Source organism: Propithecus coquereli, unplaced genomic scaffold (genome assembly GCF_000956105.1).
Source record: "Propithecus coquereli isolate 6110/MARCELLA unplaced genomic scaffold, Pcoq_1.0 Scaffold19, whole genome shotgun sequence".
Taxonomy (NCBI): Eukaryota; Metazoa; Chordata; class Mammalia; order Primates; family Indriidae; genus Propithecus; species Propithecus coquereli.
The window spans coordinates 11,089,391-11,207,952 of NW_012143856.1; the positions used below are offsets into that span (position 1 = coordinate 11,089,391).

General features: G+C 37.6%; 1 protein-coding gene, 1 long non-coding RNA gene and 1 pseudogene across 5 annotated transcripts; 1 reads left to right on the top strand and 2 right to left on the bottom strand.

Annotated features, from left to right (window-relative positions):
* Positions 1 to 53,217: 53,217 nt before the first annotated feature.
* LOC105809123 lies at positions 53,218 to 63,601 on the bottom strand. 2 transcript variants are annotated; one of them, XR_001137425.1, is made up of 3 exons: positions 63,329 to 63,601; positions 55,651 to 55,833; positions 53,218 to 54,017 (listed from the first exon to the last, which is right to left on the bottom strand). It is a non-coding gene; the product is annotated as an uncharacterized LOC105809123 (long non-coding RNA). The 2 variants fall into 2 exon arrangements; XR_001137424.1 differs by having other exon boundaries at positions 53,218 to 54,067.
* Positions 63,602 to 65,570: 1,969 nt separating this feature from the next.
* AGTR1 (angiotensin II receptor, type 1) lies at positions 65,571 to 109,777 on the bottom strand. Of its 3 annotated transcripts, none has more exons than XM_012642949.1 (3): positions 109,556 to 109,777; positions 99,901 to 99,989; positions 65,571 to 67,574 (listed from the first exon to the last, which is right to left on the bottom strand). In XM_012642949.1, the coding sequence occupies exon 3, from the start codon at positions 67,525 to 67,527 to the stop codon at positions 66,448 to 66,450; it is 1,080 nt and encodes a 359-aa protein (XP_012498403.1). In that variant the 5' UTR covers positions 67,528 to 67,574; positions 99,901 to 99,989; positions 109,556 to 109,777; the 3' UTR covers positions 65,571 to 66,447. The 3 variants fall into 3 exon arrangements, 2 of the variants coding, with proteins under 2 accessions (XP_012498403.1, XP_012498404.1); XM_012642950.1 differs by lacking the exon at positions 109,556 to 109,777 and adding an exon at positions 108,395 to 108,449; XR_001137431.1 differs by lacking the exon at positions 65,571 to 67,574 and adding an exon at positions 90,359 to 90,525.
* Positions 109,778 to 111,491: 1,714 nt separating this feature from the next.
* LOC105809138 lies at positions 111,492 to 111,703 on the top strand (annotated as a pseudogene).
* Positions 111,704 to 118,562: the final 6,859 nt, after the last annotated feature.

Here is a 118,562-nt window from a genome sequence, read left to right on the forward strand (position 1 = left end):
AAATAGAACATTGTTGCTTCATTTCTGAAGTTAAAAATTCAATAAGATTTTATATGGTAGAAGAGGGAAGCTCCTAGATGGGGAGTTATTTCTGGATATAATTAGCTGTTTGTTTTTGTTTGCATCTGATAAAAATAACTGATTGGTTCAGTCGATTCAGTGGAAATTTTCCTTACACACTTTTCTTAACTAAACTGTCCAGTTGTTTTTGAGGTGGCCAGAATTTCCCTATAAGTTGATGGGTAAACTGATTAATGACCCAGTCTGCTGTTATTGCTCCAAGGAGGACATAAACAACCTAAAAATGTTATACAGGCGTACCTATGGCCTATTAGCTTTATATAATTATATTTAATATTTGAATAAACTACCTTTTTATGAATATGAAGAGGGAGGCTAGTAAACATTTTCTTGGCTGGCTTTTCTGTTTGGCACCTACTAAAGCTGGTATATATTTTTGTTTTTTCAAACATGATCATCATCATTAATGAGCATAGTCTGCACATCTCTGGTGGGAATGTTGTTTGTTACTGAATTGCAGACCAGTATTTTTTGAAAGCTGGGAGATAAACACAACTACTTCATCCCATAAATCTTATCACCTGAGTCATCAATTTGAGGTTCCTTATTGAAACAAGGAAAACATCTTTAATCATGCAAATATTTGGAAACTGCAAGCTTATCTCTATTTGGAATTTGGGAGATAATTAAAATGGACAAGTTATGATTGATTAGCACATGAAGAATGGACCAGTTAAGAGGCAGTTGGTTCTCTTTCTATCCTTATATCAACACTCCATCAACAGGAATTAAGAAAACAGCATAACTAGGCTCCAAATCCTTGCTGAGGGCAATTAATCAGGACAGAAGAGTGGGGAGATAAATTGGAATGGTGCCAAATAAATCAACCTGTTTTTTTTCCCTACGTTTATCTTAATTCTCATACACTATTTTAATATTCTGATCTTTGATTTAGGTATTAGGTGATAAATTTTAGGAAAAATTCTCAGGTATTCTGAATTATTATGTTATATTTTCATATTAATATCTTTATTGGAAATAAACTTGCAAGAAGAGGTACATTTCTACCTTTAATTCAAATATGAGAAATATTTGTTTTATTCTAGTTTATAAGGTAATGGGGAACTGTTGTTATTCTTAAAATGCTGTTATAGAACATTAAAGCTCCTTTGAATCTTTTGAAGAAAGGGCAGGGTTTTAATAAATAAATGTTAATAACACAAAATGCCATATAGGTAGGAAATAAAAGCATGAAGTCGATTCGAATGTCAATATTTTCTGACAACCTGTTTACTATTTACCTGATATGAATCTTCAAAAAGGTCTTTGTTCTACTTTTTGTGGCTCTAGTTCAATTTCAATTTATTCTTAAAATTAGTTTGGAAGGGCAACCCCCAGGCACAAAGATAATGCAGTTGATGCTGTCATTTGGCAATCTGATTCTAACCACCAGATTGGGTTTTTCCTGTTCCCAGATTCTAAGTCATTGAGGCTCTCTGGTTTCTTTCTTATAATTTTATAAGCTAACCCTATGATGACCATCCTGGCTGATACTTGAGATAAACAGATTGACAATAAGTTCTCCTAGAGTCATTTGAAAAACTTGGCATTTGAGTGCTCAGAAATATGATCAGTATGATGGATGTTAGAACTTGATTTTTCATTCTTAAGGAGTGAAATATTTTAATGTTGGAATGTTTTATAGTCCCATTGGATGACTAGGTATTATATTACCATACTTTTGAGTAACAAAAACCCTTGCAAAGAATCTGAGAATTAAATTACTAAATTGACACCCTGTTTGAGATTTAAAAGACAGAGTCCTTGATTATTTGGTTTCTGTTCATCTCAGAGTTTTGGTCTCCAAATGAAAAGAGGGTTGAGCTTGCTTCACAATTAACGACCTAATTTCGTAGCACTGCATGTTGCTCCCCAATATTGATCTGACTCGGAGGCAAGTCTGTTAAACATGATGTCAGCAGGAATTATTCTGATGGCTGCCAAAAGTGATAACATAGACTCGAAAGGTTTTCATTTTAGTATGTGGTATTCCAGAATATTGGTCCGATATATATATATATGCCAATGGACAATCAAAGACAGTAGCAGAGTGTTTAAGAGAAGAACCCATAGGGAAAAGAGATTACAACAATTAAAAAACACATCAATTTTCACAGTGAACATTGGGAAATAAAGCTCAAGCACACAAAAATATCTCCTCTAATTTCAAATTAGAAAAACAGAATCAAAGGCACATTCTTCCTCTTGGTGGTCTCTGATATTGTTTTACTGCCATGAGTAGTGATTCCAAACGACATGAAATGCCGTCCCTGATACATGGAGTATTGGCTGTTGACAGGTCCCACTTAGTCAGAGGAGAATGCCTCTGGATGGGCTACCGTTTTCATTCTGAGGATTGATGGCCTAGCATCAGATTACATGATAAACTTGCTCCAAGCATGGTCTTGTATTTTCTAACAGCATTATTAGATACACATTCAGAATCTGCATTTCAGACTGGTAACACTAGGATAAATCAAATAGCAAATTAAATTTAGGTATGCCATCTGCTGCCTTTATTTTATGAATTCCAGCCCATAGGACATTGACTGGGCATGAATGTATAAGCCATTGTCTTTTATTGTCGGACTTACTACAAACATTGGACAAATGTTCATCCATGCTGTCAGTCTTCTTGGAAAGAGTAAAATTCAGCAAAAGTAAATTTTTTTATTGTTGTTGTAAGTTTTTTACTTTAATAAAAATAAACCACAACAGAAGAAAAAACAGCATGTACTCGTTTCTCCAAGTGCAACATCTCAGCAGGCTTTAGGAACTCATCCACAAGGGGTAAATTGTTTAATGCGTAATTGTAAGCAGAACTGTAAAAAGCCATATTAGGCTTCCATGATTTTATTCTCTTCTTCTGGTAAAAGATCATTACTTCTCCCTGGGCCCCTAATGGTTAAGCCTCTTACAACTTTTCCAAGAAAGTTCTTGATTTCTTCTGATGGTGACTTTTATGCCATGTCTTTACTTCACAAGGGTTTCTTCGCAAAATTTTTTTTTTCAATGTTTCTGAGGAAATTTTCTTCATTTATGTTCTGATGTAGTATGTACATTGTGGAATGGCTAAACCAAGCTATTTAACATATGCATTACCTCATATATTAATCTTTTTTTGTGGCGAGAACATTTAAAATGTAATCCATAACAATTTTTAAGCATACGGTATATTGTTATTAACTGTCGTCACTATGATGTACGTGGTAACTCTTGAACTTATTCCTCCTGTTTAACTGAAATTTTGTATCCTTTGACAAACATTTTTCTTACTAAATCAGGGTAAACAGAATAAGAAATTTTCTTATTTTTCTTTCAAAACCTATATTTTAAAGAGTTTCCATTTTTTGGAAGGGCAATAGGTATATTTTCCTTGAGTAGTTTAATGTAAAGTATGAATGTACAGACATGAAATTACATCTTGGTGCTATCATTTGGGGGCAGTTTTGTCTTTTAATATTGATACTAACCTGGTTCTTTAGCAGCATTTGCTCAGACATAGTGGTTACCAGGGTTAGTAGAGCTGCTTTTCAAGGACTTTTGCAGGTTTTTAGCTAACACCATAAAATGAGTTCTCTATTTCTGAGGATAATAAAAGTCTTAATGATATGTGTATCCAACAGATGGGACAGAGGGCTATTTTGGCAGTGGGCAGTTGAAATCGGCCCTCAGTTGTTTATATAAGGCACTCACTAAAGTCAATAAAAGGTAATTTTCACACATGATTTAGTTCAGAGTATAAAATGTTGGGAAGAGTAGCTGGTGTAAGTCCAATGGGCATAAGGGTAGCAGTTGGTAAAAGTCTTGTTTGATGGCAAATTTTAACTGACAGAGTGACAGGTTGATCAAGAGAAATACAGGACCAAGTCACAAAGTGTGCACAACGGCAGGGCTTCAGAGGCAGCACGAAGGACACAGCTGAAGCAATTATCCTCAACATCTCTGGCACAAGCCTTGAGGATTAAAAAAATAAAAGCCTCTCCCTCTCTTTCTGTTCTTCTTTTTCTACTTTCTTATTCTGGTATTATACCCATTTTTGAAACCATTTGTTTGCTCATGTTTCCTCTTAGATTTGCTCTAACAAATGTTCATGCAGCCAAATGTTTACAAAAATCAATACTGTAGTGTGGGAGCATCATAAAGGGTATGGACAGATCTGGAATATTGTTCACTCTAGCCACACAGGGTCAGATGTGTGGCTCAGATCTCCTGATGCAAAAGAGGGACTTCATACATTCTCCTCGGTCGTGGTGAAGGGATATTACGTTTAATGCAGACAAGGCTTGAACGGAGCTGAGAAATACTCCAGAGACAGATTCAAAAGTGAAAATTATGGATGGAAACTGTTAGTGACTTTGCTCTTTTATGCACTTATGAAATGAATTAGTTATTTATGCACATTAATATGGTACATGCATTTTGGGAATTAAACAAAAAAATGAGTCAACAATGTTTTTTACATATATGGTTTTATCTGATGCTGATGAACTCTGAATATGGTTTAAATGTATGCATGGTAGGTATGCAGAACAGATTCATATTCCGGTTGAAACTTTGAAGTCAGGTACTGCAACTCTATACACCAAGAATATATGACATGAGAAATGAGATGATAATCATGGGATTAGTAACATTTTGTTGGACTACTGTAGGGTTTCTCAATTTTTAGCATTGTCGACATTTTGGGCTGAGTAATTCTTTTGTTGTAGGGGGCTGCCCTGTGCATTGTAGGATGTTTAGCAGCATGCTTGGACTCCGCCAATTAGATGCCAATAGTAACCGCCACCCCCCCACTCATTCAAGATGTACTAACCAATAATACCTTTAGACATTGCCAAATGTTCCCTTGGGGCTAAATATCCCCTTTGAGAACCACTGGTCTACTTATATGATTATACTGCTTCCAAATCAAGCTACATGAACATTAGTAAGCCTGTGAACACAGGAGAGGCAAATCAGGAAGAAAGTACACGTGCAGAATGTTTAGCTTAGATGTTGTCCATGACGCCTTCAATGGCTCCATCAGCATTCCTAAGAATCTATTAAGATATTAAATAACAGGGCAATATCAGAGACATTGAGGTACTTAAATGTCAGCATGAACATGATGCTTGCTGCCACAGATTCTTCTCTGGAACCTCCCTAGCACAGAGGTCGGTAGCCTTGCAGGCAGCTACGGTTTTCTGAGGTGAAGTGGAACAACTGTACCCAGGGCAAAAGAAGCCCTGAAGCGTGGCCTGAGGAGTCAAGGTTGAGATGTGACAAGCTGGCAAGCAACAGCAGTTGGCCTATTAAGAGGGCAGCAATTACTGAGTAGGAGGCTTTTCTTGAACAGAGGTAACGATTTCTCTAAAGTCCTTGGCATTTGTTCCTGCTGAACATCTGCAAGCTCTTCCAGTCTCTCCGGAAAACTGAGTTCCCTGAACAGTCCAGCTGGGCCTAGAAGCTGTGACCACAGTTAATGGCACTGGATGCTTTCTTACTATTCCTCATCCCTCTGTGCTCAATTTCCTCTGCCCTTTTCAGGTGAAGACAAGTCGGCGCAGGGGCATCTAGGAGCGATGTGCTTATTTCCATTTTCTGCCTGTTTTAGTGCAGATACTATATCCCCAAAGTGAAGTGAAGAAGGGGGACCCACTTCTTATTAGTTCTTGTCTCTTTGTGATCCAATTAAATGTTTGTTGTTATCCTTGATATTTTCTCATAGACGTTAGAACATTCTGGACTTTGGACTGCCTAATACTCTTAGTAAAAATCTGTGCAAGCATTAAGCATTCTTCTTTATTTACGTTTTTTTTTTCTTTCACCTCTATCACATATTACGAAACAGTTTCCTTAGAATTCTAAAGAGCCAATGTCATTTGTTAATTTCTGAGTTATAGAATTCTTAAAAATGTGTAACTGTTCACTGGGTGATTTAAAAGAGGGTAGTTTCAAGACTGAAGTGGATGATGTGTCTTTGTTTAAAATGAGATTGTGCTTCACTGAGAGCTGGAATGCTGGGGCTGAAGTAAATTTCAGAGGTAAAGGGTTATAAATAACTGCTGTGTGGAGGGCCACAATATGCCACCACAGAATAGGAAGGACTGTGGCACTGATGGCAATTGAGAAAAAGCAGATATAAGAAAGCTCTCTGCCCTTCCTCTATTTGCCTAAAAGCAGGATAGACTTACATAGCAAAAGGTATCCTCCCCCAACTTGCTCTACCAGGAAGAATAAAGATTAACCACTGAAGACAACCTTAGATGCTTTATAGGCCTGGAAATAATATCAAAAGAACCTACATTAACAAGCTATACTAACTAATCTTTCTCTGCTAGTTATTTGCCTTCTCCCAAGTCCTCATCCCTAGAAACCTCAAGCCTTTTTCCTTTGTTGTGTCACTTCTCTAAAAATTTACTGTTCTTTATAGAAGATGCTATATAAGCTGGAATTCAAAGCCATCTCTTTGAGAAGTACTCATTCCCTGGGTGTCTCCCACGTATAGTAGGAATATACATGTTAATAAGCTTCTGTTTGTTTTTATCTTGTTAATCTGTCTTTTGTAATTGGTCAGTTCCAATTCCAACTAAGAATTTATGGGGGTTATTGTTCCTTTCCCTACATTCCTGGGGATGAGGAGATGGGATTTTCTGGGATATCCCATTTGCTCCAGAGCCCGCAGATGGGATCCTGGGAAAACTGGCAGAAGCCAACAAAAGGGTAAGAATTTTTACCAAAGTCAGCTCTCTCTGATCTCTGCCTGTAGGGCACAGTTGAGGAGAAAAGTAAAAATTTCTCCTTGTCCCTTTCTTTCCAAATTCAGATTAGCAAGAGGAAAACATTTTTAAGAATTAGTTTGAATTGTGACTTTTGATCTTGGGGTACTCATTTGTTATTGATCCTTTTTGTTTTATGGATAACTATGAAACTGTCCTTATAAAATCAGTTGAAACCAAGAGGTTAAAGCTTTGATAGAGGCCTAAATTTTGCAAGGTATAGTCACAGCTAAAAATTCACTGGTTTTTGCTCCATAGCATGCTTCCCTATAATTGCTTACTGCTTAGGAGTCACATAGCTGGTGGTCACAAGATTCGTAACTTCCCTTATTCACTTCTATAGATAATACCTCTATTGTGAAACCTAAGACTGTTTTTAAGATGTTTTTCAGACCCTACATTCCAGATGCCAACTGGACCAGTGACCCATACCACAGAACTGACTCAGTGCAAGAATAGTTTCTACTATTCTTGAAATTCCTATGATTTCACTATGATCCCTGTGAATTCCCAACCCCTTCCCACCCACCAAATGTCCTCTAAAAACCCAGTCTGGAACTCTTCAGGGAAGTGGATTGGAGCGATTTCTCCTGTCTCTCGTTCAGTTGCCCAATGATTATTAAACTCTTTCTCTGCTCCAGCTCTCAGTGCATTGGCTCTTTCTGTGCAGTGAGCAAAATGAACCTGGTTGGATGGTAACAAATGTGGGGGCTTATCCGGGATCGCTGTTTGTGGGCACTTGCCTGTGGCTCAAGGGCCCTTCACTGGCACAGCAGGTGCAAAAGTGAGCTCTAGCAGCCGCTCAGTTCTCTTGAACTGAGGGCCATCTCTGGCACCTTCTCTCTCGGTGGGGTGTTGCCAACTCACAGTGCTTAGACCTGTTTGCCGTGGAGAAACAGTTTCTGGAATTAGAGGACATCTTTGGTGAATGTTCTTAGTGCAACCAGCACCCCTTTCCTTCTCCCTATTTGTTGGCCTCCTTGGCTGTCTTGTGGCCTCTTTGTGAGTCTCGTTGGCTCTTCCTAAGTCATAGGAATAGTCTTGTTTTGGGGAGAGTTCTCCTCAACTGGATGGAGAATAGGGGATCTTTCCAGGAGAAATACTTTTGAAACTTTTAGATTGGAATCTTGACTTGGAAGGCCTTTTTGTTTATCCTTGTTTTAAATTTGTTTCATCTATGCTGTGTATGCATGTGTGTATATGTGTGTGTGTGTGTGTGTGTGTGTGTGTGTTTCTGTGCAGTAACCACTTTGCCCGGGCTGTGGCTTCCATTTGTGCCCATGTGTCTCATCCCCACTTTGTCCCTTATTACATCTCTTGGAGGATGAAAAAGGGACTCACAACACTATGTGGGACCCTTCGAAGACTTTCTAGGGTGTTTTCCCATTTGCTGCCATTAGAACTGAGGGGGAGTGCCCGGGAAACCATGGCTGTGTTCGTCTAATACTGCTGTGAGATTAGTAGCATCCCCATACGCTTCCCACTGGGTTATGCCTTTAGAGTTCTCTCTCTGAGCATGTTGGATTTGAGCTGCCCTCAGCTGCCAGTTCTGACTATTATGGGGGTTGACCAATCTCACTCATATCGGGCATGAGTAGCTGAGCAAAGTGTTCCCCTGCCCCCTTTGATCACCTCTGCCTTCTTGCAGCAGTTATTAGATGGTGAAGGGGGTTTCCATACTGGGAGCTAGGGGCTCTGTCCAATAGCAGTGGGAACACGTGTTCCAGTATCCTGTGGAGATCCACATCGGGAGGGTTATCACAAGGCACCGTGCAGCTGGTGGACAGGTGTCTTGGTTCTTCTTGTAGGACTGCACCTGTGCTTACTGTGCTATTTTTTCTGACCTGTGGGGAAGCCATCAAGTTCACCTTATGGCATATTGTGCTTCCTACCAGGCTGAGAGAATTGCAAATGTGATTGGGGTCCAATCTAGTGGGTTGGATGTCCCTACTAACCATTGGAGACTATCTCTTGTGAGTTGGAGACAAAATTGTAGTAAGAAATTGATACTATGGAGAACCAAACATCCACTGTACCAGAGGATAGTCCATTGCGGTGCCTCCTTAAGAAGTGGAAATCATTCAGGTATTACCTGTTAACCTGCAAACAGTTTTTCTTTGTAATACTGCTTGGTCACAATATTTTCTGGGATCAGGAGAACAGTGGCTGGTGTCCCTTAACCACATTTCAATCCTGTAATTAGATTTATTCTGTAAAAGAGAAGAAAAATGGGACAAGATCCCCTATGTGCAGTGTTTCATGCTATTTTGGCAAAATAAAACAACTCAGGAAAAATGTAAAATCATAGCTCAGGAAGTTAATAATGAGAAAAAGCCTATTTTGCCTGAATCACAGTAAAACGATGATGATACTTTGATCACCCAGTTAAATGAGCTGTCAGCTTCCCCTCCTCCTCTTTATGGAGGGGCCAGAGCTATCCTGCTGGCCTCTGAGCCAGGGTCCCCCTGAACAGTGACAGGAGTGATCTCCCCCTGCCCCCAATACTTGGCCAGGGTGCCATAGCTCCAGGAGGGCAACTCCCTCTTGGCAAATACCGATAGGAGGCATTGATGCCACTATAGATTGGCCTATGGGATTTATCTGGGTCCATTCTCCATTTTCCACCTCTAATTTGTTCAGTTGGAAAAATAACATGCCTACATATCAGGATAACCTGGAGCAAATAGAAAATTTATCTTCCTCTATATTTGCAACCCACGATCCCACTTGAGCAAGCAGATGTTCAGAATCTACTCAACACTTTACTGACTTCAGAGAAGCACAGAATGGTTTTAGATAAGCCCAGGGAGGAAGCTGACCCTATGCATGCTGATTCCCTCAGCGATCCAGTAAGAGGAGCTGCTCTGGTTGCAGTGCCTACCTCAGAACTGGGATGGTATGAACAATGGAGGTAGAACCAAGCTTGGGCATTACCGAGATTGCATCCTGGCTGGCTATTGCAAGGAAGCTCCTAAACAGAAGAGTCTTAATAAGGTCCAGGAAGTTAGGCAGAAGCCTAATGAAAGCCTCTGGGAATTCTTAGAACAGATTTTTGAAGCGTACAGGCAGTATAAGGAAATCAATCCAGAAGCCCCAGCAAATTAAAAAATGGTAAATATGACCTTCATCAGCCAAAGTGCCCCTGACATTTGAAGGAAACTGCAAAGATTGCCTTCGAGGTATTCACTGATTGAGATGAGGTGACAGAGAAAAAAAAAACAACGAATGATGAAACAGGGCTAGCTTTCTGGATGCTGCCTTGACTCAAGGAATTCCAGGATCACAGCATGGACCCCCCCTCTCAGGTGCCCTATACAAGATAGGACCCCCGGGCCCCTAGGACCCAAACAAAAAGGGACGTCTCACTGTGAGTCACAATCAGTGTGCCTATTGCAAGCAAGAAGGACAAAAGAAAAAAGATTGCCCATACTTTAACAAGGCCCATGCTAGGAAGAATCTCCGCCCTGTTTACCAGATGCCTGAGCTAGCTGAGAATATGGAGGATGGGGACCAGAATGACGGGGCCCAGGAGCTCTTCCCCACCCAAACTACACCCTCCATATTTTCCACATGGAGCCCTGGGTCATAATGACAGTGGGAAATCAACTCTTGGACTTTCTGGTAGATACTGGTGCCACATTTGGTGGTAAACACCCAGCTGTCTAAACTCTCCTCAGAGAATATAAACATGACTAAGCTCTCAGGAAAAACTTTGATGAAACCATTCCTCCAACGCTTGGAATGTCTACTAGCCAACCCCCCTTGAAACATAGTTTCCTGTATAAGCCTGAGTGTCCCATTCTTTTGCTGGGATGTGATCTTTTAACCAAACTAAATGTCAAGACTACTTTTTGCCCAGGACGGCTGAACATCAGGGCGCCTCCGAAACAGGCTTGCATCATGTAGGCTGCATTGCAGAAGCCTCTGAATCTGCCCCTTCCCTGCAGGGATACCTCAAGAGGTGATTTCAGAGGCCTGGGCGGATGGGAGACCAGGAAGGGCTAAGATGGCAGTCCCAGGACAAGTCAAGGTATGGGCGGGGATGGCACTGCCAAATTTAAAACCATATCCTTTGAGGGAACAAGTGTGATGAGGAATTCAACCTCTGTTGCCCACTTTCCTTTAGTCTGGACTCATTAGACCTTTCCAGTCTTTGTATAACACACCTATTCTGCCGGTTCAGAGATGTGGGACTAAGGAATACAGATTGTTCAGGACCTGAGGACCATTAATCAAATTGTAGTGGACATCCGCCAGTGGTCGGTCCCAATCCTTATATGCCACTTACAGCCTTGACTGATGAGTTCTGTTGGTTCATGGTCTTCGAGTTGAAAGATGCCCTCTTTTGCATCCCTCTGAGTCCAGAGTCACAAGAACGGTTTGCTTTTCAAAGAGAGGACCCAGATACTAAAGCAAAGTGACAATATTGCTGGACTGTTCTCCCCCTAGACTTTAAAATCTTCCCTATCATCTTTAGGAAAATACTTGCTAAAGGTCTTTGAGACTGCCAATTAAAAGATGAGACTCTACCATGATATGTTGGTGACTTACTAGTTGCCAAAACAACAAAGGAGGCTTCTGATCAGAATATCGTATTCACTTAAAATTTTCTGGCTGAGTGAGGATACAAGGTATCCCAAAAAAGGACCCAGGGTTCACAATCTTAAGTTAAATATCTCAAGTCTGAGCTTTCCCAGGGACAGAGAAACCTTGATTGCAGGCAAGCCCTTGCCAGACTAGTCTGAATTACCACTTAGTGACAGCTATGGGGCTTAGACGTGGCTGGGCTTTGCTGCATTTGGATTCCTAACTTTGTCCTATAGCAAAACCTCTATATGGTGCCTTAAAGGGAGGAGGGGATGAACACTTAAAAAGGATTGAGGGCCACCAAAAGGCCTTTGTGAATATCAAGGAAATGTTACTGGCTGCCCCAGCATTGGGACTCCCTGATATAAAAAACCCTTTGATCTGTGTGTACATAAAAGACAAGAAATAAATTTGGAAGTGTTAATACAGGACCTAGAAAATATTGAGAGATCTGTTGCCTATTTTTTCAAAACAATTGGTTTTGTCACAAAGAGATGACCTTCTTGCCTTCAGGCAGTTGCTGCCACTTGTAACCTCCTCTAAGAAGCAGAGACGCTTACACTAGGCCAGCCCACCAAGGTGCACACCCCTCACTGCGTACTCCCCTTGCTTGAACAGGAGGGAAGACATTGGCTAACCTCTGGGAGATTAGGCAGATACCAGTCCATCCTTTTAGATAACCCAGATGTAACATTGAGAGTGAATTGCTCCTTAAACTCTGTGACCCTGCTTCCTCAAATGCCATCTGAACCTGTGCATGGCTGTTTACAAATAATTGAGCAAGCCTATTCCAGCTGGCTGGACCTGACAGACATACTCCTTGAAAACCCAGACTTAGAAATATTAACTGGTGGAAGCAGTTTTACAGACCAAGGACAACAGGCAGCTAGGTATATGATAGAAACACATAGACAAAATTTGGAGGCCAAAGCACTCCCTCCTGGAACCTCAGCACAGAAAGCAGCAGAGCTTATAGCCCTTAATAGGGCTCTCCAATGAGGTAAAGGAACACAGTGACCATTTACAAGACTCCAGGTATGCCTTTCCTTTTGTCCATGCTCATGGGGCTATTTGGAAAGAATGGGAACTGCTAACCTCTGACAATAAAGAAATAAAACATGCCCTCCCCCCCCAGAAAAAAGTCCTAGCCTTGCTAGGTGCAATTTTAGTCCCCAAGGAAATAATTACAATACACTGTCTCAGGCACCAGTGGACAGGTAGTTAGGTAGCAAGAGGCAATCACCGGGCAGATCAGGCTGCAAAGAAAACCGTGAGAAAAAAGGCCCTCAAGACTTTATTGATGCCTTTGCTACCTGTAGCGTATTTTGGCCCTGAGCCCCTTACATATTCAGAGGTGGACCTAAAAAGAGCACTTGATTGGGGTTTTAACCCCAATCAAAGGACCCAGGATGGATAGCCCTACTTAAGAGTAAAAATGGCTCCTAGAAGCTGGCTCAAATTGAAGCCTTGAAAAATTTTGTATTGGAGTTCTAGATTAAAAGACCGTAACAGCTTACTCATTAAAGAGCTTGATATTATTAAATAGGTACAATTTTTAAGCTTGATTCTAACTGTTATTCGTGAGTTTGCTTCTATCAAGTTGCTGTTCCTGACAGGAGTTCTATTACGTCACATCCGGCCTAGAGATTGAGTGTTATTCAAGACCCAGAGAAATCAGCATCCTGATGATCAACTAAAACCCTGTGTATATATATATCCGGATAGATATATAGTAAAACAGGAATGGTTCTGGTACCTAAATAGCTCATGAATGACATTGTTCAGCATATTCATGATTCCACCCATTATGGCAGGGATGCCACCCTCCAATGGATATAGAAATATACTGTCAGTCCACATATAAAAAAGACCATCCAGAAGGTCATAGAAAGATGTCTCCTTTGTGCTCAGAACAACCCTAAGACTAATTTTCCTTCCTTAGCACAAGAAATCCAGGCAAGGTACAAAGTACCAATGGAGGATTGGAAAATTGATTTCACTATGATGCCAGGAGTGATAAGAAACTTCAAGTATCTATTTATGCTTGTAGATACCTCCTTGAAATGAGTTGAGACCTTTCCTTGCCAAACAGAAAGAACATCTAAAGCTGTTAAGGCCTTGCTAAAAGAAATTATCCCTTGGTTCAGAATACTGACTTCTATACGGAGTGACGATGGTGCCACCTTTGTGACTCAGATCACACCGGGTATTTCTCAAGTCCTTGGTGTAACTTAGAACCTCCATATGGCCTGGAGGCCACAGTCAACTGGAAAAACTGAAAAGATGAATCACACCATAAAAAAAAAAAACCTATTCAAGATCTGCCAAGAAACTAATCTGACCTGGGATAAAGCATTGCCTATTGTCCTACTTACGAGTAAGAATGGCTCCTAGAACCAGGCTCAAATTGAAGCCTTGAAAAATTTTATATAGGAGTTCTAGATTAAAAGACCCTAACAGCTTACTCATTAAAGAGCTTCTTGTCATTAAATACGTACAATTTTTAAGCTTGATTCTAACTGATATTCATGAGTTTGCTTCTAGCAGGTTGTGGTTCCTGACAGATGTTCTATTACGTCACATCTGGCCTAGAGATTGAGTGTTGTTCAAGACCTGGAAAAATCGACAACTAAAAATCGGCAACTGATCAACTAAAACCCCAGTGGAAGGGGCCCCATGAAGTATTGCTGGTGACCCACTCCTCTGTCAAGCTTGCAGGAGGCAAACTCTGCAAGGATTCATCACAGCCAAGTAAAGCCAGCCCCATCTGATTTCTGGCCCAGCAAGAAACACCAGGGAGTCACCTTGACATCTCCTGAGTGGACAAGTCAACCCCTGACAGATCTTAAATATCTCTTCAAGAAAAAACTAGATAAGTTGGCTCTTTTATTTTCTATAAAATTTAAATAGAACCCTATTGATTATAATAATTATTTTAAATACCATAGGAATTTTACTGTTGTTACTTTGTGCAAAAAGGTGGGATAGCCACCCCCACCTTTCTTTCCCTACTAGATGCATAATCCGTACATTTATTCTATTATTGCCATGATCAATCATTATTTCTGGGATTATTACATCCTATGCCATGCCATAGTAGTTCTGTGCCTTCATTTATTTAAACAACCTTAAATCTCAAAGTTTATACAAGATGTCTCTCCTTACTGCTGTGACTTTAACTATCCTCCTACCTTATCTTCTTCTATCACAAGGCTTGGAATGGCATGACAACACAACAGTCAGGCTATCTCAGAGTGTTGCCACAGGAGGAAATCTGTTTGTCATATTTGCCAATATCCTCCCCAGTCTATTCGGGACAAGCATTTAACACCTGTGACTCCTGTCACTGACATTATAGATGCTCCCAATGCCACCACACACCTGAATCTTTCCTTGCCCTTAACCACTTTTCAAGTTCAACTGGCCACAGACCAGGATATCCTTACCCTATGCTTTGACTTGCCCCAGATCCTTGAAATTAGACTAGAACAATGGTCCACAGGACTCCCCAACCCTGACCCCTGACTTGCTGGATTAACGAATGTTACCTAAATCAGGGTTGCCGAGAAGTATCTGCCTTGCGACCATAGATAATACATGTGAAATATCATGTAAATGGATTTTAGAAAACTTGTTAGTACCATGACCCCTGGTTTAATTCCATATTATCCATGCTCCCTATGAATGGATTTATCCATGAAGATACCTTTGGGGGCATTACCTGCACACTCTGGGTGTACGCTTTTGTCTGTGTCTTCTCAAACCCTTGCTAACTATATATTCTTCTCCCCTTTGCCAATTTCCTTTCTTGTTGGCATGATTTTTGTTAAGGGTGATGTAGAACTTAATTGCCTTCTTTAAGAAACTTAAAATCTCCCCAAATTGGCTCCTTAAGGCCTTTTGCATCCCTTGCTTCTGCTTTTCCTTTCTTCTTTTGCTGCCTTCAATCCTCAATTCAGTTCCCTTAAATCTTGGCTATGTCCCCTTGCAGCCTTTGCCTCATCTGTCCCTCTGCCCACCCTAGCTGGACCTTTTCCCTTCCCACTCTAGTGCCTCATCATTTGAACTTTGGGATCCTGCTCTCACAGCACTCAGATTCACCTGGAAGCAACTACCTGAGGCTGCAAAGGAAAAAGGTTAATTGGGAATAGACTGGCACTTAAAATTTCATCCACAGCCTCCATGGTATTGATGTCTGGTAGTAGACAAATGTGCCCCAAAAATCCTTCTGGGAGAAAAACTTGCATTCTTTTTCTGTACCTATGAGATATAGATTTTATAATCTGTCTCAACTCAGAGCCATCCCTTTTGAAATGCAAACTTCTGGGAGATGACTCATCTGAAGGAAAAGAAGCTATTTGGACATTGGGCAAATAAAAAATCTCAAGTCTTTTCCACAAGGATTGGTAGAAAGCTTTGGTCATCTAAGCAGATAACCCTGGCTTGTCCCATTTGCCAGAAACAGTTCAGATCCAGCTATTCTTTCGTAAACAAATAAGTTTTGTATTATAGTACCTGGCACATGACTAAAGTTTTAGAATGAAAGCTGAAAGATCTGCTTCTATAAGATCTGCTTTTATTTGCATGTTTATATATGTCTTTGTATGTATGTTATGTATACATAATATTTTTCTATCTCTGAATGGTATTGCCAAAATTAATTTGCAAAAAAGCTCTATTTAATAAGCCTAAAGAAAAATAAGTGCTTTAATAAATAAAATATTCCTAAAACTGCTAGAAGTATAGAAACTAACCCAAATGTTTTTAAAGTTCATGTAACTTTGGTAAATCTTTCGTTAATAAGACTACTTTAATATTGTTAGTTTAATAAAAACAAACAAACAAGAAAATCCCGTATATTTAACTTGTAGATTTCTTGCTTTGGTGACGATCACCTCGCATGCATGTGCTATAAAAACAGTTAACAGGAAAATAACCAAAGATGATGGTTAACTCTGTCTAATGTTTCATGACATTTTCATGAGTAATTCAGGCATAATTGTTAAGAAAAAGAGAATTAAATAGATATAAGTAGAATAAAAGTTTATAAATGTACTTTTTAACAATAATTATGTTTAATAATATGTCTAATTAAAAACAGTTTCCCAAATCTCTTTGGTAATTTACACCCTTAAGTTTTGCTAAGTTAAATTAAATAATGGACACTTATTGAATATTTAGATCATTTCCAAATAAGATAAAATACCGAAACGTTAATCACTAAGCATAAATTTAGGTTTATATACTTTTGGCATCTGTTTTTATATGGTATAGAGAAGCTGGAGATACTTGGGTCTATTAACAAACATGTCCTATGCCACAGTGAACAATTACATTATGAGGAAGCACATGCTTCTAAAAATTAAAGTTGTCTAGAGTTGAGCGTTCCGATTAATATATATAATTACAACTTGATAAAGAAAGTTATAAGGTATGAAGATCTGCTTTCATTAAAGGAAAAAGAGAGGAATTAATTCTGCACAAAAATGACATGAACAGTTGTTTCAGAATCACAGATTAAAATGACGACAACACTGAAAAGATGTAGAAAGTTGCAAGGGGAGAGGCAAAGGGAGGGAAAAAAGGGAGAGATGATCTTGTGTGTCTAAGCTGGCTAAAACTGAATAAATTTATTATATAAATCTAAAAAATGAGTTTTAATATCAAAAATACATTGGTACAAAATTTGAAGCTGGTTTTCTCTTTGTTAAAAAACCAAAGTTTTCTTGGAGCCCATTGTTTTGCTCTTGATAAGAGATATGAAAGATTTTTATGTTTAGAGGGATCTGCCTAGAAAATAAAACTTTCATGTCTTATCAAAATAATTTCCTGTGCTTCATGTTGTTTTTTATCAGGTCTTTGATTGCTTAAGAAAACTGAATCCTCTTTATTAAAAGAGCTGAGTGTTTTTTCTACAACTACGTAACTTTCTATATTTGCCTTTGAAGTCTTTTAATTAACAATCTTGTTAAATGAGTGACTATCATTTCACAGTGAAATGTGATCCTATGTATACAAGTGGTTTAAACATTTTGACATTTTTGAAGTTTCCAAAATCAAGTTCTAAATTAAGTCTTTTGTGATCTTGAATTAACTTTTGGGTTTTCTGGATGGGCTCCCAGAATATCTCAAAAGAATTTATTCTCTCTCTTTATAACAAGAAAAATATTAGGCTAATTTGGCCAATTGAATAAGTTAAATTTGCATGGGATGCATTGTCAAATAAGAAATGATGTTTAACCTTCTTTGAGTTGTATGGATATGTTATTAATATGTGTCCCAGAAATTGTAAGAAATTCCCAGAAATCTGATAGTCCTGATATAATGTTATCAGTCACGTTTCTAGTTATCTTAGAATATTGCCACAGAAACAACTAAATTTCTTTGTCAATTGGATCATTATTATAATATAAAGATCATCAGATATTTAGCCATGGCCATTTAAAGTCCTGTCATTCACAGGCAATTAATTGTTTACTTTGGTACTTTCCTGAAAGCTTTTTGCAAGCAATTATAATCCTAAGGAGTTTCATGGGAACTTCAAGGATATTCATGGAAAGGACTTTGTCAAGTACAGGGTTTGATAAGAAAGATCAGACCATTGGACTGGGCAAGGAGGTCCAGAAATCTAATAAAGAAACTGATGGATTCATGAAACTACTAACCAAGATCAAGCAGAACAAGAATTAATTACATGAGAGTGAATGAACTGATGAGGATTTTTGGTTTTTTGTTTAGAACTTTGCTGGATTTTTTAATTTTTTTTTTTTTTTTTTTTGCTTTAGATTTAAGGAAGTCTTTTCTCTTAAGCTACCCATAGCTTACAATAATTTGGTAAAGTAATTAGAATTGTACTTTTGTAAAAGTACAATTGTAAATAGAATTTTTGTAAATAGAATTGAAACATTTACTTTCTCTCTCTCCTGATCCTTCAAGAATTCAGCAGCTTTTGCAAGTATTCTTGTTTTATGGTGACATAGTTATCTTCATAAATTCAATAAGAATTTGTCCTCTTTATAACGGTACAATTGGAAACACTGGTTATACTACCAAGGCTTTGACTGGAATGTCATATTTGAAAATGTGCATAGAATCAGATAAAACCAGAAAGTTTTAAGGAACTAAGGTTAACTTTATGAAGCCAATAAAGCCCATTAAAAAAAACTGGCCTGATATGTATAATAATTTACAAGGGCTCTCTTCTCACAGCCTTACAGGTTGGCAGAGATGTCACCTCCTGGTAGGCTCATGAACTTCAAAATATTTTGGGGACCTCAAGAAGAAAGGAATTTACTCAAATCTATAGGTATTGCAGTCAAAGTCTTATGGCAAGTCCTTGACTTGGCTTTTTAGCCTTCAGAGTCTTTTAAATTGGACATTCATATTTAGTGACCTAACTTCAGAGAAATCACCACAACAGCTCACATATGGACTGCCTTCACGCCTCTTGCCTATAGGCCACTCAGACACCCTTGAAGACATTCAAGCTGCAAAACATTTTTAGAGCCCAACATCTAGAAATCTTCTCAACTGGCTTCCCTCTGGACTCAAACTCATTTATGATTTTCTCTATTGATCTTTGGCAGGTTTTTTTGGTTCCGTATAAAAGCCTCTTATTACAATGTACCTGATTGCTCACACCACATAGGCCTAATGTTGATGGGAGCCCACCTGTGACACCAGCGCCTGAACTGAGACACACGTCTAACTGAACTGATCTAGTCTCAGAACCGAGTGACCGATTTAATAAGATACGGGACAATGTACTCAAATGTATTTTTATCTGCTTGTTCCAATCTATGTTTTTCTCCCCTTTACCGATCTTTTATCTCTCAGCTTCTAACCTAAGCCTCTTCATAGGTACCAACCTTATTTGTATTTTATGAAATTTTCTAAAAATAGTTTTAAAGGGGAGAATGTGAGAGACCAAAAGAGGCCACCCGAAAACATTAAGGATTGTTGAACTGAGGGCAATCAAGAAGCTGATACAGAAAAGCTGTCTGCCCTCCCTCTACTTGCCTAAAGGCAGGACATAGATTTACATAGACTAAAGGTATCCTGCCCCAAACCCATCCACTAGGAAGAAAAAAGGTTAACCCCTAACGACAGCTTTAGATGTTTATAGGTCTGGAGGTGATACCAAAGGAATCTGTGTTAACAAACTGTACTGACTAACAATTATGTGTTAGTTATTTGCCTTCCCCCCAGTTGCTACCCTTAGAGATACTCCAAGTCCTTTTCCTTTGTCCTGCAACTTCTTTAAAATTTTACTATTCTTTATTGAAGATGCTATATAAGCTAGAGAAGTACCACTCCCTGGTGTCTCCCATGTGTATACGAAATATACATGTTCATAGCTTCTGTTAGGTTTTTCTCTTGTTGATCTGTCTTTTACAATGGGGTCTGTTCCAGCTAAGAACCTATCGGGGTTATCCTTTCTTCCTCTACAGTTTAAAGCCTGCTTAATTGCTCGGATATTTTTGATCACAGTCTATGTCAAGTTGGCCTTGGTCTTTCCAGATGCCATAGTTTCTCGAACAGACTAGGCATTTTCAAACGTCTGTGCCTTTGCTTGTGCTTTGCCAGCTGCTTGAACCGTATTTTTTTCTGAAGATGATATCTCTCACTTCCTTGATACGGTTCGTTGAATCCAAAACACATTGTCTTGTTTTGTTTTGTTTTCCCCACATTTCAATATCTCTCAATTTTCTCTGTTTCTTATAATGAATGCATGGCATAATCAAATTGGTGGCATTTTTTTCTTAATGGTATATAAAACATGGTTTATTTTACAATAGATGGAAATTTAGATTCGATGAACTACAGTACACCAGCCTGCACTGTCAATGTGTTATCCAGGTGGAAATGTACAGCAGGCAGGTAGAAGTGATGGTCTGGGCCTTTGGAGAGGTGAAGGTACAAATACATCCCCAACGTTTCCCAGAGTCTCAATCCTTTACAGTATCAACTCTAAGACCCTAAAGCATGTTACTGAGAGATCAAGTAAACTAAGGACTGATAATAATAATATTCCATTGTCTGGATGGACTGCATTTTGTTTATGTATTCACCAGTTCATCGGCATTTGGATCATTTTTACTTTTTAGTTATTATGAATTATGCTGCTATGAAAATTCACATACAAGTATTTGTATGGACATATGTTTTCATTTCTCTTGGGTAGATACAGAGTAATGTCTTGATCAAACTATAGATTTTTGTCTCAAGAGCCAGGTGTTGTTCTGTAGACACCTTTGTAATTTTCTTTTTAAGTGGTGTTGTATTGAAACCTTGAGTTAAAATACTAATGAAAAATTAAAATACTAATGAATATGTGAATTCGAGAAGTGCAGCTATAAGGCTGTTAAAATTTACTTGGCGTCTGGTACAATTTACTGTCATTCAGTAGTAACTACCTCTAGTCTTCCTGTCTGGAATAAAAATGACATATACATTATATTTACTACCCTGCTAATATCACCAAAAAGCCTAGCAATTGTCATTTCCAGACTGTCTGCTGTGAGGTGATGTAGCAATCTAATTCTTTAAAACTGGGTCCTTGAATCCCCTCCCTTTCTGTCCTTTTATGTTTGAAGGACATTTCACATTTGAAAACGGGGATTTAGCTTGATTCTTAAAGGAACCAAGAGAAAAAAGTAATTTGTTTTAAAACCTTTTCGAATCCAGAATAACATGCAGAATAGTTTATGCATTTACCAGAGATGCTAAAAGATTAAAAAATTTGTCCTGCCCTGAATTGTTCTGTTCCCTGACTTCCTATACTGCAGAAAAATCTAGAATGCAATTCTACATTTGCACATTTTTAACAGTATAAATAGGAAAAGTGCGATGATGAGGAATATGAAACTCAACAAGAACACTTTTCAGGACATTTCTGCTAAATTGATAGTGATAAAGATTAAGACTTTGAATATGGTCTTCATTCATTCATTCATTCACTAAACTAGAATCTTATTAATTCTAAAGATATTTATGTGGTACCTTCCATGTGCCAGGCACTGAGCTAGGCCCCTAGATTACAACTATGAACAGAAGTTTAAGTTGTACACAGCAAAGAAAGAAACTATTTAGCAGATGGCTTTCCCAGCTAATTAAAAAAAAAAGTTAATTTGTTTTAGAAAAAGTTGCCAACTTTTGGTTACTGGATTTAAAGATCTTTGGGGCTTTTCTTCAGCTCTTTGGTAGAATAGCTCTGTTGGTATTTTTCCTGAATCATCTGTGGGTTTGGTATTTAGTAGATTCTAAGGCAAGAAAAAACATGACCAAAGAGAGGAAGAACCATTCCATAAGGAAGAAGTTTCATGACCTCCAAAATGCTTTCTGGATCCTACATATCTTGTTGAATTCTAGCATAAAGAAAAGGATAAATATTGTTCAGAAATAAAATTATGAAGTTAATTACAAGGACTTCATACAGAATAAAAATGTGCTGTGTCCTATTTGTCTAAAATTCATGCACATTTCCTTCCACTACTGATCTTGTTTGTATAAGATGCTTAGTTTTGCTTCAGTTGAATGTGGTATGATAGATCCTTAATTAAAAATGGCTGTTCTCTTGGGTACCAGATTCCCAGATAAAGCATGAATTGATTTTTAAATTCAAACTTTTCTGCATTGAAATGATCACTCATCAGGTGACATTTGTGAAGTAAAACTTCTTAGAAATTGGAAAAAAATGCTGTGCTAAGTATTGGGACTAAAGCCTAGAAACTAATGATGCTGTCATCCAAGAGACAAGTCATTTTTAACATAGGTCTGTATCAAGTTACACTTAACATGTATTGAATTCGAACTCTTTAGGGAGTTGTCCAGCAACCCTAAAAAGACAATATCACCACAGTTCAACATCTGCACATTTTCCAAAGTGTGGACATCCATAGTTCTGGTTCAATTGCACTAAGAGCACTCAAGTTTCTTGCTAAACTTTTCGTATATAACAGTAACAAAACAGTGAGTTCCAGTATCAAACAATGTCAAATTAGGAAGTACACTTTAGAGGTTCCTTATTTGTCCGTGCAACAGCTTTTAAATAGAACTTCTTTGATACCAAAATATCAGAATGGAAACAGCTATGTTCATTGTCTGCCAGGGTTAAGATCAGAGATGATCTGAGTTCTATAAATATGCCCCCACTACTGCAGGCCCACTGGAGAAAGTGGAGAATTTGAATATCAAAGGAAAAGGCCCAAAGGAACACTCAGCCTCCTGTTTTCTCCTGGTGCTGTGCATATGTTGATGGTGGCCAGGTGGAGGATTTGGCTAGCCCAGCTAATTGCTTCTATCTGGAGGAATAAGCAAATATGCAGTAACAGTCACTACCCCTAGATACAAATTAAACAGCACTAAAGTGCACTTAGAAGAAATTAACAAAGCTCCAGAATGGAAAGTGACTTTAAAAAATTCATTCTCTTTTTATTTCAATTTTACGATTAATGGGAAATGAATAAATGAAAAGACCAAGGAGAGAGAGGAAATAGTAAAGGATTAATACCACAACACAAAGCTTTTATAGATATTATATTGAATGGGATGAATAAAAGAGTTGGATTTTTAATCATTTTCCTAGTTTCAAAGATCACTATTATGTCTCAAAAAGTTACTTTGGAAATCCCCAGGCTAAGCCAATGTACTTTGGATTTCAAAGTAAAGAAATCACAAAATTTTAATTTATTCTCCCTAATAGAAACAATGTTATAGCTGTCTTTTTGTTATCCATGTGAGTGTGATTTTTCTTAATGTTTTAACAAGGCAGCTGACATGGTCTTTCTTAGGCATAATATGAGCTGCTTACACTTTAAGTTAAAATCACACTTCCACCGACTTTGGTGTGTGAAAAATACCACAGCATTAGGTCACTATCAGTATGTATTGCACCACATATAAGAACAACAAAATAGATTTCTAAATAGGTAAAAGGCATTCCACATCATACAAAATTCAGCCATGTTTCCTTCTTATCGTTAAAAATATTATCTGGTCAGTTGGCTGGATCAGCTAAAGAAGATCACAGTATTATTTAGTGAGAACTTACCCTATTGTAAGGCTCAGTGATAACAACTTGACATAAATTATCTAACATGAGCTTCATAATTGCTCTATGAATTATCCCTATATTATATTTGAAGAAATTGAGGCTTAGAGGAAAAATAACTGCTCATGTCATACAATTGGTCACACAATTGATCAGGGAAACCAAGATTTCAATCGGACATTATGTTTATTTGTACTTAAAACAATCGGCAGAAAAAAAAAAATAAAACAATCAGCAGAAAGAACTATGTAGCTTGGACATAGATGAGTTACCTGAAAAAGAGTGAGGATTCAGGTTGGCTTTCATACTGATGTTTGTATCTACTTCCTGATTGGTCCTTCCTCAAGATAAATTATGAATATCAAAATAACATGAAATGCTTCATGTCGGAGTATTGAAGTAATTGGAACAGATCCCAATTTCTTTGGCTAGCCAGTATAATATTAAGTACTTTTCCCCATTGGCATTCTTATAAATTATCATTATTTTTTTCAGATGGTTTTCTACCCAGGTGGCTGAGTTTTTTGTTGCAAAATTAGTTCAGATGGTTGTACGCAAAATTATATTAGATGTTGTTAAACATGCTTTATTAAAATGAAATATTTAACATTTAATGAATTCCCTTTCCTCATTGGTAAGTCTAATCTATCCAGCACAATTTAAAAATAAATTTCATTTATGAGTCTCTTGTTTTCCTATTGTTTCCATATTTATTCAGTATTTTTCTTTAACTACTTACTGGAGAATATAACAGTCTTCTGCATTGCTCAGTGGCAGCCCAGAAGAACAACCAGAGAATTCAGCGGCTTCTACAAGCATAATCACACAAGTTGCATCTAGAATATTATTTGAGAAGGGTGGTAAGTGGGTGTAAACTGTATTATTACATTTTTGAGTGCCAGTGTATGGTTGTGTATTTGAGGTATATGGGTAACAATTTTAAATGCCTGAACTTCCTTACAATCTTTTTGACTGTCCATAAATATTTTTAGGGTTTCATTAATACTAACTTCTATTAATATATGGGATTAACTAATGGAACATTAATCTATAGGAAGAACTTGATATTTAAGTCATAAAAATTATGCCTGCACATATTCTACTTTGGAGATCAGGTTACTTTGCAGACTGTATATTAACTAAGGTTAGCAGACAATTGCACCCTTTCATTCTGAGCTGTAGAAGCTGCTTTCTTTCTTTTGCTTATGACAAAAAGGCCTGGGCCGGAGCAAGCTGAATCCCTCCTGTATTTTGGCTGTGTTTCTTGGTGCATTTCTTTCTTTGCCCAAACTTCCACTGTTTACCCATTCAAAGGCCTTCCCTGATGGACCTGCTCATGTGTTGAGTGTATGGAGAAGTGAATTTTGAAAAGACGAGAAAGAAAATGAAGTGAAGGAAGAGAATGGGAGGAGGAAAGAAGGGAAGAATGAAGGAAATACAGACAGAGAGAAGAAATAGAAAACTGAAGGAAAAGGTAAGGTGATTACACATGATTCAGGAAAAGTCTGGGAACAGGGAAAAACAGAATGTAATAGAGAGAACTTTTTCCTGTAGCTTTTTTCTTCTGAAGTGGGTTTTGTAACCTGGGATCCATGGAGAAAATTCAGGGGGTCTGTAAGTTGGGATTTGAAAAAATTATAGTACATCCTTATTTTCTCTCCAAATTGATCTAGTGCCTCTTGTATTATCCTGGATAGAGCTGGAGCCCATTCTACTAAGTGAAGTATCACAAGAATGGAAAAACAAGCACCACATGTACTCACCACCAAATTGGTATTAACTGATCAACACTTAAGTGCACATATAGTAGTAACATTCATCAGGTGTTGGGCAGGTGGGAGGGGGAGGAGGGGATGGGTATATTCACATCTAATAGGTGCAGGGCGCACCGTCTGGGGGATGGACACACTTGAAGCTCTGACTCGGGTGGGGCAAAGGCAATATATGTAACCTAAACATTTGTACCCCCATAATATGCTGAAATAAAAAAAATTGGCATCCCCCTCAACTATGAATATAAGCTACAAACCTCTGTAGTATTAGCAACAATCATGACTTTATCTCTAATACAAATAACAAATATCTTTATATCATAATATCATGGTTGCAAATATCTTGAAATATTACATGTACTCATAAATACTTTTAAGTTGACACTGATCTTATTTAATGCTTTAATAAAGAAGCACATATATTATTATATCATACTCAGTTTCCTTTCCAATCCAATGAATTGTATTTTATGCATTTAAAAATATTCTGAGAAGGGGTTCCTGAGCTTAACCAGATAGCATGGCACAAAAAAGATCAGCGACCTCTGGTGGACAGCAACCCTTCCCACCTGAATGACTTACAGTGTTTCTGAGGTATTTATGCTTTCAGTCTTCAGAGGCAGGATGTGAGGCCCTGACCTCAAACAGTCTTGTCTATGCAAGCATGAACTTCACGTGTTCTGTGACATGGGAAAGGTGACGAACACTGCTAAGTTACTAGTGATTCGACTCTTTTAATGCTGGTCTTCCAAAAACACCACATTTTTTCAAATTATACATGGTGTTATTGCCTTTATTTTAGGGAGAGAGAAGCTTTAATACAGAAAGGAATAAGAACTTAGAGGAACAAGAAATTATAGAAGGTTTGAGAGTTCCTTAGGGAAAGCCTCTTTGACAAGAACAAGATCACTCATTGGCCAGGGAAAATGGAGTCTCATGAAAGGGACTCTTTTTGGCTTCTTTTCCGGGACAGGAGAAGATGGTGTACAGATTCTTCCTGAGAAATGTACTACTCCTGAGTCCCAGAGACGCTCTTCCATTTGTTTGTGCATAAAGTCTAAACGACTTTGATTATGCCAACACTCATAGGACCCACACAATTTTTAATTCATTGGTTCATCTCATAGAGCCGAACGCTAACAGTGTTTTTAAACATAGGTAGCTATAAAGGACTAATTTATTTTCAATGCCCAAAACTTCTTGTGAAAGGTTTGGCAAAAAACTTTCTCTTCATGTGTTCCCCCTTTTATATAATACCTAAGGTCAAATTTTAATAAATCCAGAGTCACATTTCTATATATCATCAGTTATCTCTAGTCTAGGATATGTTTACATGCCAATTACTCTACAGTTTTTGAACATCAAGTTAATTTAATTGATAATTTTTTATAGACTCCTGAAGGCTTCTCTGACTGTATTACATGGTGTCTGAGTTCCAAACTTTACAGTAGAAGGCTTTAAAGAAAATGGAATAATTTTCTCTTTAAACTGTAGTCCAACAACTATACAGAAAGTGTCACAGTCAGATAAGCAGTACTGCAGTGTAGAACAAGATCACTAACTGGCCATCAATGATATATCCTATTTCTTGGTATCCAGGAGATTGAAATCATTTGGTTTTCTTTATCTAGGCCACAGCTGTCTTGGGCCTCATTTCAATAATTTTGATCTGGTGAGGATTCTTCTTGGCAACTAAATGCAGTTGAGGAGGGGTTGTAATGACATGGTAGTGACAGTTGAAATGCGTTTCCTCATTTTGAGCTAGGTGAATGTTCTCAGTAGTATTGCTTGATGACCATATGCTTATCTCTCCCACACTTCTAGGAGATATTTAAAAGAGATTAAAAAGTATTTTTTCCCTCCATTAATCTCTGGAAGAAGAGCAATTGTGAGCCAATGTTGGTTAATTCATCATATTATAACGTATGAAAATCAATAAACAGAAAAATGCAAAGTAGCCCTTTGTGCCTAACCCCCCATCTCCATGGAATTTATTCATCAGGAGAGGCAGCATCATAGCAGATTTGTTAGCCTAATTATGATGTATTTCTTTTAAAACAATTCATACACAATAATTGATCCAAAGTCTTCATAACAGGCTTCCCAAAGCAATTCATTAGTTCAATAAAACAATGAGGGCAATAGTTGGAGCACATCTACTTCATAGTCATTTTCTTAGGGGAAAAAAGCACAGCAGCTGCAGTTTAGTATAGACAGCCATCACAAACAGTTGATTTATCAAAATGAATTGATCTTGGCAGTTTCTATTCTGGGGCCTAGATACAGAAACACAATTAGAATTCAGTGCTGTGCACACAGCCAGAACAAAGTAATGTTGGCTCATTTTCCAGTAACATTATGGATTACACCATAGACAGATAGAAAATCCAGAATTTATCCAGCCATACAGAAAGTAAGTCACACATATAAGTGATCAATAAATGGAATAAAACCATTCCCTGTTCTCCTTCCATAGGAAGATGATAGGTTAATACTTTCTTTTAAATCTGGACCTGCAACCTTATTCCAAAACACAGAGCATCAGTGGCAACATAACATATTCAACATACTAGGAAAACAATGTTAAAACTGACCTTGCAAAATAACCCCCTATCCTTCCAGTGAAATGGATACCACTCTGACCATCCATAGGGTTGTACTTTGGGAAAACCCTCAATCAATAAGTGCATATAATCCTAATTTTTAAGCATCAATCATAGTCCTGCACAGCTCCATAAATTCAAAACTTCTATCCTTTTCCAATCCACACTCTTTCCCTTCTTAAAAACTGTGGCTTGATTCATTTGGTTTAGCAGCTGCCTCCTTATAGCACATGCCTCCCAGATACACAGATTACATCGATAACTGGCCATCTGTGCTCGACAGTCACCCGCACCAGCTCCAAATCTTCTTGGCTTCTCTTTACAGCTCTCAGTGGGATACTTGACCCTCAGGTGTTGGGAGGCAGTCAAAGATGCAAAGCGCTCTGGATCCCACACAAGGGATGCAGCACGAATGACTTCATGAAAATGGCCTGTGTGGGAGTGTGACCATTTAAAGAAAAATCAGAGAGATTCTGCAAATTCCTCAAACTCATTTTCACATTACCTGCCTTGTTTTGCCTACGAGGCGATGGATTTTCCAGGCCAATGCTTGTTTGTTGTTGCCACTAAGCTTTTAAGGTCCAAATCAGGCTTTCACTCCCACTGCCAGGAGCAATGCTCAGCTGAATATATTATTTGCTTCCAACATTTCCTCATTCTGGAGACTTTGTGGTCTGCCTGTGTTGCCGCCAGTGCCAAGTCTATTCTGTGGGGACCAATTGGGGAGCTCAGCAGAAAGACAATGAACTCTGTCACATGCTATGAAAGTCATGATCACAGGGCTAAGGGAAAACAAACCAAACCCCAAGCCACACGGCGAACAGTCTTTGGTTTACTGCTGAAGATAGGAGTTAAAGGGCTGTGCCTGGCCTCCGCTTAGAGGACGGTGGGACTGAAAGTCATTTCTTGTAGGTACAAATCTGCTCAGAAGCCCTAGGCTCTGCCTTGGCATCCTTCCTTCTCCAGTTTAGACAACATGTAACTCCCCAGAGTGGCCAGACTTTTATGATCAATGTGTTCATGAACCACAGTATAATAGAAATAAGTTAGTATCTGGAACAGAGAGAAGACAAAAGATCTGATCTGTACACTATTTCTTTGTTTTCTAACAGAGAAATAGCCATTACTACACTCTTGCATGTGCAGAAGGCAGTTTGATTAAACAAGTGATCATGAGGACTAAGAGCTTAGAATTGGAGGCACACTGGGCCTCCAGAACTAAGCTGGGTTTCCAACCTTCCCTTTGTCCATGTTTTTAGGATTAGAAATAAACTGGGATTGTGACTACTAAGCAACAATGAGTTCCTGTCCTGAAGGTCTTCAGATCACAGGATTTCAGAGTACTTTTGCATTTAACCCAAATCCCCTGCAGTTGATTAGTAGCTCTTACTGCAGACAGATTCCCTCTACTTATGCCTTTTCCCAAATTAACATTTCCTTATGGTTGTTGCTTTTCACATGTTTACGGGTATCAAGAGTGCCCATGAGAGGGTTGGCAGAGGGAGACGTATGGCTTGGGACAGAGGAGTGCTGAGCTTGGGGAAGGTGCACTGGGTAGCCGTGTGATGTTCAATGAGTCACTTAACCTTTCTGAACATAGCGTACTCAGGTTAAACATCCTCATCCAAAAATCTGAAATTTGAAATGCTCTAAAATCTGAAATTTTTTGAGCACTTGACACGATGCCACAAGTGGAAAATTCCACACCTGACCTCATATGTCAGGTCTCAGTCAGAATGCAGTCACAACTTTGTTTCATGCACAAAATTATCAAGAAGATTGTATAAAATTACCTTCAGGCTATGTGTTCAAGGTGTATATGAAACATAAATGAATTTCACGTTTAGACTTGAGTCTCATCCCCAAGATATCTCATTATGTGTATGCAAATATTCTAAAATTTTCAAAAAACCCTAAATCTGAAACACTTCTGGTCTCCAGAATTTTGGATAAGGGATATTTAACCTGTCCTCTGAAAAGTAAGTCTTCCATTAACAATAAATCCTATTGGTGACCCTTAGACAGAAAAATTAAACAATGCCTAAGGCTTTCAGCACATATGGGGATAGGACTCCATTAGTGTTTGTAAATATAAGCAACACGTGTTAGCATCAACATAATATAAATAGAAAAGAAACAGTAAAGCTTGGTAGGTATGAAAAAAGTCAGTGTACTTTCTTTCATTCCTCTCCCATTCTATGTCAGTTTTATAGCCTTGTTGTTCCCCAGAAATTCTGAGGATAATGTTATTTAATATTAGCAAGAATTGAACATAATTGGATATTTCGTGGTGTAGTTGTCTTTAGCAGCATATTAGAAAGGCTATCCCCAGTGATGTGCTTATAATGTTGCGTTCTCATTGTAGCCTAGGGCTTTTCCTCACCTCCTCTATTTCCTTCTCCCTGGAGCCCTGTGTCAGCGGCAATGAATGCTTAAGTAGGCTCTGTCAGAAAAACTCTCCGTGACCCTGGAAACGGTATTTAACCTTTCTGAGGATCAGCATCCAAATTGCAAAGCAATAATGACAGGAGCTCCCTTCTTCACAAGTCTCTGAGCTATGACTAGGAAACGCGATTGTAAAACACTCTGCACATCTTAAATGCTACAGACATGTCTAGAACTGTTCATAACTCACCAGCTTATGCCCAGCAGCCATCACCAGACCCTGAAAGGCAGTTGCTTTGTCCAAGTCACTTCCTGCTAGAAATGGCAAAAACTTTCACCATTATTAAATGATTGTTTATAGGAAAACAATGGATTTTTTGAAGTGGTGTGAAGCGTATCAAGGCTATAAGAAAGTGTTTTTCCTGTGATTAAGCCAAGGTCACAAACATTCTTGGTGTGGCTCCTTTCACCAGCACTAACTTCACAAAAATCTTTAGAGAGTTTAAAATTTTTTTTTTTTTTTTTTTTTTAAGAAGGAGCAGAAAACAGATTTGGCATAAGTTATACGACAGCCACAATGAGGCTTTCTTATGTATGAAAGACATTGACAATCTGCCCCATGGGGTTTATGTAATTTGAGAATATAGCTTTAAAAATCATATTACAGGCAGGAGTACTTAAGATTAATACAGAGGCCATTTACCTTTTTGTTACGTGTTTTATTAGCACTTAGCAGCTTGATTTATGAAAGAAAAAAATCGAACATAGTGTGTCAAAAGAGAAAGACTGTGCTATAAAAATTAACATAAGAAGGTGACACTAAACTCCTCCGTTTTAGGAGAGAAAGTTGTTGAAAGTTTTCATCACAGAGTGTGGCTGTGGGTTCCTGGGAGATCAGAGATGACTTCTCTGAGGAGGTGGACATTATGTGAAGACCAAAAGGAGTGTTTAGGAATGGAGGATGGGGAAAAATGGGAGACCAATCCAGACAGAGGGAACAGCATTTGCAAAGGCCCTAAGGCAAGAAAGAGGTCGACATGTTGCGAGAGCAGGCAGAGAGACAGTGTGGTGGAGTGGGTAGAGAGTGAAGTTTAAGAGAAATGCAGTTAAATATTTTTTTTTAATGAAACATATATAGTTAAGTAAAACCTTTGTTTATTGTTAATGAATTGATAAGTTATTGTGTCTGTCATAAAACTATGCACATAAATTTTAGCACAGCAATTCCATCTCTATAAATTCTAAGGACAGGATTTTATATACATATGTATATATATGTATATATGATTATCTATATCTATAAAGATATATTGGTTTATAGCCAAGGATGTTATTTTAGCATTGCCAACTGTTAATTTTTTAATCACCCTTATTCTGTCTCCATGGGTTTATTCTCCCATCCAGCTTTCTACAAGATGGGTCATGTTTTTCTTACTATTCACTTTTTCCTCTATGAGGTTGGAAGTTTTTCACTCTTTTTCTTCTTTACGTTACCTTTAAATGTTTATGTGACTTCTTAAATTCTGAAGTTAAAGAGTATATCTATCTTCCTCTGACCCAATGTGAGGCCCTTGGAAATCCTTAACTCTGAAGTTTCCCACTCAATTTCTTTGTTTTTGTCCAGTATTTTAGTTCCGCTTATATTAACATAATTTCTGTTCTAGGTTCCAAGTAATTAGTTCACTAGTAACTGTGCCTCCTCTACTATTTGACACTTAAATTTTATTTTCTAATATGAAAAAATTTCAAACCTAGAGAAAAATTTTAAGAATAGGATGAAGAACTTTTTTCCCCAACACATTTAAGAATAAGTGGCTGGGCCGGGCGCGGTGGCTCACGCCTATAATCCTAGCTCTCTGGGAGGCCGAGGGGGGCGGATTGTTTGAGTTCAGGAGTTCGAAACCAGCCTGAGCAAGAGCGAGACCCCGTCTCTACTAAAAATAGAAAGAAATTAATTGGACAACTAAAAATATATAGAAAAAATTAGCCGGCATGGTGGCGCATGCCTGTAGTCCCAGCTACTCGGGAGGCTGAGGCAGAAGGATCGCTTGAGCCCAGGAGTGTGAGGTTGCTGTGAGCTAGGCTGACGCCACGGCACTCACTCTAGCCCAGGCAAAAGAGTGAGACTCTGTCTCAAAAAAAAAAAAAAAAAAAGAATGAGTGGCTGATGTGATACCCTATCACTTCCAGCTATTTCAGTGTATAATTTTTACAAACAACAAAATTTTCCTGCATCAAAATCAGGAAATTAACATTGATACATTACCACCATCTAATCAGACTCCATTTAAGTTTGGCCAATTGTCTCAATACTGTCCTTTATAGAAAAGAATCCAGCTTGGAATCCTGCATTGCATGGGGTTGTCATGTCTCTTTAGTCTCTTTCAGTTTGGAACAATCTCTCAGTTTTCTGAGACTTTCATGTTGCAACTTTAAAAAATGATAGCCCAGTTACTTTGTTGACTGTTCTTCACTTTTCATACCTCTGATACTTCCTCATGTTTAGGTTCAGGTTATGCATTTTGATAAGACTATCACAGAAGTGATAGGATGTTCTCATTGAATCCTATCAGGTGCCACATGGTGTTGATTTGTCCCATTATGGTAATCATAACCATAACTAAAGTGATATCTGTTAAGTTTTTCCACTGTAAAGATAGTCTTTGTTCCTACCTAATTAATAATGATTTTGTGGGGAAGTAGTTTGAAACTATATAAATACCCCATTGCTCATTAAACTTTTCAAGCAGCTTTAGCATCTGTTGCTATTTCACGGCTAAAGTAATTATTACTCTGATGGTTGTCAAATTGTGATTTTATACTTGCTTTATTCCATCTACATTTATCCATTGGCAGTCTCCTGTGAGGAAAAACTTTCTCTTCTCCACATTTAGATATGCATTTATTTATTTATATCAGTATGAGCTCATTAATTCAATGGATTAAATCTGATGCTATAATGATTTATTTTGATGTTAAAGTTGTTCACAATTTGGCTAAGAGTTTCTTTACACTGGTGTCTTTGATATATTCTCATTATTTTTTGAGTGTTTTCTTACTTTCTGTCCCAACGATGGTCCGGGATCACCTTATGCTTTCTCTGCCCCAGCCCTGGAAGCAGCCATTTCACCAAGGAGCCCTGGTTCCTTCTAGTGGAGAGTTGGTATTTAGAAACTAAGATCTGGGTGTTAGGTTTAATCATCGCTATTGTTTCAAGTCATCTATCCATCTATCCATCATCCATTTACCCATACATAAATATATAAAAACATTTCTATATTTCTATATTTATTTCCAGATTTGTCGATATTAACATCCATGAGTTCCTCTGATCCCTTCAATTCCAATCCATTTTATTTTTTCTCTTTTCATATTTTCCACTCCTTTCTCCAACAACGGGGAACCTGGATCCCATTACCCTCAATATATTTATATATTGCCATATCCCTACTTGTATGTGGCCCATTTCTCATTGCAGCTCTGCCCCCTACTCCTTGACCTTGAGCAGACACCCCACTTTGCTCAGCTCTACCTAATGACTTTTAAACTGAAACATCAAGGATTTAAAAAGAATTACATGGATCATGTTTATTTCTAGATTTTCTCTCTCTTTTAACAAGAACACATTTTTATCTAATTCTCTGTTATTGACACAGAGTTTCTATTTTTTTATCTATTTCTTTGATCATTTGAAACTTACTTTTATATTTATTTGTGAGTTTCTTTTAGACTACTCTACTATCTTCAATTGTTGGGGTTCAAATGATCCCATTAGTTGCATCTACTCACTCTTCTTCAATGTGTCTCATTTCTATGTAGGGCTTAAAATTTTTTACTATGAGTAATTTTTCAATAGGGGGTGTTTACCAGAGAAGTCCCAGTGTCTTGAGTTGTGAAATTGTCCCTGTAGAATCATTCCCATAGAATGATTTTGTATTTACCTCTGCCAAGTATTTATGAGTTTAACTGGTTTGGACAAGCTATTCTATTAATTTCTCATGTTGAGATTTTTATACGCAGGGAATATTACCCTCATATCCATGAGTTGCACAGGCTTGGTGTCTGCCTTTGTACAGGTGATTCTTTTTCAACCTCATCTCTATGTGCATAGATAGCTTCCTTGTGGCTTTCCCAGGCTGGCAAGCAGAGCTTGTAGAATAGAATGCGCAGCCTTTTGTGGCTCCTTGTTTTGTGCAAAGTTTAGTTCTGACTCATGAGTGTGACTTCTTTCTTATCTCCTAACTTCTGTTAAATCCCAGTCACCAACCTTATGGCCTATATTTGATTTTAATGCCCCTGGGGAAAGGTTTCATCTTATACTTGTGCTTAAGACTTTTAGTTTTCTCTTTGTTTCTGGAACCTGGAAATTCCCCTAACTTGTTTTGTACTTGGCTATATATTAAAACAGTTTTTTATTTTGATTTTTTGGTTATACTTCAGAGTACACTTTAGTGGTTTGACCAGGGAAGTCTGCATTGTTTCCAGTAATGAAATATTGTAAGTAACTTAAATATTTAACAATAGCTAACTGCTGAAATAAATTATAATGTAGTCATAGGATAAAAATAATATGTAACTATTATAAACAATATGGTTGAAATATAATAAAGTAGATGGGAAATGCTTGTAATATAATATTAGGTTAGGAATCATAATACAAAATTATAGGGTGTTACATAAAAAAATAAATATAACGTGTATAGAAAAGTGTCTATAAGAATATACGAGAATGTTAAGAGTAATTTTCTTTGGATTGTGGGATTATGATTGCATTAATTTTATTATCTGTAGATATAATAGAAAAATAAATTTGACAAACATTCCTAAATCATAGAATTCCTCAAATAATAATAATAACAATCCCAGTGGTGGTTTAGAACTCTAATATTAGCTAATTATCTGGATATTGGTTGAAATAAAATACTTTAAGGTTGGGGACTAGGGAAAACTAAACAATTAAAATTGTGATTTGAGAACTAACTGATCCTATACTTTGAGTTTTGATATTGTTTTTAAAACAGTGAAAGAAATGCAAAGAGTGGTCAAGGGCTATGAAGACTTTACCACTTGACTGACTGGGCCTTAAAAGTAAAAATAGTTTCTAGGAGGTTGAATTGTAAGGTTTTTTCACTTTATTAGGGATCAAATAAAATGTTTTTAAAATGAAGAAGGTACTTTGGTTTCAAACTACTGTAAGCATTCTCAAAGGGATTTTATCACTAGAATTTGAATATTAATAAGAAACAACCTTTATGTAATTATCTAAATTAAGTTTAAATAAAATTCTTTATAATTTAGCCAATCTTTTGCTTCCCTTAGTGCCCTTCAGGACTATATTTTGAATTTTATACTCTCTGAAAGAACAAATACTACTAATTATGAGTACCTGGAATAACATATATATTTGTATTCAAGCAAAGTTGTATAGTTACCAATAAGAAACAATGCATTTTAAAATCTGACTGCGTCATTGAAAGCTGAATGAATGCATCCAGTTGGTGATCTAATCTTAGAGTACACTGAACGAAATGCAATTTCAGTTGTACAGCTTGAAGAAAATCAAACGAAATAAAAGAATTTATTTATTTTCCTGAGAACCAGGGGAACTGATGGTGTAACTCTCAGTTGGAGGCTGAAGGTCTGAGGAGTTCTGATGTCCAAGCCAAGAGAAGATGAATATCCCAGCTCCAGAAGAGAAAGATAGAGAGAGAGAGAGTTTGCCTTTCTTCTGCTTTTTAATTCTATCCAGGCCCTTAGTCACTTGGATAATGCCTGCCCATGTTGAGTGAGGGAAGATCTTCTTTGCTCAGTCCACTGATTCAAATACTGATCTCTTACAGAGACACCCTTACAGACATACCCAGGAATAATGCTTTGCCAGCTATCTGAGTATCTCTTAATCTAGTCAAATTGCCACCTAAAATTAACCATCATAACTCTACCCCTTGTCAACATGGCACCATACACATCTCCTTAAACCATAAAATTTCTGTCTTAGTCTGTTCATGCTGCTACAATGAAATGCCTGAGACTGGATTATTTATAAGAACAGAAATTTATTTCTCATGGGTCTAGTAGCTGGGAGTACAAGATCAAGATGCCGGCAAGTCTGATATCTGGTGAAGGCCCTGCTTCCAAGGTGGTGCTTTGTTTCTGTGTCCTCACATGGTGGAAGTTAGAAGGGCAAAAGGGGCCTAGCTACTTCTCTCAAGTCTTTCATATGGGTCTTAATCCTTAAGGGTCCTTGCCCTCATGAATCACCTCCTAAAAGGCTCCACCTCTTTATACTGTTGCATTGGGAATTAAGTTTCAGCATGAATTTTGGAGGGGACACAAACATTCAAACCACAGCAATTGCCTTAAGTGATTCAGGGGAAAATACTGTCAGCTGAATCTTGAGATCTTGAAGAAACATACCTGAATGTTTATAAACATACACATATATTAAATGCTGATTTTACATGATTACATTGCCTTTCTTCTCCCCTTTTTGCCCCACTTCTCCTCTTTTTCTTTTCTTTCTCTCTTCTTTAGTCTAGTCTTTTGAGAAATTTAAGCTTATAAAGAATTTATCACTAATTTTGTCAATTTCACCTTACAGAATAGGAGAGGAAAGAACTGTGTCCAGGAACAACTCCCAGCAGAAAATAATTTCAAAATCGTGTTGTTTTAGAAAACGATATTACCTTCTAATCTGTAATTTGTGTGAAAGGAAAAAAAGGCTCTTTAAGAGGAAGTAGGAAGAAGCACTTATTGGACAACTTGTTTTATGCTAGGCACTACCTCAAGCTTTCATATAGATGGTAGCTATTAATATTATCAAATGAGTTCAATCATATACAAATAACATTTCCTATTTTTGCCTTTGCTGCCAAGAAGCCCACAATGGAACTGATACCTGAGTACAATCATGCTCTCCTTTTGTTTTTCTAATGAAATGATCTCTTTCCTTCCTCTGTGTGGTTCTTATTTATCTTTAAGTGTTCCAGTTTATCTGTCTTTTTATTGCATGTTTCTTCAAATCTTTTTTTCTGTATAAACAAAACTAAATATATAACAGTTGTGATAGACAATCCTAAAAGTAACTTTGAATCAGAAATTTTCTATTATTTTATAATAAGAGTATAAAAAGTTATTAGACATTAAAAATTCTCCCCTCCATCTTTCAAATTGAGGGTAATTTCTCCAGTTTCTTCTATGTTAGTGAAAATACTTAGTATATTTGCATTCTTGTGAGATAGTTCCACTTGAAGCTAGAAAATATCTAATTTAAGTTTTTGGCTCTTCATAAACATTCCAAGATCTGTGGAAGCATTTTTCTCTGAAGGAAAATACAATAATTTATAACAAACAAAAATAGATTTAATTTGGTAAAGGGAAAAAAGTCATAGAAAGACCTTTGTTCCTTGAAATGCTTTTGTTTTGCCTTGAAAACACCTATGCAAACTCCAGTTGTGAAATAAAATCTTGGAAAACAAATTTTGGGGGAGGTGATAAAAGCAAGAAATTATAGAATAGTGAAGAGGACAATAGACTGAGACTCAAGGAAATAATCTGAGGTGCTGGGAAAGAGTATAGAAAGATTGGGTTCAAATCCTGAAGTGCCAGTTTACTGGCTATATGGCTTCAGGCAGTTGATATAACTTTGGTTCCAATTTTCTTTTCTATGAAAGAAGACAATGAAACTTACTTGACCATTGTTCTGAGATGTCAAGTACTTAGTTCAGTGCATGGCACCTGGTGGGCTACCCATAACAGTTCAACAAAGCCCTGGTTTAAGTTCTGGTCTTGCTGTGTGATCTTGGACAGATCACTTTCCTTTCCTGATGAAGCTTGTAATTCTTGGCTATACCTCCCTGGGAAGAATGTTGTGAGATGAACACGTGGCACATGTTTAGAATCATGGCTTTATTTGGCACATCCATCTTGTGTAATGGTTTAGAGCACCAGGGATAAATCTTGCTGACTGGATTTGAATCAGAGCCCTGATGCTCACCAGCCATTTGACTGTGAACAAGTTGCTTCACTTCTTGGGTCTCAGTTTCCACATTTGTATTATGAAGATAACAATAACACCTATCCCACAGGTTTGTTGTAAGAATTCTATAATTCGATGTAGGAACTTGGCTGGCACATTATAAATACATAACAAATATCAAATATTAGTGATACTTGAGCTACTTTCAGAAGCATTATTAGAGCTGGTATTGAAATGCAATATGGTACGGAGGAGAGGACATGAGTTTTGGCATAGGACAGAGTAAGTTTATACCCTGTTTCCCAGCCTTTCAGAGGTTCCATTTCTGTCTTTTAAATAGCAATACAATTATTTACCTCTTATGATGGTTGGTTGCGAAGGTTAAGTAACCTCTCGACTTCTTACCACAGTTGTGAGAAGTTTAGCAGAGGGTAATTCCATTTTCCTTGTACTAAAAAAGTGTAGTGGGGATAGTAAGCCAATTACAAACTTGTAGTGAATGTTAGTGGGCTGTTTGTAATCCAAGATTCATCTTTAACCTCTCTAAAATCCACCCAAGGGTGGACATTTCATTCCCCTGCATTTTTGAGTCAAGGAACCAGGAAGGCTCTCCCCTTTGCCTTTCCCTTTGGCTCTGTTGCTGGAAATGGACGACTATTATCAATATCACTAACATTTGCTGAAGGCTTGATATCTACCAAGCACTTGCCGTACATTAGTTCACTCTATACTTCTGATAAACCTGAAATTGAACAGTTTTCCTATTTGATAGATGAGTAAACTGAGGCACAGAGAGGTTAAGTGACTTCCTAAAGGTCACATGACTCATGGGGGACCGAAAAAAGACTTTAATGGCCCAATCTACTGCACCCTGATTCCTCCCCATAAACAAAATATGAACCTGACACTGCATCTGTAGGGGCCTATGTCGATCAGTTGAGCATGTCGGGATAGAAAAGCAGAACTCTTAGCATTGACTTGAGCTTAAAACAGGCAAACTTAGTCTCTAAGTTTGGAATCTGAGTGGGGCAGGGCGAGCAGACTGCTTGCCAGGCAAGAAGGTGTTTAGCCAAGACAGCAGATTTATAGAGGCCGACCCCGATCCAATAGCATTTTCAACCTTGATTCACTTAATCATGTGGTTCTGGAACAGACAGAACCAGTGGCAAAGGCGATCTCCATGGGCACTGCATGCCTCCAAAGTAACCAATGGCAGATGAGATGGTGGAAGTAGAGGATATACATTCTTGGATGACACAGTGAGATGCCTTGGGTTTCCCTTAATGACAATTCTGTCAGGTTCTGCCACTTTGCACTTTTGGTACTGTTTTCATATGTAAAACCTGCATTTTGTGCATGTATATTGGGTAATTGGGTGCTAATTTGCTCAATTTGCATAACAGCTGCCTACTGACATTTTCCTGCATCAGATCTGGCTGTCATACTCAAGAAGATTGATGTAATTTCAGAACATAACTTTATGATAATACCACAAATGGTAGATTTTGTTTGGCCTTGTGCAGAGTTTTGCAAATATTCAATTAGCAGCAAAGGAAAACATGTGACCTTCAATGGCTTATTATTAGTTGAGACATCTTCCACCGAAATATTGGAGTAGAATGATCATTTATTCCTTTTATCTTTTATGATCTACAGATTCTTAAATGCAGACTTGCAATATTATTTCTAAATGAGATTACAGATATTGTCACATGTATTAAGACAGGCTTTTTGAAAAATACATTTATTACACAGGTTTACCTTGTGTACCATTACTGGACCCTTTGAAGTACACTGTAAATCTATATGTTTGTAAATTGTGTCATTAGCTTGTGAGAAATATAATTACTGCATTTTTTGTCTTATAAGGATACTAAATGTAAAATTAATAAATGTACCACAATCCCCAAAACACAGTTTTGGCATTTCTTCATTTTTTAGTATATTGTTAGCAAAAATGAAAGTAGACTGGATCCCTCTTCATCTTTATAGGTTCTGGTTCTTCACTGTTCTGTGTTGTATATAAATATTATTATATTTCTCTAAATAAGCCACAAACTTCTATAAAGCAGGAGCTATATTTAAAAAATCATTTCTGCTCTTTAGTATTTTCTTCTTTATGCTTGCTTTGGGTTTATTTTACTCTTCTCTTTTAGGTTTTTAGATTATTGGGACTTACATTATTAGTTTCAGATTTTTCTTTTGCGTTTTCACTAATGTGTGCATTTAGTGCTATAAATTTCCCTCTCAGTACTGTTCTACTGGTCCCACAGATACTGATATACTGTATTTGCATTATCGTTCAGTTCAATATTTTTTTTTCTTTTTTTAAATTTCAGAGTACAAATGTTTTGGTTACATGGATTGCTTTTGCACTGCTTGAGTCCAAGTTATAAATGTGCCCATCACCCAGATAGTGTACATTGTACCCATTAGGTATGATTTAATCCATCCCCTACTCCCCCCTCCCACCTACACTATTTCTGTTGAGTTTTACATCCATCTGTGCACATGAATGCTAATCAGCGAGTTCCAATTTAATAGGTAGTAACATGTGGTGTTTGTTTTTCCATTCTTGCAATTTTTCACTTAGGATAATGGTCTCTAGTTCCATAAAGATTGTTGCACAAAGTATGAATTCATTTTTTATGGCTGAGTAGTACTCCATGGTATACATATACATTTTATTAATATACTCATGAATTGATGGGCACATGGGTTGATTCCAGTTCCTTGCAAATGTGAATTGTGCTGCAATAAACATTCTAGTGCAAGGGATATCTACCATAGCAGAGATGGGTGGGGGAGTGAGGCTGGGCAGTCCTGAGTTGGGTGAACTTGCCCTCAGCTCCACAAAAGCTGGAAAGGTATCTGCCTCATTAGGGGTCAGATGTCTGTTCCCAGCTTCTGGGCAACACCATGAGGGCTGGGCTATAGTGGTCCCACCCAACTGACAAGTCTGCTTGTGGAGGTGGGGCCATCTGAGATTCACAATCTGGTGGTCTAGTGCAGGCCTCTCTCCTCTCTGTCCTCCCTGCTTCATGGTTTTCCCCCAGCGTCTGCCAGCAGGCAGGAGCTTAAGGCAGCCAAGCTCCCTGACGACTGCGATGTGGGCTGGGAGGCTCCCTGCCCAGGATCCCAGCCTAAGCTGAGAGCACAACCCTCCTGTTGGGGGAGGGATGCCCTGTGAGCATGCTGCAACCAGGTCCATGTGGGCTCCCTTGCCTCCTGAGGCTAATTCACAAATCTTCCCTCCATGCCCCCGAGCAATGCAATTGAGACCTGGGGGTACGGGATCTGGCCTGCAGGCCTGTCCCTGGGTCCCTGAAGATCAATTCTTGACGATGCCAGGGTGAATTGTGTTGGTCTCGAGTTGCCCACGGGGTTCCCAAGCAGGTTCAATGTCCCTCCACTGTGGGGTGTGTCCCGCTCTGATGGAGTTGCTGGGAAACCAGCACCAATGAGGGTTACTAGGCAGAGAGCTCATGGTTGATGTACCCCTCAGTCCACTATAGGACCCCAAGAGGAAATGTCTGAGCCCCACTCTCTGTGGAAGACTCAGTGTGGTGGCTCAATTTTCTGTCTTGGTAGCTGCGGGTAGGGGAGGGGAAGGGGAGAAAAGGAGTCTGAATGGAGGAAAGCTATCACTCTGGTTGTGTCCATCCCTCACTCTGGGAGGCCACCCACTGAGAATGTCCAGGCACTGGAGTCATGCAGATCACCTGTGACTCACTGGACCCCTGTGGCTCCTGCAGTCTGGGCCCAAATTGGGAAATGTATATGTGGGAATGAACAAGGTGAAACCTATGGAGTTGAAGCCCCCTGGGGAGGACAAAGGTGCACGTTGGTTAGAGAAACAATATGGCACCTGCTGTCCTGGCTTGGGTCTGTGGAGAAGGGAGGCAGCCCAAGAGGTGCTGGGAGCCTGGTACCCTGTTCACAAGAAGCTCCCAGCTCAATGGTGGCAGCAGCCTTTGGGCTTATGTGGGCAGAAAGTCTCTCCAGCAGCTTGGGAACTCACCAACTGTCAGAGATGTGAGGGAGGGAGAAACAAACTGCCCCACTTACTCTTCTCACTGGACTCCAAGCCTCTGTTTGTCTGTTCATTTTTTCTCTTTCATCTAAAATTTCTCCTTCTTACTGAGATGTTCTCATTACTGGCATCTCTGGTCAGCCATCTTGCCTATTTTTTGCTTTCCTTTGAGATTTCCTCTTTGACCCATGGATTATTTGGAAGTACAGTCATCCCTTGGTATCAGTGGTCGATTGGTTCCAGAGCCCCCTGCAGATACCAAAATCCACTGGTGCTCAAGTTCTTTATATAAAATGGGGTAGTATTTGCATATGACCTATGCAGATCCTTCCATATACTTTATATCTTCTTTAGATTATAATACTTCATATAATGTAAATGCTATGTAAATAGCTGTTATACTGTATTGTTTAGGGAATAATGACAAGAAAAAGAAGTCTGTACATGTTCAGTACAGATGCAGCCATCCATTTTTTTCCCCCGAATATTTTGGATCTACAATTTGTTGAATGTATGGATTTTGAACCCACAGATATGAAAGGCTGACTGTATGTTTCTTACTTTCCAAATGTTTGGAGATTTTTCTGTTTCTTCTGTTATTGATTTCTGGTGAGATTCCATTATGGTCAAGGAATACACCGTATTAATGTGCTGGTGCTGCCCTAACAAAATACCACAGGTTGGGTGACATAAGCCACAGAAATTTATTTTCTCACAGTATCGGAAGCCACAAGTCCCAGACTGAAGTGCTGTAATGTTTGGTTTCTTCTGAGGCTTCTCTCTTTGGCTCACAGATAATTGTCTTCTCACTGTGTCCTCACATGACCTTTCCTCTGTGTACATACATCCCTGGTGTCTCTTCCTCTTCTTATTAGGTTACCAGTCATATTGGATTAGGGCTCCACCCTGTCCACCTCATTTAATCTTAATTACCATTTTATAGGCCCTATCTCCAAACAGTTACACTAGGGGTTAAGGCTTCAACATACGAATTTTGGGGGGACACAGTTCAGTCCATAACACACACTATGTATGATTTAAATTCTTTTAAATTTGTTGAGATTTATTTTATGGTCCAAGATATGGTCTATCTTAGTATACTATGTTTCACAAGCACTTGAAAAAAATGTATGAATTCTGCTGTTGTTGGGTAGAGTACTTTATAAATATCATAAAAAGAAAAAATTCTTTTGCTTGATGATGTTGTTGAGTTATTCTATATGATTGCTGATTTTCTGCCTATTTGTTCTATTAGTTGTTGAAAGAGTTGCTGGAGTCTGTAATTATAATTGTGGATTTGTCTATTTCTCCTTTCAGTTCTATCAGTTTTATTGATATTGCTTGGCACTTTACATACTTTGTGGCTCTGTTGTTTGGTGCATATACATTTAGGATTGCTACATTTTTTTGGTGGATTGACCCTTTTCTTGTGATATAATGTCACTCACTGTCTCTGGTAATTTTACATGCTGCGAAGTCTACTTTATCTGATATAAATATAGCCACTTGCTTTTTTTGATTAATATTTTCATGATATACTATTTTTCTATGCTTTTACTTTCAACTTGCCTATATAATTATATTTGAAGTGAGTTTCTTATGAACAGTGTAGAGCTGAATCATGTTTTTTAAAACCACCTTGCATTCTTTGTCTTTTAATTGGTGTATTTACACCATTTACATTTGTGGTAGGCAGAATAATAGCCCCTCAAAGATCTCTGCATCCTAATCCCCAGAACACGTGAATATGATATTGATACCTTATATGGCAATGGGAAATTAAGGTAGTAGATAGAATTAAGGTTGTTAATTAGCTGATAATGAGATGGGGGTACCTGGATTATCTGAGTGTGCACAATATAATCACAAGGGTCTTTAAAATGGAAAAGGAAGGCAGAAGAGGAGGTCAGAGTGATGTGATGTGAGAAGGGCTCAACTTGCCTTTGCCTTTCTGTTTAGAGAACTTCCTATAGCAACATGTTTAGGATAGATCTTCAGGTTACAAATTCTCTTAGTTTTCCTTCATCTGAAAATGTCTTGATTTCGCCTTCATTTCTGAAGGTTATTTTTACTGGGCATAAGATTCTAGGTGGACAGTTCTTTTCTTTCAGCACTTGTACCACTTCCCTCTGGCCCCCATGATTTCTGATGAGAAATCTACTGTCATTCAAACTGTTTTTCCTATAGGTAAGGTGTTGTGTTTCCCTGGCTACTTTCAAGATTTCTTCTTTGTCTTTAGTTTTCAGAAGTTTAATAATGTGCCTTGGAACAGATTTCTACAGGTTTATTTTGTTTGGGATTTGCTCAGCTTCTTGAATCTGTACGTTTTTGTCTCTTGCCAAATATGGAAAATCTTAAACCATTATTTCTTTGATTACTTTTTCAGCCCTCTCCTCTTCCTTCACTCCTTCTGAGGCTCTGGTGACATGAATGTTAAGTCTTTTGTTATACTCCTCCAGGTACCTAAGGCTCTGTTTATTTTTTTCCAGCATATTTTCTCACTGTTTTTCTTATTGGGTAAGCTCTATTTTTCTATCTTCCATTTCTCTGGCTCTTTCCTCTGTTTCCTCCATTCTGCTGTTGAGACTGCCTACTGAAATTTTTATTTTGGTTATTGTAATTTTTAGTTCTAAAATTTCCATTTGGTTCTTCTTTATAGCTTCTATTTTTTGCTAAAATTTTCTATTTCTTTGACGAGGCTTTCTGTTTTTTAATTTGTTTTCAGTGTTGTCTTAGCCCATTTGGGCTGCTATAACAAAATACTGTAAACTGGATAGCCTTTTTTTTTTTGAGACAGAATCTCACTCTCTTGCCTGGGCTAGAGTGCTGTGGCATCAGCCTAGCTCACAGCAACCTGAAACTCCTGGGCTCGAGTGATCCCCCTGCCTCAGCCTCCTGGGTAGCTGGGACTACAGGCACATGCCACCATGCCTGGCCATTTTTTTCTATTTTTAGTTGTTTGGCTAATTTCTTTCTTTTATAGTAGAGACAGGGTCTCACTCTTGCTGAGGCTGATCTCAAACTCCTGAGCTCAAGCAATCCTCCTGCCTCAGCCTCCCAGAGTGCTAGGATTACAGGCATGAGCCACCACACCCGGCCTGGATAGCTTTTAAAGAACAGAAACTTATTGCTCACAATTCTGTAGGCTGGGAAGTTCAAGATCAATTCTGTAGGCTAGTAGATCTGGTATTTGGTGAGGGCTTGCTTTCTAATTCATAAATGATGCCATCTAGCTGCAGTTTCATATGGGGGAAGAGGTGAGGGTCTCTTTGGAGTCTTTTCATAAAGGCACTAATCTTCTCTCATCAGCTAATCATCTCCCATTAGTCTGTACCTCCTAATTACATCACCTTAGGTTTGGGATTTTAACATATAAATTTTGGGGAGACGTAAACATTCAGTTAATCTCAAGAGTGTTCATAAGTGCTCATTGAAACATTTCTATCAAGGCTGCTTTAAAATCATTATCAAATAATTCTAACATCTTTTTCTTCTCAGTGTTGGCATGTATTGATGATTGATCTTTTTCTTTCAAATTTAGATTTCCTGGTTCTTGGTACGATGAGTGATTTTTAATTGGGACCTGGACATTTTGCACATTATTAATGTATTATGAGACTTTACGTCTTATTTAAGCCTTCTCTTACCTGGCTTTCATCGATAGAGCTGTGGCAGGTAAAGGGAGAGTTCCATCTCATTACTGCCAGATGGAATTAGAAGTCCAGGTTTCCCACTTAGCCTCTTTATACGATGGGTGGGGAAGCTTTTCCTTGCTGATAGGCAGGGGTAGAAGTTCTGGCTTACCAGAAAGTCTCCAGTGACATCACAGTGAGGGTGGCCTTGGTACTCCATTGGGCTATAATGAAATTCTTGACTTTCTGTTAGAAAGTCTCTTCTGATACTGGTCCCAGTGGAGAGAAGAAGGAGTTCCTCATTATGGCTGGGAGGAAGAGGAATTCCAGGCTCCTCAGTGATCTCCATTTACATTGTGATAGAACCTTATTTCTGGCCAGTGGAGATGAAAGTGTCAGCCTCATACCTGGGTCTAACTCCACTGTTGTAAGGTTGTTGATGTACCTCATTATAGCCTCGTGAGGGTGGAAGGTTCTGCACTTGGCCTTTACTAGTGTGAGGCCATCATGTTTTCTGTGGTATTTGTTTAAAGTAGAGCAGTTATATTCCAAAAGTGTTCTATTTTTCTGGCTGTTTTCTTCCCAGTTCTTTGACTAGAGAGAGCAGGCTTTTATTGGGCTTATTTTTGTCTGTGCCCATTAGTGTTTCTGAGTTGTCATATTATTTAACTTCAAATCTGTTATATATGAGGCAGAAGGAAAACCCAGAAACTCACCACTGTATTTTTCCTAGGGTCCTGAGATCCCTAGCTAGTCTGCCTTCTTCTTTTTACCTTCAGAGTCTTATTTTTATTTTACATATAACGTCCAGGGTTTTGGTTGTACTTAGTGGGAGGAATAGGAGAAAGTGCTCAAGGTCACAACCTCAATGAGGTCTTTCCCGATACTACCCTATTTTCAAATGAATTCCTACCTCCTCCCCTAAGCCTGGAAATCACTATGCCTTTCCCTGCTTTATTTTTCTCCCTAGAACTTATCACCTATATTTTATATATTTGATATATTTACTCATATTCTACTTATTTATTTATTATCTTTTTCCTCCTTCTAGAAAATAATTTCTATGCTGGCTGAGGTTTTTTTGTTATAAATGTTTCTTAAGTCCTGTATACCCAACAATTTGAACAGTGCCGGGTGCTCAAAAATATTTGTTGAATGAATGATTAAATGCATGTCTAGTTGTGCTATCAAACTTTACGTTGTCATCGACAATGGCAAAGATAGAGTAAGGGTTGAAGTCCTCAAATTCTTCTTTTCATTAGCTTTCTGCCTTGTTTGCATACATCAGTCACCCAGCACATTGAATCAGACTCCTGAAGGTACGTTTTATTTAACTGCAATATTAAATTAACATGAAGAATTGAATTCCAGTAGCACTTAGAACTCGCGAGAACAATATTTAGGCCAAAAAAATACCTAATGTAATAACTTTCTACTGAACTTACCAAGATTTTGTATATTGGAGTATGATCTCATGCAAAATAAAAGCACTGACTCATTTAGCACATAGTGTTATCAAGACTGGCTCCTTTATGTGTATATTTTAGCCCCTTGACTACTTCACTGAAAGCAGGTGCTGAGCTATGTCCAGAGACGCGGGATGGAAGTGCAGAGTCCTTCTCAGCAGGTGCACATGTGCGTTTTTATGGACCCAGACACCTTAGCTGATGTCCCATTTGCTCATTAGCATCTCCCTTTGGAAATGAATGGCTGATCCATGAACTAAGACGGACAAAAAGGAAGAGCTGGAAATAGTATCTTCTTAATTTGATTTGAGGTGAAATTTATCCTATTTTTTAATAATTCTAAAATGCCATATGAAAAGGAAGATTTTGTTTAAAAAGCTAAAGAAATAAACTTTCAAATTTTCAGTTTGGCAATCAACTTTTGAGTCTAGTGAACATCTAGCTTAAGGGTGTTAGAAAAAAGACTGCTTTTAAAAATCATAAATCTTGATTTCTTTTATGTTGATTTTTCTGATGAGCTCAACATTCTTAGTCAGCAGTGCTTAGCCAAATCCTGGGTTTTATTTATTATGAGACACGTGTAGAAAAAATAAAGGAACCGAAGCCTGAAGGAGAATCTTCAATTTATTTGGCATGTGTATCTTTGGCCTCCTCTCAGTTTTTCCTGTGTTTTTGTGGGTTTCTACTGAGTTTTCAGTAACAAGTGGGGCCTGACATTTCCTGAGCCTATTCATGAAGTCAGTTTTATTTCTTGTGCAGACTATTTAGTTCATTGCATTAACAAATTGGGATGAAAAAAAACTGCCATGGACAGAGGCAACTTTCCTCATTCATATTAGCATATAAAACTGGGTTACAACATCTCCACTTTCTATTAAAAAAAAACAAAAAGCAAAACAAAAATGCTTAAAATAAACCATTCCGCCAACCAAACCAAAAGTCCTCCCTATGGATTTGGCAAAATCTCCAAGTTGTCTTATGCTCTTGCTCACTCAGGATGTGATTTATTCTGCTTAGATTTTGCTCATATTGCATTGTAGACAATAAAGCTCTCAGTAGGATTTACCTTCTTGTTCTTTTATTTTGTTGAGAAGCAACTTCTGCAGAAAATGCCATACAGCATTTAAAAGAAGACAGATTGGAAATGGAACCCCTTGCTAAGCCCTGAAACATGAAATCCTGAGCCTGAATGTTGGTTTAAAAATTCATCCCATCCTAGATAACCTGACTTGAGAAAGCTGGGTTGGTAAGAATCTCATGTACAATATAGTGTCATTTATCATGTTACAGGTCATTTCCTTTACTTTCCTAAACATGTTTTTCAAAATGATTCCAAGTTGATCCTGTTGCCTCTAGCAGAGTATATCGAAAGTATAACTGTTGTAAATATGACAGATAACTAGCAACTGTTGTTGAAAAACTGACATTGCATTGGAATTACTTCAACAATGAAGTCGTGCTTTGCAAAAGCCACACATTCTGAAATATTTGTCTTTGTGATAAGCTTTTGCATGAAATCTGTCCTGATGTTAACATTGAGAAAACACATCATGCCATGCTTAATTTTTGAGCTGTAAATCTTTCCAAGAAGGCAAAAGAAACTAAGGGATGTTATATACAATTATTGATTCAGGTTCAATATTTCCACACTAATTTCACAGATATTTTAGTTTTCTCCCTTATATCACAACATAGACTCTATCCCCATTAGCCATTAACTGCATACCCTTGGATTTACTCTATAATGTTTGGCCTGATGAGTATATTATTTCTGCGTAGATAGATAATATGGCAATATATAATGTTAAATGGGTCTTTGGGAAGAAAATGGAATTTATAAAAATAATCTAATCCATGTGGATATTTTCCAGCTCATCTCAGTGCTCTTTTAATCCATGCTTTTTCTTAAATACTGTATTTGCAATTTAAGCACTGCCACATGCTGCCACTGCTGTTACAAAGATACATTAGATTGATAGAATGATGCTACATTCTTTATGACTGGAGAAAATAATGACTTCCTCTGTTCTCTCTAATCATGTTTTTATGGTTTGTTTTCCAAAATACTGCATACTTGACCTTAAAAGGGGAAAAAGACTGCACATTTCATTTAACGAGTAATAAAAAGTTGGGTTCTCATTTTGCGTTTAAACCTGTGGGGAATACATTTTACTATAAGATATTTTCATTATGATCCTCAGGTCTCAGACAATTCTAGCTGGCTCTGGCTGCCTGAGAACTGCATGTCTCAATAATTGAAAATAGATGCAGTGGACTTTGACCTATTTTACTTTCTATGTCTCCAAGCTGAAAACCACTTTCCAGTCTTCTGTGAGGTTTTCAGAAAGCCACTATTTCTAGGAGAAGGAAAAATCAAACAAACTCATGCTCGATTTTCTTCCATCTTCACTAAGTTACCTTTTATTAGTTCTCCCATTACAATTCCTAGAGTAACAGGTGATGATGATACTGTCTGTTGCACCTTGTTTAAAAGATAGAACATTTCTAATTCATTCCTCTTAGAAAAGTACATTATATGAACAATCTGCTGATTAAAGTACACATTTAAGAAAGCTAGTCCTCTTCAAACCTTCAGATCTCTTACATCTGGCAATTTGTGTATCCAACATTATTAACATAAATGGGAAAAGCCTCAAACAGAATGCTAAGGATATTTAAAACTGTTTTAAAACATAATAAAAGTCATAATTACTCTATTCATTTGGAAATGAAATAACATTGTAGATAAGACAAAAAATTAATTTGTAACTTGCCCTTTAGTTGGTTAAGAATAGAACCCCCCCAATTGTGGCTACATAGACCTTCTCCATAAGTTATAAGGTTGAGGAATAGAATAATTTTTTTTAAAGACAGATTTACAACATTTTCTAACCTTTTAATTTTGGCCAGAGACTTTTAATAAAAGTGCATTACATTTGCGTAATGATGTGTCTAAAGCATTTCAGTTAGCTGGTTAGCTTAGTAGACTGCATAATTTCCATGTGACTCTGATAACCATGTAGTTTAGAATTTCTACTTTATTGAAGATTATACAACATTCATCTCTAAGAAGTCTGGAAGTTTCAAGTAATATGTTTTAGAAAGTATATTTCAGATGATCATATTTTTAAAAATTCTCACTAGCAACAAATGAGCAGCAATTTGATAAGTCTATCTGCTTTTTGGGAGGGCTACTTGTAGAAAGATGCTCAGAATTTCCATTACTATTATTATACTTCTCTTATCTTCAGTAGAGTATTGAGTCCATGTTCTGTAGCCTCTTTGCAGAATGAATTAGTTTTAATGAAACACAAAATATTCATAATCCACCTAATTCATTTAATGATTATTCAAGAATTTGATGTTTCTATTGCTTTCTAACAGTGTAGAAAAACATGCTTCACTTATCATTAGGATTTATTTGACAAATGTCAACTTATTTTCAAAATATCTAAGTTGATCAGCCTTAAAATTTAATCAGAAATTAGTGACTAAGTTGCTACTCTAAGTCTATACATAATCAAGGCAATGTACTGCCACTTTTTAAATAAGTTTTTCAGACTTGTTATTTTCAGTTTTTATAATTGATACTGATAATCATAAAAGCTCACTCCATAAGAGAGGCAAACAGCAAAACGTGCGGAGGTTTGTATGTGTACAGAGGAGGAAATTGGGACTTAGGGAAGTTAAGCAACTTTCTCTTGGCCCCACTGTCGCTGAATTGTGGGCTCATCATACTTTTGGACCATTTACATGCACTCCAAGTTTCATTTGTGTGGTATGTGGATGGTATTTCCTAGACCTGGGATTTTTGGATTAGGTGAATTTCCTTATATGTTTTTATTTTATTTTTGGATATCCACCTCTGTTTTCCTCTGGTAGCATCTGGATTGTTCCAAGTATCTTGCTGTAGCTATGTTAGAGCTGGGGGATTTTGAGAAATAAAACGAGAAGTTTGACATTATGAGTCTAGAATAAAAGTAAATTAGGATTTATCGAAATGTACACCAGGAAGCTCAAGCACAAAATTGATTGAAAGATTAAGCCTGAATATACAAGTCTTCCTATGTATTTCACAATGTATTCTTTTGTGCCTGCATTACCTATTACATTTTTACAAGCATTTTTTATTCAAGCCAGAGCTAGAAGAATGAAAAGTTTATGAAAGGATCAAAACATTTGTTCCTCAATTTCCTTGAGCTATAGTATAAATCCCTTCACATTGGTGAATGTACCCATAGAAACATATGTTGTCAGAGAAAATTACCCAGTTTCCCCTCAGTGAAACACTCATTCAATTTATCTCTGTGTGTGTGTTATGTGTGTGTGTGTGTGTGTGTGTGTGTGTGTATGAGGGTGTGATAAATTATTATTTCCACAAACTCATATTTTCTTTGGGCTGGCTATAAGATATTACTAAACAAGCGATCTTGAATTAATGTGAATATAATTTCCCCTTGGACTCTTTAACAACTGTGTTTTGTAACTTTTACTTCAATAACTGTAGATATTGAGGATATCTTAAGATATCTCCTTAAGGTATTTGTTGTAGCAAATGAAAATAACCTTCCTGGCTTTCATCTTTCATCTTCATGAAGTTCTTTCTTGGATAATAGTTGCAGGCACGTTTGTGTTTCTTATGTGTTTCCACCTTTATGTTACATAATAGGAGGGCTGTCCTCTAAAGTGTGTATTAGTGCACTTAGAGCTGGTTTTGGTTGACGCAAATTAATTAGAATTGTAAATTATTACATAACTCTTCCATTCTTCATTGGGAGCTGTAGTTAAAATGCTGGCACTGGCTAATTAACAGGCTCAATTCCGCCTTTTCAGTGAGGCTAGTCCATAAAGGATTTGATGCTTTCTTTCCTGAAACAAACAAAAACAGCTTTGGAACTGTCAGAAATAACAGCAGCTCTTGAAGGCTAATCATTACCAGCTTTTGTCATGTGGTTGTAATTGTTGCATGAATTCTGCTTCAATCAGGGAAAAATATGCTTAAGTGCCAGTAAAAGTTTTTATGCTGCTATGAAATTTTGCAATTTATGGCTTTGTACAGATCAGTCTGTGTTACTAGGCAACACTGTATGTGTCGTTCATTCAAATTATTCTTTAATCCCCAGTGTTGCTACAAATTCCAGATTAAAACAAATCATAATAAACTATTATAACATAGGGTTAATTTCTGATGACAAAAGTGAAATGGAAGTTGTGATGCTGAAAAAGCAAGCAGTATTAAAAAAAAAACACTTTATGGGAAACAATAAGAATATTTAGAGCCTAACTGTATTCACCTCAGGAAAAAAAAAAAAAGTGGTTCCAAATGGATTTAATGATCACGTAGTTCTCTGATTGGCCATTAAGCGGGCTAGGTTTTCGGCACTTAAGCAATCATATTTGTGATGCTGGTTTTAATTAAGAAGTACACTGCAGGGTATTCAATGACCAGGGAAGTGTGGCATTGCTGCCTGCTTGCTTTGCATCCATATGCATGTGACAGAAGATAAAACCCTGAAAGAGATATAATGGCCGTCTCGCTCCATCTTGAAATAGTCTGCCTGAGATTGTGGGTTGCTGTGCAGACCAAGTCTTATAATCTGCATGAAGTCTGAGCATTCTCATTTAACGTGCAAGAAATTGCAACACCTTCCTCAAAACAATACCAAATTAACTGGCAAAAACAGAGTCATAGACATTTCAGAGATGTTTGATGACTCAGAATGGTATTAGAGGAACCCTAGAACCAATGTTGAAATAGCCATAGTAACCTTGGTTTGTGGTTTGGAAGTGCTTTCTTGTTTGAATGCTTTTGGTGTTTTGAATTTCTGTTACTGTTCTTTAGCAGACTACTGATATTTCAAAAGTAGTCCCTGTGCCAAAAATAACAAACGTCATGTTTTGATTAGAAGCTCCCTAAGTTTTATTTTAATACAACTCTCACATGTAGGAAATGTGCCTTAGGTGAGAGCATGTGGCTTACTTGCCTAGGAAATGGGAGACTTGAGTTCAAACTCCAGCTGAACTCTGTCCTCATGTACTAGGTCCTAACTACTCAAAATGTGACCCACAGAGCAGTGTCAAGAGAATTCCCTGGGAGCTTGTAAGAAATACAGACTCTCAGGCCCCATCCTAGACCTACTACATCAGAATTCCCAGGTGAAGTGTATTGAATGCTTTTAAAGTTTAAAGTCTAGAAGCACAGCTCTAAATCAGGGCTGGTTTCCTCCCTGCCACAGGTCCTTTGCTTTGGTCAGTGTCTCTCAAGCTGGAGGTGTGACCCCTGGAGACATGTAGAAGTTGTCATTGTGAAGAACTGAAGAGGACAAGCTGCAGAGCTGGGGATGGCTCATTAGAGCAGCTTCTGCTTGAAAGGCTAGGCTTCTCTTCCCTAATTACCTGCAAACCTACCTTCCCTTTCTCCCCTTTCCCAGGTTCCCTGGGGAGTGATTTGTCATTTCCTTTCATTGCCTTTTCCTATTCTCGGGGCTGACCTATGGTGATTTTAAGAGCCCTAGAAACATCTTCTGTTCCAAAGTTCTCTTCCCTCTGTCTGATATTTAAGAGTTGGAGTTCCACTTCTGATGTTCCATTGCATGTAAGGCCTTGTTCTGTGTTAAAGTAGAAAATCTTATGCGATGGCTGGGTTCATCTTCTGGGGCCTTGACGTCTGTAGAATAAGGGAGTTGTAGAAGACCTTATCCAGTGAATTTTCCTTTCCTAAAATTTATAACATGTGAAACTTTATTAGAGACTTCTGACTTAACTAAAATCTGACTTGATAAGAGGTGGTGGGGGGAAAGATTTATGAAAGTAAGTTATACAGTAAATAATAGATTAGCCAAAAGTTGCCTTTTGGGCTGGTGAAAAGAGTTGGTGATGTGGGGACATGGGCCATAGGAAGGAAAGCCAGCAGCCTCGTGTGTAGTGACAGACAGAGGACAGACACTGACAGCAACTGCAGTGACTATCCAGTTGTGTCCAGAATGGGCTCTGTTCATTATCACGTTTTTATTGTCCTTTCCTTCTTAGTAACGAATGTTTTTTGGAGAGCTCATTTGTTATTTTTTGGCTGCCCAGCAACTGAACATGGAATTGATGCTGCACACAAGCCAGCAGGTTTTGGGGAAAATTCTTTCTCGGGCTGTCACCAGCCTCCTGACCCCCCAGTCTCTAGGTTCACCAGTGGAAGTGGGGCAAGAACTCAGTGTCCAGTGCCAGTAGTGTGGGTGGGATGAAGCTACATCTTACTGCCTATTTTTGAAGCCTGGCTTCGGATAATTTGAGCGCGAGTTGACTTTTGCACCTCCAGATCAAGATGTCCACCCAGTAGGCAATTAGGAATATGAGCCTACTGGGCCTGGGAGAGTTTTAAGAGAGCCAGTTGCATCAATATAGAAGACAGACAGAAGGAGTTTCCTTTTGTTCAGGTCCGTATATAGAAAGTCAAAGCGAGTAATCTGTGTATGTATTTAGGTCAGGATAGCTTCATAATTGGTCATTAAACAATATTGGTTGTGTGTTTATGTTTTTATGATGACAATTTTGCAGAAAAGGAAAAAGGAATTGCTTGGGGATTCAAAATAGTTGGATTATGATAATGTGAATTCTCCCATCTCATTGTTTTCTTGAATCCACAGGAAACAAGAGAATTACTCCATTGCTTTTAATTTCAACTGCTTTCTATACAAGGTGGATGCTTTCACAGGCTAGAGGAGAAGGGGAAGAGTATGAAGGCAGGAATTCGAGAGAGTGCCCTACACTCCAGGATGTGGTGTGTATTCCTCTCCTCTTGAGCAGATTGAATGAAACACAAAAAGCGCTTGGTGTCATAGGATGTCTTCTGGATAGTGAAGAAAAGGCTGTGTTTTGCTCTGGGGCAATGTGGTGTAGAATGGAAACAATTTGTGCTAAAGGAGGAGCCCACGAAGGAGAAGGAGGAAAAGGAGGAAGGAGAAGGGGAGAGGGAGGGGCTGGAGGAGCTAAGCACCCAGTCAGCCTGTGGGGTGAACACCACAGGGCTCTGCCCCATCCTTTCTTCAGGTCTGAGGCACTAGTCCCCCAGGGGCTGAGAGGGTTGCTGGGCTGCAGCTGAGAGCTGAGTTTCTTCCTCTGGACAATGGCCCTCTGCTGGAGAAAGCCATCTAGGTGTCACTCTCGGAGGGCAGACTACCTCCAAAGACTGGTCAATGTGGGAGGTTAAAGTTCAGGCCTATAAGGCACAAAGATATAAAGGTTACACCCAAATTTGGTGTAACTGTGGTCATTCCAGCTCCAGAACTCCCTGTGGGATTGTCTGATACCTGCATGAGATTGTATCCTTGCAGCCCGACTTCATCCTCTTCCCAGTCTTGCTCCCTTTATTTCCTCACAGATGTTGATCCTGGGAGCACTCCTCAAATCCTGCACAAACCGTTATCTCACAGTCTTCTTTAAGCGGAACCCAATCTGTGAGACCTGCAGGTCCCCTCAGGATTTGCAGAGACCTGGAGGAAAAGACCCAGCATTTCATAGATTTTAGAGTTGACCAGATGTCATCACAGCAATTTTACCTGGATCTAATGAAAGTGGCGAGAGCCCCCAGGTGGTGTTAGTTATTTACATAACTCTGTTAACGTGCTGTTTTTCTCTGGATAGTGTTTGGAATTAGCTCCACATGTGCATAGGAGTGCACTGCTCCTGTCAAGTGTGCCATTGAATGACTTTCATACCATAGTACTGAATACCCTCACATCAACAAGCTTCACGGAATTGATGTTGCACTCTTGGCTTTTAAGAATAACACTGCAAGAACAACCACCTAAGGATTAGGTCTAAGTGAAAAATAACATAATCTTAAACATAATCCCTAATGTGACTCTATGTCTCCACCCATTTGCTTGCAGCAATGTTCTGGAATCCTTTTCAATATAGCCACCAAATCATGGTGCTGAGCTCAGGCAAAACAAAAAAAAATTCTAGATCTGTTTTCTTAAAGTAGAACCTCTTGGCTTATATCTTACATAATAAAATGAAAAGGACTTTCTAGAAAAAGTATTCAGAGAATGGCCTCAAGTTTAATTTGGAGTCATAACTTCTTTTTAGGCATTGAATGTGGAGAGGGAAAATAAGAAGGAGCAATGCTCGGCTCTCTTATTTAAAAATTGGTTCTGGGCTCTTAGAATGACAGAATGCAATTTGACATCAGAAAAACATATACTCCTTTATGAAAGCTTTTGTGTTTTCCTCTTTTGTATTGGTATTCTTGAATCAAAAAAACTAATTAAGGCATAGAGTGGAAGCTGCATCCTTGATATTATTGCTCCTAACAAGGTCTGGATATGGCCCTTAAGTATCAGAAGGTTGTGAAAGGAACATATAGTCCAAGGGAACAAAAGTTAAGCTTTAACTTCTGTAAAATTAGTCCCTTGCCATCAGTATTTTTTAAAATGTGAGCTTATATTGAAATAACATTCATAATTTTTGTGCTTGCATGTGGTAAATGGAGAAAATGCTTACTTAGAATGTATAGTTCCATGTATTAGCTACATAATGATTTAAATTTTAAAATAAAGATGACATTGTTTTACATTTTGCAATAACTATGGAATATGAGAACTTCATAAAAACTGAGCCCAATACTGTGTTAAATGAATATAAAGAGAAAAATGTTGAGATGGTTTAACATAAACATCCATTGGATGGACCCTGGGAGTGTTCCCTGAGGAGTGGGTGCTCACACCCACTCTGAGCAGAGCCCAGGGGCCCTGCCTTATGCAAAGCATTGGATAGCCCTTGGCAAGTAGAAACAGCAGGAAGTGACAAATCAGGCTGGCAGAAAAACAGGAGATAGTTGGAGCATGGATTCTGAGTAAATCAAATTATAAAGATATTCCATTTGATGAGGAATTTTTCTGTTTCCCACCTTTAGGGCTGGGTACCACTATTTGAGAACCACTAGACTGTCAATGTTGAGATGAACAGTTCATTATTTTGGTATTGTGGGCTGGAATTTCTCTTAAGGAATTTTTCTAAGGACATATCCTGACAGTCCACTTGGGGAGAAAATGAATCTCTGTGGGAGGGAAGGCATGGCATGGTTGACATTCAGTAGAGGGTGGCTAATGAAATGAATGTCTAGGCTGCTTTGTGTGGAAATAGAAACTGGGTTTGCTGCCTCGAGGGAGGTGATGATAAAAAAGGAAAAGGTGCAGAGAAAGAAGGGGATGATGTGTGAGAGGAGTGAAATTTGGGACTGCATGGAGTCCAGGGGAGAAATGTTCCAGGGTACAGAGGACTTTTTGCATCCATGACATAGCATGTCAGTGTGCTTTCCGTGTGTGTGTGTGTGTGTGTGTGTAACTGGAGCTGTTTCATGCCTGTATCACATGGAATAGGGGCATCTTACAGCCTGTGTGGAACAATGAGATGATCTGAACTGGGGAAAGCAGATGGCTAGAATTAAAGGAGAACATGGAAATGTAAGCTCCTCAAATTTCTGCAGAAATTTCTGGAGATCTTGGACTTTTTTAGGAAGTCTGAACCAATGTCATCTAGGGTTTCATTGGACTCAGAGGTCCCCATCGCAATGATATCACTGCTCCAGTCGAGTGCAACATTGAATGACTTTCATACCATAGTACTGAATACCCTCACATCAACAAGCTTCACGGAATTGATGTTGCACTATTGGCTTTTAAGAATAACACTACAAGAACAACCACCTAAGGATTAGGCCTAAGTGAAAAAATGTTTCTTAAAAATAATCCCTAATGTGACTCTATGTCTCCACCCATAATCTCATGTGGGAAATTCCCTTAGGAATTCAGCATCAAGAAGGCTGCTCCACTTGGGGACCTGGTCTGCTCTGGCTTTGATAAAAAGAGCTGAAGATTTAGTGATGCCTTTCAACCTGAAAGAAGCTGCAAGAAGCTCAGAACCCAGTATTTTCCTGAGTCACAACTACTTTTTTGTCCACACACTCAGTGGTTTTGCTTCTTACTTTCTGTGGTTCTTCTGTCTGATTTCTTTTGTATTACCTGTTTTAATGTGCTTTTCATTGGAAGCTGCTCACATTCTCTATGGAAATATTTAGAGTAAAAATAAAATGCACCTTTGATTTTGTTCAATAAAAATTTTCCTCAGACTCACATCAAATGCTAGGATACTGTCGAGTGTCCTGGTGGAGCTGCCAGAAGCACCCCATGCTCATGTTTTATTTCTTCACTTAATGTTTTCTATGAGGATTAGCAGCTCAGTGGGACCCACACCTTCATTTTGTCTCCCATGGAAGCAGGAGTGTAACTCTTCAGCTTTACGTCATACTACCAGCTGCTTCTGTTCCTAGCATTCATAAATGAATTTAAAATATAGCACTTTTTGTAGAAGATTAATAGACTAATAGCCCCAGAAATGACATGCTGTTTTTGACAAAATTTTTTCATGAAATAAGTTATTTGGGTGAAGTTTACATGCAACACAATTTGAGAAAGTAAATGGGAGCACAGAAAAAAAGAGAAGGGAAAAATGCATTTTATGGGTTATAAAAATTGGGAGACCAACACTTCATTATTTACCACAACGTATTGTACCTAATTCACACAGCTTCTCAACCTCGGCACTACTGACATTTTGGACCAGATAGTCTTTTAGGACTGTTCAGTGCATTGTAGGATGTTCAGCAGTGTCCCTGGCCTCTACCCACTAGATGCCAGTAGCACTCCCTTCCCCCAAGTTGTAACAACCAAAAATGTTTCCAGATGTTGCCAAATATCCCGTGGGGGGCACAATCACTCTGGTTGGGAGTCACTGATCTACCTTTATGCCCAACTTTCCTATCATGATAGGCTGCATAGCTACTTGGCTGCTGGAACTTTCTTGTCATGGTCATTTCCTCAGCCCATGATGGAACCACCTTGTTTTTAAATATTTCATGTATAATTGCTCCTTTCTACCTGTTCTACAGCCAGGAGCAAAAGGTGAAGCATGAGTATGCTTTGCCTGTTCTGTTGCAACTCTCTTCCCACCTTTCACTGTCTTGAATAGCATCCATTTTGAGTTAGTTTTCAATGTAGTTGTTAGAACTGTCCTTAGGACTCACGCATAGTAATGTCACCTTTATCTTCTCGGTCTCTACGCACAGTTGAAATAAATCACAATTTTGTTTTGATTATTCCAGGTCTATTCCTCACCTAAATCTGTTGCCAAATCTGAACTGTATACCTTAAAGAAAATCTTTCAGAGAATATAATGTAGTTTAACAACAATATTTTCTTCAAAAGAACATCATTCCTTTAGGCTAGTAAAGTAAAGAAAGTAAAACTTTGACATGAAAATTAACTTAGGAATTTCCTTCCCCCTCTCATTTAGTAAATGCTATCTAAATTCTTGGCTTCAGAAAGGACCAGAGCATTTAACTAATTACTGTGACAGTTAACAGTTGTAGCCTGTTTATTTGCTAGACCCAATATAAACTCATCCAAAATCAAATTACAATAAATGTAAAATCCAGCACTATGCTGTGTAAGGTCAATTAGTGCTTTCCATTAGTAAGCCCAATTTTCAAGGACAAAGACTACTGAAATTCTAGCTTGAAATCTAATAAGATGGGTTTAAGGCAAAGTAAAATATTATCATCTCGATTTTGAATAAATAGGCATGGACAATATTTTGGAAAGTACCTACACAATTCGTAATTTGTAATACCACTTAGGGGGCTGGGGGTAAGAGCAGAAAAGAGCAACATAGTCAGCCAATAAAAACATAGATTCTGGAGTTAGAATGCCCAGGTTCAAATTTCAACTCCAGCATTTATCAGTCATGTTATATTGGACTGATTATGTGAGAATCTCTAGGTCTCTTTTTTGACTCATTGGATAATAACAGAAATAGTATGATTGGTTGTTGTGAGGAGAGAATTCTGTTCCTGTTCTATAAAAAGAATTTGATGAATGATGGCTATAATGATTTTACAGAAGATTGGATTTTAGTGGATAACTTTGATAGAAAAGCCATCCTCAACTGGCTTCATAAAAAAGAGAAGGCTACTTTAGGAAAAAGAGAAGTCTGGAGGGTGGTACTAGTTCCTACACAGAGAGTTACTTCTCAAACTATGTTCTAAAGACTTGATTCCTCTCCATATCTTTGTCCAGTCTTTCACTATGTTGGCTGTATACTTATGCTCCCTGTGAAAACTCCTGGAAACTCCATCTCCCCCTTTGGAGTGACAAATATTAATATCTGCAATATCTCCTCACATCTGCTTGGTCCCACACAATAGGAAAGAACAAGCATTTTGTCTGGAAGCTCCTGGAAAAACTAGGAAATTCACCATGATTGGGTTCATTTAGGTTATGTGCCAATCTCAGTGCAGCCAGAGAAATATGATGGACTGATTTGTGTACATCTTCTCACATCATCCACAGATTTGGTGGCAATGATGGGGATGGAGGCTTATCCAGATTCTGCACTAAGAGTGGGCACCCAAATGAAAATAGGGGGCTATCTCTGGAAGAAAGTAGAACAGATAAAGGAGCTCAAGGAACAGCTATAAAGGTGATATCATCAATGAAAAGGGTATTCCACCCTGCCCCCCATTATCCACTTACTATGTGAATAAATGAGAATAGCAGTTGCTTATTTAGAGAATTGCCTGCCTATCCTCTGGCTAATATACTTTCCATTGTGCACATTCAGTACTGCTTGGATGTTAGCAACAATGGCCAGGAGAAGGCCACCAGTCAGAACGAATCTGCACCTGGGGCTTCTTGCGTCACACAGCGCCGGCTGGTTCTCAGCAGATCTGCTCCGGCGTCTGCAGACATGATGCTCTCCTCTCTGTGGTGAACTCTAGGAGGGCTTCTCCCTGTTGGCTAACACCAGCTGCTTTCCATTTGCCATTTTGGAGAATTGAAGCTTATTTTTGGAAAATTATCATTTAGCAACTGTATGTGCCCATATGGCATAGCAGAACTTCATCAGGCTTGGAAAAGAAGTTCATGAGATATATCCCAACTCACTGGGAGGTTCAGCCAGGATCTCTATTTCTTATCTTGTTCAGTTTTTCAAAAGAAGCTTTATAGGACATGAAATGAATCAAGAACTGGGCCCAGGGGCGTTTTTGGCTCATCATCATTTGGATACTTGAAGCAAAGTAATCATAACAGCAAACTGGCTTTTAATAGTTTCAAAATTAACATCATTTATTCATCAAATTTACATCTCTTATGCATATAGATAAATATTTTCCTATTCCACTGCTTGAAGGGTAAATCTCAGGGTCTTTAAACTCTTTGAGGATTATTATACAAAGCTTCCTTGTATATAAATGATATAGAGTTAAATGTTATTAAAGCTAAATTCTTTCACTTTAAGCTTTTGGAAAAAAAACACTAGTCAGATTTCTAATTCTGGCTTTTCCTGATTGTGGAAATTCATCTTTTTGGACTTTAGCTACGTCACTTCTCAAGTAGGGTGGGTTGGTTTGGTGAATGCAGGCCTTTCCCGTTGGGTTTGGGCAGTGTTGGATGCTGTGCTCATGAAACCCAGAGAACTCCCAGGTCACTGTCTACTAAGGAGGGCCCAGGTATTATGCAGGCCATGTCTTTGGGTCCTCGGCTGGTGCAGGGCACTCATTTCCTCTCTTTGCTTACAATTTCATGGTCCAAATCATATTTATTATAATTTCTCATGCAACAGAACAGTATTTTACCACTGTGCCATCCCAAGGGGAGATCTCAGTTTACAATAACTTACAACAGTAGAAATTATAGTAACCTTAGTCCCCTCTCTCTACTGGTCCTTCCATATCTCCACACTGCTTCCCCCTTAACACCCACACTGTCAAATGTCCTGGCCCTCATTCTCTCATGAGACACATGAAAGAGGGGTAGTTCACATGACCCCTTACTAAGAGAGGGACCAAGAAGTTTTGGGACTTGGATGGCATCACCCCTGCTGGATGGCCAATGGATGATGTGCTGGTCACTACAAAAGGAAAATTCTTATTGGTCATAAGCAGGAAGAAACACTTGCAGATCTTAGCTATAGATTATTGTATTCTGGTCCCTTGATTAGAAACTTATGAGGTGGGCAGGGATACAGCTGGGCATTAGATACAGGTACAATCAAGGACTCAAGCATCTGCGACGCTCTCTTTCCTTTTCTGTTAACTGCACTCTCCATGCAGACCAGCTTTCTTCACACAATGGGAGGCATGGTGGGTCCCAAATTTACATCTCACAAATTCCAGCACTGGGGAGAGGCAAACTCTTCATCAGTGCCTGTTTGAAAAATCCTTAGGAAAAATTGTGATTGGTCTACTTCAAGCCTGGAGCAATTAACTGTGGCCTGGGGATGGGCTTAGGTAGGAAAAAGGGTCATCCTGAGGCAGTCCTGTCCTTGGGTGAGGCAGAACATTTCCACAATAAGGGGAGAAGGGACACTGTTCAGATGGTTCCATGTGTGTCCACTGTACAAATAGACAAGAGTGGATGTAGTTACAGATGTCATGTTTTAACTGACTCAATCAAAATTTAAAATTTGGAAAATCTGACTCTGATCATTAGCTCCAAAATTTTATCTCTTCCATTTCCTTATTCCCTTTACATTTATTATTCATTCTCCTCAAGGCCTCCTCTATGGCTTTACAGGGGCTCTGTCTCTCCTAGCATACAGTCTGAAATATATAAAATTTATAGAGTTGAATCTTGCCCCATCCATTCTGTCTACTGTTTATAGCTTTTCTCTCGGATTCCCTCTTCCTCCGGTTGATCTGGGTCCAGTGGGTCCAACATGGCCCTGGGGCCCTAAACATCTGTGTGCAGCTCTCCTGTGAGGTCTGCACCCTGGCCTTTGAGGCAGTACATGGCTGCCTCCAGCCTCCTGTCCACGCCTCAGCATTTCTATATCTCACTTGCTTCTGATTTACTTTTTTTACCTTCAGAGATCTTATCCTTCATACCAAGTATCTGAAATTCCCTGGGGTTTGTTTTCTTCACTCACCACTTTTAGGAACTGCCTGAATCTATTTTCTCTTCTCTGGCTCCTCAGCTTGGCACATACTGTTGGAAAAAAAATGCAGAGAGTTACAAAACTGAAAATCTATGGTATCAAACTTCTGTGAGTCTTTCCATGGCTTGGCAATCAAGTTGCTTCTGTTCCACACTGCCGCAGCAGCTGAAAAATGTTTATCATACATTCTAAACTATGTGTTATACAACTCTAGTTCCTCGGCACAGAGTAGGCAGGCAATACAAAATTTATTGAATCCGTGAATGAATTATTATTGACTGAAAAGATGAATTTGCTCATGGGGTAATAAGAATTGAAATGTAAATTGGAATATTGTCTATGTCTATATCTATATCAATACATATAGCTCTTGAGTTCTGTTAGGCGCCTAGATCTTTACAGTAAATATTCTTTTCTGTATAAATTTTTAAAATATTCCAAAAATAAGGAGTCTACCTAACCTTTAAATAAATTAAATAAATTCATGAAGAATAAATCATGGCAGCCCATCCTAACATTTTGGTAAGTAGAATCTTAACTTCAATATTAAGTTAGTCTCACCGAAAAAGCAAGAATCATCATCAAGGTTATTGATATCTTTTTCATAAATTATATGTGGCAAAAATCACAATATAATCTGATGAAATTAAAGTAAAAATGAGGCATGAAACACATTACTCACACTAGTTAATAAATACATGATATAGGACATCTAAATACAATTATCTACCAGAAATCTTATCAACTATAACCTATCAAATGGTTAAGCAAGTTTGAAGTGCTTAATGTCCCTCAGATTAAAGTGACTACTGAAAAAAAAAAGAATAGTTATAAAGCTGATCAGGAGAGATTTCAAATAGGATAAGTTTATACTCTAATTTGGGATAAGCTAGAATTTATTTTTTTAGAGGTGTTCCTTTGTGAAAATAGCAGAAGAACTTTGAGGTGAGTGGCTGGCATTATATTAATGAAATTTAAAATAGTATAAAAGGAAAATGGTATGTGGCATATGTAGCCATACTTATTCATAAAATAACTCTATCCTTGGGAATGTGAATGTAATAGTCTGCTTTGTGGAGACTGTGCACCAAGAGGACCCCCTTATCCACAACTTCCTTCCATTATTCTATACATCACCCAGTTCTTTGGCCACAGTTCCCTGGGCCAGAATGAACACCTCAGCCCGCTGCGTGTGGATTTCAGGAGGAGCAAAGGCCTCTAGGTTGAAGAATGAGGCAACTGCTCAGCAGGAACAGAAATGTTAAAGCGTGTTCTTCAGGCACGGTAGCATCCTTGCCCTTGAGTATGGCGCCTGGATTCTCATGGTAAATCTCTCCTTTCTGTTTAAATTTAGCAGATACCCCATGCTGCTGAGGCTGCGGTGAGATAAATTCGTACACAGTTTATGGTATTGTAAATTGTTACATGTCTTCTCGAAAATATTTGGCAACACGTATTTAGAATATTAAAAATGTTCATCTCTGTATACTCAGTTGTGGCACTTCGATGAGTGTGAGGACTTTATCAGATTCATGTACTTGAATGTTCACTTCAGTGTAATTTATCATACCAAAAAGTCAGAAAAGAGCTAAATGTTCCAATTTGCTAGCTAGCTAACTACACCACAGTGTGTTTCTGTGTTTGTATTTTGCAATATTATGCAAATATTAACAGGTTTTAGAAAAATATTTAATAGGGTAGGAAACTACTATGCTATTCCATTAAGTGAAAAATACGTACACAAATTACTATACACATTATGACTTCAGTGTTATGATTTATACATGTATGTGTATGTAATGAATAAAAAAGGTAGAAAAAAATGCACCCAAATGTTAAAATGATGACTTTCGAGTGGAAGAGCTAAACATGACTTTTATGTTTTTCTATATTTTCTAACTGTCCTATAATGATAATGTATATAATCATAAAAATTCTATCATTAAAAAATTGAGTAGAATAATGTATCATTTTAGTGTTATAAGGAATTAGTTTTTTGTCTTCATTACGTGAAAAAGTTTGGAAAATTCAAAACGGTGTGTTTATTCCATGTGGTGCAATAGAGCAAAATATTTTTTCTTTATCTTTTCAATGGCAAGATATAAAATCTATAACCAATAATATTAAACTATCAGTTATATCAAAATTTAAATGAAAATATGTTAATATTTATTCACAGTTGTCTTATTTTAAAAATAAATCAGCATCTATTTTAAGTAATGCAGATAGAATACATTAAAATAAAATTATTTTAAGGTAACTACAACTTGGACAGATTTTAATTAAGTAACAACAGTTTAGAGATATATACATGTATATGTGTAAAATATATACTTTTTTAAAACAGTAAGGCATACTTTATGATATATAATCTTTTTACCACAAACTATATACACTTCTCAGATATGAAATCAAACTAATATGACTAGGAAGACACTACTACTTGGGACCAGAATGACATCTTTACAAGTAGTTTAACTTTTGTATGTGACTTTAGTAACACCGTTATACAAATAAGCCTTCTTACTGGCATTGTTTTGGCAGTGTAAATCTCTAAGACACTGGTTGAATTTCACAAAAGGTTCTGAAACTTGACAACTACTGCTTGGCAAATCTTTGTATATAAAATGAGTAGTAGCCAGTACAAGTGGGCCACAGTTGTTTACAGCTAAACAGGCACAAAAGCTTTACTGTCCTTTGACTATTTTGCAGAACAACTTTGAACTCTGACCTCCTCTTGCTCCTCTAAAGACTTAATATATTCTGAACACCTTTATGGGGAAATTAAAAATAACAGGCCAAGAGCAGACTAGGGGATGGCATTTCTGTCAGTAAAATTTCCCAAACCAATACATTCATCCAGTTTCTGACATTGTTCTTAGAGCAGCCATCATCTATCTAATGTAAAATGTGGCTTTGCTTTCTTTTGTTGCAAAGGGAAAGAAAAGCTTTTGTTCAGAGCTTTAGAAAAGTTGGTTCAGTCCGTGTAATCCACTTTCTTCTTGATTCTGAAAAGCAGCTAATGCTCATTTGGTAGCGAAGTACTGTGGAGGAATGTTTCTCTTGCTCCTTCTTTCACAAGATGACTTCACAGACAGATTTCAAACATGTCATTCAACCTCAAAACATGGCGCAGGTTTCCTGGTGGATGAGTTTACATTGTCTGAGGGGCGGTAGGAAAGTGTGCTCATTTTTGTTGAAAGGCCTGAGTGGGATTTGGCTTTTGGGGGAATATATTTTAAAAGCTGGAGAAAGTATTTTTTAAATTTTTTTCCCAGAAAGCCATAAAAAAGAGGATTCAGGCAATTGTTAAAATAAGCTATGCAGATGGTGATGGGCATGGCGGTGTCCACAATATCTGCAATTTTACAGTCACGTATGATGCCCAGCTGAATCAACACATCCAGAAAAGTGAATATTTGGTGGGGAACCCAGGAAAAGAAAAAGAAAAGGACAATTGCCATAATTATCTTAAAAATATCATCATTTCTTGGCTTGTTCTTCTGAATTTCATAAGCTTTCTTTAGGGCCTTCCAAATAAGAGTATAACTCGTAAGAATGATCAAAAAAGGAAACAGGAAACCCAGAATATTTTTGGTTAGGCCCAGCCCTATGGGGAGGGTTGAATTTTGGGACTCGTAATGGAAAGCACAAACCGTAATATTGGTGTTCTCGATGAAAAATACATTTCGGTGGATTATAGCTGGCAAACTAGCTAAGCCCGCCAGCAGCCAAATAATGATGCAGGTGACTTTGGCTACAAGCATTGTGCGTCGAAGGCGGGACTTCATTGGATGAACAATAGCCAGGTAGCGATCAATGCTGAGACACGTGAGTAGAAACACACTGGCATAGAGGTTGAAACTGACACTGGCTGAAGCAATCTTACAGAGGTAATTACCAAAGGGCCAGCGATATCCCATAGCAGTGTAGACAGCCCAGAGTGGCAAAGTCAGTAAAAAGCATATGTCAGCCAGTGCTAAATTCAAAAGAAAAACACTGGCCACCGTCTTCAGTTTCATGTAAAAGTAAATAACTATCACCACCAAGCTGTTTCCAAATATTCCCACCACAAAGATGATACTGTATAAAGTAGGAATCATGACAAATATGTAATTGTGCCTTCCAGCTTTGGGACAGTCATCTTGGATTCTTTTAATACCATCTTCGACAGAAGAATTGAGAATCATTTTGACCTCCTGGGTTGAATTTATCTCAGACACTATAACAAATGCACCTGGAAAAAATAAAAGTAAAAAGGGGAAAAAAATTTTTAAACTTCCAGTTGTAAACAATAAGCTTCATTTCTCAATTACAAATCCAGTAACACAACTTTTGTCTTAGGAAAAAATATTGGATCATATTTTCTAGAGAAACACTGTGAACTGCTAAAGTCTAAGATTGAACATTTAATTTTTAGAACATATTGCTTTTGTAGAAAGTGATAAGTATCTTCCAGAGAAATGGAAGTGAGGTCCTATTTGAATAAACCTATCTAGGTTCTTTTCATTTTTTTAAATGAGTAAATCCTAGCTTCCAAATCTATTAAAAACATAACCCAAATCTTAGAAAACACTACTGAATTAGTTATTCAGAAAGACTTGAAAGTTTTTCCTGTGGTAAGCAAAGCTAATTAATTTATCTTTAAACTCAGAAGTGTGACACATCTGTACCTTATTCTTTAAGTGGTTTCTTTCAGCTTACAATCTTTACTTAGGTATAAAAATTATTAGCATCCTCCTTTAAGTGGTCAGAAGAGCTGCCTTTAGGTCACTGAGGAATTGGTCATTGTGGGAAATGATTTAAGAGGGCTGGGGGGGGAAAGCTCAAGATTTTGGGAAATAGCATCCTTTCCCTGATTTTCTAGGCCTCGACAGGCAGTAACTCTGTATTTTTTAACTTCCAACTTCTGTCTAGCAAAAGAGCCTGGACCCCCTTCCTAACTTTCATACCTACCAGCCATTTCAGAATTTAACTCTGAGGTTAACCATCTATATAAAAAATATGTCAAATGAGTAGATTAAGCCAGGATTGTCAACAAAGCATGTCTTTTGTGAGGGCTTGAGATAACAGCAGTTCTTCAGGATTTTAGGGAGAATCAGATGTTCAGGAATGAGCTCCACAAGTACTTCTGCAAATATTTGCTCCAATATGCTACATAATCAACAATCAAGCTATTCATTTACGTGATTTAGAAAATCAACACATTCTGCCCTAGATGAGAGTTCATCAGGAAGTCCTGGGAAGGAGGCTGAAGACGCTGTCACAGAATGTGTTACAGGTACACTCTGAGGTGAAGGTCAGCCTGGGACACAGGTGAGGACAGCGAGGCGGAGCGTGGGGCTGGGCACACAGATCCTACTGCTGCCCCAGGAGCAGGGCCCCCACTGGGCATGGCTATGCGTCCCCTGTAGCAACGTGCCCTGGGGAAGCAGAGCAGCAGGAATGGCCACTACTGCTCTGCCCAGCATGGTTGTGCTTGGCATCCAGGAGAGCTGAACACACGTCCTTAGGGTAGTGTCCTCCTTGGTGTGAAAGGGTGCTGGGCACCAGGTGAGACCCCAGTGGCTGGATTTTAAGAGATAACACAAGGGAAGAAAAGGATTCTTATGTGGCCTCTTTGCCTTCCCTGAGTGAAGTTACTCTCCCTATCCAAGTTTTTGGTCCCATGTCCTCATTATCTTTCCCTTTTGTATTCAGCCTTGTGTAACCTAAATTTCTTCCTTCACCTTTCACTCGGGAGGACGTTAGCATCCATGAACAGTATTACCTACCGCAAATGACACATCTTCTGTAAAGCCCTCCTAATTTTTCTGAGCTGCTTTGGCACTTTGGATACAGGTTTTGACGCTTAATTATAATTGTCTGTTGACGTACATGTGTCCTCCACTGGTCTGCTTGAGGGGAGGGCTTTAAAAAATCATATTCTTTACTATGTAGGCCCTGGTGCATTCCAGGAGGCAGATGATAAATGTGTCACGAATGAGAGAGTGAGTGGACAAAAGAATGGGTGAATCGCATATACCTCAAATGCTCTGAGCATTGAGACTAATTTCTACGGGGCTTAAGAAATGAATTTACATCCTGCTTCTTACGGAGTATCAGAGAAAATACCCAGTGGCAACCTGGGCCTCACCCTGGGCAAGAAAACAAACAAACAAAAAAAAGCAAAATAAAATAAACAAGCAGAAACCCCTTGATGCTTGTAGAAATCTGTGGTTTAGAAAACAGAAGATGAAAAGAAGCAATAATTTAACAGAAACTAAGGCTAGTTTAGGGAGTTATGATTAGCTATTTTTCACCCGGAGGATTTCCCTATACCTTGTTTATTTTTCAGTTAATTTTATTATAGTTACTGAACTTAAGCCAATTTAGAGGTATAAATTCATTTATATAAACACAATTTTTATTAAAAATTAATTACTTATTAAAGGTCTATGGGCTAGCAGTCACTCGTGTCTTAATATGGATTAATTTACCTATTTGCTATCCTTTTAACATGTAGTTGAGATCAGATAGATTTTGCTTAGGAAAAAAATTAGAAATGTCAAGGTTAAAGAACCTCAAAGGTTGAAAAAGGCCTGAGTGAACTCCATGACTGAAAATTAGGGCAGAGGTAAATATTTGTTTCATCTCAGGCATTAGGGCAGTAAAAATAGGAAGGAACACACTTTACACGTTAGAATCCCTTGGGTGCCCTGAGCTGTGAGAGCAGGGAGGAAATCCCCCTCCCCTTCCTCTTTCCCCTCTTGATGCTACTTTGGGGGCACACAAATCACGTTGGTTCCATTAATCCTATGTTTGGAGTGAGTTGAATTATATCGACTAGTCTGAAACTATAACTGACATTCATTTAAAAAAATTTTTAATGTATATATTTTATTTCAGAATATTACAGGGATACAAATGTTTAGGTTACATATATTGCTTTCACCCCGCCCGAGTCAGAGCTGCAAGTGTGTCCATCCCTGAGATGGTGCGCACTGCACCCGTTAGGCGTGAATATACTCATCCCCTCCTCCCCCCTCCTGCCTGCTTGACACCCGATGAATATTACTACCATATGTGTACTTAAGTGTTGATCAATTAATGCCAATTTGATTGTGAGTATATGTGGTGCTTGTTTTTCCATTCTGGTGATACTTCCCTTAGTAGAATGGGCTCCAGCTCCATCCAGGATAATACAAGAGGTGCTAGATCACCTTTGATTTTTGTGGCTGAGTAGTATTCCATGGCATACATATACCACATTTTATTAATCCACTTATGTATTGATGGGCACTCGAGCTGTTTCCACATCTTTGCGATTGTGAATTGTGGTGCTATAAACACTCGAGTGCGGGTGTCTTTTTTACAGAACGTCTTTTTCCCTTTGGGTAGATGCCCAGTAATGGGATTGCTAGATCAGCTCTTAGTTCTACTTTTAGCTCTTTCAGGCATTCATAATAGAATTTCTATGGGAAAACGTTTGCATTTGTATGGACCAATTTGCAAACTTAGTTTTGGACTCCAACTTCTTCACAAGCTGAGGTCAGCCTTTTCTTCAGTTACAACTTATCCATACTGACTAACATTTGATATTTAAAAAGTTGCTCTGAACAGCTAGAGGAGAATCCCTGGAAAGTTCATGAGGTATTTATTACTTTAATGAGTATATCACTTGAAAGACTCTAGACATAGCACTGAATATACTAATTAGAAAAACATTTTACATAAATGTTTGTATAATGACAAAGACTCCCTACCTAGGAAGGAAACAAATTTTCTCATACTTGAGGGTGGAGGAAAAAGAAAGAGGAATTTTAGGTGATGGAAATAGCAGAAGCAAGCACAGGGGAGCAGAAATACGAATAGTATATTCAGTGGGCATTCATCCATTCATCACATACTCACTGAACACCTGCTATGTGTGGGTGTCAAGGATGCAAAGTGAATAGTCACAGTATTTCTCTTCTTTTGCACTGTTTGAGTCTAGCCAGGGAGATAGGTTATTTCCAGTGTGTTGAATGCCATACTAGAGGCAGGTGGAATGTTCTAGGTTTATCACTGACTAGTTTGGTGGGGAGTGCAGGGTGGCAGAAAGGGAGAGGGATCAGAAGATGGCACTTGCATTTTGGAGACTGTATGGGAAACAGAATGGTTAGAACTTAAAGGTGACCAGCTGGCCAGCCAAGGGAGCGATTGTGCCACCACTTGAACTTTTCCCTCCTTGCCAATGCCTGCAGCATCATCTATGGGAAACAGCTTTTGTAAATTTACAGATATTGCACAACCCTCTCGGGGATGTGGGATCTGAACGTGCACTAGGTATTTCTGGATGGGAGGGTGACATAGGCCATTCCCCAGTCTGCACTGCTGCTACTGATATGTCTTCCCAGAGAAACTTGGTTTTCGGGAAAGAGGGAAAGTTGGAACTTTTGTGAAGGGCAGCTATCTTGTACCAATGATAAAAGAGTGGGAAACAGTGGGGCTCTTTTCTCTTTGAAGCTGAAAGGATGCTGTTTTGGTGAGAAGCTGAAGGACACAGAGATGTGATCTATTAGGAAAAACAAACTTGTGAGTCCCAGAAAGCAGCTATGTTTCAGCTCCATTCTACTCCTTTTCCCAGCAGGGTTATAGGTGGGAGAACACTAATAAAAAACACAAGAGGATCCACCTCTTCCTATTTTTCCTATTTCTGAGTCTTGCTATAGAATTTACCCAGGCTCTGAGGCTTAAATGAATTCCATTGCACCATCTTCCCTTAGGGAAAAGAATATAGGTTTGTAGTTAAGAGATTTGAAATGGAATTCTTCTTTGCCATGTACAAATATATGTGGCTCTGGATATCACCCCATTTCTGTGAACACAAACCTCAGTTTTTTGATCTGTAAGAAATAGAAAGAGTGATTTTAATTGTACATGATTATTGTAGGAATAAAATGAGATAACGTGAAAGCACTGGGCATATCTTTCAAATAGTGTTTATTCTACTATTCAAATCTATTATTTGAATCTTTATTATTATTTTTTGAATCTAAGGCAAGCACTGACTCAGAACAGTGCCTGGGTCAAGAAAGCATGAGAGATTTAGGAAAAAAAATTTTATCATTGGTAAGTTCCTTCTGTTGTCAAAAGTCTAAAAATTCCAAATTGTCGTTCTTTTGAAGTATGAGTAAAAAATCATCTTAAGCAGCTGAATAAATTTGCCATGGTCAGGTGGGGACCTTCAATCTGCTGGGAACACAGGGCTTGGCTCATTGTGGACAAACAACATTTGTTTAATGATTACTTTTGTAAGAGCTACCTTGTATTCATTGACAGCTTCCCTGGTTCTTAAAAACAAGTATAAGAAAGAAGATTTTCTTTTTGTTATTCCAAGAATATTTCCCCAAGACTTTTGATTAGAATATTAATACCTTCTTAAGCTTTTAGGCAAGCCCAAACCAATCTAATTAAATTGTTCATTACAATCTCCTTTTTAAATGACTTTGCAATCTAAGGAAAAAAAATAACTCATAGTTTCCCATGATAATAGAGAACTAAAAGACCAAGTAATTATATTTTGGAATAGTCTTCTATCAAAGTATCTTTCTCAAATATCAGAAAGAGCAGGCCAGAGTTTGTAAATCATTTGCTCATAGTGCTGGACAGCTCAATAAACCATCCTGTTCAACAAACCATTCTCTTTATTGCTCCTATTTTATAATTCAGACTTTGGAAAGCAGCTGTTTCTGCTCCTGCGTCACCACCTCTGCCTCCGCCCCCAGTAGTCTACAGGGAATAACTGTTAGTATTCATTTGTGAATTTATTGACTCATAGAAGTTAGCATGAAAATTTTTAGGATTTGTACTTCTTTCTCAAATCCTCTTATTTCTTAGCCTTCTATTCCTATTTTATGAAGTCTACTTTTTCCTTTATCTCTGTCAACATTTTGAACATCTGTATGTTAAGAGCCCCAACCCAGTTGCTTTACCATTTGTGGTTCCTCAGATATAAATTCTATTTGCTGCATCTGTGGATGCTCTATTCTTGGTATTTTCCTTTCTCTTAGGTTTTGTAGTCTTTGACGGTGAGTTCATCTTTGGTGGGAATTAACTTCCTAGGAGGCTAATGTGTCTGGATGGTGGCAACCTGTGATGCTTTTGTTTGGGCATACAATACTCATCTGACCTGGAAATTTTTAATGCCAATTTCCAAGCTTAGTTTTCAACCTCATAAATTTGTTTTTGCAGATATTATAGATTAGGCCCTCCACCCATACTCAAACATAAGCTGATCTACAGAAGTATTCTAGTCTTTGGTCTCAAATATGCAGTAATTTTCCAGTCCCTAGCTTTAATCAGGCAATAGAGTTTCAATTGTCTTTAGTACATGTGTCTACTGGCCCTGCCTTCCATATTGGCAAAGTCATTAGAACTTTATCTCAGCTGTGTATCTGGTGTTAGTCCTTCTCTGGACCCTGTGGTCTTAACTTTTAACCAGAGCTGTGATCTGGCATTTTGTGTTTAGGGCAGGAAGGGACTCTCTATGCCTGCTTAGTCCATTGTCTTCATCTGGACTGAAGTTTCCCTCCATAGTTACGGCCTTTGATGAAGCATCCAAGCCTTCCCGGGCTGCATTTGCCCCCATACCGTTAATTCTGGCAGCCGAGAAGAGGGCAGCATGGTAGAGCACCTGGCACCATAGGGCAAGTGACTGGAATTGCCTTCAAGTCAGATGCACAGGAGAACGCCACGCTTTTGGTTGGTAATCCTGGCCTAACTTCCCTATGTTAAATGCTTTTTAGATGACTTTGTTCACCCCTGTAATTCCTAGGTGAATATTTCTCTCGATGCAAAACATTTTATTAAAATTATTAATGTCATACCAATTAAGCACTTAAGAGCCAATCTCCTGAAACTTAATAAATGGCTCTGTGATATGTGTAAGTGGTAAACAGTGGTTTCTGGCCCTCATCCAAGTCAATATCATCCACTGTGGTCTGACCACATAAGAGATGAAAAGAGGGCTAGCTGCTTTCTTACTTCTGCACGTCACCTATTGTAACCAACTGTGGCGATGGTGGGTAAATATTCCATCATTCCCAACTAGTCCTCCCCTTTGCTTCATCCAAAATAACCCAAGAACCCAAAGAACCCAGCTTTATGAAAGGAAATTCGGAAATTCCTTTCAAGTTAGGATATAAATTTCAATGAAAGTAAAATGTTAATCTCACATTTTGGCATCATGGTAATTATTGAAGACTATTATCTACTAATGGAAACTTAAACGACAGTTAAACCTCACTCCAGAAATTCCTGCTTATTATAAAATATTGTTTAAACAACTCAGTTGTGATGAATGTCCCAAGGTCTCCCCAACGTCACTATCCCAAACTCTTGCCTGTTTTTGTTGTTTTTATTTAAAAAAAAAAAAGAGAAACAGGTAGAGATGAAAGATATGTGATCAAGTCTAATTTACATGCTTTCAAAATCTTCCTTTGACATGTGGGTGTCAGTAGAAAATATCGTTATGTTCAATATACAGGAAAATGAAAGGCATTTTTAGGGAGCCTAAAGAGAGGAGACTCCAGAGACTAGGAGAAAAGGAAAATAGAACCTCACTTGGAAGAAAGTCTGTAAATAAATGAATTCCTGTCCTTTTTACTCGCAAATTCTTCAAACTTATGGATTCATAGAATTTCCCCACTAGAATGATCACATTTCAACAAATCAGCATCTCAGCCATCATGGGGGAGAAAACATCATTTTAAACAACACGGATTTTGGAGACTGCTCACAGGGTTTCCAACAAATAAAAAAGGCAGCACCAATGTGGTCTTCCCCGTCAATAACAGCTGCTTCATCTAGCTTGTGAACAAGACCCCAGATTTCCTATGTGAAGCCACTTCACTTTTATTTTTTTGAACCTTTAATTCAGCAGCAGAAATTGTTGATCTCATTTCAAATTCCACTTTAAGGGGTATGAGGAAAGTTATTGGGCAGGAAAAGCAGCACTAATTAATTTGCACCCTTAAGAAATTATGATAATATTATAGAATTTATATGTATTATGAGTTTTATGTGAGAGATTATTGGCCACGTGGCAATTCACTTCAGATTAAAGCTTTTAGCATTATACAAATCACATAACCATGAATTTTAAATGAAGCTAGAAGGAGTAAATATTCAATATACTGTACATATTCCTCCAAATTGCTCAATGTTCTGATTGCAGTAGGAATATTCTTTGAATGATAGTCTGCAAATTGGTCCTGGAAAATGTGAAAGGAGACTGAGGTTTTAATTTTGGCTTTTCCACTCAGTAGCTCGGTGACCTTGAATCAGTCACTTAGCATCCCTAGACGTCTACTCTGTATCCTCAGGGAGTTGGTTGCACACTTAAAAAAGGCTTCTGAAGCATTGAAATTTCATAATCTTTCTTTTGAATATGTATGCCTCTTTTGCCAACAAGGCCAATATGGCTTGACAAGTAGAAGTGAAATATATATTGTTAAATCAGTTATTTATATTTATTTATATATTTTAATCCCACATTAATTTAATAACATTCTATATTAAACATAAGAACTCTGCATTGAAATCAACAAAGTGAAAATAATTTTACCTTTTACTCAAGATGAATAAAGAAACTCCACATAAAATTATTATAGTCACAGTCTTTTTCTCTTTTAAAAAATTAACTATCACTCAAATGTTTTCCAAGCACAACATTTGGATAGCCGGTGTGCCCCTGGGCTAATGAGGTCAATACTATGGGTTTGGGCCCTGTTTGGACAAACATGTTTCATTACATTTATGGCCAAAGGCTGTGAGCCTCTCAGACATCCCTCTGTTATTCACTGGTATTACCAGGTGAAAGAGATTAGTCCATACTTGAAAATTAAAATTAAAAGCATGTCCTGAAGTTAGGGAGTTGAGATTACATCGTTCTATGAAAAGAGGGGCACAATGTGATATTGTTAAAATAACTCATAACAAAATGAATCTACACTCGGATTCTTTATGGGAAAATACAACTTTTTAAACTTCAGAAATTAATTAATATGGTTCAGTTGCTCAGATAAAAACACAAAGGTGAGGGAAGAATATTATAAAAGCACCTCCTGGTAAGGTATCATTTAGTATTTTAAGTATTAGTCAACATTTTAAAAAGTTAAAGGGACTCTGTTCTAAGAAAATGAATGCTATAAGGGTAATATTTATTTTATTTTATCATATAATTGCATTTTTTCCAAACAGTTTTGTATACATTTTACTTCTTACTTTTTTTTTTTTAAACATTAAAATACAGTAAAACTTCAGGGACAGCAAAAAGTCTGGCAGAGAAAGCACCGGACTTGGAGTCCCGGTAAAGGGTCTGCCCTGCCAGTAACCAGTGACACAATCGTATACAGGCAATTTAATCTCTTACTTTGTTATCCCTTAACTATTACTAAATATTTAGAATGGGAATACCACCACCTGTTCTCACCTCTATTTCAGAGACTGTTAAAGGTAAAAGGTCAGGTCTTTGGAAGACTTAAAAGCATTTTGGAAATATAATCTTTCTATGATGCAAGAATAAGTGAAATGAATTTAATAAAAGCAAACCCAGACCTTAAAAAGATGAATGGAATTTTTTAAATTCAGAAATTTGCAGAAATATTTTTAATTATTAGAATCTAATGCTTTTATTTCACGAATTATAACAAGTACTTGATTAATGCTTAAAGAAAAGTAAAATGGTAGATATTAGATAGCTGCTACATTTAATACCTGTGGCAGCAAATGTTTGGGTACAAATTGGGCCTTTAGGCCAAATCTGACCAACAGATATATTTTCTTTGGCCTGCAGAATGCTAATAGCTTTTGAGATTTGAATCCTCTGTAGTTCACTAATCCCCACCTTTCTCTACTTTGTGATTTTTTAAGTCAGTGCTGTCCAAAAGAAATATAAGGTGAGCCATATATGCAATTAAAAATTTTAAAAACATTAAAATAAGAAACAAGTGAAATTAATTTTCTGAATATTCTTTAACCAATCCAATATATCCAAATAATTGTCACTTCAACATGTAATCAATATAAAATTATTGTGATATTTTACTTTTTTGGTACCATGTGTTCAAAATCCAGAGTATAACTATGCTTCTAACACGTCTCAGTTGAAAACATCCACATTTCAAGTGCTCACCACCACCTAGGCCTGGCTGCCATATTGGACAGCACAGTGCAGGTGCTTAACTCACTGAAGTTCCCTATCTGGCCCCTCTAGCAATGGTTCTGAAAGTGTGGTCCTGGAACAGCAGCATCCGCATCACCCGGGAATCTGTGGCCTGGCAAGTCTCAGGCCCTGCCCCAGGCACACTGAATCAGGAACTCTGTGGGTAGAGTCCAGAGAGCTGTGTTTGATGAGCCCTCCAGGGAATTCTGATATACACTAATAGTTGAAAAACATTGCCCTAGAGGCAACTTAATTTCAAACTCTGGCTTAAATGATGATTTAACAGGCAAAACCAAATCCAACAAACAATGAAAATACCCTCAACTAAAATGTTTTCCCTTGGCCTTTATGAGGTATCAAAAAATGGAAGTATGAGCAACTCTTACTCATTAAACTGTGTATTTCTTTTACACATTCAGGACTGGTATAGTTAAGGTATATCCAGCAGGATGTCATCTAGTAAAATACTCACAAATATCTGAAATTTTGTGGATACTCACCTCCATACCATCATTAGAACTAAGATCTATTTGGGTAGGGACCACAATGACTCAGGAGAGAGCTAGAATTAAGGTAGTGAGAAGAGGATAATGACGGGAACCAAAAGATCTGAATCAAGCACATGATCTACCTCTTATAAGCTATGGAGTCTTTGGCTTTTCACTTAACCCGCGACTCATTTTCTTCCTCTGGAAAACAATGATAATGATAATGTTCATAATGATGACGATGCAGTAAATATCTGTCCAGTCTGGCTCACATGATTGCTGGGAACATCAAAGGAGATTGTGTATGTGGAGATGCTATGAGATCCCAGAGCTTTGGGAATTTTGTTGGTGTTATTAAATTCACACTATGGTGTAAATGACTAATTTTTTTCCTCCTAGAAGCAAATTTGAATAAGAGAGATTGGGAAACTGCACATGATGCTGGAAGTGGAAGAAACGAAAGTACCAGCAAGGGGTGGAAAGACTCAGGGGAAGCTTAAGGCTGCTTGGACTATTTTGCCAGCTCCGATAATTCCTCTTAAATACTATCTAATTTGTAAACATAAATTAAATGATACTACACGACTGATGACAATAAAACATTTAGGTCATTCTATCTACTATTACTTAACGCTCCACTCCTTTTCTATGTTGGGTTACTTGTGCTTTCTAATTACACAGCCTGTGATAAGAGGCGCGGATGCTGGGCCAATAAAAGGTAAACAACACTTTGCCAACTGAAAAATAAGATGAGATACCGGTGACTGCTGCTTCCTGTGAAAACTTCATTAGCAATAAATGAGTTACCAGATGTCACACATCAGATCTGAAATTAAAATATATTCCCAGTATTTGTGTGCAGCCTGAGCAGGAGTTAAAAAAAAATGAACTCTAAGAGATCGGCATAAGATAATGTATCGTTTTTGTCTCCTGATTGTTTATTCCTCCTCTAAATGTAAAATAAAATGCATCCCTTTGTAAAGTGGGTTGTAGAGTGGAAACAGCATTTCTGCGTAGAAGGGCTATGTAGTGAAGCACACATTACTCATGCAGCAGCAACTCCTTAAGGACAGGAAAATTTTTCTGAACATTTTGTGCCACACCAAGATCACCATGTTTTTAACTTTGCCATGGCAATTTCTCCTTTTCTCACCTTCACTTTCAGCAAGTGATTTCTGTTTTGTTTTTTTTTTTTTTTACCAACAACAAAACTGTTCAAGTCAGTAACTGTCAATGTTGACTCCACTCTTCCTGAACTCTGCTTTAACAACAACCCTGTTAGTGCTTTTCTTTCTTCATGAGATATTAAAACTCTCCTCTTGTTCTTCCAGCTAGCTAAGCCGACTGTTCTTGTCCTCAAAGTGACAAGCCTCCAATTCTAAAGCAATTGTGGTTAAGGAGGGAATCCCGCAGTAGGAAATAGAAGAGCACAATTTCACTTGAGCCAGCAGAAATTTCAAATGATAAACCAGTGTGATAGAAATATCTAATACTCCCTAGTTTTTATAAACAAATATTTTTGGCTGAACTTCTTCAGCCCACTTCCTTTGCAATTTCAAAATTTTTGCAGTTACTAGGTTCCAGCTGAAGATCGTGGCTGTTTGAAATCATTTGTTTATTTTTTCTCCCCAATTAATTTTGGTTCTTATATCCTGTAAGATAGGTGAAGCTTATAAATCAAATTAAGAGGGTGAAAGTAAATTACCACTCTCAAGCCTCCTCTTGGAGAAATATTTACACAGAACTTCTCTATACATAGAAATCCTCCGAAGCACTTAAAAGTTTATTTCCAGATCATTAACTACTTCATCAGAATCTGGGGACGTGGAAGCTACTGGCCTTTGACCTTCACGCAAAGGAAGACAGTTCATCCTTGAGATGATTAGCTATGTCAGTGGGGGAAATGTCAATTTAATCTTTTCAGCTACATAACTTTAGCACAAAGTGACATACAAATGTATAATTAAGCTTATTTAATGTACAATTATTCTATAATTGATGTTTCTGCTGATTCATAGAAAGGACATAATAGTGGTTTAATAGTAACAATAGTATCATATGTTATTTATTTGTCATATTATTCCCTTTGAGGGAAGGTACTATTATTCCAATTTTTCAGATAAGGAAACAGGCTTAGAGAGCAAGTCCTCACATTGTTGACATTCTATAAGTAACGTTTCAAGGCTCTATTAATTTTATTTTTTGGTAAGGTTATGTCTTCATACTCAAGTCCAGTGCTTCTCAATCAGGAGTGATTTTGCCATCCAGGGACATTTGGAAATGTATGGAGACATTTTTTTATTTTCTCAACAGGGGCGTGGAGTCAGGGTGCTGCTAGCATCTTAGCAGGTAGAGACCAGTGATGCTGCTTATCATTTTACAAGGCACAGGACAGACCCCAACAACAAAGAATTATCTAGCCCAAAATGTCAAGTGTTGCTACTGAAAAACCCTGCTCTGGTCCACCCTCTGCCGTTTTAAAAAATCTTTGATAATTTGTAGCTCTTACCTTTTATGGAATAACTGTGTACTGCATGTTATTGGTGGCTTTTGTTTCATGTATTATATCTTCCCAGGAAAATTTTATATCCCTCAAAAGATAAAACCCTCTTGGGTAACCCCTTAAAGTCTAAGGTTGTATCGGGTACTTAGTAGTAGCTCTGAAACTGGGAGCTGACTAAATATCTGCTGTGTTAGGTCATTCTAGAAATTATCCTCTCTAAGCATTTTTCATAACTCTAGGATTTTGCACAAATACACTGAAATAGTGAATTTGAGCTTAGATTCATCATAAGGCCTCCAAGGAATTAATGGCTATTGTGGTGGCTCCAAGGTTTTTTCCACTGAAGTGAGGAAGCCACCTACTCCGGAAGTCAAACCCTGCCCTCTTGTGGCATCACTGCCCTAGGCACTACAGAGAATCCGAGGGTCCGAGGGCATCAGTCTACATTCTTAGGGTCTGAACTGACTTTGCAATTTTTGAGTTTAAATTTAGCTTTGCATTCACATTAGACTTTTTCATCTTTGTGGAACAGCACATTAAATATAAGATGTCGTTAAGGCTTCCGTTAAAATCAAACCAAGTAGAGAAAAGTGAGAAAGAGAGACGATAAACGTACCTAGTTACAAATGATACTTTATACAACTTGGCAACCACAGAGTTTCAATTACTTGTCTGGATTCTTTGTTACTTGCCTCCTCTGTAAAACTGCTTTTCTGACCCATAAGGACGTAGAGTAGTTGGTTTTTAGCCAAGGGAGAACATTTCTGGGAAAAGCTTTCTAAGGAACACTATTAATAGACTTCTCTACCAAAATTCTATGGCCATGGTTTTAACCATTTATTGGTTCCTATGGTATTTTTCCTACAAATTTCTTATAGACTAGTTCAAGGAGAAAAGCATCACGAAGTTTGAAAGACCAGCTAAACTGGAGGAATTTATACTGTCCCCTTTTCTATTAGGAACTCTATTCTCTTACTATGAAAACACCACTGTTCTTCTTTCTTATCACGGAGTGCAACCTTTTCTGTATACTGATGCCAAATGGGTAACATTTTAGTGAGGCATTTGAAGTCATGATATGAAACTCGGTAGGAGAAAAACAAGGTCACTTAAAAGGTCTCTTCGTTGAGAACATCGGAGCTTTCAAAAGATGCAGGCAGCCTTCCCTGGATAACCGGGGTAAAACAGAAATAAATAAAAAGCCCATAAAGTACAAAAATTTAAAAAAGAAATCAGATGAAAACACTCAGAATTAGAAGTAAAAAGATATGGTGAATGCTGCTGCTGAATTTTAATATATAAAACTAAAAGCAATGAGTTTAAAGAGCAATGTAATTTAAGAAGTTGAAGAGCAGAAATCAGTTGACTGCAGGCTTTAGCAGGGGAAAAAAGACTTAGAACAAACACTAGCCTAGAATTGGAGTTGGAGGCCTTGGGGGCTTTTTCTTTGCCTCTGTAGAATTTGAGACCTCAGGCAAATCATTAAACTTTTATTGAACTTTGATTTGACAAATGGGAATGATACTATGAAGCCTCTACCTTGCCCTTAAATGAATGTTTGAAGATTATGTGTATAAAATAATTTCTTCAAAAGATAGTATATTATCTAGATACAATAAAAACAACTTTAACAAATGGCTGAAGTATAAAACTAATATGTATACTAAGAGGTATATATTCAGCACATAGAATCTTAAAAGGAAACATAATTTAATTAATCTTTGCACAATCTATTGGCCAGCTGGCATAGAAATAAACCAACCCTAAGCTTTGTGGTCACAAAAGTCATGGTTAAGAAGCTGTCACCATCTCTGACTAATTGTGTAACTGGCCAATTTACTAACCCTCCTTAAGCCGTAGTCTCTCTATTTTTAAAATGAGATAAAAAGCTACTCTATACTGTTAACATGAGGGTTAAATAAAACATGAGGAAAAAAGATTGCCATATATCACGCACTCAAGGTTATCTATTGTAACTAGCATTATATATATTGTCGATATGTATTCATATGTCCCCACACATATACTAAGTAAACTATTACCCCACAAAATTTTACTTTATATGTGTAATTTGTCACATTACATATAGCCAAGAAATTGAGGTTGTGTTAGAAACCCTAGTAATACAATAATATATGGTGATATAGTTTGTTATTAATCCCATAAAGCCACTTAAAGGATCTATTTGAAGTGAAAGAATAAACATCTAAAGTGCAGATGACTTTAAGATTAAGTTGGAGGAGAAAAAATATCACGCTATAGACTTTTGGCTGGTGAATCATACCTCAACTAATTAAATGACAAAATTCCCTTCAAAATGCAGGATGCAGAGAAAAAGAATTCTTTGCCTACAGCTTCCCTAGTATTCATATAAGTCTCTTCCTTGAATTATTTGACTTAACATGCGGTAATTGCTACTCTTTAATATGATTTCATGAGTTCACTTTCTAATAATTATACACTGTATTGTTTCTGGTAATAGCATTTTTGGTATTACTTTATTACTATATAAAATAATGGAAAAACAAATTAGGCTAGATATTTTCGTACCCAGAACAGAGCTGGCAGATTTGTGAACTTCATTAGAACTTTGTGAAAATAACATAACATGCTAATAATTTTGAATATCTTGATATGACAGAGATTCCAATTCAGAGGAAATAAGTTTTAGAAATCAGTCTACACCAGTAGGCACAGTTGTATACATAAGTCAGTGATCACCTTAAAACCATTCCCTAGATAAATTACATAGTTTCTTTATGTTATACCCCAAATTAACATGTTCTCTTTACATAAAAAGTCATTCTTCAATTTACAGACTTTCTATTTAGATTTGGAGAATAGCTTTATCTCAATGTGGATCAGGAAGTCACAAAAATTTCTGCTATAGAAGGAAATCTATGGGTCAGATTTATTGATGTTCTTTTTCAGAGAAATACAAGAATATATATATATATATATATATATATATGCCCTTTGTCCTGGTAAATACACACAATTACTATATTATCAATTGTCAGATTATCCAAGTAAAGTCTATTTTAACCCATAATGCAATTGAATTACTATTCTCCATAGTCTTTTGCTTTCCTTAAAACAACTTAAGTCAGAGATTCATAGTATTTTATTGTTGGGATGGTCCCTAGAAATTATATGCTTCAGGGTTCAAATATTCAAATACTTACATAGGCTGGGAGTGGCAGAGATAAGTGAAGTGGGCATGGAGGGCCCTCCCCTTTCTCAAAGGGGGACAGGGGAGTCCCTTTTCAGCTACAGCCAAATGTGCCAATTGTAATGGAGGTGGGATATGGCTGATTTTTGAAGATAAGCTGGAAGTTTTAAATTTTATGTGAACTATCCTAATTGAAAATGTTTTCAACAATGCAAATAAAAAAAAAATACTACGAAACTTAACAAAACTCTTCTACAGATCAGATTTGGTCCAAGGGCTGCCAATTTGCCACTTAGGATCCAGGCCAACCACCTAATTTTACAACTGAAAAAAAGACTCCAAGCCCCCGCAAGATGCTGCAGACCCTCATTCTAATGTCTTACACTACATTAAATACTTGAAGTACATCTCTGACTGTTAGACATCTCCGCTTCCATTTCCACATTCAAAACCAATTCATGGCAGAGTAGTTAGAGGAAATGGGAAACACAGAGATGTGATGGGATGGGGTTATTGCCCACCCCTGCTTTCATTAAGCCAGGCTGCCCCGTCTGCCTGTGCGTGAGACTGGCTTGGTGTCTGAGAAAGATCTCAGAATGGCAGCCTGGACTTCGCCACTTGCCCCTTCATTGTTCCTGCCACCAACTTATTTTCCCCTTTTCATTTTTCTATACTGTAAAAGATACTATTATGACTCTTAGAGCTCTTGCTGCTCCAAAGTGATGTCTCCATGTGGGTGAATATAGCATAGAATCTATGATGTTTGGGTATTCTTGTATATTACTTTGACGTTTATTCAACAAATAACATCTAGTGCCCAAAAGTCATCAGTAGTGAAAGGGAGTGAAGCAATTTCTTAGAGCCACTCAATGGTCCTGGTTATACAGCTGATGAGAGCTTAAATTTTAAAATATTTTAATAAGTGCTGCAATGTTTATTTTTGAATGTTTCATTGTCAAAGAGTTTCTGAAGTAAACTTGGCTCCAAGTATGATATTATCTGCATATTTATAAGAGTACATTTGTATTTTTGATACTAATGTATTTTCTAAATTCATTCATTGCTGGTTTGGGAACATGCACCAAAAAAAGTGCACGAAGAGAACATATCTGCTATTAATTAGGCAGATACACTGAGGGAGATACAAAGGATTAACACTGGATGAATATGGAGTGTTTCTGATTAATAGTAACACTTGGCTAGCATGTTCATTGTTTGGGATTCTAGCCCTAATAAAATTTCCTGGACAAGTTGATTTTTCAGCTTTATTGAAAACAAATAGTTTAATTCTCAATAGCATATTTCAAATTCTGTAAAAGGACAACTTGTATATTTCAGTTAATTGCTTGGTTGGCTGGAAGAACATAGTTCATGATTTCACACACAGTATGTTGGATGGGAAGCTGCAAAAATGCTAACTTCCATATTAATTGAAAAGATAACATTTTATGCTTTTAAAACTAAAGTTTAAACAGAAAACAGATGAAAACAGTAGTCTGGTGATGTAAACCTTCCTGTAGCTAACTCAGAAGCTGCCATGTTGAGGCCTGTTGATGGCTGCTTCCCCGGGGGGCTTAGTCTAGAGTGGAGTATCCATCTAGGAAGGTGCTGGAATCTGCTCCATGAGCCAGAGACAGGCCGGCAGGAGTCAGAGTGAGACGGAAAAGGGGCTACATAGTGGCAAACCCCCCTCTGAAGAGGAAGCGTGTTTCTGAAGATTTAGCATTCGGTAAGTATTAATTATTAGGCTACTGGGATAAAACAGAATCCAGGGAGAATACTGTGGGGGCAGTGGAATAAACACAGTCTCAGCGTCTGAAGTCCCAGTTTGAATTTTCATCTTAGATGTAGTTTTAATCTCAAGAAGTCCGGTTTTATTCTTTTTTATATCTTCCATGTCTCTACTTAATGCATTAAAACTTTCATCTAGTTTCTTGAACATACAAAATACAGTTCTGATAACCACCATTTAATGTCCTTGTGTAATAATTCTATCATCTGTGCCATTATTGGGTTTGTTTCTATTGATTTGTTTTTCTTTTTATGGATTGCATTTTCCTGCTTCTTTCCATGCTCAGTAATTTAAAATGAATGCTAAACATTGTGAATTTTACTTTGGATGTTTTTCTATTTCTATGAAAATTCTCTAGCTTTGTTCTGCAAAGCAGTTGAGTTACTTGTAAATAGTTCGATTCTTTTGAGTCTGGCTTTTAAGCTTCATTAGGTGGGACCAGAGCAACATCTAGTCTAGGGATGATTTTTTTTTCCCATTCCTGAGCCAAGACACTTCTGAGTATGCCACCTGATGAATTATGAGTTTTTCTACCGTGGCTGGTGGAAACAGGACTGTTTTCTTGCTCTAGATGATCTCTGGGGCTTGTTCCCTCTATTCCTTTTGGGTGATTGTTCACTCACATGCACTGAAACACTAGGGGGACCCCTTGCAGATGTCTGGGATCTTTCTCTCAACTCTCTGGTACTCTGCCCTCTGAACTTGAGCCTCCTTGGCCTCTGTGTCCTCCCAGATCCATCTCCTCCACTCAGGGAGACCTCTGAGGTCTGCCTGAGTTTGCCTTCCCTGTACCATGGCTGGAAACTCCCTCCAGGTAGTGAGCTGGGGCAATCACAGGGCTGCCTTCATTTGTTTCCTATCCTTCAGGGATCACCGCCCTTTGTTACCTGATGTCCACTGTCTTGAAAACCATTGTTTCATATGTATGTCCAGTTTTTAAAGTTGTTTTAGGTAGGGAGGTGAAGCAGAAGTCTCTGGGTCTGAGTTTTCACCCCTACATCTTATATGCTATTTAATTTTGGAAGAAATACTCAGCTTCTTCCTCCTCTTTGCCCATTTATGAAGTGGAGATAATATTATAACGATTAATTAATGGAGTCGCATAGGGGAAAATGTTATAGTCTGTAAGATTAGGCAAAGGAACATCCACACACTCAGATTGGGCTTTAAAAAAACAGACTGGAGGTGAATGAACCTTCTCTCGCCTTGGTGGGAATCACCTGAGCTCTTTTCTCTTGCCCAAACAGGGATACTTGCCTTATTTGTTGCTTTCTTGCCAATTAATGATGCTGTCCTTTACCTTCTGGGCCTGCTTATAAAGGGACTATAGGACAAAGAACAACTTACCTCTTCCCAGAACCCACGAGGCAAAAAACAAGTTTAACTTAAATATTTTTACCAAAGCTACACCAACACAGGATTATAGTACCTACCATCAGCAGAGTCTATGTGATTTGCAGCAATAAAAATCTCATTTTTTCTTATTTACACCTTAATTTAAAATAATCATTTTCACTAAACTATGAAGTAGGAAGAATGCGTAATATTATTAATTGAGAACATCTGCCCACAATTATAAATATATGGAACTCAGCTTATAATCAGTACATTAATGTTTGAAAAGAAAATGATTTTTTTAAAAAGCAAAGATGTCTTTCTCCTGACATATTAAAATTCCAACTTACTAAAGTAGTAACGTGAGTGAAAAAATAATAAAATCCTATGGCTTTTTTATTGCGTGTTTATTTAGGCCAAACCAGTATGAGGCAGCTAGATTAATTACTTTTATACTGTTAAGTACTGTACATAGTTAATTATTTCATCTAAGTTGTGTCTGAGCCAGACCTGTGAATTACTATTCATGCAGGGCAATGATGATAATTTATGTACTCCCTCCATGCTACAGCTTGTTAATATATTATTTTTGATTTGAAACTGAATGTTAAGTTTGTAAGAGGCTTTTAAAGACTACCCTATGACATAAGTTCTAAAATTATGGATTTCAAAATTAAGGTTGACAACATGCTATGATAGGAAGTTATTTAGATGATGGAATTATAATAGATTTGGTCTGAAAAATACATTCTCCCATTTTTCACCCTGATCTGTTGACTCTCACGGTTTCTCCTTGTGCTTTTTTAATTCCGCTTGATTTCATGATGTGGATTTCTCTGGGCCATTTTTCTACATATCTATGGCACGCAAAAAACCTGATCTCACCCACTCTCCCAAGGTGGCTAATCAGATATTTAATTGTGGCTGCAAGTGCCCAATAACTTCAAACACTTAGTGAGGTGCTCACAACTACCATAAACTCACAAAGCTAAAGAGAGGATGCAGAATCTATTTTCAAAATGTAAGATCAACTATTCAAAACTCCAGTAACAGGATCCCAGAGATCTGTGTACATAGTCAGTGAAAAAGAATTTTAAATGTTTTATAAATTTAAAAATTAAAATTTAAAGTAAAAAAGAAAACAAAGAAGAAATCAGTAAAAACTAAAAGTGTAATTGAAAGAATAGAGCGTTGTCACAGAGCCTGCTTGCTGCTCCAGGTGTGGCCCTGTAGAAGCAATATTAGCATCACCTGGGAGGTTACTAGCACTCTAAGGCTCCACCCCACACCCACTGAGTCAGAATCTGCATTTTAAGAAGGTTCCCCAGATGATTTGGGTATCCATGAAGGTTTGAGAAGCACTAGTCCAGAGGCACATTTAGTAATCACTTGGACTTTTACATGGAGCAAATATTTCCCTCTCATGTAGAAGACTAGAAAGCCACCCCAATCACTGAACCTTCCCCACTGAAGTTTGGCTGCCAGTGGACAGAACCTGAGAACGGGACAGGCAAACTGGGGCTGCTGAGATTCTGTTTTCATCGGGAGCTCTTGGAACACAGAGGAAGAAAAGCTCCAATGAGGCAAATCTATGTACAAAGGAAAATAAAATGTATTACACGTAACAGAAATATCTGTCAGCTCCATTCGTATAATCTTTCAGAGGAAAAATAACACAGACACAGACTTTTGCCGAGATTTTGGTGAGAGGGTCCTTGCTTGTTTTAGAGGAATTGAGCATCTAAAAGGATGGGGAGCACTCCACCTTCCCTCAAAGCACATTCTTGCTTTTTTGTTTCTCGGAAATAGGTGAATTTTGCCATGTAAATAATTTCAACTAACTTTTCTCTTAAAATGTAGGCACTTTCTGTACAATTTCCTTTTCTTGCAGAGGCTTTCAAACTGTTCAACCACTAGAGGTCTGTATTACCTATTTTTTAAAAAATGTAACTAAATGGCTGAGACTTTCAGCTTTCAATTTCAATAGCTATTTCTATGTTTTAAGTTTTAAAATCTCTTTAAGACATAACACCAGGGAATAAAATCACAACACTTAATAAATGAAGGAGAAAATCTAAAAGGAACCCTTCCACTTGGAACAAGACTGAATCTGCCCTGCTATTTCTAGTAGAGGGCTGAGCACACCTTCACACCGTTAAACACAGAAATCAATGGTCAGTCACTAATCATGGGAACGAAATTTATTTTCTGCAAAATGTCTATGCAAAATAATTTTTCCCCAATATATTTAAAGGTCTCTAGTTTAAATTTTAAAGCTTTTATTTTCCTATTTCAAAAAAGAGAAAGTAATTGAATTCTCATTTAGTTCATTTAAAACAGCAATGTTACTACATTTATAAGGGTTTTTAAATAAAATGTTCTTTTATTGGTCATAATTGGTTTAATTTGCTTAAAAATTAATGTCCTTTCAGTCTTACTTTGTAAGGCCCTGCTATAATTTTATAAACTACTTCATGAGCTTGAGCTTGACTAGTTATAGTTGTAACAGGAATGATGCTTGTTAGTGGTACCTACTGTGAGTCGGCTCTCCAGGTTTTCACTGTGCTCCATGTTTGCTTAGAGATTTTCACCAGAGCAGCCCATTTGGGTTTGCTCTCTGCCAGCAGCAGCCCAGGCTCTGAGCCTTCCAGACACCGGAACATGAGGTGTCCCATTTAATGACCATCCTGATTAGAATTGACGAAACCTTTCCATAGCATAGGGAGCAGGCCTCCTAAAGCATCACACACTCATATAGTCACATATTTAAATAGCATGGTTGAAAATATTAGAGATTTAAAAGCTGTAATTTACTGAATATTGCACCAGAGGTTTGGGATTCTGATGCTAGATTTTCATAGATTCTAATTATGCCTGCATTTGTTGCCAGGCAAGGTAAACTGCTAAGAGGCTCCCTTCTTTCAAAAGGCATGATTGCCTAATGTTCCTGGCCTGTAACGCCTCTAGAAGCATAAGCAGGTTTAGTGTGGCTTCCCTCTCAGTCTGTCACTTTATTAAAACACAACAATTTGCAAAGTGTTATTTGGCAGATCAGCTAGGTTCATTTCAAAGGCTAATATTTAACAGAGGGGAAAATAACCCATTCCAATCCTTTTAAAAAGTGTTTTCTATATATTTGTGGGTAAATTGCCTAGTGTTTTATATAGATCTCGAAGCCAGGATTTCAGAATAATTTTAGTAATATCTTGCACTGCTTGTCTACGTAATCAAAATGATCAATTCTATAACAAGGCAAGTAATTTACGGTGCAATGATTTGTACTACAGACCCACTTGTTTAAAGTAATGGGGTTTTTCTTCATTTCCTGTTGCATTTCTGCAACCCATCGTTGGTGCATATGAATTAACAATTTTCCTCACTGAAATGTGACAGAAAAATATCTGCTTTACTTTATACCGAACATTTCATTCAGAGTTCCTGACTCTTCTATTATTCAAAATGATGTCAGCTTATACTTGCACCCAATATCAGTATAAACCTATAATTAAATAGTAGCACAGTATTACTTACATGAAAAAGAATGCTGTTATTGTTGTAATTAACCAGTAACAGTAAGACCTTAGGCTCTGGTGGATTTGGTCGGTTATTGCCAGGAAAAAAATGGTTGGAACCATGGAGGCAGAGTCAGTCCCAAATTCAAGTCCTGGTCCTGGCACTGGTTAGCAATGTGAGCACTTTAGGCTCAATTTCTGTGAAGAAATGGAGCCAATAACATAACTTAGTCTATACTTTTTTTGTTGGATTAAATAAGAAAGTGCAGATGGAGTGACAGACACAGTGCCCAATACCAGTAAGTGTCCAATTAATATATATTCCTGTTATTTTCTCTGATCCTTCCTACCTTCCTGTATACAATGGCAACATAATACGATGGTAATAATTATAGTTACCTCTAAGGGTTGCTGTGAATAACAGATATGATTGTGTGTGTGAAACAGGGCCTGGTTACAGTTGCTTCCCTAGCTCTTCTCCCAAAGCTTTTACCCTGAAAACTAGATCACAAGTTGGGAGGGTTTCAAAGAGGATTCATTCCTAGATTTGAGATTTTTATTTTTATTTTTTTGAATAAGAAGACTGTCCCATTTAGATTACTGTAAGTCTCATTTTTTTTCTGATCTGGATGATGTCTTAAATCTGTGACTCTACCAGACAAAATATTACATTGAAACAAGCAATGAGACAAAGAAATCATTTTCAAGGCAGTTAAAAAACTACAGAAACTGTTTAAATTCAGAAAATTAAAAGAAAAAGGTAATCTTGCTTAAAATGCTATTTCCGACTCTTTCATACTCCACCCCTAATAATTTAGAGATGTTTGTTTTCTCTAAAATGCTGTAGAGTATCTCCTTTCAGGAGAGAAATCTGTGGGAGGGATTTGAAGGAAGTTGTGATGAACTAGCTTTTTATTAGGGATAGATTGCTAATTAAATTATAGACATTCTTTTAAGCTCAACTTGCCTCCCCAGTACTATTGGGATTTGGAATTATAATTGTCACATTTTGCAATGAGTACCAAAGAGACATGACCAGATATAACGTATAACTAAAAAGGCTTTGCTCAGAGGACGAGAACTAGACTTTGGCAGTTTGGCCTTTATGCAGAAATTTCCAAGGACACACAGCAGTTACAAAAGAGGGACCCAAGCAGAAGTTAAAGTCAGTTTGAACCAGTTTTCATGTTTTTACGTGAGAAAAGGAAAACATCTTGTTTAAAGTTGTGTGTTGTATATCAGCGGTCCCGAACCTTTTTGGCACCAGGGATGGGTTTCCTGGAAGACAATTTTTCCACGGACCGGAAGTGGGGGATGGTTTCAGGATGATTCAAGCACATTACATTTATCATGCAGTCAAACCTCTCTGCTAATGATAATCTGTATTTGCAGCCGCCGCTCCCCAGCACTAGCATCACTGCCTCAGCTCCACCTCAGATCATCAGGCATTAGATTGTCATAAGGAGTACCTCGCATGTGTAGTTTACAGCAGGGTTCGTGCTTCTATGAGCATCTAATATTGCTGCTGATCTGACAGGAGGCGGAGCACAGGCGGTGATGCGAGTGATGGGCAGTGGCTGTAAATACAGATGATGCTTCACCCACTTGCCAGACATTGACCTCCTGTTGTGTGCTTGGTTCCTAAAAGGCTACCAGTTTGTGGTCTGGGGACTGGGGACTGCAGTTGTATGTTCTCAGAATGTTTCTTGCAGGGCCAATTTTATGGGATGTCAGTAATATAAAAGGTACTGGGAAATATTATAAATTCCTGTATAGTTACAAATAACTGTATTTGTACTATTAATCAGCCCTAGGCCCTGGAATTCTACCAGAAGGTCTTCTGGGGTTATATTTCAGTTTAGAGGGCCAGCCACACATAGGCAATTCACAACCGAACTTCACATCTCTCTGTCAGCTCAACACAACCCCATTTCCAGGAGTCTCCTTTTCAGTTCTATGAGACCAGGGCTTTCATGAGATAAGTATGATTCCATCGTAGGATTAGCGGAGAATAAGAAAGGGGTACAGCTGAGTAGCTCTGCAGAGGAGGACACGGTGCTAAAAGCAGAGAGCTCTGAAAAGGACACGGCCATGCTGAGGGGCACCCTACCCCTTTGCTAGCTTGGCTTAGACCAACAGTTTTCCGAACATGATTCAGTTCAATTTGCTAAAAAAGCATTTTGACATGATACAGTTTGGGGTTAAAGCCATTGCTGCATAGTGATTAGGTATACAGCTGTGATCTCAGTTTAAAAAGTTCTGGATTTCTATCAGGATACCAGTTGTTTGAAAGTTATCCAAATCACAAACTCTCTAAGGCGAGAGAAGTATAAAGATTAAATTAAATAAGTTATTATATATAAAAGGCCAGCAAAGTCACAGGTTCTCATTCAATGATAACTATTTTTAGAGCAAAGGACATGTATATATGAATAACAGAAGGGTCAACTAAGTTTTTTATGGTTTAATTTTTCTGATATTAAAACTCTTCCTAATAATAGTATTTAATTACTAATATACTCAAATTTAGAACAATCTGAAATGCAATTGCTAAAGTCTTATTTGATAAAAACAGTGATGATAAGAATAATGGTATTTTTTAAAATCAGTAATCATATTTTCAAAACCTTTTAGGCCACAGAACTTCCCAGCTATTGAGCTATTATTATTTTTTTTTTTTTTGAATAAAGGAAGTTGCATTTTTTTTCTCATTTTATTCATGATCACTTCTTATGTCTTACTCTTGGGGAAGTCTCTAATGGAGGCCTGTGAAGCAGCTGGCCAATTTGGGGGAGGCATGACATCACAGATGCTTGTCTTTTCCTTCATCCCATCTGCTGGAAATAGTAACTAAGTCCTTTGCATAAGCTGGTAGGAGAAGGGCTGTAGAAAATCAAATTAGCAGGAGAGAAACTATTAGTCTTCATTTTCTTGTTTCCAACCTGCAAGCATAGATTGTTAAATATGCCTGTTCCCTAATCCTCATTAGGAAATCTTAAAGAATAGCAGGACAGGAAAAAAGCATGGGGATTATGAGAAAACACTGCCACTGAAAAAGAACACAAAGCCAGGATCGCTTCCTCTTATTCAGACTATCTGTATATTTTTTAGAGTTAGCTGATTTGAAATTTTCCATTGGCTGATTTTATTTCTACTTATATGTGGATGGATGACACATACACAATCCCAAATGTAACTTTTTATTTAGAATTTTCTTGTTGGACTTGGGATAAAAAATTTAAATGGAATAACCAGTATATGAAATTATTTTACATTGAGTAGTATATCTAGGACTTGTTTAAATACACTGCTATATTTATCCAAGAAGGCAAAGCATTCATTAAAAAATAATCTAATGGTAATGCTGTACAGCTCTAGCTCTCTATTACTTGAAGAGTTTTATTTTCAGGTCCAGAGACACAGGATCACAGGTCAGTGACAGGCAAAGTGTGTTTGAAATATACCAAAAGCACCAAATATGGTAATTGGATGTCCAGAAGGAATTGACATAAAATGTATGTTTCTTATGATTACAGTTAGAATCTGCCACAGAACTAGCCATTGAAGACTAAATCATGGACCTGATTTTTTTTTTTTTAAATCTGCAATTTAGGGAACATTTCACTGCACTTCAAAGCATTTTAAGCCTTTGAATCATTTAGCTTTCTAAATTCTATTTCCCTTCATCTAGCATCTATTCTAAATGTGTCTCTAGTTCCTACATGTCAGTTCATACCCTTCAATACGTGGTATTACTATTTTTGTCCACTATTCTTTTGTGGTTTCTAAAAATACTGGTCTACTTGCTGTGCTTGAATAGCCAATATAGTGCTGCTGCAGGGCCTTTGCATTTGCTGTATCCTCTGCCTAGAGGAATCTTCTCCCAGATAGCCACAGAGTTCCCTCCTTCTTACTAGAGAGGCTTTCCCTAAACACCCTTTTAAAACTATAGTCCCCTTCACTCTGTTTCCATTTTTCATATCATCCTACATATTATATATTTTACTTGTTAGTTTTTCTGCTTTATGCACTAGAATGTAAGTCCTATGAGGCCCAAAATTTTTGTCTGCTTTGCTCACGACTTTGTGCTCAGTGCTGAGAACAGTGACTGGCATGTACTGTTCAAAAAATACTTATTAAGGGAATCACAGTAGAATCTGTTGCAAATTGTAGTCCTAAATAGGAATACTTTGTGCTTAATATCATCCTCTTTCAGAAGGATTCTTACTGCCATGACATTTCTTTGATATTCCTATTTTAGAGTCAGAGGAAAGAAACTTTAAGGTTACCTCACACGTGCTTGATAGCTAACTTCTAGGTCACGATAATTGCAAACTAAAATGCCACTGGGCATTACATTTGGGCAGTTAAATAAATGTGTTAAGTACCCGATATAAGGCACCAAAGAGTGGTGGGGGTCTGTGACAAATAGGAGACAAATAACTTATATATTACCTGACTTAAAAGCATTGAAATTTGAAAAATAAATTTAAAAGATATCCCTGTCTGAAAAAAACCTATCTGTGGTTTCTAAGCCCATTTTGCTGCCAGTTGCGGCCAACGGGACCAGGAAGACATTTCTAAATCACACTGTTTTTTCTACTTCTTTTCCATCTGTATACTCAAGCTTGGTGTCTGCCTGACTATGTCAGGATGGAATACTCAATTGAGCAAATCTAATTACATTTGATTCCCAACTAAATTGTATATCACCTTCCCCTCTTGTGAGAGGCATGGCTCCTCTTGGGTCCTCAGCATCTGATTATTGCAAACCTAATTGATTTGCAACATTTCATTAATAAAGTTAACTAAAACTAATTATACATATTGAGTAAAAGTTTCCTGTGAAATGAATTTTTCTATTCAGCTTAAGGGTTCTTAATTGTTAGACTGAATTGCTGAGGAAGATTGCAAAATTACTTTCTCTTGGGAGACGTATATATCTATATATTTTTTCCAACCAATATGGATTGATAGATGGTGACACCATAGAAACTATGAAAGAAAAAAATTTGATTAAATACAAAAGTTAAAGATATTAAAGCATCCTTCTAAGAAAATAAAATCACAAAATAGGTGACACACATCTCTTTATTTTAAGATGTTAAATTAGGTCTGGTAAATTGACCACATTATCTTAAGGAATCTAAAATAAATTCAAAGTTTGAAATTTATTCACATTTATTATCTGATATTCCTTTACTTAATTGGTGCTTATTGTATTTCTCACTCTTTAATTCAGATAGTATGTTTTGTCTAATCCATCCATCTAATTAAATTTAAATTCTAGAAGTCCAGGGGAGCTTCCTACTTCTTCAATTGTCCCAAACTCAGCTGATACATTATCAGCCAATATTCACAGGACCACTTTCAACATTCCCTAATAGTTCAGTTGTGTACAGATAAACATGCTATATGTGAAATGAAGACTAGCATCCATTATTGGTTTAGGGTTGAATAAAATATGGTGGGCCCATTACTATCATATAATAATCTTACATATCACATGAGAAGCTGTAATCATTAATGACTCAAATTTGTATTGCTTTCACTTTGCCAAAGTGGGTTGGATTTCTTGCTTCGCATTGTTAAGGAAGACAGTTATTTTGTCTCCCTGCTCCGTACACCGACCCCACTGGAAGGACTAGGAAACCACAAAATGCCCATCTTATTTTTACTCTTTGACCTGAGAGCGTCACTAGGAGCCAGGGTGGAGGCTATAGGTCAAAAGACAGCTTTTACCCTCTGCTTGGTTTTTATCTACAGTGGCTGTTTGTTTTTTATGGTGCCTGGCCTGTGTCCAGATTTATTTTGGCCTTGCCTAGATGAGAGGAGGAAGAATGCAGCTCCTGATTGGACTATGGACTTGCAGTATGACATCATTCATGTTGTCCGATGGTTCTCTGGGTGAGTCTCATTTGTTCAAATTCTATTATACAAAGCCATCAAAGACTTAGTTCCAGATCAATGCTTATCTTCCACTGGGTCTGCACTATATTATTACATTTCTGAGATATCCTAGACCTTTCCGGAATTTTAAAAATGACTCATACATCTAAATCTTTTTAAGAGTCTTAAAAGGAAAAACAGGTTGAAGGCAGAGGATGATGACACTTTTGATGCTACCTAAGTTTTTCCTGCCAGCAAAACGGAGGCTCTAAATTTAGAGGCTAATTCTCTGAGCTCTTTTAATTGATAAAAATATTAATAGTAATCTAATTTAAATTAAAATTTACTATATAGTCAGCTATATGTTAAGCATATCTAGCAAGATTATTTAAGCAAAGAAATAAAGTTATTGTAAATAAACTGTGCGAATAAGTTATTTGGAGCAAACCTGTTGACCTTATAAAACAAGCTCTATTTTTGTCTATTTAAAAAGAAAACGCAAATGGCTAGCATTTACCATGCCTTTTTTTCATTGGTAAGATTCTGGGATTAATATTTAAAAGTTCAAAAATTCCAAACTAGGTCCAAACTTCTATTATTTATGCTTTCATTGAAAATGATATTAATACTATGTGTGAAGGGAATATTGGCTGAATATTTATACCCCTTTCTCACAGCTAGTTATGTAGCTATTTCAAATCTCTGATGCTTCAATGACTCAAAGACAAATTTGTTTTTTACTTTTTTTACCTTGTGTAACACCATTAGACTAGGAACCAAATATAGATGAACTACTAGGTATAAGTGACTGGAAAAGTGATTGAGACTGATATTTTAGTAATGGGACCATATTAGTGGAAAACAGTGACTAAGAACTTTAAGTGTGTACTATAACAGGGGGTGATTACATTATTTAAAAATGAAAACAAACTACTCTTATTTGTTATATATATAATTTAAATAACTATAGAGACTTCTCATATCATGTACATTTTCATAAAAAAAGAAAAAAAAGAAGTATTCTAGTACTTATTTTGTTTGGCTCTCCAGTTGCTTAAAAAAATGCAAATGAGCTTTAGTTAATACAATTGAGACATATTATCATTGTAGAAAAACTACATAAAACCTTAGAGAAGGTAAAGAATAAAGAAGAAAGTATTGACTCTTAAAAATGATCTTACATCTTTTCTGGTTTTGCTTACCTGGAGATGTCAGTGATGCAGGTAACCAAGCCAATAGCCATTATTTTAGTCCTTAGTTCAACATAACCATGGATAACTTTTTTTTACAACTTTTAAGACAGCAAGAACCTCAAACTTCGGAAGAGTACATAATATACTTAATCCCATATATTTTAATATGCAAATAAATAGGAAAAAGAAAAAGGGACCTGTGAAAGCAATACATCAGATAATCTAACACTAAGAAAATTGGGATTTAAAAAATATTTAAACTTTTTCAAACAAATTTAAAAGAGCGTAACTTTCTTGCCGAGTGGCAATGAAAGTCCACTGCATTAATAAATTCATTTATATCAATACTGTTCAATAGTACTTTCTATGATGATAGAAATGTTCTGTATCTGTGCTGTCCATTAATCACATGTGTCTACTGAGCACTTGAGATATGGCTAGTGCAACTAAGGAACTGAAGTTTTAGTCTTATATAATTGTAATTAATTTATATGTAAATTTAAAGAGCCACATGTGGTAATGGCTACCATATTGGATGGCACAGGTCTATAGATTTTAAGCCATTGAATATGGTTCTTTACTTATTCTTTTAAATGTATAAATCAGGTTTTCCTCATTTATCCTAAGTAGATTGCAGCATAAATGCTTTGGTCCTATAAAACAAGCTCCGAAATATTGTTTACACATCACTGGTTTAAATCAATAAGAGATCAGAGTTCTTTAGTTTTAAGTTGGTAGAAGTGTTAAAGGGATATTACAGAGTTCAGAAGGCCCTTCCACAAACACTTTGTTTTGTTTTGTATTTCAGTATAGTGCTCATAGGTCAGGACGGGGCCTGAGAGATTATTTTACAGGAAGCTGCGGGCAAAGTTGCTAGTTAGTGGTAGAATTGGAATAGCATCAGTGCTTTAACAAACAAAAAGGAACTTCTTAGAATTATGTTTTGCTTATTCATCTGAAATGTAAAGGTTTGAAATTTCACAGACTGTTTTCTTCTATATTTTGTTATCCCTAAGCAAAATATAGCTATCGTGGAAGTTTTGCTACAAATGTGTGACTGATATTAATAGAAACTGAAGGCTTCTGAAATCCAGGAGAAGGGAGGCTAGTCCAAGAAGAATCACTTTCAGCAGGAGCTCCCCAGATTATCCGTCCTACTATTTCTGCTGTAGGGCTAACGGTATCATGGAGAAGGCTCCTTCTGTTCAGGAGTCTTAAGATGTAAAATAAAGTGTCCTGTCTTTGTATTGTCTTAACTAAAATATGTATTTTAACGCACTGTTTCCAGAGATGGATTTTTGCTGCAAACATGGATATTCCAGAGTCCCATGTTTAACTCCACGTCAAAAAACAGAAAAACAAAACAAAACAAAAAACCCCCAAAAAATAAAATCCTAAAGATACCCAGTGACAGAACTCTGTAGAATGGTGCTATTTTCATCTTCAAGATTAAAGCAGTCCTAAATAGTTTCCTAATATCACCACTGTACAGTGCCTTCCAGAAAGTGGTTCCTACTTGCTAATCTAGCAAACAAGGATAAAGTCACCTCTAGTATTTATCTATCTACTCAATACCTACCTATCCTATGTCCCCCCTACTTTGATAAAATAGAAGCACAACATATTCGGAAGAGGACAAGCTATTCTTTTCATTTTTACTGGAGGGGACCAAGGAAGCTGAAGGTTTGTTCTTGAGCTAAGTTTTTGTTAGGAGGGGAAAAAACCCTACCAGTCAGGTAAATCCAGGACTCTTTTTATGAAAAATATCACATGGGCCCCTGCGACAGGAATTAGACAGACAGAGCAGTCCTGGCTAACCCTGATGCTCTCCTCACTAGGTTCTGAGAGCATTTAATGCCCAGCTGTGTGACTCCATGTGACTCATGCCTGCCAGGGGCTAGCTGCATGGGCCTTGGAGGGTCTCTCCATCTCTAATTTCACATTGCTCTTTTTCCTCTATCTTATCACTAGAATAAGGCAGAAGTTTGTAAGCATGAGAGTCTTTGACATTTGGGTTTTCTGAAGGTGAGTTGGTCAAATTTTAAGATTTATGCTCTTAAGGCTCCTGGAGATGAGTGCTGGGGTCTCACAGAGTCCCAGTCCCCTAGTAGGGGACTAATGAGAGAGCACAGTCATTTTTTCCTTCTTGTCCTCCTAAGCCCTACATAGCAAGAAGAACACTGCTCAGAGCAATCACCTGTGGCCACAGGGATCCTTGCTAAAGGGTTGCAAATTTCTCACATAGTTTATATCAGTACATGAATGGAAATAGCTTGGTACTTCTGACAATTTACATTTAAAATCACATAAATACATATGCTCTTAGTCTGTATATTGTAGGGGATGGGGTAAAACTGCAATTTCACGTTTTTGTGCTTCCTTTACTTCTTTCACAGGACAATGGTGTGTGTGACTCCTCCTGTTATTCCCACTGTTAACACATTAGAGAAAACCACTGACAGACACGGTGCTGTAGATGTAAGACAATTACCTGGTGCAGACTTTCTGGGATGGATGGCTTCAGTGACTTATTCAGATAAAGAACCCATCCATTTTTGACCAATTTATCACATATCAAACCTGGAAAAAAAAAAGATTAAAGTGATTCACTAAACATGGTCAGATTTTTATTTTTTACTTTACAGAGTAATTATTGACACTGTATCTTAAGAATGGTCTTTGCAGGGAATAAAACCATCTCATCTACATCAAGAACTTATTTCTCCTTGTATAGAATTAGATTGTATTAAGTGGCAGTCACAGAATCTCATCCTCCTCCTGCTTATGGTCAGCATTTTCCCCAATCCCCTTGTAGACACACACTAGGGAAAGAGAAAAAGAATATTTTTGGGTAAACTAGTGTAGTCTTCTAAGGCGCTTCTTTCTGTAGACATAGTTACTACTAATAAGAAGTATGATAATGGATTTGATTTTTACTTGTAAATCTACAGTTAAACTTTGTTAAATGATTCTACTTTTGTTTTAGTATAAAGCTTATACAAATGTTATGGTACCATACTTTAAAAAATACCCTTTTAAAAGATTATCTTTTCTGTTTTTCTTTTTCATAGAACACCTGCATGTAGTATAATTGTCAAGTCACAAGAGAACATAAAATAAAAGTAAACATCTCACCTTCTCTAATCTTCTGGATCCACTTCCCAGAGAGACTAATATTAATAGTTTCTTATGTATCCTAAGGCTTAAAAATGCATACACATACATATAAATGTGTATATCCAGGTTTTTTGGCACATCATACTATTCTGCTCTTTTATTTGTTTTACTTATTATAATGGCTAGCAGATTTGCCACAACGGCATACGTAAATCTCCCTCATTCATTTTGATGACTATACAATATTCCATTCATTGCACAGACACATAATAATTTAACCAATCTTCTAATAGTGGGCCTTAATCTTTTTTTCAGTTTCCTTTTTGATTGCTACAAAAATGCCCCAAAATAATATTTATACTTATTCATTTTTGTACTTATATAAATATGTCAGTATAAGTTCCAAACAGAATTGTTGAATTACATTGTTTGTATATTCTTAAGTTTTTTATGGATATTTATAAAATATTTTCTTAAAGGTTACACCAATTTATGGTACCAAAAATATGGCTTTAGTCAAATCTTTTTTTCTTAATCTGATAAGTAAAAACATATATCTTTGTTTTGAGTTGCATTTCTTTAATTATGAATGAGGTTAAGCTTATTTTCATTTTCTTATTATTTTCTGTAGTTATTCCTCTACTAGTATGCCCAACCATGGCCTTTGCTCATTTTTCAATTAGGTTGTTCATTGTTTCTCATGTTGTGTTAAAGAAACTGGCATTTTACATGTAATGTCTCGCAAACAGCTTTCCCAGGTTTCTTGTTTATCTTTTGACTTTGTTTATGGTACTTTTTACTATGCAGACATCAATTTTTATGTAGCCAAATTCCTCATTATGTTTCATTATGGATTTTAAGGATTTAAATAAGAAATATTTTTTACAGTTGGAGAATATTGTGTATAGGTTACTTTTTAAACAGCTATGTACACCAATCTTACTCTATCATTGCCACATGGAATAATTTTGGCCTAAGAAGGATCTATTACCCAAAGAAATTTCCCATAAGATGCTTTCATCTACAAAATATCAAGGCAGTGTGAATTCTGGGAGCTGTTTTGTAAGACTCTAATGCACCTTAGGAAAAAAAATTACAGGAAGGGTCAGATTTATAGTACCATTCTATGGAGAGTTAATAGTGGTTGTCTAAGATCTAAAATATAGAGTGAGTTATAAGGAAAGTAATAGCAATTCTAAGACAAATAGGAAGAAATACAAAATCAATAGAGATCCACTTTAGAAAATTTTGAAAGCACATACAAAACAAAAAGAGAGAGAGAGAGAGAGAGAAGAAGAAGAAGAAGAAGAAGAAGAAGAAATCACCCCTGGTCTTATCTCTCAAAAGATTTTAAGATTTGTTGTATATTTTTCCCAGTCTTTCTTATCTGTGCCACAGATATGCATGCATTTCAAAAATGTATAAGTGATTGTACTCACAAAGAAGCACTAACATAACTAAATTACTTTCACTAAGATACCAATAACCCAAGACAGACTTAACTAGCACCTTGACAAGAATCTGCCACACACACAAACACACACACACACACACACACACAGGTTCATACTTATGATCATGTTTTATACATTGATTTTTTTCACTTATCTTTCCTTACCATTAAATATATTTAAACATATAAAATATATATATGTTACATTATATATTTGTGTAAAATATGTAATCACTGTATAATGTCCTATTATATGGCTTAATCCAATGGGAATTTAAAAGAATAGGAATAGCTGTGTGTTCTCTCAAAAATCCATTCTGATAACTCAGTAAATCAAAGGCCAGGACATAGCCAAGAAATCACTATACAAGAATCACAATCAAATTCTTTTTCATTCCTGATAAAGTGGCAGCAATTAATTGTGTAAAGATTAAGGGCTGGGAGACATAGTGACACAATGTGTGTTTTATGTGAAGTGACATCATTAAAATGGAAAAAGAGGTTATTAAGCTGGGCTAATGGAACATTCTTGTTCTAGAGGCATATCATGTAATTTAGAAGCATTTGGATCAGGTGACAGGAATTTGAGTCAAAAAGTGAAAAAAGTATATGTGCTGATAAAATTGTAAATATATGAAGTTTACTACAAAAAATCTTGTGAGATTTTCAAAAATCTATTTAAAAAAAAACTGATGCAGACTATATTCAGCCGCAGTCACAAATACTTGGGCTTAGTGAAACTAGGGGACTCTAAAGGGCCGCAGGGGATGATCACTGGTACTTTATCACTCATTAGCACTAAGAAACTGCTGGGTGTAGGATATCTCCCCCTGCCCGGTACTACTTCCCCTTCCCAGTCCCTACTACTTGGCATGATGGTAGCCGGGGGTTGATTTTGCCCTAACCCATAAGTTAAAAGTTGCTGTCTTAGTGCTGCCTGAATATCTAAAGCTCTAGATCCAAGCAGTTGCAGAAATTCTGTCTCCTAGGAATGTTCCAACATCACTGAGAAAACTGGCTGCTCAGTCCTGTTGGCAGACCTCTCCTCTCAAACATGATTACAGGGAACCCAGACTCACTTGTCTTTTCACTGACATCAGTGAGCAAAACCAGAAAAATTCAGCATGATCCAACTGATGGATGTCAAGAGAATCTACATGCACGGGGAAAAATAGTTCAGGGACCGAATCATTCGGGCAGTCACTGGCTTAAAATAAGTCACCATTGCTTGGAGACTGACTGGTTAGTAACTACATTAGACTACAGTTTTGTAAACCATGCTTGATTCTGCTAAATAAGCATTTCTATTAAAAGCTGAAAAAGCGGTATGTTGGAATGCTAAACAGTCTACACGTATGTAGGAAACAACTTATTCAAGAGAAAACTTACTTTATAGCATCAGAATACTAAAAGGCAAACAGTGAATTTTAGATAAGTTATGGGAAAAAATAGAGATATCAAAAGTTAATTTTTAAAAGTATGTCACTTTTTTAAAAGAATCTTTATTGAGGTATAATTGATATACAAAAATTGTACATATTAAATATATATATATTATATATATATATATATATATTTTTTTTTTGAGCCAGAGTCTCACTCTGTTGCTCTGGGTAGAGTGCTGCAGTGGCTTCATCATAGCTCACTGCAACCTCAAACTCCTGGGCTCAGCCTCCCGAGTGGCTGAGACTACAGGTGCACACCATGATGCCTGGCTAATTTTTCTATTTTTAGTAAAGACAGGGCCTCACTTTTGCTCAGGCTGGTCTTGAACTCCTGAGCTCAAGCAGTCCTCCCACCTCGGCCTCCCAGAGTGCTAGAATTTCAGGCATGAGCCACCACATCTGGCCTTAAATATATATTTTGATGAGTTTGGACAAACTGTCATATTTTTAGTATTTTTCACAATAACTAAAGGAGGGAATTTCTAGAATTTTTGTTATTGTAGTAAAGGCAAATGTTACAAGCAAAATGGCATAGGTCTTTTTTTTTTGATGAGGAAAATAGGACTTGATTTCAAATTATAACTTTAAATCAATTTTCAGATAATTAGTTGGCTTTAAAAAGTAGGCAGCCTAGTGTAGAGCAGCTAAGAGCACAGGCTTTGGAATTAGAATTCTTGTGTTTAATTCTTAACTGTATCAGTTACCACATTTGGGTAAGTTACTTATCTTGTGATTACTGAGTATCCCAATTTATAAAATGGGAATAAAGCAGTGACTATCTCACAGCATTGTTGTAAGAATTAAATAAAAAACACCATTGAAAGGATGAACATTGTGTTTGGCACATTATATGTGTTCAGTAAATGTTAGCATTATTAAAAGTGTTAATTTATTAAAAAGCCAAGAAGATAACCTTTAGGTAGTCATTCTAAGCAAGCCATAAGTGCTGTACACTGTGCTTCTCTAATTTTATATGCATTTGAATCACCTGGGGATCTTGTTAAAATGCAGATTCTCATGCAATGCATCTGGGTAAGGTCTGAGATTCTGCATGGCTAACAAACTCCCAGGCGATGACCATGGTGCTAGTATGTGGACTGTGACACCTGGGGAAGTTGTGGATGGCTGCTCCTAATTTGTAATCTAATGTTTCTCGAAAGGAGGAATGGGGAAAGGGCACAAAGGAAGGTGTGGGCAACATATGAACAGATTTAATATGCTCCCCAGGGGATTCTAATATTCTTGTCTTGCCTCCCAACACCTTAGGAACCAGTGTTTTGATATTTCAACTTTTATTCCTTTTTTTCCCTGTCCTTACTCTTTACTATCCCCTGGCCATTACTGCTTATGTCGAAAAATGGCATTAATGCTTAGTTCCCCAATTAGTAAGACTACTTTAAATCACTTTATTGTGATGTAACAGGATAATACACCTAAATGAGATGAGAAAAATGGTTTCTTAAATATTCTCTCCTAAAACATAGGGATCTGAAAATGTATTTAATATTTTCCATACTTTTAACCAAAAGCAAACAAACTACAAACAGGCAAAATAAGTGACTTTTGTGAAGCATTTAGTAACAGAAAGCAAGGATGCATTAAATGTGGCCCATATTAGCAAAGGAGTTATAATCCCATGAGGAAGGGAAAGGAGCAGTGGTTATTATAGAAGTGGCTGGAACCAAACAATATGACTCCTTTAGATGTTCTACAAAGGCAGGACAGAAGGAGGGGCTGTTTTTAAATGGCTTCCTACTTCCTACCCCAGTGGCATTGGGACTTATCAGAGACTCATATCTAAGTATGTGCTTAGCTTGACCAATCTCTTTCTAGGGCAAAGACTATTTTTTTTTTGGAGACAGGGTCTCACTCTGTTGCCTGGGCTAGAGTGCAGTGGCATCATCATAGCTCACTGCTATCTCCAACGCTTGGGCTCAAGCAATCCTCCTGCCTTAGCCTCCAGAGTAGCTGGACCACAAGTGCATACCACATTGCCTGGCTAATTTTTGTATTTTTTGTAGAGATCGGGTCTCATTCTTGGTAGGCTGGTCTCGAACTCCTGGCCTCAAGTGATTCTCCCACCTTGGCCTCCCAAACCACTAGAATTACAGGTATGAGCTATCTTGCCTGGCCCAAAAACCATTTTTATACTTTGATGTAACCTGAGGGCCTAATGTCACTCAGATCTATAATATTTCCTCTATAAGTATCTGCAACTGCTTCATAGACACAATTCTTCATTTTCCAAAGTAGATAAGAGGAGCTTTGATTAATATAGAATGAGAAAATATCTAAAGAAATTTAGCAAATGAGCAATCATAAGTTCTTTTTAAGAGTACACAATAATATGTGTATTTACCGATATTCTTACTTTGCAGTTAGCCACTCAGAGTACTTAAATCCATTCATTTAAATAAGATTTTAACATCATTTGGTGAAAATCAAGGAATCCTATGTGTATATAAAATGGACAAGAAATCACAGAAAAATTGACTCAAACTGAAGGATTATTAATTCTATCGTTTTGCATTTTAAGCACATTTAGAACCAGATCTTGAAATAGGAAGGCACAATTATAAAAGGCACTGCAATTATAAAAAACAAAACATACTCATTTCTTACCTATTTTTCAAACTTTTAAATGTTAGAAAAGTAATTATATGTGAGACTAGCACCACAATTTAAAATATTCTTGGGTAGAGAAAAATAACTCTGACAATAACTGACAGATTCTAGACATTTATTTCTACTTAACGCATTTAGAAGATACACCTATTGAGGAACCAAACCAAACAAAAACAAACCCTTCTAAATTGAGCCATAAGAATAACATAAAATAAAGCAGTCACACAGCATTTATACTATATAATGAATTCTTTGTTACTAAAATATTTTGAAAGACAATTTTGGTTTTCATGTGCAAGGGAATTTTTTCACCCTGTGAACATCTGCTATGAAGAGATAGAATCAAAATCAGATAGCAAATCTTTTAGTGTTAATACAACCACAGCTAGTAAGAATATTCACTTGTCATTTCTATGACTATTCCAAGTATATACTCCGCTGTCTATTTTCACTTATCAAATTTGTCATTAAATTAATAACATGAAATATCTGGCAAATGTATAATTCTTAATTTTTTTTTTACTATGATCCAGTGTATTTTAGAGCCCTAATAGGATAATGGTAGTCACTTGTCAAATCAGTTGAATATTATCTTAAATCGCCATAGACACTCCTTGATTTAAAACGGCGTTATATATTAAGCTATTAAAAAGTTGATTTTTGGAAGCTAAAGTTCATCACGTTAATAAAACAGGAAATGTGAAGTGATAGCTAAATTTAGGATAGAAATTAATCAATATTTACTTTTGCTTATTGGAGATTTAGTAGTATACTGCTTAAATACGCACCTACATGAAAAGAAATATAGACCATGTAATCCAATGACTAGGCAATTTTGAAAGAGAAACCTTAGAATGATTTTAAAGAAAAATGATAGCACTTTCCAGTGGTGATGTGTTTAAAAGCTGATTTGTCCAGTTTGCCAGATAACATGAGAGGAAAGTGCTCCTAACCTGGGCTTGGATACTTCCTCATATTTTGTTGCTCTGGCTCCATATTTGTTTATTGCCACAGTGTATCTTCCAGACAGCTTTTTAATCTTTAAGCACTTGGACTTCAAACTTCTAAACAAAATTCTTAATTTGCTAGCCTACTTGGGAGACTCTTTGGCATTCTCTAGCCATGACTGAGCAGGAAAAGGACTAGGTAAACTAATAAACATGGGGCTGGAGGGCAGGAGCTTGCATTAAGCAGCCAAAACATGTAAGTGTGAAGGGTCGGTATCTTTGCCCCTGTAACAAATTTGAAAGGAAATACAGTTATCTGCTTGAAAGGGCACTGTAGCAGCACAGATAAAACTATAGGAGACCTGCAACTATGAGTTTCAAATTTCTTCTCAGCTAAGTATTTTACCTGGGCTTTGGGTAAGTAGCAGATTAAACTTTTCTTCCTTATGCTCCCTCTATCACAGGGGAAAACTGGTCATTACTATGAATTGGCCATAGTCACAGTAGCAATATCAGTAATAAGTACTAGCAGCAGAAAAAAACAAAAACAAAATTATATACACACATAAACACACAATTCTGACCCCAAACTAAAAAGAAGAAAAAGAAAAGTAAAAAACTTGAAAAATCCACAAAAATCTTGTCCTTTTTTGAAGACTTCCCCAGAGTAAGAGAGGAAGAGGAAAGATTTAAGCTCGGAATACTGTGGGACAGGGAGCACTGCCACAGCCGACAGTGACTGAAAGACATTTTGTAAATCTCACGGAGGACAAGTCTTCCGCTGGCGTCAGTTGAACCAGTGGAAGAAAACCAATTTTCTTCTAAGCTGGATGATGGAACAGTTGATTTAGTTTAAGGTCAAAGAAGAGAAGAACCAGAAATCAAGGTCTCATGATGGGAGCAAAGAACAGTGAAGTCAGGGGAAAAAGAGTGGGGAGAGAGAGTAGGTAACAGACTTGAAACTAATAATCATGAAACTTTGGCAAATGTTGAGACTTAACAACTTGGGGCTACCCCTGAGCCTTAAATCAGCTTATAGGAACAGCCAGCCATAATGTAGGGTATGGACACTTGGAGCAATCACTGAGAAACCTAATGTTTGTCCAGAGCAGATAGTTTAACAGAATTAGACAGTTTTGAAAACTGTAAATATCTTCTAATAGGATAATTATTTTAGACTTTTTTTTAAAGCAATAACAAGGAAACAAAAGGAATCAAAGAATTTTATCACGGGAGGGGACCTTATAAACAGAGACTCGAAGTTCAGAGTTGCTTAGTAATGCTCCTAATAGCACACGGCTACTTGTGGAAGTCTCCATCCCCTTTCTTCTGTGCTTCCCTGCTTCTGCGCTGTCAGGAAGAGGGGTGGAGAGGAAGGGGAGGGTACCAGGGCATTACCAGGGAATCCATCGCAGCCTGAGGAGAGATTATCCAGGTAGGGTCTTGATAGCTGGGGAGACACCAAAGAAGACAAAGGAAGCAGGGCAATTTTCTAGAGAAGACTTATAAGGGAGTTAAGGCTTATGCTAAGGGGACTAAACACCTAGGGACCCAGGACCGTGGGAGGTAAATACCAAGTGAATCATGTTGGGGATGAAGCACCTTCAGGAGGAGACACAAGTCGCCCAACAAAATGACAGAACAGTAGGATGCCAGATCTCTTGCCTCTCTGTTACTTTCTCTTCTCAGAATGACACAAGAAACAAATGTAGCCAAATCCCAAATGTGTCCCAGGGGAAGGTGAGTACCTAAACTTTCACTGACAAGATAAGGCTCCTGAGGGCCTTAGTGGGTTTTTAAATGCTTAATGAGGCTGTCAGCAAACAAAGGTAAAAGTCCCCAGATGGGTTCAACAGCCAGGTCGCTAACGGTTTCCCAGTGGGCAGAAGGAGATGCTTTGGGCAAGATGTGCTGAGGTCCTCTGGAGACCACAAGCAGGCTGGCACTGTGGAGACCCTGAGCTGGACATTGAAGAGAATTGGAGAATGGGTGCTAGATCCAGAGGTGGAGTGCAGGAGAAGGGCCTACAAGAGGCTCTGCTCAGTCCTGGAAGCAGAAGACCTGCTAAAATCTTTCCTCAATTACTAATGCGCACTGGCCACAGCTGTGGGGATTGGGGTGTGGAGACACCCTGCTTCTCCCTCCCCAATTTGATGAATCAAAGGGCACCTGGAACAAGTGAGGTGGGAGAGTTTGGCCCAGAGCGAGGTGTGTCAAGGACCCACCGGTATGGTTTACAGGGGGAGGGGGGAGATGAGCGGTTCAGGAAGGAACATTGTCTGGGAAGCAGAGAGGGAGGTTGGGGATAGTCTCAGCTTCGCCTCAAAAGTAGCACAACTTTTAAATGGACGTCGGGCAGACTCATACGGACTTCCCACTCAGGTCACGGTTAAAAGACAAGAGTTAACTAAAAGCCTGGGGAAGAAAGTTCACTTGGTTGCAACCCATTTCTATAGACTTCTGTTCAAAAGAGCTGGGTCAAAACGGAATGAAATGTTCCGGGCACGCGGCAAACAAACCCACATTGTCCACCCCCTCCTCGTTCCCGAAGCCCCTCACCTGATCTGGGGACGGGCAGCCAGCTCAGCTCCGAGGTGGTCTCTTTCTCCTTGGTCCCTGGAAACCTCCCAGCACAGAGCCAGCAGATAAGACAGCGGGACACGAAACTTAGCACCTCCGCCCCCGCAGTCCCCAAGCCACGTCCTGCCCACAGCCGGCTGCGCTGGTGTTGGCTCCCGCCCGCCGCCTCTGCGTCCCGGCCGCGCGCCCTCACTGCCGGGGGCCGCGCCCGCCGCTCCCCAGCGACGGCCGCCACCGGCCGGCAGAGCTGCCAGCTGTGCGCCGCCCAGGCGCTCTGCCGCTCGCCGCTGCCTGGGGTCTCGCTGTCAGGCGCTGGAATCCTCGGCAAGGGGGCACCTCTGGATTTATAGTGAGGGGCGTTGCTGCTCCGTGGGCTCCAGAGACGAGGCTCTGTTTTGCATTCCCTCCTCCTCCGCCCCGCCCCGGGAGAACCTCCCGGCCCAACCTCCGCCCTCTTCAGACACTGACGGTAGCGGGGATGATGCCACAGTCGTTCCGCCTTGTCAACTGTCAATCAGGTCAGCACTCACCTGGCCCCGAACCCCGCATCGCCAGGGGTCGCAAAGGCGGAGAGAGCTGAGGGAACAAAAGTATCAGTTTTCATGGAGATTAATATTCCTTTACTTTCTAAATTTTAACTTGGAAAACTTTTAAGGACTAATTAGGGAACTTTTTTTTTTCCTGTGAGTAACTGGAACTTTTATAACTCACAGGGCATAAAATGAAAGAATGGACATTTCCTCTTATTGGCATGCTACTCGAGTTGCATTTCTTAAGATGTAAAAATAGAAAAAAACTAAAAAACAAATATCACCAAATAATTAAGGGAGAATTAATATCAATTCTTCACAAAAAATAGAAGAATAATGATCGTTTCCTAACTCGCGCTATCAGGACAGTAGTAATTACCCTGACATCAAAACTAAATGAAGGTATTTATTACAAGAAGACTACAGACCAATATCTCTTATAAGTATAGATAAAAATCCTCAATGAAATGCTAGCAAATTGAATACAGTAACATATAAAAGGTTTATACACCAAGATGAAGTGAGATTTATCACAGGAAAGCAAGATTAGGCTACCAAAATTAATTGATATTTGATAGGGTGAGTATAGTTTACAATAATCTATTGTTTATTTGAAAACAGCTAGAAGAGAATAATTTGAATGTTTTTAGCATAAAGAAAAGACAAATATTTAAAGTGATTGATATCCCAATTACACTGATTTGATCTTGACAAATTATATGAATGTATTAAATTATTGCTTTGCCCCCAAAATATGCACATCTATTATGTATCAATAAAAAATAAGATTAAAAAAGGAAAAAAATCAATGTTATAAACCATATCAGTAAAGGACAAAACTCACACAATTTTCTCAACAAATTAACAAAAAAGCATTTAACAAAATCCAACACCCTTTTATAATACTCAATAAACTAGGAGTGGAAAGAAACTTCCTCAAACTGCAAAGTCCATTTGTGAAAAACTTACTAATATCATACTTAATGTTGAAAGATGATGTTTTCATGTGTCTAAGATTAGGAACAAGTCAAGGATGTCTGGTCTCCCCACTTCTATTCAACTTTGTATTAATACTAAAGGTTCTAGCCAGGGCAATTAGGTGAGAAAAAGAAATAAAAGGCATTCAGACTAGAAAGGAAATAAAACTCTTTCTATTTGTAGTTGACATGACCTTATATTTTAAAAGCCCTACGGAAGCAACTAAAAAACTATTAGGTCTAATAAATGAGCAAGTTTTCAGAGTATAAGATCAATATACAAAAATCAGTTGTATTTCTATATACTAGCAATAAACAATAAAAAATGAAATTAAGAAAACAATTTGCTCCTTGCTTTTTACTACTTGCTGTGCCCATCTTCACCTTCTCCCTGCACACCTTGTTGCTATGTCTAGAAAAATTGAGGAAATCAAGGAATTTCTGCTCACAGCCAGGGGAAAGGATGCCAAATCTATCAAGATTAAGAAAAATAAGAGTAAAGTGAAATTTGATGTTCAATGCAGCACATACCTTTAGACTTGGTCATCATAGATTAAGAGAAGGCAGAGAAGTGGAAGCAGTCCCTACCCCCTAGTTTGACAGTGAAGGAGATGAAATGAACCACACACACTTATTTGAATTGTATTAAAATTTTAAAAATTCAAAGAAAAAAAATTCATTTACCTTAGATCAAAATAACAAAATACTTAAAAATAAATTTAACAAAAAGGGTACAAAAGTTGTACTCTGAAAACCAACAACATTGTGGAAATAAATTAAATTATACCTAAATAAATGGAATGACATTTTGTTTTCATGGACTGGAAGACTTAATATTGTTTAAATGGCATTAATCCCCAAATGATCTACAGATTAAAAACAATCCCATGAAACCCAAAGCTAATTTCTTGCAGAAATTAACAGGGTTATCCTAAAATTCATATGGTAGTACAAGGGACCCAGAGTAGTCAAGACAGTTCTGAAAAAGAACAAAGTTGGAAGACTCATACTTCCTGATTTCAAAATTTACAATAAAACTACAATAATCAAGGCAGTATAGTGCTGGCATAGGGATAGATATATAGGTCAATGGAATAGAATTGAGTCCATAAATTAAATCCTTGTGTTTCTGGTCAATTGATTTTCAACAAGAGTACCAAGACAATTCTATGAGGAATAAATAGTCTTTTTAACAAATGGTACCGGAATAACTAGATATTCACATGAAAAGAATGAAGTTGGACCCCTTACAATACCACCCACAAAAAAATAACTCAAAATGGGTCATAGAACTAAATGTAAGAGCTAAATTTATAAAACTCTTAATGTAAAACATAGGAGTAAGTCTTTGTGACCTTGGGTTATGTAAAACCTTCCTAGCTGTAACACCCAAAGCACAAGCAACATAAGAAAAATAGATAAATTGAATTTTATCAATATTAAAAGCTTCTGTGTTTCAAAGGACATCAAGAGGGTGAAAAGAAAACCCCCAGAATGTGATTATATATTTGCAAATCACATATCTGATAAGGACTTGTATTCAGAATATATAAAGAACTTTTCAACTCAGTAATAAAAACACAAATAACCTAATTAATAGGCATTTATCTAAAGAAGGTAGATAATGGCCAATAAGCACATGACAAAGCTCAACATCATTAGCCAGCAAGAAAATGCAAATCAAAACCACAATAAGATATGTCTTTACGCCTACTAGGATAGCTGTAATAGAAAAGTCAGAAAACAAATTGTTGGCTAGGATGTTGAGAAATTGGAGCCCTCATACATTGTTTGTGGGAATATAAAATGGTGCAGCCACTTTGGAAAACACTGGCAATTTCTCAAAATGTTAAGCATACAGTTACCATGTGGCTCAGCAATTCCACTCTTAGGTATATGACCATGAGAAATGAAAATGTAAGTCCACCCAAAAACATAGACATGAAAATTCATAGCAGCATTATTCATAACAGCTCTGAAGCAGAAACAACTCAAATATCTATCAACTGATGAATAAACAAAATGTTACATATCCATACTGTAGAATATTACTTGGCAATAAAAGTGAATAAAGTATGTTTTATAACATGAATATACCTTGAAAACATTGTGCTAAGTGAGAAAAGCCAGTCACAAAAGACCACATATTGTTTGATTCCATGTCTATAAAATGTTCAGGAAAGGCATATCTGTAGAGAATTTTGGTTGCCTAGGGCTGAGGATGGAGGGTCGGGAGGAAATGGTAGTGAATGCTATAATATAAGCACAGGGTTTCTTTTAGGGGTGATGAAAAGTTGTACATTAGATTATGTTGACAGTTGCACAACTTTGCAAACAGACTAAAAACCATGGAACTTGTACACTTCAAATGGGTGAAGTGTACAGTATGTGGATTATATATCAATGAAGCCGTTTTAAATAGGCAAAATATGAGATTTGTGCAGATGAGTAAAGGCATCAATGTCTGACTTTTGTTTCTTGCTTCCAAGTTTTTGAAGAGCTTAGAGACATTCAATTCTAACTTTTCATGCCCTCCTCTGCAAGGACTAACAATCTCTGTGCTAGACAACATTGCAGGTCAGAAACATAGTGTAAATTAATTATTAACTAAGACCTATTTAAAAAAAAACAAAGGCTTTTATTTGGCAACATACCATATGTTGAAAGCACTTATATTTTTTGATTTCTTGTAAAATTAGAAATGCCAAATGTACTTCTATGCAATCAAGCATGTAGTAAACACAGGTTTCTGCAGGAGGACTTGGACAGAATGCCAAGTTTATGAAGACATGGTCCCTGAGTCCTGGATGTACTAACTCAGGAAGGGGACAGCATCCCCTTCTCCATCAGATTGTGCCTCTGGGACAGGGCCCTGCCTTCACAGTTCACTCTATTCCTGGGGTGTCAGGCACATAGTAACACTTGCAAATATATTGCTCTAAGACTGACTGAGCCCATACAAGAATTATATTTTGGAAGGAATTTTATTTGAAATGGGTCTTGAAGGATAGATAGGATTTTTGAACTGAGGACCAGGGGAACAGCATATATAAAGTACTATGGCAAAAAAGTATCATTTGTGTGGGAAGAGATACTTACCGAAATTTCTAGAGCACATGAATGTTAATAATAAAAGCTATCATTTATTGGATACTTACTATATATATTGGGCATCTCTTAAGCCCTTCATATCTATTAACCTAATTAATAATTACAGCAAACCCATGTATATAAGGCAATTATTCCCATTTTACAAATGAGGATACCTAAGCTACAGAAGTTAAGCAAGGTACCCAAGGTTACATGGTTTGTGAGAGGCAGGGCCAAGATTCCAGATTGTCTGGCATCAGAGCCTATGCATTTACTATAAGACGGAGTGGCAGAAAGAACTAGAAAGATGAGGTTAACATGAATGTGGAGTTCAGAAGTTAGTAGAGGGGTTTAAACTTAATTTGGTTCTTGAGGAATGACTGAGGCTTTCGAGTGAGGAGGGGCACGATGTGCGTGGTGGATTAGAGTGTGGAGATGTTAGAAGTTGGGATAACAATGGACCAAGGTAGAAGTAACCCACATCGGTGTAATGAGACTAGAAACAATGTCAAGACAGAATACAGAGAATTTACAGAAATAACTGGGGAACTGGGAGTATATTGAGCTGGTTATGACAGGCAGCTGATCAGGTTCATCTATTTAAGAGTCTTGTGCAGATGTATCATTGGCCATTATGGTTGGAAAAAACATGGGTCTCCTTTGGAGGGCTTAAAGATATTTACTTTGCTGTTTATTTTTTCTTGGTAGGAACGCTTGGTTTTAGCTCAAATGGCTGGAAAAGATAGTCATGGATTTTGGTAGCTTTTAAAGATTTGTATTTATATTCAAGACCAGGGTGCCCAGGAATTAGATCCAAAAGTTTCATGGTAAAGGAGAGAGCGCTGGTATCAGGAGATGAGCTTCGTGCTAGGGAGCTGCCCAGGAGGAAGTGGAAGCTGCAGAAATGAGCATTTCAAGAAGCTTGGCAGTGAGGAGAGAGTGCACTGAAATCAAGCAGAGACCTTGACTCTATTTAAAATTTAGGAAAGCATAGGCAGAGACAAGAGAAACAGGAAACGGGGAGAAAGAACAGGGAGCATTAAACAGCGAAGGAGGCCAAGAGGAGGGGCAGGAACTGGAATGAATAGCACAGTGGAGGGAGAGTTGCCCCAGGCGCGGGGTAGGAACCCATGGGAGACACTGGTGTGGGGGAAAAGAGAAAGAATGAAGGTACAATGCGATTTCATGGACATTTTTTAGGATTCCAGGCCCTTTTCTTGTTTTTCAGCATTGATTTCTTGGCCTTGGCATGCTCTGTTTTAAATAGACAACACATAACACTTTCTGGGTTGTGACATCCCCCTTTCTACTGTGCTTGCTAGCAATCAAGAACTCGTACTGATAATACTTCTTTTTATTTTAAGTAACTTCTTCCTGCGTATACAGTTTTCAGTAGTCTGTCCTGGATTATTTGCTCAGCAAATGTTTATTGAGCTTCTTTGTATTTGGTGCTATGCTAAGTGATGAGGGAACAGAGATAAAAGTCACTGGCTTTTCCTTCCCCTGCAGGATGAGTGGTCTCTGGGAGGCAGCACACGTGCAGGTGATTCAGGGGCAGCGTGGGGACACTGGGGGCGGGGGATCCACACCCAAGAATTATGGAACTAGAAAGGAAACTCACAACATCTAACTCTCCTGTCGAGTGTGAAGCTTGTCCTGGACAGTAATTGTTTGCTCAGTTTTGAAATTGGACTCATCATGAACCTTACCTCATAGTGTCACAAATATTTGGAACCATTTATCACAAGGCCTTTGTAGAAAAGCCAGAAGTGATTGATAACCAAACCTAGAGTCTGCGAATGAAAATAGGAAATGCTCCTGTGATTATTAAGATTCAGGAAATCTTTATATTTTAAAGTCTATTTAGTGCTGTAAATCATTAACCACTGTCACTCCTGTACTAACTTCCAATTTGGTTTTAAAAATAATTATCGTTTCGAGGGCTGGAAGTTTTTTAGAGAGTCAGCTGTGTTGGGTAAAACCTCCTGCAAGGGTGGGGTTTGCTCTCAGGGATATTATATCATCAGAAACAAGCAGATGAGAAGGAAATTTTCCAAGAAATTGATGGCATCATTATTATTGTGATGAATTGGCTGAGTAATGGTATGGTTTTAACCCTGGGCTTTTCTACTATAATGACATGTCCATCCTGTGCTAAAGGGTGCACCTTGGAGTTATGACCAGAGGCAGGGATTTGAAGCCCAGCTTTGCTGCTTATTAGCCCTGCACACTTAGACAAGTTTTTCCTCTGGTATGGGTTTTTATTATATGGGCAATAATGTTTTCTAAACATTTGTCAGGGCTAAAAAAAACAGTGTATGTAGAAGTTTCAGATACCTCAGTGCTTAATGGATGGCACCCATGTTTGGAGAGAAGCAGACAGTTTTACATGCTGGTCAGAGATGTGTTAAATTTTTGATGTTTTTAAAAAAGGGGTAAAATTTCTTTATCTCCCTGATTAATCTTTTTCTATTATAGTATTGAAATTGTGAAATTTTGATATGGGCTTTTTCTTTCTTTCCTCTTTGTATGTGTCACATGAGGTGGGGTTGGATGGTGTTGTCACTGTGTCGCTGGAGGTGTGAACACAGAACCGAAGTGCAGCTGGGTTATTGAAATGCTGGTGGAGCAAAGGCAGTGCCCCGGAGCCTCACTTCCGCTGACGCCAGGACTTGCCTGGCGTCAAATTCTAGATCATCTACCAAAGGCCCAAATCTGAATATCAGTCTAGAGGTAAAATTCAACAGGAAATGCAAAAGAAGTTCAATGCCTAATCAACATGAAGAAAAGCTTACTCTTCCCAGGAATAAAAATGGAATTTAAAGGAACAAGGTCCAATTTTTCAGCTATAAAATTAACAAAGATTAAAAAGAAAAGGTGATCACATCAGAATTTAGTTTTTGCAAGGTTGTGGGGAAGCTGGTGTGGTTCCCCCCCCCACATATATATGTGTGTATATATATGTAAACATACACATACATACATATTTCTGTAGGATTGTTGCATACCCTCATCAACTGGGAATTTATTCTAAATAATAATCATGAATATATGCAAAGATTTATATGCAAGGATGTTATTTACATTACCATGTATAATAGCACACAATTGGAAACAAATTTAATATCCCCTAATAGAGGGTTGGTTAAATAAGCTATGATACACCTGGAATGGAATCTAGCCATTAAAAGTAATGTAGGAGGATATTGAATGATATGGAAAATGTTCATGATATGTTAATTAGTGAAAAATCAGATTATGGAACAACATGTATACTGTTATTCAAATTATATAAGGCATATATATGTTTGCATACATACACACACAGAAAAAGATTGGACGTATACTTACTAAACTGCTTACAGTGGCTATTTCTGAATATAGGGATTATGGGTACATTAACATATTTTCTTTTTCTGCTTGTTTATGTTGTCCAAATTTTATATAATGATTATATCCTAAAAATTAGCAGAATGAACAAGAAGACAGGGAACTTAGCACAGAAACTGGAAAGTAAGGACCATTGGAGGGAACTATTGTGGACAGCTTTTGCTGACACTAAACTTGAAGGTCCAATGGCTTCAACCCTGTAAGTGTGTCTATATCTATATTTTAGGACATTCTTTTGGTTTTGAGTATGCAACTGGTTCTCCTGTATTTTATGGTATTTCAGTATGTAGCTGGAATTTACTTGAGAAAGAAAGAGCATCCAAACATATGTAAATATTCACCATATTCAGGTTCATTTCTAAGTAGAGGTCCATCCTAGTGAAGAGAGATTGAGAGAACAGAGCCAGGCTTTTGAGATGGATACTGTAGCAGGTGTCAATCTAGTCTACTACTGCACAAACTATGATTTTTTCCTCAGAGAGAGCACTGGGTTAGACTGATCACATTATAGTGTTAGCCTATGTAGCTTCAAATGAATTCATTACACAGCTACTAGAAATTGTAAATTGGAACTCATGCAAATGGCCACATATATTGCTCATAATGAAAAAAAATTAACATTCTCTGTGTTTCCCTTATTCTAAAATTTTTCCCTAAGAATATCATTAAGCTTTATGAACTTTAAATTTACAAGGAGAGCTTCATTTTAATTCCAATTTCTATCACTCCTTCCTGCCTTTAAAATTTTCACCCAAATTGCTCAAATCTCTCTAAATATCTCTCTAAGTATACCTCTCACATTTCTTCAGTTTTTTACTTTCATCCTTTGCCTGTGCTAGTCCATTGTTTAGACTATCTTCCAACCGCTGCTGTTTGAAAAACCTGCCTATCCTCAAAGACTCAGATCAAACGCTCAATTTCTTAATTTTCCTGCTCACATCTGCCAGAAGTTGCTACTTTCTCCTTTGAACTTTATGTCCTGTTTTTGAAAATAGAAAA

What these genes read in the sequence shown, in the direction of transcription:
- AGTR1 (XM_012642949.1), bottom strand. Translation starts at nt 67,527, where the DNA reads ATGATTCTCAATTCTTCTGTCGAAGATGGTATTAAAAGAATCCAAGAT.